The 121896-nt window shown below is 40.4% G+C and overlaps 2 protein-coding genes and 2 long non-coding RNA genes across 13 annotated transcripts in view; 1 reads left to right on the top strand and 3 right to left on the bottom strand.

Moving 5' to 3' along the window:
• Positions 1-9449: 9449 nt before the first annotated feature.
• LOC139076194 (uncharacterized) lies at positions 9450-11614 on the bottom strand. Its single transcript, XR_011527554.1, has 2 exons — positions 11431-11614; positions 9450-10186 (listed from the first exon to the last, which is right to left on the bottom strand). It is a non-coding gene; the product is annotated as an uncharacterized lncRNA (long non-coding RNA).
• Positions 11615-12396: 782 nt separating this feature from the next.
• On the top strand, positions 12397-106519 carry KAT2B (lysine acetyltransferase 2B). 5 transcript variants are annotated; one of them, XM_070577504.1, is made up of 20 exons: positions 12602-12743; positions 18526-18862; positions 19855-19955; positions 41790-41916; positions 58033-58178; positions 61997-62089; positions 63442-63623; positions 71139-71330; positions 75850-75956; positions 80174-80299; positions 81464-81600; positions 84182-84390; positions 85425-85551; positions 91648-91758; positions 94710-94853; positions 98840-98954; positions 100517-100553; positions 101039-101102; positions 101201-101285; positions 104446-106519. In XM_070577504.1, the coding sequence occupies exons 5-20, from the start codon at positions 58074-58076 to the stop codon at positions 104637-104639; spliced, it is 2028 nt and encodes a 675-aa protein (XP_070433605.1). In that variant the 5' UTR covers positions 12602-12743; positions 18526-18862; positions 19855-19955; positions 41790-41916; positions 58033-58073; the 3' UTR covers positions 104640-106519. The 5 variants fall into 5 exon arrangements, 4 of the variants coding, with proteins under 4 accessions (XP_070433603.1, XP_070433602.1, XP_070433605.1 ...); XM_070577505.1 differs by lacking the exons at positions 12602-12743; positions 18526-18862 and adding exons at positions 19161-19339; positions 19467-19543; XM_070577501.1 differs by lacking the exons at positions 18526-18862; positions 19855-19955 and having other exon boundaries at positions 12399-12743.
• LOC139076193 (uncharacterized) lies at positions 12920-13575 on the bottom strand. Its single transcript, XR_011527553.1, has 2 exons — positions 13468-13575; positions 12920-13046 (listed from the first exon to the last, which is right to left on the bottom strand). It is a non-coding gene; the product is annotated as an uncharacterized lncRNA (long non-coding RNA).
• Positions 106520-120121: 13602 nt separating the features above from the next.
• SGO1 (shugoshin 1) overlaps positions 120122-121896 on the bottom strand; it is a 14423-nt gene continuing 12648 nt past the window's right edge. For all 6 annotated transcript variants that reach the window (XM_008532890.2, XM_008532889.2, XM_070577495.1 and 3 more), the window contains one exon: positions 120122-121896. This exon is cut by the window's right edge and continues 510 nt beyond it. The gene's annotated coding sequence lies outside the window, so the exon portion shown is untranslated.

Here is a 121896-nt window from a genome sequence, read left to right as displayed (position 1 = left end):
ATATGTAAATAGAAGCATTCTAGGAAGATACCTTTTGGGAAGTGAAATGAATAATTTTGTTTTCCTAATTCATGTCTAAAGCAGATGCAAAGAAACAGTAAAGATTGTAGGAAATTAGGAGATTGACCATCTTGGGAAGGCTGACAATGCAAGAGAAGAATTTCTTTACTGTAAGACGGCTGTGTCAACTGTTCAGTTCATATATGGAGCACCTACAGGAGTAGTCATCAGACATAAAGGCCAATGGCAGTTCTCCATGCTTGAGGAGCTCAGGGTCATGGGGAAGAGAACACATAGACGCATTACTGGATAATAACAATGCCAGTGCTTACCACGTGCAGGGACTACTTCTAAGCATACCATCCACATTATCTCACATCATACAACCTGCAAACAGGTACTATTAACCCATTTTACAGACAAGGCCACCGAAGCTCTGGAAGGTGAGTTAACTTGCCTGTAGTAAGTGGCAGGGTTGAGAATCAAGCTCCAGTATGTTGACCAGCAAAAAGGATGACTTTTCTATCATGCCGGGGACAGAGGTAAAATCAATTCACTTGGGGAGAACAACTAGTGATTCATTTTGCTCAAGGAAGTTGAACTCTCACTATTTGAAACTTTTGAAGTTCAAATACATTCACGAGTCTTTTCTCTCATTTTCACTCTTCTTTTCTTGCCTTTCTCCCACTGGAATAAATTCTTTGCCTTGTCATTCTCCCAACTGAAGATCAATCAACTACACGTGGCTCAATGGAGAGGTGGCCAGACTAGAAAATATTGCAAGTCAGTCTCTCTAGCAGGCTGCCTTTGTTTAGCTGAAAACTGCGTGTCAAATTCAAGTTTCCTAGATGTTCCACGATTATGGTTGTAAAAGTCAGGGCAGCAGGCACCAGCTCAATGGAAGACAGTTATATTTAATAGTCCCGTAGGAGCTGTCTCTTTGGATATCACAAAGATTCTAGTACAGCCTGTTACTGTTTGAGGGCTTCTGGGCCCGAGGCAGAGAAAATGGAGTGGGTGGTTTGCTGACAGTTTTTATAAATACCCCAGTATTTATTTAATGGCAGAAACACACAGAGAGCACACACAGAGCATTAGAGGAAAGAACACAGCTTAGCTCCATTCATCCTCTGGGCCCAGGACCAAGCACTTTCAGTCTGTTCTGGGGATCTGCCTCTGGAGCCAGCTGCAGCCCTGTGTCTGGGGAAGTCACCTGCCTGGCTGCTAGCGGAGGAAGGAAGGAAGGAAAAGGGAACAATGAAGCCCTTGTTAAAAGCCAAGTTTTTTTTCTTTTGGTTTTGTTTTTTAAGTTTATTTTCGAATCATGTCACTCCTCTGCTTAAAACCTTTCAGTAGCTAGCCACTGCTTTTAGGATAAAGGTCAAAAGCCCTGATACGGCAGACAAGGCTCTGTAGAGCCTGCCTCTTCAGCCTCATCTCTCTCCCTTTTCCCTTTCTTTAAAGTTCCTCAGATATGTCTACACGCTGCCAGCCTCAGGCCTGTACATGCTATTCCCTCCACCTTGAATGCTTTTCCTTCCACTGTCACTCAGTTAATTCTAACTCATTAGTTTCTCAACTAAAACATCACTTCCACAAGCTAGACTTTAGCATCAGCAGAAGGTGTTTCTCAATGCCTCATCGAATCCTTCATCCTCATCAAATGTCTTCACAACTCTTTTTCTTTTCCTTTATTTGAGTTTCTAATGATGTTTTTGTGTGATTATTTAATTAACGTCTGTCTCTCCAGTCCCGTCTTGCTCGCCATTTTAACCCCAGAGCCACTGCATAGACTTATAGTAGATATGCCTGCCATGTAGCAAAAGTTCTATAAATATTTGTTAAATAAATAAATGAAAAATTAAATAAGTATTTGAGCACTTAAATATTTTTGGTTTTTTTTGCTGAGAAAGATTCACCCTGAGCTGGCATCTGTTGCCAATCTTCCTCTGTCTTGTATGTGAGCTGCCACCACAGCATGGCTGCCGATGAGTGGTGTAGGTCCACCCAGGAACTGAGCCTGGGCCTCCAAAGCAGAGCACACCGAACTTAACCACTAGGCCAACAGGGCCGGCCTTTAAATATTTTGTTTTTAATGAAGGGAGTAAGAAAGATCCTGATTCTTTTCCTCTTCCGCAGTTCTTTGCCGTGCCTTAGTCTGAAGATACATGCCTCAGAAGCTGGCCAATAGTAGAGCCAAGAAAAAAGAGAGTAGAGGATCAGAAATTCGACTCTGCTGGGAACTTGGCGACTAAGCAGTCTTACCCGCTACAACTGTGCTGTTCAACATGGTAGCCACGAGCCACATGTGCTATTTAAATTTAACCAGCTAAAATTAAATAAAATTAAAATTTCAGTTCATCAATGTCACCCACCACATTTTACATGCTCAACGACCACACGTGGTCAGTAGCTACCGTATTGGACAGTGTTGATGTAGAACATTTCTATTATGACAAAAAGTTATATTGAATAGTGCCGCTCTAGAATGAAAACTATCCTCTTTTGCACAGAAAACAGGATTCTCAGCAGGGTGAAAGAAGAAAGCCCACCTTCCCTTCTGCTTTCAAAGCAGGAGGTAGGGGAGAGGCCCTGCACCCATTACTATATTATTGCCTCTATGACCTGTATTCTAGGTGCTGCAGCTGAAGGTCCTTCATCTGTACGTGGGGCCTCTAAGTGCTCCCCAATAGGATTGTTATGAAGATTAAACTCGTTATAACACATGTTCAGGCCCTTAGTCAGTTCTCAATAAATGGTAGCCCCTATCGTTACTGGCTGAAAGTTAAAGTGGCTAAGAGCAGAAGAGATTCTGGTGCAAGTTACCGAACTTCTCTGGGCCTTGAGTTCCTCATCTCTAAGGTGGAGATGGTAGCCTCAACACCCTGCTAAAGATTAGATAGGATATTTTGCAGGGTTAGCACAGTGCCTAGCATGTAGTTAAGTACCTAACCCTAACTGTTAGCTATTCTTCTTTTATTATTGTTGAACGCTATGACAGATTTGAGCTTCTCATGAATCATCTCAGAAATTGGATTCCAGCTGTTAAAACATTCCAGGTGTGTGTCTGAAGACGAGTGGATGTGGCTAGTTGTGCTAACTTCCTGAAGCTTTCATTGGGTTTTGCTGAGGGCTGGCAGCACAACCTGTAAGTCAAACGGTGAGTAAGAGTCAGTTAAATTTCCTCTGGTCACACTCATATTTCTGGGTTGCCCGTGACTTCTCACTAGGCCAAGAAGTGCCTGACATATGCTGTATGTCAGAATTCTGCAGAAAACAATTGGTCCCCTTCAACAAGTGAACTTTCATCTAATTTTCTATTTGGCCTCAACTAGGTTCCTCTAATATCTCCTGTCAATTCTGCTGGCTCTGTTTTCTTCCAAACTTTAGATTTGTTTCCGTAAGGCAACCAAATTCCAAACAGGATATGTATGTTTGTATTTGGAGGGTCGAGTGTGAGAAAGGAGGGAGGCAAGTGATGTTTAATCTGATGTCAAGTTAAAACCAAGAGAGGGAAAGTTGGGGTGGCAGAAGGAAACCCCTCATATTTATCCAGCACCCACCATTTGCCAGACAATGTTCTAAGCACTTTATTTTTTCTTACAGACTTTCTTTTTCCTTCTTTTTTATTTAATTTTTAATTCAAAGTAATACATGTACATGATCAAAATGTAATTATATTTAAAATGTACAAATTTTGAATGTATTTTCATCCCCAAAATGTGAATGACATAAATGTAGAAAGATTAAAAAATTAAAATTATTTTTCACGTTTTTAAAAATGTTACCTTTCCTCTAAAATATTTAAAATGACCTATCAAAAATAAAAGGAAAAATGAAATTATAGTTAATCATTATCAAATTTTTAGTCAAAGACAGTAAAATACACTGAATGTTTGATTAGCATTTTAGAAAATTTAGTTGTCTTTTAAAATAATTTTATGAAACTGTTCACAATCTTTGCATTCAATCTTCATCCACTGACCAATGAAAAAATCTACCTCACGCTTCCCATATGTAATATTTAGATCTATATACATATAAGTTTGAGGGTAAAATGAATTGTTAAATATTACAGAACGTTCCTCAGACACTGTGCACTGTTAGTGAATACTGTGCTAATTTATGAGGGTCCTCAGAACCATGAATTGGAACACAAAGAAGCCAGAAAGCGGCTGCTCAGCTCTGGGAAACAGCACTTTGTTATGCAAGAATCTTTCGCATTCATGCTAAGAAGGAGGATTTGACAAGTTAATTAATTTGTCTTTTCTCCTACCTAAGCATTCCTGCCACTCAAATCCTTCCTGCGCTCCAAAACTGTGCCTCTCTCACATGCAAAGCTTCTCCGGATCCCAACACGAGTGCCTTCTGTTCTCAGGATCTAGGACAAGAGATGCAAGGACGTGTCTCTCCCTGGGGTTTGATACTATTAGGTAGAAGGGTGAATGTCTGGGTTTACAGGGTCACCCCGTCTGGAGCTCATAGCAAGTGACAAGTGACAGAGATGCTCTCCCCCACCCTGCCCGGCCCCCATTCTGCCTCTGAGTATTTATGACATGAGGAACTCTCTAAATTACGGGTCCAGAGTAGGGGTTCCTCTAGCCTGAGGCCAAAGATGCTGCTGTTTTACAAACTAATTAAAGAACATGCAACCATTAATGGGGCACAAGACTATTCTTTAAAAGCACAACTGTGAACTTTCAGTAAAGAGTGAACTATAAGACCGTGCTTTAAGGCACTCCTGCTCGAAACATTTAACAACGATAGTTTAAAAACGAAATATAAGAAGCAAGTCTTAATAAGATGGTGACTGCTACCTCACACGATACTCAGTAACTGACCGAGGTGCAACAGGGACCTAACTGTGAAAGATAAGAAAAATAAAACTCAGAGAATATGTAGGAGAATATCTTCACAAATGTGGGTTAGGCAAAGAGTTTTTAAATGGGACACAAAAGTACTAAATGTAAAAGAAAATATTGATAAATCAGACCAAAAAGAGTAAGCTTCTGTTCATCAAAGGACACTATTAACAGCCGCAGACTAAGAGAAGACATTTCCAACACATATCCACCGAAGGATTAAAATCCAAAACATTTGTTAAAAATCTACCACAAATCAGTAAGAAAAATAAGGCTAAGTTTAAAATGGGCAAAAGACTTAAACAGGCATTTATTTCACAAAAGAAGATATCCAAAATGCCAATAAGCAAATGAAAATGTGGTCAATGTTATTGAGCATGTTGTAAATGCTAATTAAAACCACAAAGAGATACCACTATACAACCACCAAAATGGTGAAAATTAAGGAGATTGATGATACCTAAGTTTGATGAGGATGCACAGCAATGTCATTTTCACACAATTTATAGTAGTATAAATTGGTACAGTTACTTTGGAAAACTGGCAGTGTCTATAAAAGCTCAATGTACACTTTCTCTATGATCCAGCAACCATACTTCTAGATATATATGCTGGAGAAATGGCTGTATATGACCACAAAAAGGCATTATAGAAGATTCATAGCAACTTGATTCATAGTAGTAAAAAACTGGAAATGTTCATCAATAAGAGAATGGGTAAATAAACTATGGTATTGTCATATAATAGAATACTACACAACAATAAAAAGAAGTGACGTATGGCTACATGGAACAACACGTGGATGTCATAAACATAATGGTATTGAAAAAGGAGTCCAGCAACAAGAGTCCATGCTGTATGATTATATTTATATGCAGTTGAAGGACAAGCAAGACTAATCTATGATGATAAAGCCAGAATAACTATTACCTTAGCATAATGACTAGAAAGGGCAAGAGGAAGCCTTCTTGGGTGTTGGGAATGTTCTAGATATTGATCTGGATAGTGAGTGGCCAAGTATATGTGTATACAAAAATTCTTGAGCTAGACAATTAAAATGAGTGTACTTAACTAAATGCATGTTACATCTTTAAAAATAAAGTCTACTAAAAAAATGGAATAAATATCCCAGAACAGAGAGACAAAGGAGTAAAAGCAGCTGGAGATACAGATATGCTGGACCCTGACTCTTTTCTTTCTTTCCTTTTTTCTTTTGATGTGGAAGATACACAAATGTTATTTTTAAAAATTGACGTAAAATACCATTTCAATGTAGAAGATGTTGTTTTTCTTTATAGGTTTTTAGAACATATTAAACTCATCCAGACTAGATATAACACATTTGTTGCAAATGTTTCACCTCCTATAGATTTAAGGCCTTCCCTAAGTAGAAGACTGGATAAGTAGTGGTTTAGATCCTCTCTGAAAGAACTACTAAAGGATATGTTCAGCAAGGAAAAAAGCAAATCTATATTGAAGGAGTATAGTGCAAGAAACAGTGAACATGGGAATTGTTAAAATATGTCGGCATAAATATGTTAAATATATTAATTAACTATTTACTGCATGTTATGGACTGAATTGTGTCCCATTGCCCCAAATTCATATGTTGAAGTCCTAAACCCTAGTACCTCAGATGTGATTATACTTGGAGAAAGCGTCTTTAAAGAGGTAATTAAATGAGGTTATTAGAGCGGGCCTTAATCCAATGGGACTGGTGTCCTTATGAGAAGAGGAGATGAGGACACAGACACACACAGAGGGAAGACCTATGAAGATGTTGGCGGAAAATGGCCATCTACAAGCCAAGGAGAGACGGCTTAGAAAAAATCTCTCCTGCCAACACTTTGATCTTGGACTTGTAGCCTTCAGAACTGTGAAGAAATAAATTTCTGCTGTTTAAGCCCCCCAGTTTGTGGGCTTTTTTGTTATGGCAGCTGTAGCAAACTAATGTATCACAGTAAAATAAGAATTTGCTTCGTGTCATAAAAAATGTAAACCAAAAATCCTAGACAAGAAGAATAAGAAAGATGGGAATGTTTGACTGGGAGTTGTAACACGCCAATATCCTGCTTGGTTTTCGACTATGTAAGAGAAAGAGATGTTCTTTCCCAGAAGACCACTATACCTTGGCCGAGTTGAGTAGCTGCGATAGAGACTACTGTGACCCGCAAAGCCTAAAATATCTACGACCTAGCTCTTTACAGTAAAAGTTCACCCTCCTTTCTCTACAGGGTTTATTTTATAAATGTTAAAAAACATGAATGAGAAGGATACAAACTTCCTTAGAGTGTTTACTTCTGTGGCGGGCAGGCACTTGGGAAATGAGATACAGAGAAATATGAAGGAGGATTTCTTAAATTAATAATATATCTATCTGGCAAATGAAAATACTAAGAAAATCTAGTTGGTGAATATACAGATATACCACTCATTGTACTTTTCTATATGTTTGAAATATTTTATAACAACATACAAATTTTTGTGCTTTGGGAGGATATCATGTTACTATGCTGAACACTTTCTATTTTTCTTCTTTGGCTTTTTTACCCAAAGTGGTCGCTGATGTATAGGACCTATTTCATAAGTTGAAACACACTGTTCTGAACTTTGATTTTAGGCCTGAAGGGTCAGCCGCAGTGTGCTCAGCCAACCAGGATTTAAGATTAAGGAACTGAGGAAGATGGTTTCCCTTACAAGGGGACCCTAAACTAGAAAACCTATCCTGATAAAATTTGTTTTCTTAATCTGTGAAATTATGTGTATGAACATTTTCACCGAGTTAGGAATTAGAAACCCTCTTAGGTCTATTTTAAACAATTATCTGGCACTAGCAAGAATAAAATCCATCATATTCAGATTGCTACAGAAAATCTAGGTCACAGCAAAGTTTGATTCTTTGGAAATTTGATTTTCTTACATAATTTTCAAGTTGCTCAAAGAGATAAATACTCTCATATTGCTTTAGAAAAGCAGTCAGCCATTTAGCCTGAGTTCAGAAGAAAGAAGACATCATTTCTTTTACTTTCTTTGTACCTTCATTGTAAATAGTAGGTAGGCTGGTAAAACAACCATGTTAGTGTTTAAAACAGAAACAACCCTCTTTCTTTACAAGGGCAATGCTCTGCCAAACACATTTAGGCCCATCCATATTAAACACGGAAAATTGTTATTAAGAACAACTGAAAACAAAAATGAATAAAATATCACTAATGGGATTTGGAGCATGATTAAGACTCACTTTGGAAATGACCATTTAATTGGATAAATGCTTGAAAACGAGAGAAGATTTTATGTCTCCCCGTCCAAGGATTCATTTTATAATGGCTTTTCAGTAATTTTTCTTTAGAAGTATAGATTTTATTTTAGAGATTATTAAAATGTGTCCGCTATTCACAGCCACTTTCTCCAGTGGGAAGTTGGCCCACGGAGCTCCACACCAAGACATCTACCTCACATGTCTTTATTTTACACTCATGTCAAGTCACTGTCCCTAAAAACAGATGGCTGCGCTGGGAAGGATGTCAGCTGTTGGCCACACACCGGGCCAAACCTGCTATGATACTACCTGATCCAGACTCAGCCAGTCTGGGCCCTCACTGGGGACAATGTCAACGCACCTGTGCGGTTCAGGTGCGTTACAGAAGCTGAATAGGCTTGTAAGGAAGGACTATGGCTGAAAGGTGCTAGATGTTGGAGTAACAACAGATGATCACAAAACTTGGCTTTCTTAGGTGGGAAGGGATCTCTGAGCAGGGGAAACTACATGAATAGGGGCCAGCCATGCTGTTTCAGGGAGGGTGTCAGGCAATAAGCAAATCCAAAGCTCCTGAGGCAGGAAAGAGCTTCCTGAGTTTGGCTGGAGTGTACCACACACCAGGGAGAAGGGCCAGGAGAGGCGGGCCTTGCCAACCAGGTTGTGGAATTGAGATTGCATTTTAAATGTTATGAGAAGCCGTTGGAGGGTTCAGGTTTGCATTTACAGTTTGCATTTACAGTTGTAAAACTCTATACTGTGAAGAGGGGATTGTGGTAGAGCAAGAGTAAAAGCAGAGGCCAGTAGGAGGTTGTCACTGGTAGTCTGGGCGAGAGGTGATGGCAATGGAGACAGATACGAACAGACCGAAAACAGAGTTTACAGGCAGAAATGACAACTAGTATTTAATGAGAGCTTTCTTTGAGTGAGGAACTGGGAAAGTAAATATGAGAAAAATCAGTTTCACTCTCAAGGGTGCCTGGTGACAGGTAACACATTTGAGTTTGCTGTGTTTCTTTCACAACTCACTCTTGCTTTTGTATTTTTCTATGCACTCATTGAACACGTACAGAATTGTGCTTATATGTCAATGTGAATTTGCTTTTAACATAAGTGTTTCTTGGAGATCTGTCTATGCTATTACATTTGTATAAAAGTCATTCTTTGTAACAGACGCATAATATTCTATAGGATGAATATTCGAGAAGTAACCTCCAGTGGTCAACCTGCCCCCTACAATTCCTACTCCCCCAGCCCTTTATTTTCTAATTGTGGCTTCGTTACCTCAGTAAGTTGTGTCAAGCAAGATAAAGAGGTAAACCGAGGCAAGCTTGAATTACCAGAAATTGAGTTTATTTGGTAATAGGCGAGGAATTGCAATTCTGGAAACCCATGGTGTAGCAAGCAACAGGCGAGTCCACTGAAGGTTTGGGGCGGGCTGGATTCAAGGGCAAAGAGAGGGACGTCCGGCCAGAATCCGCGGTGAGTTCATTGGCGTGAGGATGGGAGAGATTCTTGGCTGCTGTTCACTGGTCAGGAGATGAGCCTAGTCTTCTGTAAATCAGGCACTTATGGGAAATCAGTCTCTCAGATCGTCACTTCTGTTCTTCTGAGCATGAGATTCATTTCATATCCTCCAGTTCCGCTGTAGATGGAAATCCTTTCACAGTTGTAAATACTTTGTAAGCGAAAACATTGCCTTTTATTTTCTTGGTACTCACTTTGTAAAAGAGCTCTGCACACAGGAGCTTACTAAAGAAATGCTCACAACAGCCTGACTACGAAGAGGCAACAAGCCTCCTGAATCCTTTGCCCTTGAAATGTCCCTGCCTGGTGCTCATAAGGCTAATAGGCTTTGAATAGGCTTTGAAACTGTGGGCCTTCTGCCTAAGGCAGTATGTCATCTGGGTGCTCAGAACAGGAAAATAATGAAAAATAATGTTCAGTTGATGTCACAAGCCATTCGCCATTCAGACAGTGATGGTTTTCAGGGTGGACTGAAATGAGGTTGTTTTCTTCTGCTTCAAAACATCCTGGAAATAGCTTGCCTCCTGAATACTGGTGACAGCTTGGGAGGGGGAGGTGATGGGTGTGTTAATATTAAAGCTGGATTTCCTTCCCCAACATTTTATTATGGAAAATTTCAAACATACAGAAAAGTTGAAAACTCTGCACGGTGACCGCCCCTATGCCTGCTCCCTAGATTCAACTACTAACATTTCGCTCTATTTGCTTTATCACATATCTGTTCATCTGCCTATTGGCCTGTTCACAGATGCATCAATCCATCCTATTTCTGCACCTTGAAGCACCTGCAGATATTAGGATGCTGCACCCCTATGCTTTCAGCAGGACAAACATCAACTAGAACTAATATTTATCATTTTTTTTCTATTTGAGGGAAATTGATATCTAGTGAAATGCACAAATGCACATATTTGCTAACATCACGGTGTTAGACTCTGATCAGCCTTTAAGAATCCCATACTCCTTTGATCGGAATGGCAAAATAACCCGCAAAAAACCTCAGGCGAGCAGGGACAGAGTAACAGTGGTAAGGTGAAGCACACCAAGCCAAGAAAGGAGGCAGGCGGGCAACTGTCCTGCTGGAGCCTGAGTCTGCCATTTCAGACCCTCGGCCTGCGCTGAAGTCAGGAGAGGCTCTCCCTTCTGGGCAGTCTAATGCCATTGTTTAGATCTACAAACATTTTTTTATTTATAATTTTTACATATCACTCCTCATTAAAAGTCAAAAGAACATCGAGAAACTAGATAAAGGATAGAGAGAATTAACTGGAAAAAATGGGATGGGAAGGGGGAATGTTTCCAGGGAAAAGCACATTCCTTAATGCGTCTCTGGCTGGAGCTGGGCGAGAGCTACGCGGCATGCAAAGAATTTGATAATACTCACATTATGACCCATATTACATAAAAATTATGACTCACATTACAAAAGCAGGGCACTTACGAAGGGTCTCGAAAAAAACGCTGGGCTTTTGAAAACTGCTTTAGAAAACCCAACCAAGGGTGTACAACTTTGAAATGAAAACCCGAAAAGTGCTCTCTACTACTAACCACCACCTTCACTGTCATCAACAATAAAACGACAGTGCTCAACAGTTTCAACAACAGATGAAAATGCTGAGTTGAGGGTTTTTTTTTTTTTTTTTGATAAGTTGGAGGCCAAAATCAACACTCATTCTTTTGGATGCTGCTTAAATTTTTTTCATGGTTAACATGCATGCTGGTGATATCAATTTTGAAAACTATGGAACATTATACAAAAGAAAATAGCAAGATTACAAATCTCACCACGCAGAGATGAACCCTATTAACAAACTTTCTGTATTCAAACTTTTCCCAGGGCGCATAGTTTTCATTCTGACAGGGCGTTTAGACATCCGTTCTTTTCACAACCAGCACTTTCAAACAAAATTTACAGAAAATACTGCTTCACAGTCTTTTCTTGCCTCTGGCAGATGAGATCTAGAAATTACTATAGGAAGAAAAGCATTCTGGATTTTTTAAAAAGTTGGACAGAAAAGTATTTAACAAGAGAAATAGGAAACATCACGCCTTTATTTTGGTGAATTAGCAACAAAGAAAAGGATTAGCAGCGACGGGGACTTTTCAAAAATATTTTTTTTCCTCCGGCTCCCGCTAGGGTGGAGGAAGTTGTCTCCGTTCCGAGAGAGGGTGGAATAGAGGGGAAGAACAAATAACTGGGAGTCGCCCCCGCCCCCGCCTCCGGGGTTAGGGGGGCTGGGGAGAGCGGGGGGCGGCTGGGGGGTCTGCGAGATGGAGGCGGCCAGCAGGTGCCTGCGCTCCAGCCCCCTAACACCCCCCCGAGTGGGGCCTCGCCCCCTGGCGGGCGAGCGCTAGGTGTCCGGGCGCGGGGGCGCGGGGGCGGGGGGCGCCAAGCGCGCGGGGCGCGGGAGGGGGCGGGGGGTCCTCTGCCCCGGCGACCCCCGAGGGGCTGGCCCCCGCCCGGCCGCGCCCCCAGCCGCAGCCCAGAGGAAGATGTCGGCGGCCAGGGCGCAGCGCGGAGCCCCGGGGAGGAGGACGGGGGGAGGGCGTGTGCCGCGGCGGTGGCGGCCGCGGAGCCGCTAGTCCCCTCCCTCCTGGGGGAGCAGCTGCCGCCGCCGCCGCCGCCGCCGCCGCCGCCACCGCCGTCAGCGCGCGGGCCGCGGCCGGAGCGCGCGGGGCGGGGAGGGGGGTGGGCGCAGGGGCGGGCGGCCGGGGGGAGGGCCCCGCGCGCCCGGCGACCAGCCCGAGAGGGAGACCCTGGCGGCGGCGGCGGCGGCGGCGCCTGACACTCGGCGCCTGCTGCCGCGCTCCGGGGCGGCATGTCCGAGGCTGGCGGGGCCGGGCCGGGCGGCGGCGGGGCGGGAGCCGGGCTCGGGGCGCTGCCCGCGCAGCCCCCCGCGCCCCCGCAGGGCTCGCCGGGCGCCGCCGCCGCCGGGGGCTCGGGCGCCTGCGGACCGGCGACGGCCGTGGCGGCGGCGGGCACGGCCGAGGGACCGGGAGGCGGCGGCTCGGCCCGGATCGCCGTGAAGAAGGCGCAACTGCGCTCCGCGCCGCGGGCCAAGAAACTGGAGAAACTCGGAGTGTACTCCGCCTGCAAGGTACGCGCTCGCAGCCGCCGGGCCGCCGCGGGGGGTCTGGCCAGCGGGGAGCCCCCCGCTCCCTCCCCCTATGCCCCCGCCCCCGTCCCCGCCGCCCGCCTGGGGCCGCTGCACCGCGGAAGTGCTGCTGTCGCCCGCGCCCAATTAGCTGCTTCTCGGACCAGAGTCCTGTTGGGTTGGAAGAAGGGGAATCACCGAGACCGAGAACCTTTCATTCCTCCCCCTCGGAAGGAGTTGCCTCTGCGTCCGCGCTCCTGGGCTGCCCTGGGGCTTTGTTGCTCTGTAGGAGCCCGCCCGAGGCGCCTGCCAGGGAGTGGAGCAGTGCTCACTGTGTGGCTAGCGCCCCAGGGCCAAGGAAGAATCTCCTGGGGGATCTTCGCCCATCCTCTCCCGTGCCCCATTGGAAGGAGCTAGGTGGGAGGAGGGAGGGTGGGATAGGCTCCCGGACTCCCGGCGCTTCGGGAGATCGAAGGCGCGGAAGGCGCAGGTTGGGAAGGTGGGCGCAGCCCGAGGCAAGGGTCTTGGAGCTCGGGCGCTCTCCGCCGAGGGCGGAGGCGCTGCGGCGCTCGGTGACAGCCCCGTCATGATTGTATTATTACTTGTTTAGTTAAAACGCTGTCCCAGCTGCTCGGGGTGTAAACAGGATTTGGCAAGGTGGCAGCCAGCACGGCGGGTGCTGCTGCTCAGTTTGGGGACACACGTTCCTTGCCATCCCCTCTCCTACCCAGCACTCGGCACCTGGTAGCCCCTCGGCTGCAGATCCAGATGTGGGCGCCGTGCTCCCGGGCTGGGAGGACTGCCCGAGGCCCCGGGGCAGGCTGGCCCTGCGCTGTCAGCAGCGGCTTTGTTTTGACAGGGTGACAGCTGAGGGGGGCGGGGACTTGGCCTTGTCAGCTCCTGAGGCCTGTGGCTGAGGCGGGGAAGAGACACACTCGCACACCTCCCCTGTATTCCTCCCGCCTGCTGCCAACAGGGTCAAGTTCCCAGGTTTCAGATTCCCACAACTCAGCTGCAGCAGCCACTTCTGAATTTTGGCGTAAAGATGATTAATCCTGCTAGAAGCTCGCTCCGGGTTATGCTGTTTTTAGTATTTACAGGAGCTTCTCAACCGCAAGGAATGTCTGTGCTTAACCCTTTTTCAACACTATTCCCATCCTCATGTGGATGTTGAATGCCCCCTGTGTACCCTACACTAATTCAATAAATATTTGTTGAATGAATGTAGGATCTAGCCCATTGCATCTTGAACTTTAGTGTGCGTAGGAGTCACCTGGGGAGCTAGTTAAAATGCTGATCCTGACTCAGTAGGTCTGGGGTGGGGCCGAGATTCTGCCTTTCTAACAAACTCTCCATGATGTGGTGCTAGTCCGCTGACCACGCTCCAAGTTGCAAGACCCCAGTTCAGAACCGGACAATATGTTAGTCCCTTTTCAGTTCAGCCAAGAAAACGGAAACTGTGAGACAAGAATGCCACATGGCTGGTATTTCTGAAGAAGAAATGCAAAAAAGATAAAGTGGGGAGTGTGCTGGTAAGAAAGCTGAAGGGCCACGAGTTGGTTATGAAGGGCATTAGACAAGACCTGGAGTGTCGGCAGAAGGGAGAACCGCACAGACTTGAGAGCAAAGTCCGCTGCTGGATGGACTTGGCATCGTGCAGCCAGAGTGGGCACCTGTAGGAACTGCGTGAGCTTAGGGTTGCTGGCCCGGCTGTCTCTTGGGTTTCCATCATGAGCGCTTTCTTTCCCTGTTGCCTTAACATCTGAAAACGCTCCTGAAGTTTTGGTCCTATCTAAACCATGAGCATATGTGCCCCGCGCTATTTTTGATGCTTTCAAATTTCCATGAGTGAGACGTAGCACCTTTTCTAAAGTTTGAGACTTGTGTTTCATGTTCACATTCATGACTAAACTTACAGGAAGGGAAAAGCTCCCTTATTACAGGCCTCTCTTCCTGCTCCTGGGAGACTCTGAAAGTGCCCACTTTTATTTGCTCATTCATTCAGGAAATATTTAGAGGAGTCCCAAGTAGGTGCCAGGCGTTGTGCTAGATGCTGGGCCTGTGACGCCCAGAATCTGTCCTTCTGGAGCTGCTGACCATGCGTGTGTACGCGTGCACGTGTGTGTGTGTGTGTTGCAGGCCTGGGGAGGTGGGCAGTGAACCAATTACAATGAAGTTCCAGAAACCTGCTTTGTTGGAGTAGCTTAGAACTCAGGGCAGGGCAGGTCCCAGGCTGGAGCACGGCAGGGGTGGGAATGGCTGCCTGGACAAGTGTCAGTGGGTGCTAAGGACTCTTGGCAGCGCAGGGCTGGGTGAAGTGAAGCTTCTTGTAGTGGAGAAACTGAAAGCAGTTCTGAGAGCTTGGAGCTGGGCCAACAGGAGCGGGAGCTCCATTGGCTGGGGCCACCAGGTTGGCGGGGGTGTGTGGCCAAGAGGGCATTGGGGAATCCAGGAATCCTAACTTGGGGAGTCACATTATCTCAGATTAGCTCTTTTTTTTTAACTGTGCTTGATCGTGGTGAGGGGGTGCGAGCAAGCAAACTCTATGGTTCTTTCTCAACTTGTTTCTACCCTTCATATAAGAAAGCCCCAAAGGACAGTTTCTTTACCTTTTGTCACTGACCGGCAAGTTGGAGAGAGTAGAGAGGTTAGGGAATGAGGAGGGACCTGGAAAGAGATGAGATACTTTACTGGGGGCTATTGAAACAACAACAGGGCCCAGACCTGAGGAAAGATCTGGCCTTTAAACTTCACAAATGAAACAGAAAAAGACGGGAGCTAGTTCACAGCCAGGGCGGTGCACCACACCCCGGAGAGAAGAAAAAAAAGAAACAAACTTGTTTTGCAGGATCCAGGGTAGAGTTCTTTGAACTGTGTTCTGGCAAAGGTGGCTTCAGAGAGTCACTTTGCTTGTGTGTGACACTACCAGAGTGATCATTAAAAATGTAGATCTGACCATGTCATGCCCCTACTTAGGACCCTTAATTTCTCTTTGCTGGAGTCTGCAAAGCCCTGCGTGGGCGGCCACTGCTATCTCTGGCGCTTTCTCAGAGCCTTGCATGCATGGTTGCCTTCTACTTCAGGGCCTTTGCACACACTGTTCACTGGGATCTAAAACTCTTCTTGCCTCACTTTCAAATTAACTCCCAACTCTTCCTGCAAATCTCAGATTCCCTGCATTTCCTTCACCTCCCTGGCCAGCCTTCTCATTATGGATTTTTTGAGCCCCTCTGTACTTACTTTTCCTTCCTGGTGCTTCATCACCATTTTTAATTGTGTGATTATTTGATATGTGTTTGTCTCTGAACAGATTCTAAGTGATGTGGTTATTGACAGGATGAAGGAGTTGGAGAAGAGAAAATGGAGGAAATGAGGAGCTGTTAGAATAGCACAGTGAAATTTTAGCCTACTTCTTGACAGTTGGGTGGAGGGGATTTTTTCACATAGGGCATTTCTAAGTATTGCACAGGTGTCTGTAGGACTGGGTTTTTAGTGTTATAAAAGAAGCCCCGGGTGGATGTGTGAGTAGCCCCAACCCAGATCTCCTTAAATTATGGTGTAATTTATCTACAAAAAAAAAAGCAAAAACCATTGACTGGCCTAATGAAATAAGCTATTTTTACTTGAGAGGAGGCAGTAGGATATAGTGGCTTCACAGTTCAGACTAACCTGAGTCCAAATTTCGGATATCCAGCTGTTTGACCTTGTCCAAGGACCTCACCTCCACCTCCATCTCCTTGTCTGTAAAGTAGGAATAACGACCCCAACCCATGGCATGAGCGAGCATTTAAAACAGGCCCATAGGCGTGGGGCACCCAGCAGGCTGTCTGGCCCTGGTGAGCCTCAGAGCAGCTCCGAGGAGGGCATCCCCTGACGTGGCAGGCAAGAGAGAACATGGGACATCGAGAGGCGCAAATCCCAGCTCTACCGCTTGTATGATCTTGGGCACAAGTCACTTCATTTTTCTCTGAGCCTCCATGACTTCATCTATAGAATGGAGACCGTCGCTTCAGCTAACCTTGAAGTTAAGAGAGAGAAGGTCCCTCAGAGTTCCTGGAAGCTGAAAGCGCTGGGTTAATGCTGGTGAAACCCAACTGCCTGATGCTTTGCTCATTGGCTGTCAGAGACAGTGACCACAAGCATTTATGGAGAACCCAGTTGCTTCAATTCTGGGCTGAGTGCCATACTTAGAGAGTGACATGGGCACAGGGCTATAAAATTAGTCTTAATTTAAAAAATAATGATTTATAATCTGGATCTAACACTGACTGTAGAATATGCAGAGAGCAGGGGCAGAGGTGCCATTATAAAAGTGTCCCTCGTTGGCAGGATCTGGTGAATGGGACCCTCCAACCGGCCTTCAGGTTGGAGAGAGCCCTGCACACCTTTGTGTGTGTCAGTCCCACCTCCAGAGAGCTGATTTCTTTTTCAACTCTCAGCATCTAGAGCAGCGGCTCTCACTCAGGAGCTGTTTTGCCCTCCAGGGGATATTTGGCAATGTCTGGAGACGTTTTTGGTCTTTGTAACCGGGGGAGGTAGTGCTACTGGCGATGTTGCTGAATATCCCACGATGCCCTAGACAGCCCTCCACAGCAGAGTCGTCTGTCCCCAAATGACAATGGTGCCAAAGTTGAGAATCCCTCTTTTAGAGGAAAATTGTATTGTCCCATAATGCCGTAAACATGTTTGCAACATAGGAAAAATTAATGCTTTTAATGTTCATTTGAATAACACTTGAAATCTGAAAAATCTCGCTTTGTTGAATCCTGGGCAAGTTTTTAAACAGCTTTCTTGTGGTATAATTTATAGATCATAAAACTCACCAACTGTAAGTGTGCAGTCAGATGCTTTTGAGTAAATGTGTACCGTTGTGCATTCATCACCACTGTCCGGTTTTATAACTCTTTCATTTCCCCCCAAATTTCCTCCTACTGTGGGCACGTTTTTAAGGTGATATTTGTATCAATTGACTGTTGGTTTGCAAACAGAAACCAAATAAATATCTTTTTGGAGACTCTTCTGTTAAGCAGTATTATTATAGTAAAGCACAAAACATGGAGGGGGGAATAGATAAAATGTTTTGGGGAAAAATCAGTGTTTAGCCACATGATAGCTATAAATTGTAACGTATGATTACTTTGTGTGTGGTGACTCTGAAAGGCGGTGTCGTGGGGCCAGGCACACGCAGGAAAAATGTTTCGTTTGGCAGGCACAGTGCAAAAAGCCCGAGAGAAAGATGACCAAATTTAATTGTTTCCTCATAAACTCTCAGGGAAGATGGAAATTCAAGCCTACAAAGCCTTCAGATTGCCATTTGCAGTTTTCTGTAACTGAGAAAGTAGTTTATAGGGCAAAACAGAACAAAATCTGCTGAGGACAGTTTTGTTTTAGGAGGCGTGTGCTCGTGAATAGCATTCTGTGATGCAGCGCTGCTGGGGGTGGTGTTTTCTTTTTACCACACAGTAGATTTGAACCTAGTTACCTGTCCACGTTGGCAGGATTTAATTCTGTGTCTCTCAGGTAAATCCACAGGTCTGACCTGCCATAGCGAGTGTTGAGGGTAAAACACACAGTTTCACGTGAGACACCTTGGGACAATGAGAACTTCTGCTTCTCAGGTGAAACATCTGGATAGTCAGTGCAATGCCAATAAAACTTGGATTTCCAAGACTCAGTGGCCTCTGATTTAGTCCGTTTGTCTCTCCATGAGAGGACGGTGGCTATGTGGGGACAGTTGTCAATGGTTCCCTACTCTTAATGGTTTCCTACTCCTGGTCTGATTCAGATGCAGAATGACCTATGGCAGAGTAGGAGGCTCGCTGGCTCCCTGGCTGCCTGGAGGATCCATCCTGCCCGTTCTCCCTCCACCCTGGGCACCTTGGACAGCCACTCAACTGCCCGAGTTTCAGTTTCCTCATTGGCCAAGTGGGAGTCAAGGTGCCGCCTCATTGACTAACATGAAGATTAAACAGCTTAGCACATGTGAAAGTTCTTGGAACACAGGCATTCCAGAGACGTCGATTTTATTTTATTTTTTAAATCTTCCCATTGGTATCAGCTTCGTGTTTTGCCGAACTGTTATGCGTCATGTCATTTGATTCTTCTGTCTGGGGTGGAGGAAGGTAAGGAAGATCATTTTACTAGCAGGGTGCTGAGACCCAAAGAGGCTGATCAACTTCCTCAAGCCGCACTGGTTGCTCAGGGAAGAGCTGGCCCATGAAGGTTCTCTTTCTATAGCTCCATTTTGCATCCTCTTCCAAACTTTCTCATGGGGCGGAGGGGATGCTCTTCTTCCAAACGCTCTACAGAGAGGGTTTCATTTGTTTCGGGCTTTCTGCTGCTCTCATTTGACGTTTGTTGTTCTCCGATTGAGAGATATGTTCAAAGGCTTTTCTAGTTCATTGAAACTGTGCAGGCCGTAAAGCAAACAAAGTGAGCGTTCTCTATTACCGGCCCAGGGCACACAGATGCGTGCCCTTGATTATTTGAGAGCTGACAATCAAGAAGGGTCACTGGGCTGCCCCAGTAGAATTCCCTGTTGAAGGAAGATGAAAGAGATACCTTCTCAGGCTGTCGAAGGTGCCAGATGTGCCAGAGAGGTAAGGAATTGACCGTCCAGGATGTTGCGAAGTCCTCAGACCACTCTATATAAGACTGTACACGTAAGAGTGTCTCAGCACAATCCAGAGGAGAGTAGATTTTTTAACTTTCGATTTTATTATGCAGACAGTACGGCGCTCAAATCGTATGTTTATAGCTGGATGAATTTTTAGTATGTGTGCATCCACGCAGCCACCACACAGGTAAAGCTGTAGAGCATTTCCAGCACCTCGGAGGGCTCCTTGGTGCCCCCTCCCCACTCCCGCTAACTCTTTTTCTGACTTTTATTACTGAAGATTAGTTTTGCCTGTCTTAAAGTTCCCATGGTTGAAATCATATGGTATGAAATCTTTTGCTTCTGGCTTCTGTCACTCAACATGATGTCTGTCAGCTGCATCCATGTCGTTGCGTATAGCAGTAGTTTTTATTCTATTTTATTTTATTTTTTGAGGAATGTTGGCCCTGAGCTAACATCTGTGCCCATCTTTCTCTGTATGTGGGACGCCTGCCGCAGCATGGCTTGAGAAGTGGTGCATAGGTCCGCACCCAGCATCCCAACCAGTGAACCCCGGGCCACCAAAGCGGACTGTGGAAACTTAACTGCCATACCACCAGGTCAGCCCCAAAGACACATGTTTTTAAACTAAAGAACAAGTTAAAAATTGTCAACTATTTTCAGGATGGAAGTCACTGGATGTGGACAACTTCATAAAATGAATTTTAATTAGGCTTTCCAAAGGAAAGATGGGAATTTGAAATTCAGGTATACTGGGAAGAGCCCCTAAGGGCAGGAATGTGGACAAGAAATCAAGGAGGTGTACTGGGTCAAGCAGATGTAGATAAGGATTGGAAGGGAGGAAGAGAGGCAGAATGACGGGGAGGTGGGAGCAGGGGGCCCTGTGATGTCACAGCTGGTGGAATGCGCAGGCTGCACAGTTCCTTCTCTCCTGGAGTCTGTGTTGGTGAGTCCTTAGTGGTAAATATCCACGCGAAGTCCTCCTGTCACCCATCCTTGGTTCTGGAAGAGGAGTCGAGTTGTACATTGTATTCTGCAAGCCATACAGAACCGTACATGTTGGGAGCTGTGGCAGGGTTCCTAGAAGGCTGGGAGAACCCAGTACATAAAGCTCCAGTGAGCATTGATAGCTCTGTGATGCTGGCCTAGGGGTGGAGGTGTAGGAAAGAGAACGTTCTGATTCATCCCCTATGTTCTCCAGAACTGTGTGCTGAGGTCACTAAAGGGCGCCTTCTCCCCAGGAGTGGCAGGGAGGAATTCGATTACTGCACAGCCCCACACAGTTTTTGTGTAACAACTCATCCTTGAAGACTCATATTAAATATATAAGATAAGCTTATTATTTAATGGAATCATATGGACCATCCACTTAAAATAATCTTTTCCGTAATTGATATATTTAACACAGCAGGACTTTAATTTATTTTTACTGGAAGAGTGTGTGTTTGCCTGTACACAGGGTGTCATACCTATTGCCATTTACTTATTCATTTAACATTCCTTTCCTTGGGCTGCCATAGAAGATTTCTGCTCATGGAGCTCCTGTCCAAACTCCTTATGACAGTTCATCACTTAGTTATAATTGAAATAGAACTGAATCCTTTATAATTTTGAATTGCTTTCATCTCTCACATCTAATTGTGCATGCTGTTACCCACTGCATGGCACACTTTTCTCCTCCGGATATTGGTATAGCTTGTTGTCAAGTTGTCAAGCTTCATTCCCATGTGTTCTCAAATGCCAGCTTCTCAGAGAAGTCTTCCTGACCACCTCCCAACATATCTAAAATAGCGGCACCCCATCCCTCTATAATCTTAACTTGTTTTGCTTTCCTTTACTGCATTTATCAACACTTGGAAATCGTGTATATATGTATGTGTGTATATATATATATTTAATAATTTCTTGTCTGTTTCCTTCATGACAATAGAAGCTCCATGAAGCAGGGACTTTGGTTCATTCCGTATCTCAGGTCCATGGACCATGCCTTGCACATAGTAGGCACTTAGTACGTATTTGTTGAATAAATGGATCATTTCATATTTACAGTGAATTTCATATTCACAGGCTTTGTGAGACTGGAAGAAAGGAATCCTGTTTTAAAGATGAGGAAACTGAGGCTCAGGGAGGTTTGGTAACTTGCCCAAAGTCCTGTGGTCAGCAGCTGGGCGGCCCTGAGCTGGGGCTGGGGCTGGAACAGCATCTCTGACTCATAGCTAGGGGTGGTTCCTGTGAGCTCCCGGTGGACCTGACAGCTTGCAGTGCTTGTCTCATGGCCTGGACTTCTGCTACAAGACAGGGCAAGGAGGCGTTGCACCAACTTTTAGTCTTTCTTTGAGCAAATGATGTGAACTTCTCTGACCCCCGTTTCCTCTTCTGCAAATTAGAATTAAATTCTCCCAAGGGCATTGTATTGTAAGACTAGCAAGTTGAAACCTATGAAGTGAGAAAAAAGGCCCTACCATATATTCTAAAAATCTATATTATGTTAGTGAACTAGAAAAGCAAATCAAATTGCCTATAAAGGCATGTTTTCTAAATACTTTTTATATTTTTTGTTGCTCTGCTGCCCACTTAAACTAAAGGCTACAATAAGCTTTCTTTAATTTGTTCTTCTGTTTGTACCCAGAGGCCTAGACACAGGGCTTACTATTTTTTAAATCAGGAGATGAGTGCATTTATTTTGGAAAAATGTGTGAATAATGTCTCTAATGATCCACTTGGAATAATACACCACCTAACCTTAGAAGGGGGCCTTGAGTAATCTCTTCAGTGACCTCAGGGCAAGATGTGTGGGGATGCTTCCATTAATTCTACACTGTCCTAATTCACTCCTCATTCATTGTGTGCTCTTGGCCTGTGCAGTCTTCTGTGAGGCTTCTGTGGTATGCAGGAGATTCCAGAAGTGCAGAGATGAGACCTGAATAAGAGCATAGTGACTGATGGCCGCAGCCCTAATTTGCATCAGCTCTAACAAGCTGGTGTTGAAACTGGATGGCAGAAGGCCAAGGAAGCCAAGGTCAGCATACTTTGGAAGAGCAAAGTGAGTCATGTAACTCAGGATTTGCACCTACCCACAGGACTCCCTCACTCACCCCACCTCCAAGGGAACACGTCCACGAGGCTTGGTTAGGTCCCTGTGCCCAGCTCTGTCCTAGGTGTGTGGTGAGTGACAAAAGGAAGTGAAAGTCACAAGGAGCCTCTCATCTTGGTGGGAGACAGATACGGAAGGAAAGAAAAATTCAAGTGAAAAATCAAGCATGGAGTCAGCACAGAGAGAAACCATCCCCATCAAGAGCTGGGGGCAGGTGGAAGTGTAGGAGAAAGGCCCAGCACAAATGAAGTGAACAGTATAAAACGAAGCAGAGAAGCAAAACTGAAGGGAGCAAGACGTCAGAGTGGTTTAGTACGTGGTCCTGGGCAACAGAAGGCCTGGGTGTGAATCCCACTGTGCTGCTTTCTTACCGTGTGACTCTGGGCAGATTACTTAACCTTTACAAGCCTCAGGTTTCATAGCTGTAAAATGGAGATAGTGATATTGTCAACTTTTTCCATTCGTTCAGCAAGTGTTGTTTAACATGCCAGGCGTTGGTTTAGATGCTGGGGATACAGTGACAGATGGGTCCTTACTCTGGCAGAGCTTGCTTTCTGGTTGCAGAAGCAGACAGTAAACAAGAAACTAACAGAAAGTGGTAAATACCACACAGAGAATGAAAACAGAGAAGTAAATGAGAGTGCGTGGGGAGTTCCTTCAGATATGTGCCCAGAAAGGTCTCAGCCGAGGGTACACAGTCTGGGGCCTGAATGCTGGAGAGAAGCCAGCTCTCTGTGGGGAGGTGAGGGGAGAGGGTGCCCGGTGGGGAGTGCGAAGACTCTGGGGCAGGAAATGGCTTGGCATGATCCGTGGCGGCCAGGGAACCACTGTGGCTAGCTGGGGTTAGACAGGGGAGCAAGTGTAGATGAGGTGGAAGACGATGGACCCAGATTGCCAAAGCATGCTTTTCATACAGTGAAATGATTCGATCTCCAGTTCTGATCAGTTTCGACAAATGCATATCAATACATAGATATTTTCATCACCCTGGAAAGTTCCCTCCTGCTCCTTGCCATTCAGTCTCTCTCCCCCAGAAGCAACCACTGATTTACTTTGTGTCACCATAAGTTGGTTTAGATATTCTAGAATTTCATATAAATGATAACCACACAGTACATAACTGTTCTTCTTTCTTTCAGCATAATATTTTTTGAGATTCATCCATGTTCTTACATGTATTAGTAGTTAATTTCTTTTTATTGCTGAAAAGCATTCCGTTGCATGGATATAGCATGGCTTGTTTTTCCATTCATCTGTTGATGGACGTCTGGGCTGTTTCCAGTGGATTCAGATAAGATTTGCATTTTATTTATTTTTGAAGATTTTGTTTTTCCTTTTTCTCCCCAAAGCCCCCCGGTACATAGTTGTATATATATATTTTTTAGTTGTGCGTCATTCTAGTTGTGGCATGTGGGATGCTGCCTCAGCATAGCTTGATGAGTGGTGCCATGTCTGCACCCAGGATCCAAACCAGCAAAACCCTGGGCCGCTGAAGCGGAGCGCGGGGCGCCTGAACTTAACCACTCGGCCATGGGGGCGGGGGGCAGCCCCCAGATTTGCATTTTAAAGTGTCTCGTTTGGCTGCTCTGAGGAGAATTAAGTTTACAAGAGAAAGAATGGAAAAAGAGGACCAGTTGACGTTATTGCAGACTTGGTATAGTTGGATGATGACTTGGACAAGGTGGTAGCAGTGGAGGGGGCAAGAAGTAGACGGTTTGGGACTGTATTGTGAGTGTAGAGGCAACGAGACTTGATTTGTTGTTGGGAGCTGGCATGTGAAGAAAAGACAGAAATGAACCTAATGTCTAGGTTGTTGGCCTGAGCAACTGAAAGGACGGTAGTTCTGTTTACCAAGATGGGCAAGACCATGGGAGAAGCAGGTTTGGGTGGGTGAGAATCAAGAGTTTTTTCTCAAATGTGTTAAATTAGGCACATCTCTTAGTAGTCAAGTGTTTTGATGATAAAATGAGTTAATCCATTTAGCAGTTTGGTATAGTATCTGGAACATTCTAAATGTTCAGTAAATGGTGGCTACTATTACGGTTAAAAGCAGTGCTAAATCGTAATTATTGATCTTAATAAAGAGAGTAGCCAAATTGGAGAAAAGGAAAAACAAGTAAACAGAAATGATAGAAGTAGGATCCACTGGGTAAACAAGAAGTCACTTGACAGAAGGTCTTGAATTTCAGGTAGAAACTTTTGAATTGAATCCACTTCATAATAGTGAGTCTTTGCACTTTAAGGAGGAGACACAAGGTCTTGGAGTGCCAGCGAGGAGTTCTAGGTTTTGGTCTTGGCTCTTTGCTTCTTTGCCAGCTGGGTGAGCTCAGGCAAGCCACACCCTTTCTCTAAGCGTTGAATTACTTGTCCTACGGGGTTATTGGGAGGGGTAAATAAGATGATGTAGGCCAACATTGCCTTGGAAATTATCAGGCAGAAATGTTCTACATTATTAAATGGCATTTTAGTGTAGAATGATGTGTGTAGTGGGTGTTAGATGGAGAGTTGGGAGTGGGAATGTATTGAAAGTGGGGAGGAAGCTGGTTTTTCTAATTGGCTATTAAGGGCCTGACCTAGGGCAGTGAGAATGGAGAAGGTATAAATCTGGGAGAGACTTTGAAAGAAGAATCAGATGGCATTGAGGTGAAGCCAATTGAATGTAGCTGTATGAGCCTCAGCAGCTTGGAGAATGGAAATTCCAAGGGAGGGAATAGGATAATTGAAAAGGGGTTGTTGAAGTTAAGGACAAGCCTTAATGTGAAACTTACTGGGCAGAGATGCCAGATGTGGGCAGTTGGGAATGTGGGCTGGAAGTTCTGCTTTGCAGGTTGGGCTGGTTATGTGGATTTGCGAGTCATCAGCCTAGATAGTGACTGATAGCATGAGGATGTGAGCTGTCCGAGGAAGCAACATATATCGCACTATTTTGCTCATCCCGGTTGACTTGGTGCCAAAACAGGCCTCAGAGTGAAAAATTCTGTCAGTCAGCTGGTTGTCTGGGCTGCTCAATGTCAGCTAAACAGTTTGACAGATCTTTCCACTGTGTTGAAGACTGAGCTGACTGCTTTGCCAAGTTCACAGATAACGTCTGAGATTGGGTTTGCGTGTATTAAAAGAGATTCCAGGAATTGTCTGGAATTTAGGGTTCTGGAGGCCCAGTTTCTTGGCCCTGGTATCATTCAGGACCTCTTGAGACCGCTGCTAGGGTGATGCATGTTTGGGTTTGGTCCTGGAGAGGTGACTCAGATGTAGTGAAGTCTGGCCCCCTCCTAGGCCATTTGGTAGCACTGGAGTCATTCTAGCAGCTTCTGAGACAATACCTGAGGATCCTGGGCCTTTGACTCATTCAGACCTGCTTAAAGAGGGCAGTTCCTTATTCAGCTCCAGCACAGGCACAAGGACTTCTTCCAGACAGGGATGTCCCCAAGGTTTTCTGTTGGTTTGATGTTGGAATAATCTTGGATAGCATGGAAGAAAAGCGTTTGAATTGGGTATTTATACCTGGGTTGTTTTGCCCTGGGTTATTTCTTCATGACGTGATTTCCATTCTCCTTCTGTAATCATTTTTTGTGTGTGTGTGAGGAAGATTCGCCCTGAGCTAACACCTGTGCCGGTCTTCCTCTACTTTGTATGTGGTATGCCTCCAAAGCATGGCTGATGGGCAGATCCCCACACTGGGGATCCGAACCTGCCAACCCAGGCCTCCAAAGTGGAGCGCACAGAACTTTAACCTCTTGGCCACAGGGCCGGCCCTCCTTCTGTGTTCTTGACCACTCTCTTCAGTATTTGTTTTTGTGGTTCCTTTTGGTTTTCCAGACCAAAATGGCACTCGTAATTAAGGTCTTCAGAGACGCTTCTGCTGCTGAATTACCTCACCAGTTATCTTTTCTCCTCTTCCAGCTCTGTTTTCACATTCAATTCCAGGCAAATTTGATGCCCTGAGGGAAGTATCCCTCCCCCATTCCTGCTTTCTTTTTCCTCTTGTGCCGGAAGTCCCTAGATTCTTAAAATCCCAGTTTCGAGTCATAGTTTAATGGTGTCCGCTGGCCTTCCCTGTACAACTGTGTGAACTGGAAGGTTTGCCACATAATGGAGAAAGAAAAAAGGTTTATGTCCCAGAAGGGATGACTTAGCCATTAAAATTTAAACTGTATGTGGAAAGCTAAAGTTAACCCAGGAAGAAGAGAGAGGCATTGCCACCCACTCCCATCACACCATCTTTTCCCCTTCATATCTTTGCTACTCAAAGTGTGGTCCCCACCTGGGAACGTTTTAGAAATGCAGAATCTTCCGGCCCACCTCAGACTGATTGAATCTCAATCTGCGTTTTAACATGATGTCCAGGTGATTCGTGAACAGATTTAAGTTTGAGAAGCACCCCTCCAAATCACAAGAGCATTATCCAAACTGCTTCTAAAGCAGTTCACTTCCAAAGAGAAAACTTATTGGCCTCACAACTGCATACTGTGGAGTCCAGGTGCTGGCGGTGGTGTTTTAAATAGGATTAAAAGATTTTTTTCAAAGTAATACACACACACAGTTAAGAGGAAACTTCACACAGCTCACAATGGTAGCAAATGACAGTGTAAACCCTCTCACCCCAACCCTGCTCGTCCCATCTCTCTCCTCACTTGCTTTGAATCCTTTCCAGAAATTGGTAGTCCCCTACCCAATTCTCCTGAGCTGTATGTTATATTTTATATGACAGTCAAGAAGGGGAATTAGATTTACTGTACAGAAATCCACTTTAGATTCCAATTAGGCTCGAATGAACTTGTGAACATGCCAGAAAGTTGTGTGTCACCAAGTCAAAGGTGTTGAGTGAAGGAGCCCAAATGGAACACTAGTAACTTGGCCTTATTATTAGCAACTATTAATTGTTTCAAACTCTCCAGTAATTTTAAAAACAGGGCAGCCTACTTAATGACTCACTTATTCCTGTCGTTTGCTGTTTCTCTTTTGCAGAGACAATTTCTGACAGCGGAGGTGTGGTCACCTAGACACTGTAACTTCTTTTGGTTTTTTAGATCAGAAAAGGACAGAGGTGGAGATCCCCATGTGCTGTCTTGTTTTTTTTTTTTTTAACGTAGTTTATTGAGCTCTAATTTGTGAAGAGAAAATAAGCCTCAGTTTTTGGATGCGCTTTGGGGAAACTTTGCAGAAGACCTATATTTGAAGTGATAGTTTCTAGCAATTCTTGCCTTTGAAAAGACAACTTATTGAGGTATAATTTGTGTACCATAAAATTCTCTGGTTTTAAGTGTACAAGTCAGTGATTTTTAGGAAATTGACTGAGTTGTGTAATCATTATCCCAATCCAGTGTCAGAAGGTTTCCATCACCCCAGAAAGATCCTTGCATCCATTTACGGTCAATCCCATTAACACCCCCAGCCCAAGGCTGCTAATCTACTTTCTATTTCTATAAATTTGCCTTTTCTGGACGATTATATAAATGGAATTATGCAATACGTAGTCTTTTCTGACTGACTTCTTATACTTAGCGTAATGTTTCTGAGGTTCATCTATGTTGTGGCACATACAGCATCTCATTCTTTTTTATTGCCAAATAATATTCCAGTATAAGGATATGCCACATTTGGTTTATGTATTCCCCAGTTGATGGACCTTTGGATTCTTTCTACCTTTTGGCTAATATGAATCATGTTACCATGGACGTGTGTGTGTGCAAGTTTTCGTGTAGATACATGTTTTTATTTCTCTTGGGTAGTTACTTTGGAGTGGGTTTGCTAGGTCATGTGATAAATTTATGTTTAACTTTTAAAAAAATTTATTACTTTTTTAAGTTGTGGTAAAATACACAGCGCAAAAAAATTTCAGTGGCATTAAGAAATTCACGTTGTTGTGTAATCATCACCACTATCTATCCACAGAACTCTTTATCTTGCAAAACTGAACCTTTATACCATTACACAATAACTCCCATTCCTCACTCTGCTCAACTCCTGGCAGCCACCATCCTACTTTCTGTCTCTGACTTGACTACTCTAGGTACCTCATAAAAGTGGAGTCATGCAGTATTTGTCCTTATGTTATTTATTTAATTAGCATAATGTCCTCAAGGTTCACCCATGTTGGAGAGTGTGTCAGAATTTCCTTTTCTTTAAGGTTAAATAATATTCCATTGTATGCACATACTGCAATTTGTTTATCCTTTGTCTGTCAGTGGACACTTGGGTTGCTTCCAACTTTTGGCTATTATAAATAATGCTTCTGTGAACATGGGCATACAAATATCTCCTTAAATTCTTGCTTTCAATTCTTTTGGGTATATACCCAAAAGTGAAATTGCTAGATCATATGGTATTTCTATTTTTAACTTTTTGAGGAACTGTCATACTGTTTTCCATAGTGGCTGCACCAATTTTCCTTTCCACCAAGAGTGCACAAGGGTTTCCATTTCTCCACATCTTGTCAACACTTGCTATTTTCTGTGTTTTTGGTAATAGCCATCCTGATGGGTATGAAGTGGTATCTCATTGTGGTTTTGATTTGCATTTCCATGATGATTAGTGATGTGTTTCTTTTCATGTGCTTATTGGCCATTTGTATGTCTTTGGAGAAATGTCTGTTCAAGTCTTTTGCCCATTTTTTTATGGGTTATTTTTGTTGTTGTTGAGTTGTAGGAGTTTTTTATATATTCTGGATATTAACCCCTGATCAGTTATTTGACTGGCAAATATTTTTTCCCCATTCCATGGGTTGCCTTTTCACTCTGTTGATTATGTCCTTCGATGTACAGAAGTTTTAAATTTTGATTAAGTCTGATTTATTTTTTCTTTTGTTGTCTGTGCTTTTGCTGTCATATCCAAGAAATCATTGCCAAATCCAATGTCATGAACCTTTTCTCCTATGTTTTAAGAGTTTTATAGTTTTAGGTTTTATGTTTAGGTCTTTGATCGATTTGGAGTTAATTTTTTGTTTGTTTGTTTTTTGATAAGGAAGATTTGCTCTGAGCTAACATCTGTTCCCAATCTTCCTCTTTTTTTGCTTGAGGAAGATTAGCCCTGAGCTAATATCTGTGCCAGTCTCCCTCCATTTTGTATGTGGGTCGCCACCACAGCATGGCTGATGAGTGGTATATGTCCACGCCTGGGATCCAAACCTGTGAACCCAAGCCACTGAAGCACAGCATGCCAGACTTAACCACTAGGCCACTTGGCCGGCCCTATTTGGAGTTAATTTTTATATATGGTGTAAGGTAAATTCTGGCAACTTCATTCTTTCACATGTGAATATCCCATTTTTCTAGCATCATCTGTTGAAAAGACTGTCCTTTCCCCATTGAATGGTCTTGGCACCCTTGTCAAAAGTCATTTGACCATATATTTGAGGATTTATTTTGGGGCTCTCTATTCTGTTCTGTTGGTCTATGTTTAACCTTTTAAGAAACTGCCAAATTGTTTTCTAGGATAGCTGTACCATTTTACATTCCCTCCAACAATCTTGAAGCTTCCCATTTCCTACCTGTGTCAATGTTTGTTATTATCTTCTCTTTTGATTATAGCCATCCTTGTGGGTATGAAGTTGTATCCCTTTATGATTTTGGTCCTTGACTTTTAAACCTTCTGCCTTTGTCCAACCTGGAACAGAGAGGTAGTAAAATAGAATGAGGACCTCTCCACACAACCACAGGACGAGTTATCTGCCTGAACACACCAGGACTTCTGAAGGGTAGACCAAATAAGCTCAGGCAAGTCTATTAACATCTTAGAGCCTCAGCTTTCTCTTCTGAATAATGGGATTAATTAATACCTTCCTCATACAGGGTAAGATAAGAACAAGCAAACGTGCTTTTCTCTTTTAGGTGCTTAATACAAATTGTATTCACAGTATTCCATAAATTTCCCTTCACTGTGTTCTTGCTGTGGGACATCCCTGTCACTGATTTCAGTTTTCCAGCAAATATGACTTTCCAGTATTTTAAGCATGACTGAATCCTGCTAGACAGCTTGGCTGTCTTTCTCCTTTTCCTCTGGATGTGACCCACATATCTTCACACCCACCTCACTCATCAACACTGAGTGAACCGTCAGCTCCCTTCTCCCTTGTCTGTCTGTCATCTGGGTCATGATCACTTGTTTATCCAGTTTAGCTTCCTTCTCATCATCCATCCTGGCTTCTGCATACTATGACAAAGTCTGTTGTGTTTGCTTGACCTCTAACCCTGGATTCTATTGGGGCAAAACCATTTTTATCCTAGACCTGTTGAAAGCGATGCAGTGGGCTTTTCTTCTTTCTTAGTTCTGCCACGTCTGCAGAGACTTCTCTTGGGGGAGATGAAGTCATCTGGGTAGCCTTCCCCTCCTTGGCCCGGGGTGCTAGCTGCTGCAGTAATTGGCTTGGCAGCACACTCCCTCAAAGGTTGTCCTTCAGTGGGTACTTTGTTAAAGCTGCAAGGCCAGTGCCCTTGGGAGTTCCTGTAGACAGCAGCTGTCTTGCCTAATTAAGGAGAGATATGAGAAAGGTGTTTTGAAGGGAGGCCTTTTATCTGGAAGAACAGTGCCTGGGCCTGAACATCTGGAAGGGAGATATGAAGGGCAAGGCAGAGGGCATGGTGGCAGCAGCCTGGAAAACTTGGCAGAAAATGCTTTGCTGGCAGTTAGGGATAATGACATTGAATGTTTTCTAAAGGACTTAGTATGTCTTTAGTAAATTGGGCAATGAGTCCCACACGTATTAAAATTTTTGTGTGCTTAGGTTTCCAAGTGTCCCATGGTGCATGTGCATGTGTAGGAAGTACTTTTCATATTCTACCAAAAAAAAAAAAAATCCTGAAACAAGTGAGCAAAAGTTCAAGGGATTTCCAGATATCTCAAAGGGATATAACTTGAACCACTTAGAACCACTTAGGAAATTTTGGGACTATTCTTTGCCTAAGCTGTCAGGGTCCATAATGAAGACTTGGGTTTTAGGGGGTGGATCCCCTTAAACTTTAGTGCAGCAATGTCCAATAGAAATATAATGTGAGCCACGCATGTCACTTAACCTTTTCTAGTAGCCGCATGTATTAGTTTTCCAGGGCTGCCATAAATGATCACAAATAGGGTGGCTGAAGCAACAGAAGCTTCTTTTATTCACAGTTTTGGAGGCCAGAGGTCTGAAATCAAGGTGTCAGCAGGGCCATACCTTCTCTGAAGGCTCTGGAAAGAATCGTTCCTTGCGTCTCCCTGGCATCTGGTGGCTCCTGGCAATCCTTAGCGTTCCTTGGTTTATTGATGCGTTACTGCAATCGCTGCCTCTGTCTTCACATGGCTGCCTTCCATGTGTGTCTGTGACTCGGAGTCCAAATCTCCCTCTCTTTTCTTTTATAAAAGCACCAGTTACTGGTTTTAGGGCCCAGTCTAAGTCCAGGATAATTTCATCCCAAGATCTTTAAGTTGTCATTATCTACAAAGACTCTATTTCTGAATAAGATCCCATTCTGAGGTTCCAGGTGGACGTGAACTTTGGGGGACGCTATTCAACCTGTTACACCACGTGAAAGAATGAGAAAACCAACAACTGAATTTTATTAATTTTAGTGTTTTATTTAACCTAATATTCCAAAATATCATTATACACGTAATCAGTGTAAAAGAATTCTTGGTGAGATATTTTAACATTCTTTTTTTTTTCTTGGATACTAACTCTTTGAAATCCAGTGTGTATTGCACACTTACAGTGCATCTCAACTTGGACCTGCCACCTTTAGAAGCTGGGACACCCGCTTGTAGCTGGCTGCCACGTGTTGGCCAACACAGTTGGAGTGCTGTGTGGCTGACAAAGCTTGTGTTTCTCAACTTTTTGTCTCATGTTTCCTCCCTCTCTCTATTCCTCTCCCCCTCCCTTCATCGTCCTCTTAGTTTTCAGGGAATTTTCTGTTTATTTGGAAAAAGTCTCAGTTGTTCTGAACAAAAGAAATAAAAATCTACTCTGTAAAAGTTACTGGGATCCCAAGACTCAGTGGAGGAAGCAAAGTTAACCAGTTTTGAAAGAAAAGCCCTTTATTCAGTTACGTTTTTAAGCATCAGTGTTTATTGTTGGTAGAATTCACTGAGCGCGTCTGTCACAAGTGGCTTAAATAAGTGTGGTTAATATTTGGGATGTAACATTTTTTATCGAGTAGGGGGAATATAAGAATTTATTGTTACAAATCTCCCTGCCATGAGATTCGTGACCCACCCATTAATTAGCATCCTATGAACATGGCCATTATTCTCTGTTGTATTAAGACAAGAAGGGGCATAAACTTTTCTTTCTGGGCCTCTAAGACTGTTGCAATAGTGAAGTTAAGATTTCTATCTCTCAAAATCTGTATTGTCTTCTCCAAGAATTGCAAGCTTGTTACTTTTTGGCTTGAACCGCAGTGAGAGGAGGGGGTTTTATAAGCAGCCCCACAGGGAGAAAAGTTTTGGATCCTTGAATTCTTAAATGTGGTTTGTGATAAGGATGTGGTTTTCCACCATTCCTCCCCCCAGCTGATATATACTGAGCCTCTGTTACTGGTGTTGGAATTTTTCTAGAATTGTGTTTTCCCCTCACATGAGTCAATGTTAAGGAAAATTAGCAAGCAATCCATGGATATGAATGCCATAGAGAAAAATATAAAGTACGATGTGAATGTCCCTTCCCCTCCCCCACCTTCCCCCACCCCTGTAAGTATGTGTCTATCTAGTTCCTCTATATATCCTCACACATATATATTTAAATTGTGTATTCATTTATTTTTAAAAAACATACATCGGATTATGCCATGTATACTATACTTTGCCTTTTCTGCCATTCACTAGGACCTAGAGAGGTTTCATGTCAGTACAAATAGTTCGCCTTATTCTTGACAAAGGTGGCGTAAATCTGTGGTACCAATCCACGTAATTTGATAAATTCTTCTCTTACTGATCAAATTTTAGATGATGTGTTTTTTTCTTTGTCTCTACTAAGCGGTATACAAGTATCATTGAGCACATGTGAGTATTTCTATAGGAGAGATTTCTAGCAGCGCAGTTGGGCCAAAGGGCACGAATATTCCAATTTGGCATCTGAAAGGCTGTGCTAGTGTCTCCTCCCACGGAGGAGGGCACATGTTCCTCACATCTTGGTCAACTTTAGATATTATCAATGTCAACCTTTTATATATATAAATTTTTTGCCAACCTAGTTATTGTGAGGAAATATCTCACAGGGCTTTTCATTTCTCCATTACTAGTTACTTTGACCATTTTGTATGGGTTTGTTTGCCAGTAGCATTCATTTTTCTTGGAACCTCTTGCATTTGCCTTTTTTTTTTCTATTAGATGGTACCATTTTCTTATTGTTTTATAGATTTTTATGTATTCTGAATATTAATACTTTGATTTATATGTTGTAAGTATACTCTCAACTAATTTCACTTATAAAATTTAATTTGAGAACTGATATCTTTACAATATTGAGTCTTCCAATCAAGAACAGTGCATATTTCTCCATTTATTCAGTCTTCAGTAGAAAGTTGTAGTTTTCTGTATATAGGTCTTACTTATCTCCTTAAAGATTTGTTTTAAGTATTTTATGACTCTTGCTGTTAGGATTTTTTTTTCCTATTATATTTTCTAAGTGATTATTGCTGATATAGAGAAAAGTGTTTTATATGTTGATCTTGTATCCAGCCAATTTATTGATTTCTTTTTTAGTTTTGATAATGTCTAAGAATTGTCAATTTTTATACATTTTGTGTACTTCCAGTACAATGTTGAACAGCAGACATAGTGAAGGCTTCTTTTTTTTGGTAAATTTAATAGGAATGGTTTTTATGTCTCTATTTAGTGTAATGTTTGTTTTCAAGTTAAGATATACTGAATTTGCTATTTTTTCAATTAAAAATTAACGTTAAATTTTATGAAAAGCTTTTGGCATCAATTATAATTATTTTTCTCCCTTTAATTTGTTAATGTAATTAATTTTTTTTCAAATTACCTATCTTTGCATTCCTGTAATAAACTTTACTTAGTTATTATTTACCAGTCAAGATGCATGATTTTAATTGTGTACTGTTGGATTTGATTTACAAATATTTTATTTCAGTTTTTGCGAGATTGGGCTAGTAACTTTTTTGGTGTTTTTTGCTCTCTGTATTCTGCTTTAGTGTCAGAGTTATATTGGATTCATAAGATGACATGAGTTTTTCATTTTTTTCTGATGCTCTGGAACAATTTACGATACAAAGGAATTATCTGGTATTCTGCTGTCCAATGTGGTAGACACTAGCTGCCAATGACTGTTGAACAGCTGAAACATGGCTAGTCTGAATTGAAATGTGCTGTAAGTGTGAAATCCCTTGGATTTTGAAGACTGTAAAAACTATGTAAAATGCCTTAATAATACTTTTCTATTATTTTATAAAAGATAATTTTTTACATGCTGAAATGATAATATTTTGGATGTGTTATGTTAAATATATTATTAAAATTAATTTCACCTATTTCTTTTACTTTTAAAAATTTGGCTACTAGACATTTTAAAATTTTATATGTGGTTCACATTATATTTGTCTTGGACAGTGCTGATCCAACCCTTGAGAGTTAACTTGAACTTTCCTATAAAATTATCTGGACCATGGGGCTGGCCCCATGGCCGAGTGGTTAAGTTTGCACGCTCCACTGCGGTGGCCTGGGGTTTCGCTGGTTCGCATCCTGGGCGTGGACATGGCGCTACTCGTCAGGCCACATTGAGGCGGCGTCCCACATGACACAACTAGAAGGACCTGCAACTAAGATACACAACTGTGTACTGGGGGCTTTGACGAGATAAAGCAGAAAAAAATTATCTGGACCTGGGGCCTTTCTTAGGACATCTTTGACTACCTTTTAATTTTCTTCTAGGTTGTTAGAAAACTTTACTACTTATTAAATCAGTGTTGATAATTTTCCTAGGAAGTCATCTGTTTCATCTAATTTTTCAAATTTGTTGGTATAAAGTTCTACAGGGGCTGCCTGGTGGTGCAGAAGTTAAGTGCGCACATTCCGCTTTGGCGGCCCGGGGTTCGCGGTTTGGATCCTGGTGCGGACATGGCACCGCTTGGCAAGCCATGCTGTGGTAGCCATCCCACATATAAAGTAGAGGAAGATGGGCACGGATGTTAGCTCAGGGCCAGTCTTCCTCAGCAAAAAGAGGAGGATTGGCAGCAGATGTTAGCTCAGGGCTAATCTTCCTCAAAAATAAATAAAGTTCTACAGAGTACTTATTTATAGTTATAAAATAAATCTATAGTTCAGTTTCCTTTTTCACTCTTTTTCTTTTTTGGGATGTGATTTTTTTTTTTGCCCCTTGGTTAAACTTGCAAAGAGTTTTTGTTTTTGTTTTAATGATCTTTCAAAAACTAACCATTGAATATACTGGTTAGGTATATGATTTTGTTATCTGGTTCCATATATTTTTTTTTTTTACATTAAATTCTTTTGTCTATTTTCTGTGAGTTTATTTTGTTACTCTTTTCCTAGATGATTGAGTAGAATGATTAGTTCATTTATTTATTTATTTTTTGCCTGAGGAAGATTAGCCCTGAGCTAACATCTGTGCCAGTCTTCCTCTGCTTTATATGTGGGTCGCCGACACAGCATGGCTGATGAGTGGTGTAGGTCCATGCCCAGGATTCCAACCAGTGAAGTGGCACCTGCTGAATTTAACTACTTTGTGACAGGGCCAGCCCCTAGTTTATTTATTTTTAATCTTTCTGTTTTTCCCATAAATGCATTTAAGGGCATATGTTTTCCTTTAATTGTTGCCTTGACCATATCCCATAGATTTTGATACATTTTGTTCTCACTAGGTGATTGTGTGTATGTAACCTGGCTATCTCTTTGTCTTCACCTCTGCTTTGTTATAAAAATCTCCACCATGATCACTCAGTGAGCCTTTTGAGTGACTTCCCATTTCTATTACTAATAGTGGGAATGGAGCCGATTTATTCTGTGGGAGCATAGCTTTTCATTTGTAAACGGGCCAATCATTTGTTCAGTACATGCTGTGGCCTGTTTCATGAAGATTGGGCCCAGGGGTATCCTCAAGCTACTTTCAGTGGTTGCGTCCTCTTCAAGTCCTTGCTTTAAAGTATCGACTGTCATAGTTCATCATGACTTAGAAAGCCCTTGTCCCCATCTCACCGTTCACCTCACGGGCACTCCTGGCATGTTATCGTTATCAGTGCCAGTCAATGCCATCATCATCTTTATCACCACTTTTATTTATTCAACACCTACCTGCATTAAGTACTTAATGCCCCCAACAGTCTTGTAAGACAGGTATTTTTATACCCATTTTATAAATTGGGAAACTTGGAGAGGTTAAGTGATTTGCCCAGGGTTCATACAGTTTGGAAATTCTGGAGCTGAGATTTGAAACCGTGTTTATATAACTACAAGTCCTTCCCACTTGACCATCGCAGTGATTCTGTATACTGTCACTGTGGCCTTTCTACCAACTTCAGCCCAAGATGAAACATTTTGCTGGCCATGACTTTGCCTCTTTTTCTTCTCCTGTTGTTTCTGTGAGTTGGTCGAGGGCAGAGTGTTGAGGGGCAGTGGAGGAAGGCCATGAACCCTTGCAGGAAGGCTCAGAAAGGACACCTCTCCCAGAGTCTCCTGCCAGTCTGTTTTGTGATGGAGGATAGCCTTAATCTCATGTCTCCCTCGTCCTCCAGCTCCTTTTCTCTGTCCTTGGCCTCTTTGCTCCTCCAGGGTCTGAGGAAGGCAGTATATCCTGAAAGAACGTTCTAGTTCTTAGGCTTTGCTGCAGGAAGATTCAGTCTCTTTCCACAAGGTTATCTGGGAAAATTTCCAGGAATCTATTGGCTAAGCAGAGCTTCGGGAGGAATAGGTGAGCATCACCCATTTGATTCAATCCCGGGGTTTCATCTACTCCAGGCCAGTGGTTCTCAACCTTTTTGTTTTTAATTTAGGTTTAATTTTTAAGATAAATATCATGACTAAAAAAGGCAAGGATAATTTTATTTGTAATATATTGTTTATAGTGATAATTCTAGAATTTTAAACTACATATACTCTTCTATCCCTGTCGCAAAAACTCTAGAAAATTCTGACGCAGAGGAGTTAACCCCCTCCTTTTTCTCCTCTGTCACTCTGCTTTAGGTGAACATCACTGGTCTCATACTGCATAAAAATGTTCTAGGGGAAGCAAGCACCTGCGTAATTAACTATACATGAGACAAGTGGGATGAGGTGTATTCAGAAGCATGCGCGTGCTATTTCCTTCTGAAATGAGCTGCTCTTCCCTTCCTCTCATCCTACTTGAGAGTATAGATCTCCCTGACAGCCTCGTTAGCATGTTCTTTTTTAATGGGTCCATTACAAGTATCCCCTCCTTTTAGATCAGATTTTCATTTCTGCAGAGATTTCTTGTGTCCTCTGTCTCTGGTGCTATGATTGACATGTAGTGGGTGCTCAGTTAGTGTCTGAAGAATAAATAGGTGGCCAGTGCATGAGAGAGTGGGAACTGTTTGTGTTTTGTCTCTTCTTCTCCCTCCTCCCTGTGCGTTCTTCCCACCTGCCCTCCACATCTAGAGAAAACATTCCGCATTAGCATTGTCTTCGGAGATTATCCAGTCCAAACACTGTTTTGTGTGAAAGGCATTGATGTGGTTTCCTGGTCATTGACCCCTAGCACAGTACTGAGAGATCTTCTACCTGTGGACTCGTACCTTTGAACCACAAAGTGGCGTTCTGTCAGGGTTGATGGCTCTTCTTGGAGTGGGGGAGTGTACAGGCCAGCAGTGCTGGTGGACTGATTCAGAGCAAGTTGGTTTCTCAAGCTTCCTTATAATGAAGGCACTTCGTGCTTAACTAGGTCACTGCCTCTCTAAGAATCTGGAGTGACAGATGCTGGCTATGGTTGGTTTAATTCCGTTCCATACAAAGTTCCTGCCAGTTTTCCTTCCTGCTCATAGACAACCTGCCACAGAAGGAGACTTGGGCTCTGGTTGCTAGTGTGCCCAGATGCGAGTCCATCATGTTTGTCCAAAGCTAAAGTGCTTACCGCGGCGAATGAGGACCAACTCCCAAATCACGTGATTCTTTGGAGTTTTGACCTTCAGTCATTCTCTACCTGACTCCTAACCCTAAAGTAAATCTTGGGCCTTAATAAGTAATGAAGCCCTTGACTAGACAACTTGGCATCTTTATGACAATTCAAGGAGAATCTTGTGGGCTTTGGTTAAGGTTTTAATGTTCCATTCCATCCAGATATCAGAGAGATTTATAAGTTCTAGATTGTTAAGTAATTAGTGTTCTTCCTTGTGTAGACTGCATAGTTGATCCTGGCCTGGAAGTTAAACAAAAAACAAACAAGGAAGTAGTGTGATTTTCTCATGTAAATTAGTGACAGGAAAAGGGATGGATTTTTTTAGCCTCAAGGACTGCTGTTAAAGAAAAGAGAAAGTGAGGTTGCTGTACCTAATGACTAAAGGAAAGAGTGAGAGAGAAGAAGTGAGTTTGGAGACCTCCTGCCTCGTGTCCTTGTGTTCTGTCTCTATCCGTATTTCAAGCCTGGAGGATCCTGTTTGAGAGGGAGAGAATAGATCCAAGTAACCAAGCTAAAGTCCTTCTAGTCGCCTGTGAGGCCTTATAGGACTCCTCCCATTCCCACTCACCTTGACTTCTGCAGCTCTTTCCTTTATCACTGTGCTCTCACCATGCTGGCCTTTGCTCTTTGTTGAGCAAGCCAGGCACTCTCTTGTCTCTGCACTGGCTGTTCCCTCTGCCTGGGATGCTCTTCCCCCAGATATCTAACGGTCAACTCCCTCTGCGCCTTCAAGTCTTTGTTTTAATGCCACCTTCTCAAAAAGGCCTCACTAAAATTGCACATTCTTTCCCACCCTCTCCCAACTCCCCTTGACTTGTCTCTTCATCTTTCTTTCCATAGCACTATCATTTTAAATATACCATATAAATTATTTATTAGTGTTGCCTATTTGCCCCCTCCCATCCTACCCTGATGTCAGCTCTCGGAGGGCAGGATCTTTGTTTGTTCCCTCACACACCTAGCAAAAGTACCTGGCGCATAGTAGGCCCTCAGTGCCCACTTTGGAATGAATGACTCAATATGCATAGTAGTTCTTTGGCTTAGAATGCAGTTCTCCAAACTGAAAAGTTTCTGGCCATTACTGTTTTGTCCTTTTTGGTTTGGCCTGCTGTACTTAATTGATTTGTTGGGACTGTTTTGTCATCATTTTTCTTTTTCTGACCAAAGCCCTTTTTGGAAAGGGCAGCTGGATCAGACCAACTGCCCAGAAAAGCCAGAGGTTGCAGGAGTCCTTTGAAGTGGCTCCACCACTGGTAAGAGAGGAGTGGTCCACAATCGGGGTGGTTCCTTCCATCAAGACAAAGATGCTTTCTTGGGTGCAAGTTCTCATGAGAGTCCCCCTCAAGAACACAGCCCCTGAGACCTTTCTAATCTCTGAGGAGGTGAACGGCTCATTGCAGAGAATTTCAAGGTCCAGTTCAGCTTAGTAACAGAGCTGTGGAGGTAATAGGTCCTGCCTGATGCCTAGCCAAACAAAAGAAGGTGATGAGCTACTCATTGGGGGTTGTGCTGGTGGGATTGCTGATGTAAGGGCCTTCTTTTGGTCCTGGCTTCTCCGTCCTCATTGCGATGAAATGTGAGAAGCAGTCAGGTTGGACTTGCCAGAGTCGCAGGCTCACTGGAAAGAACTTATCTTCAAAAGCAGATTTTCCTTCCTGCACCTTGACCTTTCTTGCCTTGCCAATTATTTATTCTTTCTTTTCTTACTCTCCTACACACACACACACACTTCAGAAACTATTCCTATCTTGGGGAATTTTGAGGGAATTTTGAGAATGTATGAAGTCAAGGCAACAAGCATTCTGGAATTTTCGACAATTCAGAGTTCTCTTAACTTCAGCTGTCTGGTAGTCGGGGGAAAAATCCAAATCAAGGAGAAAGGCCCTCTGAGGGAATAAAGATCTAGCACAAAGCCCAAGTGAAAATTTCTGCCACTTGTTTTATAGACCAGTGTTGTCCACTAGAAGTATAATGTGAACCACATGTGTAATTTTAAATGTTCCAGTAGCCACGTTAAAAAAGTAAAAAGAAACAGGTCAAATGAATTTTAATATCTTTTATTTAACTCTGTGTATCTAAAATATTAACGTTTCACATGTAGTCAATGTGAAAATTATTAATGAGATATTTTATTTTTTCACCAGTCTTCCAAATCTTGTATGTATTTTACATTCATAGCGCCTTTCAATTTGGACTAGCCACATTTCAAGTGCCCAGTAGCCACATGCGGCTGGTGGTCATATTGGACAGTGTACGTAGAAGGCTCTCATCCAGAATCAATCAGCCTATGTTACATGTTATTCTAACAGTTAATTTTCTAGTTTCCCAGCCACAACAGATAAAGCAGTAAATAAATGATGAGAGCGATGGAGTGGTAAAGGATAGCAGGGAATGGGCAGAAGAATTAAAAGTGGCTGGAGTCATTCAGTAGAAGTACACTAGCTTTCCACACCTATGACCTCTGACATGCACAAAGTGGCAGCTTGGTAATTGAAAATAATTGATATCTTTTCATGCTTGTCCTCTACCTCATAACCCGAGTCACCACAAAAAGGCTAAATCATATTCACCATTCTCAAAGAAGGTAGGGAGGTGTGAAGGGTACGTGGAAAAAGTTCAGGAAGATTTCTATCAAGTGTTGCTAAAATAATAGCGTTCTAGTACCGGAAACCGGGGAATAACATACGTAAGTAGGAATCTCAGACTACGTGATAAAGCCCTTTCCATTTCTGAAGCTCGGAGCCCACAAAGGACTTGGAGGAATCTGCGAGTGTGGCTTCAGATGGATGTGTGCCTCCTCAGGTCCCTAAGATTGCTAACTTCTTTGGTTTCGTGGGTTTCCCTTCTGGTCCATGGGGCAGAGTTGCAGCTGGAGCTCTGGAGCCCGTAAGGCTCAGCAGTGGCCTGGGCCCCAGCTGGGTTCCAGGAACCTCAGAGTCTGGCTTGTCCCTTTGGGAGCCTTTCCCTTGGAACTGGCCACTCGATGGGCATTTGCTTGGGACAGTGGTACCGAAGTGTATGGATCTGCTGTCTGAGCTGCACTACACACATTCCGGAGAACAAAAAACAACAAAAAACAAAACTCTCAAATCAAACACCCTCTTTGCCTTTTCTCTGTTTTTGTTTCTTGTGCGTTTATAGAAAATTATGAAGTCAGGAGCAGGGAGAGTAGCTGTCATATAACTAGTGTGCATTGTTCTCACATAAAACATTCAGCCTATCACTGCCTGTGACATAGTTTTGTCTCTCTCCTTATTCCTTTTTTAGGCCGAGGAGTCTTGTAAATGTAATGGCTGGAAAAACCCCAACCCTTCTCCCACGCCCCCCAGAGCCGATCTGCAGCAAATCATCGTCAGTCTAACGGAGTCCTGCAGGAGTTGTAGCCATGCCCTAGGTGAGTTCATAAATCTTCAAGGAAATGCTAACGTCATTGTTGCCTGAAAGTTCTAACTTACTGAATTCCATGGATTAGCCAAACTTGCAATCTCTTTACCACTGTATGAGGCAACAACAGAAAGAGTCTCTTTAGTCTGATGAATTTGCTGGGGAGGGCTTCATGTGAGAGACAAACCTTGCACTGTCTGCACTGACTCCTGTCGGACTGTTCCCCATTCGCCCAAGAGCTGGGTTTGACTGGGGGATTGCCACATAAGACGAAACATGACAACTGAGCTCATTAAAATAATGTACAACATGTTCTGCTGCATTATGGTGGGGGCTGAGGATCTTTGACCGCCAGAGTTGAAACCTCAACCAACTGGTTCTTTGTCTAATTATTATTATTATTATTATTATTGTTATATTTTCTGATTCCCTGAACTTTCTGAAAGTGCTTCGTTTTATCTTCCCCTTCTGTAGTTTCCTGTATCTGGCAGCTCTTTCTTCATTGGGGTTGTGTTTGGTAAATGTTTACTTGTGTTTTCCCTTTCAACCTTATCTTCTCTTAAGATAATCATTGTCAGGATGGCAAGATAGACTTTGCCAGAGTTACTCAACGTGACTGTGCTAATATGTTCTTGTCCTGACACTAGTTTCAGGATAATTTTTTTTAAATTGTATTTTGTTTGAGTAGTTAAAAGTTCATGGGTTGTTTTCCCTGGATACTAAAATTCTGGTTCATAGAGGATCTTGGAATATTATACTTACTTTTTGGCCTTCAGCTATCCAGTCTCCGAAAGAATGCCTGTCTGTTCAGTTTACTGTCCCGTATTGTAAGGACATAGCCCTGGGCAGAACATTCTCTCTAAAGTGGCTTTTTCCACCTGGCCATTGTAAGTGGGTGGCTTCTTTCTGACATCTTTTTCTCAAGCTTCCTGCTGATATCGAATTGTGCAGCATCAGCCTTCAAGGTTACCATGGTGTAAGGTCGAGTCTGAAGTTCTATTTTGTGCTCAGCTGGGGAGGATTTCAATACTTATAGAGCAAAAAGGGAGACAGTGTGATCTTCCCAGGAAGTTACTGCATGGAGGAGCCTTCTGAAAAAGGAAAGAGAGAGCATTGATCTCACAGACGAAGTAAACACACTAATAGTTATATCTTTGTGTTGATTTAACTAAAATAATGTAAATCTTGATTTTTGAGGCAGCCAGTGCAAAGGAAAGATTCCACAAGTTACAGAAACACATTCGCTGATAACTTACTTTTTTCACAATTGATCCCTCAGCGAATGCCCTTTAGAATTGCCTCAGAAAATATGATGCAATAAAAAGCTGGGCTCAAGAACTCGTTAAGCACTGGGCTTGAACTGTATTTGGTATTGATGGGGAAATCCGATTATCCTACATCCATTAACATTTAAAAACAGAGTCTTCTTTCTTAGCTGAGCAGATTGTCTCCCTTCTGAGCATGTAAACACACACGAGTGCCCAAAGGCAGAAACAGCCTTTTACAAAGAACAGCCAGCTTTGTTCCCTTTTATATTTCTTAACAAGCTTTGAAAACAAATACCATTATTTGACAATACATAATCAAGAATGGGGAAAAAAAGTACATATCCTTTGACCTCCAAATCCATGCCAGAAATTTAACCCCGACATAGATTAAGATGTGCCTTCAAGTTAAACTAAAAGGACAGTTATTATAGCCTTAGTCAGGATAATAAAAAACTAGAAACAACCTAAATATCCCAATGTAGGAAATAATTGGTTGAAGTGTGAAAATCTGTATTATAAAATTTGATATGCCTGTTAAAAAAAGATATATTTTGGGGCCAACCTGGTGGCATGACCGTTAACTTCACATACGCTGCTTCGGTGGCCCGGGGTTCGCAGGTTTGGATCCTGGGTGTGGACCTACACACCACTCATCAAGCCACACTGAGGTGGCATCCCATAGACCAAAAAATGGAGGAAGATTGGTACAGGTGTTAGCACAGGGCCTTTATTCCTCACCAAAAAAATAAGTAAATAAGTAAAAATAAAAAGATATGCTGTACAACATGTTAAGACATTCTTAATGTATTGTTTATGGAAAAAGCAGCTTAATTGGACGTTTTACAATTTCAGACTAAATCTACTAGCTGGGGTTCAAATCCTGGCTTTACAACCAATAGCTGTAAGTTGCAGCATATTATTTAATCTGCCTGGACCTTGGTTTTCTCAGTTCTAAAATGGAGTTCAGAATAGTATCTACCTCATAGGATTGTTGTGAAGATTAGACGAGAGAACGCATGTAAAATTTTAGAACAGTGCCTGGCAAAGTAATGCGTTATTATTAGCTCTTCTTGTTAGTCGCAGTATGACAATACTCTCGGGTTCTTTCACGTCAAACAGCAGACATGAATTCCGTCTAGTTTAAATGAGAAAACTGTTTAGAAGAAGGGTAGTGGTAGCTCCTAGAAGTTGGAAACAAAGGGAAACTCGGTTTCATTCGGGTTTGGGGATCTCAGCTGCTGGAGTTCGTCGACCTTCTGTCCGGACACTCCCCCTGGATGATTCAGTTCCAACTACCGCCGTCCCTGTGAGTATTGGTTCAGGATTTAAATCCCCCGAGGAGAGGACCTGATTGGCAGAGTGCCTGTCATGTGCCCAACCCTCAGCGTTTCACCCTCAGAGAACTACATGGGAGGCAGTCATTCCCAAATGCGTGGATGCTGACTCAAGTACACCATCATGAATATTATCTCATTTTATTAGTTTAGAAAACATGGCATGTATTTTAATATATATGAACGGGAAAAGATCTAGAAGGATGCCTGTTGAGTTGCTGACCCTGATTTTCTCAGGGTATTGGGGTTGTAGGTGTGTTAAAAATATTTTCCCCCTTCTCCTTCCTTTCTCACTCTTTACTTGTCTATACCTCTTCAGTCTGCTTTCTTAAAGTTGAAATGTCTGCACCTTTTCAAGTACTCTTGGAATTATTGCCAGAATGCCGTAGTTTATTTATTGGTCACATGGCTCTAGAAAACCTTCTGAGGTTGTGCTTCGTCCCTCCCCCAACTCCAACTTTTAAAAAATTTTTTATTATGGAAAGTTTTAAACATATGTAAAGTCAGAAAGAATAGTTCAATAACCGCCTTGTGCCACTCACCTGCCTTTAACAATTACTAACATTTGCCAATTCCTCCCATTTTGCTGGAGTATTTTAAGCAAGTTCCAGACATCTTTTCTTTTTTTGGGAAGATTAGCCCTGAGCTAACAACTGCCATCAATCCACCTCTTTTTGCTGAGGAAGATTGGTCCTGAGCTAACATCCGTCTCCATCTTCCTCTACTTTATATGTGGGATGCCTGCCACAGCATGGCTTGCCAAGCAGTGCATATGCACCCAGGACCTGAACCGGCGAACCCTGGGCCGCCGAAGTGGAATGTGTGAACTTAACTGCTGTGCCACCAGGCTGGCCCCCAGACATCTTTTCTTATCCATGCATAGTACTTCCTTTTTTCTTTTTTTGCTGAGGAAGATTGGCCCTAAGCTAATATCCACTGACAATCTTCCTCTTTTTGTATGTGAGCTGCCACCACAGCATGGTCACTGACAGAAGAGTGGGGTAGGTCCACACCTGGAAACTGAACCTGGCCACTGAAGTGAAGCATGCAGAACTTAACCATTAGGCCACCTGGGCTGGCTGCAATTATTTAATTATTGCCAGTAAAGTAGAGGCTGGGGTTAGGGAATTCTGTCAAGGCTGAATTCTCAAATATGTTTCAGTTTGTGCCTGTTGTTCTATTTTCACACTCACTGTTCTGAGTTTGGTTAATTTAGTCACCAGTCATCATACATGTGTCAATATGTAATGTTCCTGGACTTGTCAAAACAAAACACTCAGGCTTATTGATTGAGATGATGTCTATTCTATTGATTTGCTGTTGGGCATCTTGTGGCTCAGCCATCCGTGTTCGTTTGACAGTGAGCTCCGGTTTCATGTGATCTCCTGACAGTTGCTTCCATCCCAGGCATCCTTGGCCTGCTGTAACTTGATATTCTTCTGTGTCTCCTGGGTGTATAACTCAGGCCTGCCAGTCTGATCAAGTGCAAAGAGCATTCAATTGGGAGTTAGAAAATATGAATTCTAGGCCTGGCTCAGCAGTTTGCCAAGTCCCTTAACCTCTGCAGTTCAGTCTCTATCCATCGAATGACATGGTCGGTCTAGACCTGCTCTCCAGTGTAGCCACTCACTACATGCAGCTAATGAGCACTTGAGATGTTGCTACTCCAAATTGAGATGTGTTGTAAGTATAAAACACACGCTAGATTTTGAAAGCTTAGTATGAAAAAAAGTGAGCTGTCTCATTCATATTGATTACGTGCTAAATATTTTGTATATATTGCGATAATAATATGTACTATTCTTAAAGTTAATGTCGCCTGTTTTGGGACGTAAAATGCACATATGGCTCACATTGTATTTCTGTGCATAGTGCTGGCTTAGAACATTCTAGTCCATTCTCTGAAATTATTTGATATTTGAGATTGGTGCAATCAAATTCAATTTACAAAAATTTGATGAAGGGTCCTAACAAAGCACTTCAGTTGGCCCAAGCATTTCTCCTTATTTCAATATTAATAAAAATTCCTTATGTGGGGACTGTTTAAATAACAACCTGCTTCTGTGACCAGGAAAGGAGGAAACACACCGTTGTGATCAAAACACAATTGTCATTTTGGAGTCCATTGTTCTGAAATGTGCCAGAACATATTGATTATTAAATTTGACTAGTGAGAATTTTTTGCAGTTCTGTAGAAAGTTTTTGATTATTTTTCAGTGCCATCAGTTTTTTTCTGATATATAAATATATCATCTATACACACACACATATATATATTTAAACATCACAATAATGGAAATCGGCAATTCTTTATCACTCTGGTTACCACTGCTTACCTGCTTAATTACAGTAAAAACTTTCCAAGGAAAGTAAAGAGCTAGCATTAACAATTACACTAGAGCTTATTTCTTGAATAGTATGAGGTATGAAGGGACTAGCAGTATTTTTCTCATGGACTTGTTTCAAACATGTAAATCACAGGCAGTCGTTCGACCCGGCACGTTTTCTTTGGCCTTTCTACCTTTGCGTAGACCTCTACCGCTGAATCACCCGCTGGTTCCCGTGTGCACGTGTACTGTGCAGATGCCAAGTGACATAAATATGGGCCCAGCCGGCACACTCGCACAATCTCTTGAGTCAAGTCAGCGTATTCCTCTTGGCTGGGTGTCCTCTGTTTTTCTAACTCTGCCTTTTACGCACAGGTTTCAGAGTTGTCAGGAGCTGTGAGTCTGGTCGAGCAGAGGTTAAGGGGATAAGCCTGGTAATCTTTTTCCTGCTTACTTGATGTAAGTTCCTTTTCCCCGCCTTCCTCTGCTGTGAAGTCCTGGTGATTTTCTCTCCGGGTGCCTCCCTCTAGCACTGCCTGAATTCGGGCTTGTTGTGCATTCTTTGGTTGCATCTGCGGCAGCTCCTGGAGTTCCAGTCTCCATTCTCGCTTCCCAAGAAAGGAGTGGTCCAATCTGATCCCATTCTCCCGCTTAACTCCTCTGAGCTTCCCACTGTTCTCAGAATGCAGCCTCGCTTTGGCTGAGCTGCGGCATTGGTCAGGCCTCCACTCTCTAGCCTTTTTACCAACCACCTGTGTTGCCTTTTGCCACCAAGCTGTTAGTGTTCTCTGAAAGTTCTTCACGGTTTCTCTCCTCTCTGCCTTCGATATGGAGGCTCACACCACCTGCAATGCCTCTGCTTCATTTTCTGCCAGAGGAACCCTACTCACCTCTAGAACTTGGTAGAAAGAATAAAAGCCTTCTTGGAGCTCTGTTGCAATGTTCCTCCTTGTATAGCTATACGTATCTATACCCTTGTTGGTTTTCTGTGTTGCACTGAGATTAAAGACTGACTTTTTCTCTAGTTCCTAATATATTTAATTTTGGGGCGTAATTGGGTTTATTCCTTCATTGATAAGCATTCATTGAATTCAGTAATACTTAAAAGATGGCTGGTAGCATTTATTTGCAAGGAGCTTTCATAGTTTATAATCTGTACTTGCTCTGTCCACTACAGTAGGCACTAGGCACGTGTGCCTTCTGAGCGCTTGAAATGTGGCCAGCTTGAATCGAAATGTGCTGCAAGTGTAACATGACACTGGTTTTGAAGACTTAGTATGACAAAAGAATGTAAAATATTAATGATTTTTACATTGTGTACATGTTGAAATGAATAATCTGGTACATATTAGGTTAAATAAAATGTGTTAGGGGCTGGCCCGGTGGCACAGCAGTTAAGTGTGCACGTTCCGCTTTGGCGGCCCGGGGTTCACCGGTTCGGATCCTGGGTGCAGACATGGCACTGCTTGGCAAGCCCTGTTGTGGTAGGCGTCCCATACAGAAAAGAGGAAGATGGGCATGGATGTTAGCTCAGGGCCAGCCTTCCTCAGCAAAAAAAAGGAGGATTGGCAGCAGATGTTAGCTCAGGGCTAATCTTCCTCAAAAAAAAAAAAAAGAATTCCTGAAACTCAACAATAAAGATAAAAATTAAAAAAAATATGTTATTAATATTAATTTCACAACTTTTAGTGTCTTTTAAAGTGGCTACTAGAATATTTAAATGTATATATGTGGCTCGCATCCTGTTTCTGTTGGCCTGAACTCATCTAATGGGCTCTTAATCTTAAGCTTCTCTTTTTCTCCATTCCAGATCTGAGATTACAAAAGGTGAAACCACTTTTAAATTATAAGCCTTTTGCACATAGTCAACTGAGAAGGTTTCAATGAGGGAATTCGTTTTACCTCTTCCAGCCTTGACCTCAGATTCCCATGAACAAAAAATGTATTTGAACAGCTTACGGATCCTCTGGATGCTGTGCCGTTTGTGTTCTTTCCAGGCCGAAGGAGCAGAGACATGTTAGCTGCCTGCCCAGCTGCTGCCTGTTCACACTGCAGGGCATGTGAGGACTGGCAGGCTGTCCTCAAGAGAAGTTCAGGCCAGTGATACATGGAGCCAGAGCTTAGTGAGGGTCACAGCACAGGGTGACAGTGCACTTCCTGTTCCCAGCCAGGCAACAGCTGCACCATGATTCTTGGCAGCAGGCATTTGGCGAGTCGCTCCCTGGCACCCTGGGTATTTGCAAGTCTGACACAGCACTGAGAGGTGCCAAGGTACACCCTCCTGGAGAGATGTGAAGACAGCAAAGCCCCCCCAGGCCTGACTCACACCGTCTCTCCAATGCCCTCCACACGCGATGCACACGGGGGAGACACTGACTCACCAGGAAGGCTGAGCTCTTCCCCCAAGTCAGGGGTTGGCCGTTCTTGGGTAATTATGGCGATCCTTTGTACCAGGCTCCTAGAAGACGATTTGAAATGAAAGCAGACTCCTTTGCATTTGATTATCAAATTCCAAGTGGAGGAAAGATTTTTTAAAAACTTTTTATTTGGAAATAATTTCAAACTTACAGAAAAGACATGTGAATAGTAACAAAGAGCTCCGCATATATCTTTTGCCCAGATTTACCTATTGGTAACATTTTGCCCTATCTGCTTTGTCATTGTTCTCATACATACAGATACACGGACAGATTCTCGTGTGTGTGTGTGTGTGTGTGTCTGTGTGTGTGTATGCTTTTTTTCCCGGACCATATGAGAATAAGTTGCATATACATCGTAGCTTTTTGCCCCTAAATATTTACGTATATATTTGCTAAAAATAAGAATATCCTTTTATGTAATCTCAGTTCCATTACTAACTTCAATACATTTTAACATTTATGTAATACTTTTCTCTAACCTACTTTTTGTATTCTAGCTTTATCACTTGACCCAAAAATGTCCTTTATAGCGTATTTTCCCCTCATTAAGCATCCAGTCTAGCATCACATATGTATTTAGCTGTCATGTGTAAGAAAAACAGTTTGTCCACTCTACTCACACTCAACACTTCCAGAACACTTCTGACACCAAATGTTTGTGGGTTTTTCCACACCAAGCAATTCTCCAGCTCTCCAGTGGACACCGACTGGATGGCCTACAATTTAACTAGGTTCTGACGCTAAGGCCTGTAGTTAGTGCAGACCCCACAGGTTAAGGGCTCAGTCCTCCTCCTTCCCTCCACTTCAGATGCCAATCACAAGTCCAGTTTATTACCTGTGCTTCTGAATGACCAGCTATAGATCGGAGGCTCCCACAGAAAATGTTTTACTTACCGGATGCCCTGTTTATTATAAAAGGATGCAACTCACGAACAGCCAGATGGTAGAGATGCACAGGGCAAGGGATGGGGGAAAGAGCACAGAGCTTCTATGCCCACTCCAAGTTTGTCATCCTCCCAGCACCTCTATACTGTCACCCACCCAGAAACTCTCCAGACCCCTTCACTTGGGGTTTTTACGGAAGTTTCTTCATTATGTAAGCATGTGATTGATTAAATCATTGGCTGTTAGTCATTAGCTTGATCTCTAGACCCTCTCTCCTCCCATAGGTAGAGGGATGGGGCTGAAAATTCTAGCCCTCTAATTACTTGTTTGGTTCCCCTGGAAATCAGCGCCCTCCCACCCATCCTTAGCGGCTTTCTGAAAGTCACCTTATTAACCTAAACTCAAGTGTGGTTGAAAGGGACTTGTTATAAATAATGAAAAACACTCCTTTCACCTGTATTGCTCTCATTACTTAAGAAATTCCGAAGGAGCACTGTGCCAAATATATATTTCTTCTTATAAGTCTCAATGTCACAGCAGGTCTCTGTAGCCTCCTGAAATCTAGAACAGTTCCTCAGCCTTTTTTTTGGTGTTTTATGACGTTGACATTTTGGTAGAGGGGTGTTTTAAATTTTAAAAACAATCCTGTTAAGATGGGAGAAAATACATTTTTGTCATGTTTGGGTTATGTGGGAAAGACTTTTTGCAAGCAAGACCTTAAAGAAATGCCAAACATAGATTTGACTTTCTAAAAAATTTAAAATTCCTGTACAACCAAACCAAACCAACCAACCAAACAAAAACCCAAACAAAATCCAGGAGCATTTGCAGTCAATATGACAGACATAAAGCTCTTTCAAGGCAATAAGACAAAGACCAACATCCTAAAAAAGCAATCAGAAGACATGAATAGCCAGTGTACAAAGGAACAAATGCAAATGGCCAGTAACCTGACAAACAGACAACTCCAAGGGCATTCCAATGAATGCAAATCAGAACAGTGGGGGACTTTCAATTTTTTGAAAGACTGATTAAACTACTGAGAATGATTCTTCACTGTAGGTAAGAGTGGAGAGAGCTCTGTTCTCTCCCACTGCTGCTATAGTGTACGTTGATGCAAACTTTATGGGGGAGTGGAATTAGGGAGCAAATATTAAAACTTTAAATAACAGTGACTTAGTGTTATTATGAGTTCTGTGGCAGATTAACTGCTATAGATTTGTGCATTGTAGTTTACAGATTTTTATTTTATTTCATTTTAGTTTTTATTTAATTCAGTTTTTAATAATATGCTTCCAGACTTGTAAATAATAGAGGCATAGCTCTTTAAGAAAATATGCTTTTAGATAATCGAGGGGACTCCATTTGCATCTAACAGCCTTCTTTAGAAAAGACTGAGAGAAGAGTTTCTGTCAATACTGAGTGACCCTTTTTGGTTAAGTATGAGTTGATTATCAGTACAGCAAATAGTTTAGCTTTGCAGTTAGAGTGAAATGAGCCTGGGTGTTGGTATGGGTTGGGTTGATTGTGGGCTCCTGAGTAAGTCCTGATTCTGGTCAACAGCCCCACAGAGTCAGGAGCAGTCTTTAGATTTGGTAGAGACAGGGTTGTTTGAGGAAAGTGCTATTTTAGGAAGACTATCCCGGGAGCAGAGAGAACAGTCTAGGGCTATTTTGGTACTTTTGGCTTAAGATCACAATGACCCAAAAGGTAGGAATGGGGGAAAGCGATAACTCTGAGAGAGAGAGTGAGGAATCTCGGCTGAATCTGGTGGGAGATAAAGGACAATGAAGGAATGAATGATGGATTCCTTGACAGAAACAGAGCTGGCAAGAGGGATTCACCCTTTTGAGGAGAGCCATGAGGATTTTAATCCTAGTGTCAAATTTGTCATGATGGTGGTGCAACCTTGTTGTTGGGATGGGGAGGCTGCGAGGTGGGGTGTGGGGCACATTTGAGCTTGAGGAGAGGTTAGCTGGTGGAGTGGATTTGGTGAGAGGGAAGGGCTGAGAGCTAGTTGCTCAGAGGCCGAAAAGGAGTTTTGGTCAAAAGGGGCCCATAGTGGGAGAGTCTGAGAACATGGCAGGTCCAGACGACTATGTATTTGTAGTGTAGTTGTGACTGACGTTGTCTAGCTTTCTTATTACAGGGAAGCTTCTCTTTCATAGCAACTTGTCTGTACCTTCATTTTTCCCTCCTCAAGCACATGGTCCACTCCCTCTACTTTCATCTGATTTCCTCCCACTCCATCATTCCTTCCAGGAAGTTTAACCCTTTTCATACAATATCATCCTTCCGCCTCAGCATACTCCCTTCCACCCCAGACCTACTTTTCCTTCATTCTCTTTTTTTCCTTTCTGCTTTTTCTCCCCAAATCTCCCCAGTACATAGTTGTATATTTTAGTTGTGAGTCCTTCTAGTTGTGGTGTGTGGGATGCCGCCTCAGCGTGGCCTGATGAGCAGTGCCATGTCCATGCCCAGGATCTGAACCAGCGAAACCTTGGACTGCCGGCAGGGCGCGAACTTATCCACTCGGCCACGGGCTGGCCCCTCCTTCTTTCTTAAAGGAAGAGATGTACTGTCTTCTGCTGTAAAAGTTACCTCCGTTCATCTAGAAGAGCCTCTCCCTTCCTGCCTTCTTGAAAATGTGCTGCTTCATTTATATTTCTCCCCATCTCCAGCTCCTTAGTCCTTTGTACTTAGAGTCACACAGAGAGTTTTGAGGAGAGATGAGATCATGGATTTCATTACGCGCAGCATTAGAAGGAAATGAATCTCCTCAGGTCTCACTTCTTAAGCATTTTAATTTTTATCTAGTCTACTCTTCAGAATATACTAGAAGATACTTCCAAACAGTGTTTTTCAAAATGTGGATTCCCAACCAGGGGAGGGAATGCCCCACCACCCTTCTGAAAATAGGAGCTTCTACCTCTGTTTCAACTAGAGCAACTCTTTCTAATTCTGATTAAGAATTCATTTGGCTAAAGTGTTTTGTGGTTTAAAGAAAGTGAACCATTGGTTTAAGAAATAAATCATGGCATGTACTTCCATGAGTTAAACCCATTATATGTTAGCACTTTAGACTGTTTCATATTATGGAGAATCTGAAGGAATTTATATTATATTGTAGATAGATTGCTTTCATAGCTCATCACTCGAAAGAGATTAAAACATTACAAAGCAAAAATAGTCTTAAGTAAAATTGTTTCTGTAAATAACTGACATAAAAATTTTGACCTAGTTGTCTCCAGAATGAGGCCTGCCTCCCAAAGGCTTCAGGCTGACCTCAAGGAAAATTTTGCACAGTCTTTAGAAAAAAAGATGACCTGGCCAACGTTCTACCTGAAAGGAAGTCTAATTTTGGGCATCTTTTAGAAAGTGCTGAAGCCGCATATTGTATAGCCAAGTAGAAAGTAATAGATTTGAATATTAATTTTTGTGTTTACACACATACATATATTTGTAGTTTTTCTGTGATGTAAGTTACTTATCTTAAAAAGTTTAGTCAATTACTCCTTTTCTATTTGATAATGTAATAATACAGTGTTAGCATTGTCAAGTTTAGATGTATCCACTAGATTTATCTCACAATGCCTTAGGCAGACAGATCACTAAATTTCCTTCTTTCCCTCTTACCTTTTAAAAAGCCTCTATAGGGGTGCACACGCATGTATGTGTAGGTGTGTGCACATGCATGCTTGCTCATCACCAGTGGTCCTTGACCTTGGACTCATCACTCTGCCTTACCATTACTTTTCTTCATTAGAAAGGAGTGAAAGGTGGGTACCTCCGCCCCTCTAATTTTAACTCGTTTAATGTGGCTTCCTTGTGGACATTTGGAAGGCCTACCCTCTTGGTATTTAATCCTCTTTACTCTCTGAAAATGCTTTTGATCAGATATCTTAGTTTGCTTTTGATCAGATATCTCAGAAACAGACTTCAAGACTAGGACTTGAGTAGTTTATTTAGGAGGAAGGTATTGGAGTGGAAAAGTGAGACAAGAAGGAAAAGGTGCCCCATGAAGGGTGTGTTACCAAGCCAGCTCCCACTGTGAGCAACTGGTGCTTCATTCTGTGGGGGAAAATGTGGGGGCCAGTGTAGAACACTTACCTCAGGTTATTCCACCCGAGGGGTGAGGGAACTGGAGTATTTACATGCTAAGTTCTTTAGGCTTTGATTGAAGGCTGCTCTTGAGGGGCTTATGGGTGGCAGAGCAGATTATAGTGACTGCAAAAGGCCTTAGGTAGACAAATGGAGCTACTGGGAGTTGGAAGCCAGGAGGTGTGCCCTGAAGTGGTAAGGGAAGGGGAGATGGGTAGGGTACCAGCAGCATTCTCTACCCCAGGCTCCTGATGGAGCCTCGTGATTTAAAGACAATAGCACCATGGTCTCTGGAGTAGACTGACCCATGCCCAACACCTGGCAAGTATTCCTCAATAATCTTTAGTTCCATCTCCCTTTAAAAAGGTGAGGAGAAGCCAATCACTCTTCTACATATTTTAGTCTTTCTTTAAAGACCATCTCAAACATTTCTATGTCCCAAAATTTTTAAGCCTGTACACGAAGAGCTACGCCTAAGAGGATCACTCTTTTTTTGTAAGATTTTATTTTTTCCTTTTTTCTCCCCAAAGCTGCCTCGTACATACTTGTATATTTTTAGTTGTGGGTCCTTCTAGTTGTGGCATGTGGGATGCCGCCTCAGCGTGGCTTGATGAGCACTGCCATCTCTGTGCCCAGGATCTGAACCGGCGAAACCCTGGGCTGGAGAAGCAGAGTGCGAGAACTTAACCACTTGGCCGGCCATGGGGCCGGCCCCAAGAGGATCACTCTTGAAGTGCTGGCGCCCATTATGCAGCAAGCAAAGTGATGCGTGCTGGGGATACAGAAATGAAGGATGTGATCCGGCCCAGAGGAGCTTCTGGGCTAGTGGGGGATCATTGCATGGCTTACCTAGAGAGCCCTTCTCAAGTGAGAAAGACTTGAAGTGAATCAGCTGATCATCAAAATAATATGTTGTGGGTACTTTATTTATTTTTTCTGGGTGTACATCGTTGTATTTCTGTTTCTGTGTAGACTACATCATGTTCAGCACCCAAAGAATAATTACAATCCATGGCCATACACATGTACCTAATCACCCCTTTCACCAGCTGCCCACCCCGCCATGTTCCCCTCAGGTAACCACCAATCTAGTGTCTGTCTCTATGTGTTTGTTTGTCATTGTTTTTATCTTCTGTTTATGAGTGAGAGTATACAGTATTTGACTTTCTCCCTCTGACTTATTTCACTTAGCATAATACCCTCAAGGTCCATCCAGGTTGTCACAAATGGCAAGATTTCATCCTTTTTAATGGCTGAGTAATATTCCATTGTGTATATGTACTGCATCTTCTTTATCCATTCATCCCTTGACGGGCACCTAGGTTGCTTCAAAGTCTTGGCTATTATGAATAATGCTGCAGTGAACATAGGGTGCATGTATCTTTACCCATTTGCATTTTCATGTTCTTAGGATAAACCCAGCAATGGAATAGCTGGATTGTGTGGTAGTTTTATTCTTAATTTTTTGAGGAATCTGTAGACTGCTTTCCATAGTGGCTGCACCAGTTTTCACTCCGACCAGCAGTGTACGAGGGTTCCCTTCTCTCCACATCCTCTCTAACATTTGTTGTTTCCTGTCTTGTTAATTATAGCCATTCTTACAGGCATGAGGTGATATCTCATTGTAGTTTTGATTTGAATTTCCCTGACAGTTAATGATGTTGAACATCTTTTCAGGTGCCTGTTGGCCATTTGTATATCTCCTTTGGAGAAATGTCTGTTCAGAGCTTTTGTCCATTTTTCAATTGGGTTATTTGCTTTCTTGTTGTTGAGGTGTATGAGTTCTTTATATATTTTGGGTATTAACCCCTTATTAGATATATGGTTTGCAAATATCTTCTCACAATTTATGTTGTCTTTTTGTTTTGTTGATGGTTTCCGTTGCTGTGCAGAAGCTTTTTAGTTTGATGTAGTCCTATTTGTTTATTTTTTCTGTTATTTCCCCTTGCCCAGTCAGACATGGTACTTGAAAATATGCTGCTAAGACTGATGTCAAAGAGTGTACTGCCTATGTTTTCTTCTAGAAGATTCATGGTTTCAGATCTTACATTCAAGTCTTTCATCCATTTTGAGTTAATTTTTGTGTATGGTGTAAGATAATCATCTGCTTTCGTTCTTTTGCATGTGGCTGTCTAGTTTTTCAAACACCATTTATTGAAGAGACTCTCCTTTCTCCATTGTATGCTCCTGGCTCCCTTGTCGAAAATTATCTGTCCATGTATGTGTGGGTTTATTTCTTGGCTCTCGATTCTGTTCCATTGATCTCTGTGTCTGGTTTTGTGCCAGTACCATGCTGTTTTGGTTACTGTAGCTTTGTGGTATATTTTGAAATCAGGGAGTGTGATGCCTCCAGCTTTGTTCTGTTTTCACAGGAGTGCTTTGGCTATTTGGGGTCTTTTGTTGTTCCATATAAATTTTGGGATTCTTCGTTCTGTTTCTGTGAAAAATGTCATTGGGACTGTTGATAGGGCTTGCATTGAATCTGCAGGTTGCTTTAGGGAGTATGGACATTTTAACTATACTAATTCTTTCGATCCAAGACCACGGCATATATTTCCATTTCTTTTTGTGTTTTTCAATTTATTTTGACAATGTTTTATAGTTTTCAGTTTATAGGTCTTTCACCTCTTTGGGTAAGTTTATTCCTAGATATTTTATTCTTTTTGTTGCTATTGTAAATGGGATTGTATTTTTAATTTCTCTTTCTGCTACTGTGTTGTTAGTGTATAGAAATGCAGCTGATTTTTGTATGTTTTTTTGTATCCTGCAACTTTACCATATTCATTTATTATTTCTGAAAGTATTTTGGTGGATTCTTTAGGGTTTTCGATATATAAAATCATGTCATCTGCAATAGTGACAGTTTCACTTTGTGGGTGCTTTAGAATTTGGGTCAGATGTTCTTCACTTTCAGACCCTGACTCTGCCTTGTTGGCTGAAAGACATCAGGTGAAATACCATTCAGTCTCTCTGAGCCTTGGTTTCCTCCACCGTAAAATGGGATTACTAATACCTACTTCATGGGATTGTTTGAGAATTAAATGCAATAACCTTGAAAAATGGACTCGTTTGCATAGAAGAGAAGACCAGGGCAGAGGAGAGGAGGAGGTCAATGGAGAGGTCGCTTAACTAGAGTGAGACGACAAAGGAAGGAAAAGTGTGTTTGGGTGCTTGATCATGGAGGACGTTGAATCTCAAGCTCCAATATTCCTTGGAACTTTGCTGCAGAAACACTGAGGTTTCAGTCTGTCTCCGTCAGAAAGGCTGAGAGAAAGGGCTTCATTTAGTCTTTACACTGATTATTATATTCTTGGCCGACCGAGCTATTCACAGGACTTGGAACTAAAACGTTAGGGAGCTTGTTTTTGTGTCCCTCTGAACCACAGACTCACAAATCCTGGACCCACCTATAGGAGCACAGAACCCTCTTGGCATGGTGGAGAATTTGCTTATGTGGAAACATAGGAATTTAACACTAACGTGACCGGACTTGGTGCCAACAAGTTCCGGATTTTAAACTTTACGTTGTTAGAATACATTAGCTGCTGGTTCATTTTTGGTCTTGGATGGGAAGGCTAAGGCTCAACAAGGTAGCAGTCTCCTAATTATAAGTCAATTTTGTGAGAAGACTTAGATTTTATAGGGGTTCAGAAATTTCCTCTATTTATAACGTGGTCTAATGGATTGGTGTTCCAGAAGGTTTGTGAGAGAGAACTTTCCATTATAAAATCAAGAATTTTTGTGGTTTCCAACTAACTTCTCTCATATATTCCTTTGATCTTTGTCGTAAGCTGCCCACGTTTCCCACCTGGAGAATGTGTCAGAGGAAGAAATGAACAGACTCCTGGGAATAGTGTTGGACGTGGAATATCTCTTCACCTGTGTCCACAAGGAAGAAGATGCAGATACCAAACAAGTTTATTTCTACCTATTCAAGGTGAGATTTTAACATTTTGAAAGGCTTTTCTTCTTTCTCTCATTGTTCAGATGTGCTCAGTTTCTGTACACCGGGTCATGGGTGGGAAGGCTCTCAGCTCATGACATGTTTTGCCCTCACGGTTTGCTGAAGCATGTGTTTCTTCATGAGGGCTTCTCTGAAATGACACACCATACGTTGAACACATCTCCCTCCTTGAGAGCCTTCATCCTTGTGTGCAAAGCTGAATCTCTTTATTTGCTTATGCTAATAGATTTCTTTCCATCCACCCAACCATTCATTCATCCAACAAATACTTACTGCACACCTGCTCTGTGCATAGCGCTCATGTAGGCATGAGGCACAGGTCAGTGGGCAAGACAAAGTCCCTGCCCTGTGGAGTTTGTTTCAGTAGAAGAGGCAGACAATCAACAAGTAAATAGTGTATTTGCAGATGGTGCTAAGTGCTGTGAAGAGAATAGAGTAGGGTAAGTGGAATCAGAATGGCAGGGATGGTGGTGGGTAGGGGACATGATCAGAAGGAAGGGTAGGTAGGAAAGGCCTCTCTGAGGAGATGACAATTGAGCAGAAACCCGAGTTTGAGGAGAGGAGCCATCCCTGAAAAGGGCTGGGGGAAGAGTCTTCCAGGCAGTGGAAAGACAGGCATCTAGCCTGTGCACAGAGTGAGCTCAGTGTGATGTAGGAAGAGCAAGGAGGCCAGCATGGTGGAGCCCAGTGAGCAAAGGGAGGCGGGAGGGGAAGCAGTTGGAGGGGTGGCATTAAGGCTTTCAGTCTTAGGCTTCAAGAGGAGGAATCAAAAATTTCTAGATGTGTCTTGGCATCTTACTGCTGTTCTCTGTGCCTTGTTGACAGCAGTCACCGATTACTGCTTCTGCTTCCCACAGCTGCCTCTTTCTGCCTCTCCTCAGCTCCATTTGGGTCACGTCTACTCCCTTTCCATGGATATACGTCTCCCCCAGCTTCTGATTGCAGCCAGGACTGACAGATGTGGGAGGGGAACTGGTGGTGGGAATGGATAGGAGAACTTCAGGTTGCCAAAAATAGATTCATAAAGGAGGCTGGCAGAAGGAATAATTTTGTAAAAAAAGTAAACCTGCTACTGAGGGCACTATTGATTATGTTGTATTGTGTAACCCTTATAAGGATCTTTAGAAACAAACACAAAACAAAAAGCTCAGAGCTTACAGCCAGGAGGAGTTTGCCTCTTCTAATGAGCACTGTGCTTCATTTTATATGACAAGAACGGATCAGTTTTTCCATTGAGTTTCCTCTTTTGCTTTGGCTACTAGGAGTCTCGGTGCAAATTTTGTGCCCAATTCCTACAGCTTTTTTTTTTTTTTGTCTGAATTTACTTGATACATAATTTTCTCATCTCTTCTCTCATTTTGTTAATGTGGGTCATGTGGGGATATTGACTCTAAAAAGGTTAATGGTGGAGGTGGGGTAGAAAGATGGGGGGTGGGGATGGACAAATGACTTCCCCATAGCCATTAGCAGGCTCTGGGCTACACCAGGTAAGAACTTGTTGACATGGATGTGAGGCCTGAGTCATCCCGATTGAACCCTGGCAGGTTCATACTGTTTAGAGCTTCTTTGGAAAAAGACCTTAGTTGAAGAAAAACAACATCTGCATGACTGCAGCTATTATTTGTCTGGGCACTAAGTTCCCTGGCAGTCCCCCACCACCCTGTTAGACATGAAGGTGGTGTCAAGGTTTCCATCCTGTCAGCCTCCTCTTGATTCTGTTTATAACCAACCAAACAGGCCGGAAAGCATTGCTCTGCTTTGAAGTGCATTTTCTCTCTCTCTTTCTTACATCCCTCATCTTTAACAGTGCAAATATATTTGCTTGTGGGAACAAAATCCAAAATATTTAGCATTCTCCCCGCTCCCTCCCCACTAAAATTATTCTCCGGGCAAGTGAGTTATAAATCATCCTTTCCTTAGCTTTTGAAAGGCAGTTCCTGTGTCTCATGTGTCTCAATAATGAAATTAAAATGTCTTACACATTTTCGTAGCATTTAAAAAACTTTAGTCTTAGATGTTGAAAATAAACAACGAAAAGCTGCTTCCTAAAGCTCATTTTATCCTGTAAATGTGACTCTGGGGCCCAGCTATCTGAGTTTAAATCCTTATTCATTGTGACCTTGGGCAAGTCATTCTCCCTTGGTTTCCTTCTCTGTAAAATACAGACAGCACTAGTACCTACCTCAGAAGCTTCTTATGAGTGTTAATGAGATAATACATGTAAAGAACTGCAAAGAGTGGCTGGCAAAAGTAAGGATGCAAATGCTTGCTGCTATTATTAGAAGTTTTTTATATACCCACTTATCCCACCTCCATCCTTTTGTAGGTGAAGAAACTGAGATTCAGTATCTCCCCAATCCAGCAGTTTATCTCTAAATTGAAACCCCCAATGGGCCCAGTTCCAAAATGGTCTTATTTTAACTGGGCAAAAAAAGTAGGCAGCCACAATTATTTGTATTTAAATTGTATGATCAATCTTTATCCTTAGAAATGCATACAGTGACCTCACATTTATTCTTGTAAAGATGGGCATAATACATTGAAAGGTCAACAGATGCCCATGTTAATAATTTAGGGGCCGGCCCCGTGGCCGAGTGGTTAAGTTCGTGCATTCCGCTGCAGGTGGCCCAGTGTTTTGTCGGTTCGAATCCTGGGCGCGGTCATGGCACTGCTCATCAAACTACGCTGAGGCGGCGTCCCACATGCCACAACTAGAAGGACCCACAGCTAAGAATATACAACTATGCACCGGGGGGCTTTGGGGAGAAAAAGGAAAAAAATAAAGTAAAATAAAGAAAATAATAATAATTTATATGGCACACCTAGAAGGAATTGAGGCCCTTGTAAGACACAGCTCATTGGGGACACATGATGATCTTCAGCCTTGGGAGTTTGTCCATTTCCATTAACTCCTGGGAGAATGAATGACATATTTTGTTTCTATTGAAAAGATACCAAGTGGAGAAAGGAGGGAAGATGTAACTTAAATAAATATATGGTCATATATCATAACTGGCTCACATCTAGAGAAGATTCAAGCAAAGGTTGAAGGTAAAGAATTTCAATGTTAGATTTATTTTCAAGTTGTCTGGATTAGTGGCTCTGTGTTCCCTTTTCTCTCTGATATTTGCCCTTTGAGGCCTTTAAATTCCAGTGGCAGGGATTAAGAGCAGTGTTTTGTTTTGTGGGCATTGAGATGCCAGAACACTTGGCCTGCATTCCGCAGATGGAGAGGAAATGAAAAAAGACCGTGACAGTGAAAGTTGCCAATTGAGAGCCCTGCAGAATTCCTTCCCAAAAAGCCTGGGCCCTAGATTATGCGTATGACATACAGCTGCTACAGACAGCCCCTCTCCCCGGCCTCGTTTGTCCAGAATGAACCTCGGCCTTTTAGGGGTTTAATAAGACCCTTCAGAGTGTCAGCACACCTGCAGGGGCCTAGATGGGCATGTGCAAAGTGTGTGTGATGCATACCAAGCATCCGGGTCAGTGGATGCCAGAATTGGGCGGCCGGGGTGGGGGGAATTGAGTGGGATAGAGGTGTCCAGTGGCCACTGCTGGGTCCTGTAGGCCATCCAGAGCAGGAAAGGTGTCTCGTTCTCATGGCTCCAGTCATGGATGTGAAGGCAAACATGGGTTACCTGGTAGTTACCCATTTTATTGATTTAAGGATTTATTTATATATAGTGAAGGTAAGTAGAATATGGTAACTTCTCTTCAAAGGCTGTGTGTATTTGTGTGTGAGATGGAGAGAGACAATGATTAACTTTTTTTTAATGATTTCTTTGTAGCTCTTGAGAAAGTCTATTTTACAAAGAGGCAAACCTGTGGTTGAAGGCTCTTTGGAGAAGAAACCCCCATTTGAAAAACCTAGTATTGAACAGGTAAAAAAGAAAAAAGAGAAGCTGTTTTTTCTTGCTTTAAGGCTGAGCAAACCTTCTAATCTTCCTTCACATCTCCATGCACATCTTCCTTCCGTCTTCCTTACCTGGCTTAGAGATGGTCACAAGTCTGTAGAAATTATCTTGGACCCTTTGGATCAGAAGTGAATATTTAATTTAATAAATTACCTAGCTTTTTTGCCTTTTAGGGTTGCTGTATATTCAGAATTCCTTGTGTAGTTGAGGAAGAAAAAAATTAAGTAGAACGTGTAGTTCGTAAGAACATACGAAATGTGCTTTTTCTTGGTGTTGATGTTTTAAAATTAAGTCTTTGTCCTTTTGTTTGGCACTGTCTGAAAAAGCCTATTGAGGTGAGGGAATTCAGTAGCAATGTGAAAAACGTTGTGAGTCACGCAAAGAAACACAAAAAAGAAATGAGATTTTGTATCCAGAAATCGACTTCCTGCTACATTATAATTCCTGGAAAGAAGCCGATTTACACAGGAATCTGTTGACATGTGTGGACTTTTTCTGGCAGGTGTTGTCAGTATCTCTCATCAGCATCTCTTTTTAGCTTATCATTGTTCACCTAAATCAATCTCAGATACTCTTGACTGAATTTCTTGATGAGAATGATTACAGAAGACATGATATCAGAGTCTTTACAAATACAAATAAATGTATTTTTATCAGTTTTCAGTAGAAGAAATTTTATTTTGTCTCCAAACTCTATTAAATAAGAATTCATTGTTCTGTTATTTGAAATTAGATTAGATGAGACTGTTCTGCAGAAAGATTAAATTAATTCACAGATTCTTTTAAAAGCTCATAATTTTGAATGAGAATTTTTTTTTTGGTAGACTTGCTGAACCAAAAGAGTGATGATAACGAGTTTAAATTCTAATGGTTAGTTCAATGGAAGGCATGCTAGCAGCCTTTTGATTAAAATTTTGGTCATGTGAAAACGTTCTATTTATCCAGGAACCTCATTATACATGAGCTACTGTGTTGATAGTACAGCAAGAATTATTCTGCAAAATAATCATATTTTACTGTTTAAGGGGTTTCCATCCTTTCAGTCCATGATTTTGATTTTCTCTTTAACGCTTCAGGATTGCAGGAGGCTTAGAATTGCAACTCACAGCCTCCCTGTTTTGTCACTTTTCATCCACTGTGTTCTGAGGCACGATTCCCTCTGGGCATTCTTGTTTTCTAATAGAGACAAGGAAGAGATTTTGTGAATAGAGAAATGTCTGTTCTTTTGCTAAACCCCGCCAATGGGGCTGTCTGTGTGGGTGTTCAGAATTAGTATGATTGCATAGCTGCATGAATAAATTACTTTCTGTCCTCTTAAGGGTGTGAATAACTTCGTACAGTACAAATTTAGTCACCTGCCATCCAAAGAACAGCAAACAATAGTTGAGTTGGCAAAAATGTTCCTAAACCGCATCAACTATTGGCATTTGGAGGCACCATCTCAACGAAGACTGCGATCTCCCAATGATGATATTTCTGGATACAAAGAAAACTACACAAGGTAATCAGATGACTAGTTCTTTCCCTTTGGCCCCATAGAGCACATTGCAGACATAAAATTGCTACTTGTCTCTGCAAGCAGAGGGTTGCCCACTTATCACAGTGACTCTGCAAATTCAGAGAGAATGTCTCTATAATTTCACTCCCCAGACTTCTACATTTCATTAATATCACAATGTTTTGGAGGTGAGGGATCCAAACCATCTAGACCTGTACTATCCAATACAATAGTTTCTAGCTATGTGTACCTATTGAGTGCTTGAAATGTGGCTAGTATGAATTGAGATTTCTAAGACTGCACAAAAAAAAGAATATAAAATATTTCATTAATACTTTTTATATGGATTATATATTGAAATTATACTAATTTGGATATATTGGATTGAATAAAATATATTAATTTCACCTGTTTCTTTTTCCTTTTTTAATGTGACTGCTGGAAAATTTAAAACTACATGTTTAGCTTGCATTATAGTTCTATTGAGCATTCCTGATCTAGATAACTATAGTAGACTCTGTAATTATTATATAGATACTTCACTCATTAAAAAAAAGCAATGGGAACTGGTCCAGTGGTGCAGCAGTTAAGTTCATGTGCTCTGCCTCAGCGGCCTGGTGTACGCCAGTTTGGATCCTGGGCACAGACCTATCACTTCTTGTCCAGCCATGCTGTGGCAGGTGTCTCACATAAAGTAGAGGAAGATGGGCACAGATGTTAGCTCAGGGCCAATCTTCCTCAGCAAAAAGAGGAGGAGTGGTGGCGGATGTTAGCTTGGGGCTAATCTTCTTCAGGAAAAAAAAGCAATGACCATGAATATAATAGTGTTAAAGAATTTTTTTTGAGGAAGATTAGCCCCGAGGTAACATCCACCGCCAATCCTCCTCCCTCTGCCGAGGAAGACCGGCCCTGAGCCAACATCTGCACCCACCCTCCCCTTCTTCGCACCCACCCTCCCCTTCTTCGCACCCACCCTCCCCTTCTTCGCATGTGGGACGCCTACCACTACATGGCCCGCCAAACGGTGCCACGTCCACACCCGGGATCTGAACCGGCGAACTCTGGGCCGCTGAAGCTGAATGTGTGAACTTAACCACTGTGCCACTAGGCTGGGCCCCAAAGAATTTTTTTAAAGAAAAAGAGGTCGCCCTAGTCCCAGTCCCATGATGGAACTAATATCATTATACATGTTGTCTTCCAGTCTTGGTTCCTTTAAATAAATATTTACATTAGTTAGAATGAAAGAGAATATAGAATTTGTATCCTTTTGTCTCCCCACTTAACATCATAGCAGACATTTTACTGGTTACATTGTAATTCATTGAGTCGATGTACTGTAATTTACCTAACCATTTCCCTATCGGTGGGCATCAAACTCTGCAGATATTCTTGGATTGTACATATATCTTTTTCTAAAGTGGGAATTTATTTTTATTGCTTATGAACTGCAGAAGAATAGAATTAACTTTAAAAATCTTAAAGATGGGCCGTGCAAAATAGAATGACCTACATTTATTTTCATTTAGGTAAGAGAGTGACTTGGATTATCCATTCAATTCATCTTTTTTATAACTTTTCCCATTTATATTTCATCGGCACATCAGACTTGCTTCAGGGGATATTATGGAGCTTTTATATATGTGTGTGTGTGTGTGTGTGTGTGTGCATTTTTTTTTTCCTGAGTTAAAGTAGGCAATGTTTTGTCAATAGCCTATGAAGACCACTTAAACACAGGTTATTTTCTGTAACAGCAGATGACATAGGAATGGGTATATTTTAGATAGGCTTTCCTCTCTGATCACTGACCTGATTTCATGAGTAATACCCCCTTTCCCTCTCCTGCCTCATTTTATAATATATACAATTCAAGATAAAGTATTTTCTCTTAATAGACTTTTATAGAAATTACAGAATTCTTCAAAATCCATTTTTAAATTATATTTTCATTTCTATACCTTCTTTTCTGAGTTTTATGTTAACAATAGTTCCTATATTATTGTAATTGTTGTTTATGAGTTGTGATAATAAATCTCTCAAAAATATATATCTTTTGACTCCATCTGTAAACAGTTGACAAAGCTGAATATTTGTCAAAACCAAACCCCTCAAGGTATTTGCCAGTCTTAACAGAGGAAAAATTGTTTCATCAAGAAGGAGAAGTCAATATGAAACAGCATAGGAGATATTACTATATTTTAGGAAACAGAATAAAAATGCTGTGTAAGCACTTGGGAATTACCAAGAAACGGGTAGCACTTATAAATCCCTAAGGAGTAATAAAAATAGAAAGTGAGCTTTGGAATGGGTGATGGGTTTGAATCATGGCTCCATCCCTCCCTTGTTCTGTGCCCTTTAGACCAGTCGCTTCATCTCCTTGATGTTCAGTTTCTTCCTCTGTCCAAGTCTCATGAGTGTTGTGAGTGTTCCATGAGGTGGTTTGTGCGTAGTGTCTGGCACACAGAATAGGTGCTGGGAAGATGCTAGTCATCGTTTTCCTCCCACACCCTCTGTTCTCTGAAACTCAGTCACTGCCAATGTAGGACTCTTGAGCTAGAGCGCGTGCAGTTGAATGAGAGTGTAATTACTTGAATATCACTTTAGAAACTAAGATAACAGGGAATAGAAAGATAGCAGCAGAGTTCTGTCTAGCTCTATCTAGCTGAGAAGGGGGAAAAGTGGAGTCTGACAATGGTGAAGAGAAACCCGCTGAGAGACTGAAATGAATACACCCTGATGAGTTCTGAAACCTGCTGATTTCTAGGTGGAATGTAGACCGAGAGCCACTGTTAATAATAAATAAGGAAATGAAGGTAGACAACACTCACCTCCCCCGCTTCCTCATCCTCACACCATGTTGATGAAGAAAGGGAAGTAGAGAGAAACACCCTTGAAAATGATGAGAATCACTAATTGTTTCAGAGTAAAACCTCGCTGTCCTGACCACTTGGGAATTTAGAAAAAAACACACGTCACTACAACATGGTGTCTCACGGATACTAATCTTCTGAAAAATGGGTAATATTCCAGGCTGCAGGGAGCACTAGGCTGATATGTTGATGTGTAAGTGAGCCTCAGGACCTGGAGTACTGGTTCAGCGTATTATTTACATCAGTTGTAGCAATTACAACAAAGGGGCCAAACACTTCTGGGGGCACACGTCAGCATGAAAATGGGGTGAAATAGGATTTTCTGTGGAGAAGACTGGACTCAGAAAATAATTATGTCCATTACAAAGCTAACCTGTGAAGATTTATCCAATAAAAAAATTAAACACACATTGAACAGTAGGACTACTTAAATTACTTATAGGCTCTGTTCTGAATAAAGGAAAATTGTGAATATTTTATGTATGGAAAATATTTGACATGTTAATGTTAACATATACTTAATATTAATAATTGCGAGTATATATTAAATATGCATTATATATGTCCCCCAGAAATCACTGTGGTTTTAGAAAAATAATCTGGACAAATTTTTGAACGTTCCCTGAATTTCATGATGGTGCACTAATATAATTCCATGAAGAGATAACTTGAAAATAAAGTGTCAGAAGAATATGACATCTTAAAATACGTCTGACCTACAGAATCTGCTAAAGGAAAGGAGCAAGTAATTAGTCTTAGATTCTGAGTCATACAGAACTTCTGAAGGTTAAAGGTCATCCCTATAATGGTAAGATGTTTTATAAGAATATAGGGCAAGTTAGATGTAAGTAAGTTGGTTTTGGTGAAACAGTTTTATGTTACCACTGTTCTATGAAGTGTAGCCTGTCACTACTTACTGAGTGTTCATAATTAGGCATGTAAGTCTAGGACAGTATTTTTCAGGGAGCATGGAAAGAACAGTGGACTAGGGGACAGGTGACCCAGCTTGTAGTCAGGGCTCTAATAGTAACTAGCCTTTAGTTCGGGTGAACTGGGGGGGCCACTTAATTCCAGAAGACTTCAGGATTTTCATTCTAGGAGGTAAGGCGGGTGGCAGGGTCTTCTGTACTCAAGTTCTCCAGTTTTATTCAGGTTTTAAAGAAAGCAAGGTGGTTGCAAATCATCGTGATGCTGTAAAAAATCTGAGAGAATTTTGAACAATCAATAAATTGCATACGTGTGTCACCTCTATTAGGCATACAAAAATGAATGAGCTGTCCTTTCTTCTTTTTAGAAGAGCTGAAACCAGTCATTTAGGGAAAATCTTTTCCTACAGTTAAGTCTTTGGGGGAACGTGTGTGCAGAGACAAGACACACAGATTCCCACTTCCTTCTTTTTGTCTTACTACACACAACGAGCAGGTCATTTATTAAAACAACACCAAAAAACACCCCACATTGACTCAGTCTCCTTGTCTTATCATACTGTGCAATTTATAGGCTTACAAAATAAGATTGATCTTGGAAGTAAAAACAAAACTAAACTAAAAGGCATAAACTGAGGTATAAAAAATGATTCTTAGGGGCTGGCCCCGTGGCCGAGTGGTTAAGTTCGCGCGCTCCGCTGCAGGCGGCCCAGTGTTTCGTTAGTTCGAATCCTGGGCGCGGACATGGTACTGCTCATCAGACCACGCTGAGGCAGCGTCCCACATGCCACAACTAGAAGAACCCACAGCGAAGAATACACAACTATGTACCGGGGGGCTTTGGGGAGAAAAAGGAAAAAATAAAATCTTAAAAAAAAAAAAAAGAAAAAAAATGATTCTTAGAAGAAATGAATGGAAACCTATGACTTGAAAAATTTTACTAGATAATAACAATCTATGCTCCCTTCCTCTACCTTGGGAAGAGTGAATGACCTATTAAGCACTTTATGATAACATTTTATAATTTTTTGATAATATTTATAACCTACCATTGCTATAGTAGAAACAACATCAGTTTTAAGTAGAGTCCCAGACATCTGTGGCCCCTCCATGGATGGAAATGCTCCTTAGACTCAGAATCAGCACTGACCAATAGATATGTAACATGAAACACAAATGTGAGCCACATGTGTAATTTAAAAGTTTCTAGTAGCTACATTTAGAAAAGTAAATAGACACAGGACGTTTATGTTTTATTTGACCCAGGATATAAAAATATTATCACTTCACCATGGAATCAATATGAAAAATTATTAATGATGTATTTTTAATTTCTTTTTTTTGGTACTAAATCATCCAAATCCAGTGTGTATTTTGTACTTATGGCACATCTCAATTCATTCATAAATTTTAAATGGTTAAAGCTAAATGGAGTCCTATGAAAACAAAAAAGTTGTATTTAATGGAAAAATATTTCATACTTTCCATTTAAAAGTAAATTTTAAATTGATTAAAATTAAATAACATTAAAAATTAAGCTCCTCAGTTATACTAGCCACATTTAGTGTTCAGTAGTTCTGTGTGGCTGGTGGCTACTGTACCAGCACGATAATAGAACATTACCATCATCATAGACAGTACTGGGCTAAATCCTTAAATCCTTCAATCTTCCATTTCAGAAGATTGGACATATTTTTAATATTAGGACCTATAAATAGTCTATGATTGCTTGTCTCATGAAATCAAACTGATTATTAAGGTTTGTGACTTTAACTCTTAGATTTGTAATTTCATAATTAGTCACTTGGGAAAAAATAAATAACTTTAAAAAAGAAACTTTCCTGTCGTTAGAAGAAAGAAGTAAAAATTTGCTGTCATAAACAACAAAGGAAATTTTTGCATGGACTAATGTTCAGTTTAAGTTAATGCAAAGCAAACTGCACAGTGTTTCAGTCCACAAAACAATTTCTCCAGTCAGTCTTTGTAATGACATCTTCTGTTATTTAGGGGGATGGTATGGTCTCTAAATACTAAAAGACTACTAGTGTGAATAAAACCTTACTGTAAGTAAAAAGATAATAATAATTACTTACTCGGGAGCTGGCCTCCCTTTGGCTCTACACAGTCCTTTAACTTCATTAAGTAGCCACAGGCTGACATCCAGTAAAGACTGGCCTTGAAGATGATCAATTTCTATATGGAGTGCCTTATGAATTATAAAATAAATGCACTTCCTAGCTTTTTCTGCTAGATCACTGTTTCTGACTTGACAAGATGCAACACAGCACGGAAGATGCCCATTTTGGTATTGTAATCATAAAATGGCATTTGGGTATAAATTATTAGGACCAAAAAGTTGAGAGAAGAATAGAAATAGTAGCAGAGTTTTCAGGTTAATTTTGAATGTAGGCAGACGAACCAATGCTAGTGAAGGTTTTCTTCCCCGAAGATGAAATAGCGCCACCACCACCGCCACCACGCACACACGGGAAACATGAGGTCATACAGAAAATATAAAACATCAGTCAATAAGCCTGAGTAAATTAATATAATTCCACTGTTTATTAAGGGGTCAAAAGTTCCTTGGAGCCCTCTCAGCAGCTTGGGCACATGACAGCACCTCCCCCTGCCTTAAAGGAGAAGAGGAAGGCAGACAGGGAGGAGAGGTTTTGTTTTTGGAAAGCACTCCTGTCCTGGAAGAGGATGATTTGGGATCTGCTGACAAGGAATCAGGATCTGTGCACTGAAGCTTCTGACCCTTCCCTGGTCTGCTGCTGCCCTCTGTGACCCCCCACTGTAAATTGATGTTGTCAGGGCCTGGGAATTGCAGACCTCACATCTCTGGGAGACCAAAAAGAAAGCGAGTTGACTTTGAATAGACTTTCAGTTTCTGGCTTCTCTTGGCTGGATGAGCTTTCTGAGTTGTATGCGCTACATAGGCGGTGTGCCCTAGAGCTGTGGTCAGAGCTCAAGAAATCCCCTAGTTTCCCTCTGGGCCTGGGCACCCTTCCAGCCTCGTGCAATGCCAGAGCGCATTTTGACTTTGAGTCATTGAAAAATGTACCCAAGCAACAGATGGTGGAAGCTTATTACTTCCTGCGTTGTGACTGAGTTTTGAACAGTCTTGAAGATCTTTATCTTCCCACCAAGGCTTTGGGGTATGTGAATGCTGCGTAGGCATTTTAAAGAAACCTTAAATTTTACTCAGAGGACTAGATGGTGGAAATCTGATTCTGTCACAAAAGGGACTTCCTCAGCTTGCCCTTTAATTTCTCCTTTTATTTAAACTACCATTTATGTGCCAGAAACTTGAATTGCACTATGTGTCATCCATGCGTTATCTCATATAATGCTCATAACAACCCAGTGAAGTAGGTCTTGTTGTTGTCCCCATTTTACAGATGAGGAAATGGAGACTTAAGAATATAATTAAATTTCCAATGTCCTGCAGCCAATTAAGTGGCAAAGCAGGGATCTATTCCCAGGGCTGCAGGACCCGCTGCCTAATGGTGCAGAATGGAAGGATTTTACTAAAATTGGACCTAAGTGGTTGTGTAAGGGTGTGGAATCTAATTCCCAGGTTGTACTAGTGGTAGGGATATGATTGTCGTTGCAGACCCAGTTTTCTTCTGCTGATTAATGGTGTGAGAGCAACCGTAATGAGATATTTCAGATGATCTAGGGGTTTAAGGGATATTGATGGTGCTTGTCTCCTCTTGTTGCAGGTGGCTGTGTTACTGCAATGTGCCACAGTTCTGTGACAGTCTACCTCGGTATGAAACCACCAAGGTGTTTGGGAGAACACTGCTTCGCTCCGTCTTCACTGTTATGAGGCGACAACTCCTGGAACAAGCAAGACAGGAAAAAGACAAACTACCACTCGAGAAACGAACTCTAATCCTCACCCATTTCCCAAAGTAAGGGAGTGCGCCTGCGGGTCTTTGTTTGATCCCAGGGCTGGAGGTTGATAGCTCCATGCCAAAGCCAGCATCAGTAACAAGATCAGGAATGGTAGAGGAGGAGGGAGAAGGGACCCTCCTCCTCCTCGGCTCCCTTTGTGAGTTTTCTTGGGTATTTTCCAAGCCATCTCTTGTTAGCTTGACTTTGTGTTGACTGCTCTCCTGGCTCCCTTATCACCACCTTGTCCCACCTGGGTCGTTGTCTCTGAGTCTCGTAGAATGGGGTAATGCTTTGTTTGGTATCTTCAGCTGCCAGGAAGCCAGGGGAGGATGGGCGAGAGTGTGCAGAAGCAGTTTCTATCTACTCAGAAGTGGTGCAAGAGAACTCAAGTGGCTGGTTTTTCCCCAGATCTCCAACCCTTTCTAAGACTGGCGAATCGCTCCTGCCTCAGCTGTAGTACGCCTGTCCCCTCGCTCTTTGTACACTCGACCCCAAACGCTGGGCTGGACAGGAATAGAGAGGCCTCCTTCAGAATGATCTTTGCACCTCTGTACTCACTTTCTTGTAGAATTTACATGCTCTTGTGCACCTTGCTTCATGCATCTGCCAGACCTCCAACATAGGAATAATCATTTAAATATTTTTCAAATGAAGGAAATGTGTGAAAGGAGTAGGAAGTTGCAGGGCTGCACCATGGGCCTTGGCAGTGCATTTTCAATGCTAAGAACCAAAAATTTAACTAAGGGACTGATGAGGCTGCTGGTAAGAAGGGCTGAGGATGCAGTTGATAACTTGCCATGGAGCAGTGACAGCGAGACATGAATGAGACAGCTCGTTTTGTAGCAGGCATTCTGCCTAGAGGAGCGCTTGGTGAGAGAGGTAGCAGTTCAAATTTGAAAAGGCTGTCTAGGAGTGACACAGCCAGCCCTCCGCCTGCCATTGAGAACTGCTGACCTAGAGAATAGAGAATAGGATCTTTGACCAAAGATTGACGAAACCCTATTTTGATAGACTAGATTTTTATTATTGTTATACTACTGGATTACTCAATTTGTGTCTCAGGAAAGATAGTTTTAATTTTTCAAAATAAGTTCAGTCCAAAACAACAACAAAAAATGGTTTTCTGACAGAAGTTGACTGAAAATTCCTTTGCAGTTTAACACAAATCCTGAGCCTTAGGTGGAGGGTGTCATGGATAATTCTGATCAGCTTTAGCTAAACAGCCGGTACTTGCACAGAGATCTTAGCATCCTGGTTTTCGGTATTTTCTTAAGGCAGTCAGCACATGAGACTGAGGCATGACGTGAACATTTTGTTATCCTCCAGGGAGAAAGATTCAGAAGTGCTGAAACTGCAGTTTGAGTGTCAACCCTAAATGGTTCATGACCTCCGGGCAGGCCCATTATTTCAGTGGCTGCCTTTTAACTAGTCTAAGCTCTTTTTGCTTAGAGACTAAAGCAATTTTCTTACTTATTTCTCTATTACACTTGCCGCATAAGCAGCAGTCTATGTTTTTAGATTATAGTTGTCATTCTGTCTCTAAGCCAAGGGACAAAGAGGACCCCCCTCCCCCCCCCGCACACCTTTTATGGTGCTTAAAGAAAAATTTTAATTACCTTGCAAAGTAACAATTTTTTTTTCCATAGCAAATTCATTTTGCCTCTTGCAGATATTTGCTAATTATAGTGTGTTTTGTTCCTTCAACCCATAGTTCTGGCATGCTTATGCTGTTGAGCTGAAAAATCAGTGCTGCTTTCTTTTCTTCTCTATTACTAATGGTAGGGTAAGACTACCACCCACTTCTCCTGTTAAGTCCCTTTTCGTTGAATATGACAACATTTGAGGCTCTTAGGGATTTATACTTACAGATTTGGCAGCAGAATCACATATATTGAGGCCCGAGGTGCTGTTTGAGTCTTGGGCGCTGTCTCAACGGGGGAGCGGCAGCCCCCCTCACGCCACCCAGTGTGGTTGCCCTGAGTCTCAGTTGCGTTTCCAGGGCTTACATCCTTGTCTGCCTACTCTTCGTGTGTTGTCCTTCCTTCCACTTGGCTTTAACTTGTGCTTTTTCCTTTATCTACCTACTTAGAAGGCTGTTTTTAAAAAGGTTTGTGTCTGTATTTCATCTTAAAAGTTATAAATGCGCATGTCAATGAAAATGTGGTTAAGAGAGAACACAGAAGCGAAAGACCACCTGTAGCCCTGCCACTCTGAACTGCTTTTAGTGTTTCTAGATATTTCTATTTTTGATCCGCGTATCGTGTTCTTTGATTCTTCATACAATTTTGTAGCCTGTGTATATAAACAAGCGCTTTCTCATGTTATTATATGAGACTGTTCTTTATTATAATGAAATAACTATATGTATTTCTATGCATATACAATACACACATACATGTAATTCTTTTCCTAAATTATTAATGGCATTCTTTGGTGAGTCTCTGCAGGGCTTTGTGAAGAGTGTTCTGATCATATAATGACTGATAAAGAAGGAGCCTAGAAAAGGAAAGGAAATTTACTTCTGTGATGAAGGCACTTGGGGAAATCTCGAGGGCTGTGTAAGGGACAGGCAGGGTCTGCTTAGGCAGAGGGGGAAGGCTTCATGACCCCCCTCTCTCATCAGCACCATCAGAATGTGATCTTCGTAAGGATTTTAGCTCCTGTTGCTGTCAGTCGTTCTGTGTTTGATGAGAAACATACAAAAGTGTTTTAAAACATAAGTTAATAGTGGCTTCTTAGTAAGAAGTGACTCATGCCATTTCTATAAACCATGATTTAAATATCAAGTGGGAGTACACGTTCACTCAAATGGTACCTTGTTCTTAAATCTTCTGACTATAAGCAGAAAGTCAGAAGACCCCAGGACCTTTTCCCACCTGTTTTCACTTCCAAAAACTCAAGCTCTCCCTCCCCTGAAATCATCTAAATCTTGCAGGATTTGATAAATGAAAAGAATAGTGGTACTTTAAGTAATAGTGATGATGATGATTCAGATCCTTGATCACTTATGCAAAACCTTGATACTAGATATGTTTCACAATTCAAAATTTAAAAAATTTTATAAAGATAATATTACACACGTGCTATATATCACAGCTCTCAGGGTGGGGGCAGTTCCCCCAAATCAAATCCATTTATAATTATAAAGACTATAAATAGTTTTATACATAAAACTATTCAGTCAGATTTTTTTGCCAAATGGGTTATGGAAAATCTTTCTTTAAGGGTTTTTGGACTTCAAAATTTCAGAGAAGGGACAGAGGGCTTATCATAGGTAACCTGTATTACATCATTACAATGTAAACTTCATGAGGGCAAGGTGAGTTTTTTGTTCACTCTGCCCTTCCAGCACCTAACACAGTGCCTGGCACAAACTAGGCGTTCAGTCACTATTTGTTGAATGAATGAATGGAGCACTTCCTAGGGATCAGGCACCATGTTAAGCATCCGTTAGCTTATACCTCACTACCACCCTATGCAGGGATAGTTTCTTATAAAAGAAGAAATTGAGGAAGAGGAAAGTTAAGAATTTGTTCTAAAGTCACACAAATAATAAGTGGTAGGCTTGGCAAATGGATTCTAGAGCCCAGGCTCTTGGCCATTATTCTATACCCCTCCACTAGAATTAGTGTGCCTTAAAACAAAGCTTGCAGGAAGATATTCCAGTACCAGAAGTATAGATTTGTGTTGGTATTTTAATCATCGTTCTTCAATTTTGGTGTAAATAAGAATTGTCTAGGGTCCTTATCAAAATTGTAACCCAGGCCCCTTCTCACAGCCTCTGATTCAGTAAGCCTAGGTGGGGCTTGGGTATCAGGTGATTCCTATGGACCGCCCAAACTTGAGATCTGTTTGGTTTATAACATGACAAGAAGTAGAGTAATTAGTCACTGGTTCTAATCTTGGCCCTACAGTTTACTGGTTGTGGAACTTTGTACCAGTTATTTAACCCCTCTGTGTATTAGGTTTTTTCATCTGTGAAATGGGTATAATAATGGATCCTATCTTATAGGGTTGTTAGGAAAATCAAGTTAATATATATCAACCACTTAGAACAATATCTATCATAGTAAGAGCTATATATGTGTGATAAATAAAAATAAAATATGCAACTTATTAGGTTGATGTGAGGATTCAATAAGAAGTTCTCAGAACAGTGCAGGCGCAAAGCGTGCACTCAAATGTTAGCAGCTTTTGTGATGGTAATGAAGGTGACGGTGACAGTGACAGCTGCATGGAGGGCTGAAATCTTGCTCTGGAATGCGTTGCCACTGATGTAATGCTCTGTGCAGTCTATGTTGTGTCAATCTATGCAGAGTCAAAAGAGAATAAATTTGCAGAAGTGCATTTCTGTATTTGAATATACATACCAGTGCTGCCAACTACCTCGTCCTTTGAGTCATAATCCACTGGTGTATTTCTGAGCTGAAGATGAGATGCTGGTGGTCAGGTGATTGCCATAGATGGTTCGGGCTTTTGTCCTTCTAGTTATTCGTCAGTTTTTGATCTTATTATTGCTTTTTTCCTTGTGTCTAGGTTTCTGTCCATGTTAGAAGAAGAAGTTTATAGTCAGAACTCTCCCATCTGGGATCAGGATTTTCTTTCAGCCTCTTCCAGAACCAGCCAGCTAGGAATCCAAACAGGTAAATTTCTTTTTGCATAAATCAGAGAACAACCAGGAAATGTTAGTTGCAACTCACTCTGCATTTATTTGTATTTTTCATCGAGAAATTGAAGACTGAGCCAGCAAAAAAGTAAACACATTGGCAAATCTTGCATCCACATCTCTGTCAATGAGGAGAGCAAGTGCAAATCAAACAGTTAAAAGAACAGCTACGACTACTCCAACTGTTGGGTTTGCTTAGCTTGCACATTACAATTTCATGGGAGGCGTAAAATTACAGGTAGCCCAGCTCTGGAGTCAAATGCTGGCTCTTTTTAAAGATACTTATATTCTTGATCAATGGCCAGATATGCCCAAGAATCAAATCTGTCTGATTTCTTTTTTATTCTGGTTTTTTTTTGGTGAGGAAGATTGGCCTTGAGCTGACATCTGTTGCCAATCTTTGTCTTTCTGTTTGAGGAAGATTGTCACTGAGCTAACATCAGTGCCAGTATTCCTCTGTTTTGTATGTGGGATGCTGCCACAGTGTGGTTTGATAAGCAGTATGTAGATCTGTGCCTGGGATCTGAACCCATAAACCCCGGGTGCCAAAGTGGAGTGCATGAATTGAACCACTACACCACTGGCCTGATCTCTTAGTTTGGTTTCTTAATCTGTGCTGTTTTGTGCATCAAGTCACTGTCATTGGTAACGGTAGGATGGTGAGTGGAAGAGAGCAGTCTTGAGTCTCAGGATGTGAAGTACTTCCCAGTGGGGCCAGGGCGTCTTTGCCATTGTTTGAATCAGCCAGGGGCATCAATGGGCATTTTGTGAGGAAGGAAGAATCACACGCTAGGAAGACTCAGAGAAGTTTGGCAAGAGATGCCTAAGTGGTAATTTATACGTGGCCGTGGAGAAAGGCAGAAGGCAGGATCTGGATGTCAGAGTTTTTGGCAGGGCTCTAGCTCAGTGTGTGATATGGCAGCTCATTAGTAACACCTCCAGCAAAGGTAATTTCATTCTTGGTATTTTTTCCGAAAAATATTTTACACACAGTAGAAGTCACCCTTTTTAGTATATTGTTCTGTGAGTTGTAGCAAACACTTACAGTTGTGTAACCACCACTGCCATCGAAGTATAGAACAGTTGCATCACCCCAGAAAATCCCCTTGTATCCCTTCTTAGTCCATTCATTGCTCCACCCCCAGCCCTGGCAGCCACTGATTTGGTTTTTGTTCCTATAGTTTTGCCTTTTTTTAGAACATCATATAAATGGAGTCATACAGTACATGGATTTTGAGTCTGGTTTCTTTCACTCAGCACAATGCATTTGAGAAGGTGATTAAAAATTTTTTTTTCATCTAGAGCCCGTGTTTGGGTGTAAATATAATTAAATCCCTACAAAGCAGAGTACTTAAGAAGTGAGGTATTTTGGTTTGGTTCAAACCCCTGTTGTTAGAATTCTTGTTACTAAACGTGTCAAAACATCTTTGTGTGCTTTTTTCTTTTTTTTACCCTAGGTCATAGAATATGATTTCATGTTTTTCTCATCCAAAACCTGTAGTGCTTTGGGGCCTTTCTGTGCATACTACATACTCCCTCCAGGCCTGAGCTGTCAGCCTTTAGTGGACGTGTTCTCTGTGGTGACTGGGCATATCCTCTGTACTGCTCCCTATCTCCCTGTGCTGTTCACCTTATCATTGTCTCACTTTGCTTTCAAATGACATCTCTCCCACAGACTTTCATAATTCCTCCCACGCCCTCCAGCCTCCGCCTTCCTTCCAGACTTTTACAGAACCTTGAATAGATCCTATCCTTAGTTCTCAGACTTGACTGCACAATGGCATCACCCACGGTGATTTAAAATAATGCTGATTTCTGAGTCCCTTCCCAAGAGGGTGTGGTGTAATTGGCTTAGGGTGTGGCCTGGACATTAAGACTTCTAAATGTGATTCTGATGTGCGGCAATATTTCAGAACCAGTGTGTCCTACAATGCTTATCTCATGCTCTCCTAGCCCCGTTTCTTTTGTACATCTTCTCTCTCCTATGAGTGTGACTTCTGGATGGTCGGAGACCCAGTTTTGCACAATAGCAATAACTGATACCTCCCATAATTGCTTGCCTGTGAAGTTTGCTTCATATTTTTAAAAAAGCGTTAGCACAAACCCTGAGGAGTTGGAATTATGATCTCCTTTATATAGATGAGAAATAGAAACTCAGAAAGGAGCAACAAGTTGTCCAAAATCAGAGCTTTTAAGTAGTGGAACTGGGTTTCACACCCAGATCTGTCTGATTCCTAGCTATGCCACGACGTTAAGAGCCACAGTTCTAACCACTACGTTGCACTGCTTCTGTGTGCTTGCAAAGGTACAGGCAAATGCTTGTGGGAGGAATCAGTGAAGAACAGTTTCCTCCCTCATGCAGGGAGATATCAAAGCTATTCAATAGGGTCAACTCAGTTCTTTTCTGGAGGGTCTTCTGGAGAGGATTTCTCTCTGTGTAAAAACCCCCCTTGATCCTCACCCGCTCAGTCTGTTCAACTTCCGGCTCCTTATCTGTCCTAGCACAGGAGAGAGATGGCAGAGGTTGTCTCTGACCCTCTGGGAATTTCATGTTTATTTCTATGGCTAGGGTTGTAACCCAGTTAAACTGGAATGTACTCTTCACTATTACCTGAAGCCATCAGAAGCAGGCTTTCTCCTCCTCTTGTACTATAATTGCAATGTGTTCTCTGGGAGGGAAGAAGAATGTAATCATCTACTTAATTGGCATGTCTGCACATCTATGCAACTATGATAAATGACCTTCATAATGATGGCTCTGAAGTTTTGAAGATACTCAGATGTCTTCACAATCGCCAGAGTTTCCTCTTTGTGTAGAATCTTTCCAGTGTCCTTTGATATTTGGAAGTCCTGTTTGCTGTTTGAAGGAAAACCATGTAGCCTGGTACTTTAGTATATTCTGATTCTTTACATACCCATTGCTATTCAGTTAGGAGTGCTCTGGATGAGGTCTCTCTGCTTCCTTGTTCCATCACTTTCTTGGCTGCTGGGAGTGCCCTCTGAGGCCTGCACTGTGGTTGCATTGAAACTTAGAAGAACATTCTCTTTGGGCATCTGTCTGCACTGCCATATGTTTTATACGTGACCAGTGTCACTGAGAATGTTTGGATCCCTCGTCAGTTCTCACCTCATCAGCTACAAGTCAGCAGCACAAAGCAACTTCCTATTTTCTAACAATGGCTTTAGGGAAAAACAGAAAACTTTTTATTTGGAAATACTCTTAAACTTACAGAAAAGTTACAAGAATAGGACAAAGAAATCCTACATACTGTATATCTTTTACCCAGATTCACCAATTGTTAACATTTTGTGGAGCTTGCTTTATCATCCCTCTTCTGTCTTTCTGTCTCTTTCTCTATATACATTCTTTTTCCTAAACTATTTGAAAGTTGCAAACGTCATGCCCCTTTACTGACTTAAGAATACCCTAAGTGGGTATCTCCCAAGAACAAGGACATTCTCTTACTTAACAACAGTATAGTTATCAAAGGAAGGAATTTTAACCTCCATGCAATATTATTGTCTAATCTATAGGCTGCTTTCCATTTTTGCCTCTTATCTCAATCGTGTGGTTTGTAGCAATTTCTGCGTCACATCAGGAGGCACGTAATGTTGGCCTCTCCCTTTATTGTTTGTATTAAATTGAATTACTTGGTTAAGATGGTGTTGACAAGCTTTCTCCACTGCAGTGTTACCATTTTTCCTTTTGTAATAAAAAAAGTGCTTTCGTGGGAAGATGGTTTGAGACTACCCTGTCTTCATCAAAATTGTGCTCATGAGGTTTAGCCGGTACAGATGATTCTTCCCTGAATCAGTTATTATAGGCTGGCTGCCAAATGTTGTTTTCCCCTAACTTCTATCACTCCTTCCTTATTTATTTTTTGGCCTTCTCCTGTAAGGAGAGCTTTACTTTATCCCCACTTATTTATTTATTTGTTCATTTGTTATTTTATCCATATGGACTCAGATATCCTTATGCTATTCAGTCAGTTATAATTCATTACTGTCTTTATTATCTTGATGCCTGCATTGGCCTTGCGGCATTTATTTTAAAGGTGGTCTCACATTTATTTATTTTATTAAATAAATAAAATATCTCATTTTTTAAAAAGAATGGGATGGTCTTGTGCACTTGGTTTCTTATTGTCTGAGAAGGGAGTCATTTAATACCCTCTTTTCCTTTTCTTGGGGCAGTTATCAATCCACCTCCTGTGGCTGGGACAATTTCATACAATTCAAACTCATCTTCCCTTGAGCAGCCAAATGGAGGGAGTACCAGTCCTTCCTGCAAAGCCTCCTCTGGGCTTGAGGCAAACCCAGGTAAGCTCTTAAGGGGGCATATTAGAGGGCTGTGACTTGCCCTAGGAGCCCCATTATCTGAGGAGCACCAAAGATAGAGTCAGACCAACTATAGATTGCTCACGTTCAGGATTTTAGTGGCTGGAAATTACTTTGAATTCTGTTGGTTAGTTATTGCTGTGTAATAAACCAACCCAAAATGCAGAGTCTTAAAACAAAACCATAATCTTTTATTATCGTAGCTCACTCATTCTCTGTGTTGCCTGCCAGCTGGCTGACCTCTGTCAGCCTCACTCAGTCTTGGCTGGGCTTGTTCACGTGGCTGCCCATTGACTGGGTGCTCTCTTCTGGATTTGCCTTAGCTAGAACACCTCAGCTGCAGCATCTCTGCTCCGTATATTTCTCATACCCCTCCAGGGACCGTTGGGCTTCTTTTCCTTTTCTTGGGACAGAACATGTTCTTATGAGGATGCATCTTATGATGATGCACCAGAGAGCAGGCAGAAATATACAGTTTCTTGAAGCCTAGGCTCAGAACTGGTGTACTACCACTTCTGCCTCATACAGAACTAGAAGGAGAAATCATCAAATCAGCCAGTGGTTCAAGGCTTGAAGAAACATCTCTGAGTAATTCATAGATCAAGCAGACAAAACTATCAGTAAAGATATAGAAACATGATCAAAAAACTTAATCTAATGGATTTATAGAGACCGTTACTCCTAAAAATCAGAAAATACACATTCTTTCCAAGAAGCCACTACACATTTACAAATAATTGGTCATATTTTAGGCCATACAGCAAGTTTCAAAAAATTTTGACATTTCGCCATCATATGGACCATATTTTCGGACCACAAAGGAACTAAATTAGAGATGATTAACCAATGTTAACTAGAATTACCTCTTGCATTTGCAATGGAAGAAACACATGCCGTAGTAACTCATATATCAAGTTAAAAAGTTATCGTAGAAAGTAGAAAATATTTAGAATAGATCTGTGGTTAGAAGGTATTGTGACCTCCACCCTTCTCTTTTCCACCTTCCACTGCCACCTCTTTCCCTGATAAATGGAGAGTTGACTTCCATACCCATCAGTGTTGTTAGAAAATTAGTTGGAATGTATTATTTCTCAGCTTTGTGTTTTAAATCCCCCATTGTTTTCCCTTTTATTTTGATTATCACAGGAGAAAAGAGGAAAATGAATGACTCTCATGTTCTAGAGGAGGCCAAGAAACCCCGAGTTATGGGGGATATTCCAATGGAATTAATCAACGAGGTCATGTCTACTATCACGGACCCTGCAGCGATGCTTGGACCAGAGGTCAGCAGGGTGAAGCAGGGCAGCCAGCTGGTAGATGATCCCTTCTGTTCTCCTAGCCACTCTAGCTGTCTGAACTGGAGATGGTATTGCTGAGAGATAGCACGTTATACTACCCTGGTTTACATTTAACCTGGAGGTTAGAGTGGGAGGGCAAGAAAAACTGATGGAGAGGTGATTCCCTTTGACGAATATCACATCACAAGGAAACATACTAATAATCTCACACAGTTGAAGGCATTCCTCCTTCCTCAACTTTTTATCTTAAAGAATTTAAACCTTCATAAATATTGCAAAAATTCCATGATAAAGATCTATAGATTCTTTGTTTAGATCTACCAATTGTTAATAGTATGCTACATTCGCTTTCCCTCTGTCTCTCTCTCTCTCCTGTGAACCATTTCAGGATTAAATACAGATGTCATAACACCTCACCCCTAACTGTTTTCACCTTTATCTCGTAAAAGTATTCTTTACATTACCACAATGTATTTACCACTGTCAGAAAATTTAGCTTAATTACAACATTGTCTAATATATGGGTTGGCAAACTACAGCCTGCAGACCAAATCCGGCCCACTGGCTGTTTTTGCAAATAAAGTTTTATTGAAACATATTGTCTGTGTCTCTCTTGCACTATAAGAGCAGATTTGAGTAATTAAGACAGGCTATATGGCCCGCACAACCTAAAATATTTGTTAATTGGCCCTCTATAGAAAAGTTTGCTGACCCCTGGATGTATAGCCCACATCCAAATTCCCCACATATCTGGATTATGTCCTTTCTAAGGTGTATTGCTGCTTTTGAAGGGATCAGCCAGGGATCGTGCTTTGCACTTAGTTCTTCTCTCTTCATCTCTTTAGTCTCCTTTAATCTAGAACAGTTCCCCAGTTCTTTTTTGGTCTTTAGGGTAGTACCATTGTTGAAGAGTCCTGGTCACTGGTTTTGCATACGTCCCTCTGTTTGGATCTGTCCATTTAGTAATGATTAGATTCAAGTGAAGCATTTTTAGTAGAAGTACTGCTGTGATCTGGTTGCATCACATCCAAGGGCAGGGTAGTTTAAGACATTTTCCACAGCTTCCCAGAAATGAAGAAATGGCTTGGAGATTATTTTACAAAACATATTTTAAATTTTTTTTAGTGTGGCCCTGCTAGATTCAAATATCAATTTTTAATTTGTCATGTTTCCTTAGATATTTATTTTACGGTATTGAGAATAACTCAGAGAGCTGGAATGTTGTAAGAGAAAGATCTCCTTTTAAAACTGTCCTTTCCATTTCCTTCTAGATATCCAGTCCCGGGGACTTAAGATTGTAGTACCTCTTGTATGCTTGTCTTTCAGGGATGCAGTAACTTTAAGGGTAGCTCGGTGTTTTCAGCTACAAAATCTGGATGCAATCACACATTTCAAAATCTATTGGATGGATTTTGTAGTGTGCTGGAGTTGACTTGTATTGGCACAGAGAAGGCAATTGTTGAATTTTCAAGAATTTTGTGAGCTGGTTGTTAAGAAGTTGGTAGCTTGAGGGGCTGGTCTAGTGGCGTAGTGGTTATGTTTGGGCATTCTGCTTTGGTGGCCCAGGGTTCACAGATTTGGATCCTGGGTGTGGACCTACACACTGCTCCTCAAGCCATGCTGTGGCAGGCATCCCACATAGAAAAATAGAGGAAGATTGGCACAGGTGTTAGGTCAGCAACAGTCTTTCTCAAGCAAAAAGAGGAAGAGTGGCAACAGATGTTAGCTCAGAGCCAATATTCCTCTCCAAAAAAAAAAAGTTGGTAGCTTGAAATTGACCATAATGACACCTGGTCACCTGGGCAGCTGACTGTAGAACAATGAAATGAAGCAGGTACTACCAATTAGGGCTTTTCTTCTTTGGGGAGCTGTTTGTTGAACATTTACCTGCACGCTACCGGCTAGATTAAATAGGATGGGGAGCATAAAGTGCTGGCACAAGGTTGTGCTTCCAGTTATGGTTGAGAGTGGGTCAACAGATATTCCTCTGGAAAGAAACCTGTCCTCCAAAAAGAGGTGCTAACAATGTGAACGTGACTGCTAGTGTTGGGCCTATAATGAGAATTTGGGATCTGTCATTCAGAGGGTCCTATAAAGCTCAGCCAGATGGGATTCCTCTAAACCAAGGGTTGGCGAACTATAGCTTGCAGGCCAAATCCAGTCTCCCCTCCCCCTTTTTAAATCAAGTTTTATTGGAATACTACTACACCCATTCAATTATGTGTCATCTATGGCTGCTTTCACACCACAACAGTGTTGCCTAGAGGCTGCAGAGACCTTAGGACTTTCAAAGTCTAAAATATTTACTCTCTGGCTCTTTACAGACAAGTTTGATGACTCCTAATCTACACCAAATATCCATGTACATGTATAATTCTCTGATCTCCCAAAATGCTTTACTTGCCTTTTCTGTTTTGTTTTCATAATGGGTATGTGTGGTTTGAGACCCTGAAAATCCCCAAATGTGTATCGTATTCAAACGAAGAAGAGAAGGGTTCATATGTCCTATCCCCACTGTCTTAAGAGAAGAGCTCTGTGTAATTTTTTCTTGTCTCCTGCATGCCAGACCAATTTTCTATCAGCACATTCAGCCAGGGACGAGGCAGCCAGGCTGGAAGAGCGCAGGGGTGTGATTGAATTTCACGTGGTTGGCAATTCCCTGAACCAGAAACCCAACAAGAAGATTCTGATGTGGCTGGTTGGTCTACAGAACGTGTTCTCCCATCAGCTGCCCCGGATGCCCAAAGAGTACATCACACGGCTTGTCTTTGACCCGTAAGTGGGGCTTTGCTCTTCCTTCTTTCTTCTTCCTTTTTAAATGAAAGAGGAACTACTCAGACAGTGAAAGTGAGCCGTAGTCACCCACCGAATCCTGCTGCCTCTTGTCACACTGTGGATACAGAGCTACATCAAGATAATTGCCATGGCTAAAGCATTAAGACTACTTTTTCACAAGTCATAAATTTTTTGTTAATAATAATGAAGCTTAATATTTTAAGTTACTGCTGACTATCCTGTGCTACATTCATCATAGCAGTGAAAGAATATAACATTAAGATGATGTCCCAGTTTCTTCATAGTCAAAACATTCTTGGTTTTGGTATCTTAACTAGGCATCATTGTTGCCTAGGTCTGTAAGCACTGGGAAAATTATTGGGATATCAGACAGGTTAACTTTGAAAATCCATTGCTTTGGAAAAAACCCCCCCAAAACAAAAAACTTCTCTAATTGAATGTATTTTAACATATATAACCCAAGAGCCTATATAGACTGATCCACACGTGACAATTCAGAGTGACATTTTAGACGGAGAGAAGGTCGGATAGGATTCTATAATGCAGGTTTTGACAAATTGCACATGTGGGTTTTGTATTCTTTTCCATAATGTTTTTATAATATTTTTGAGTAAGACTAAACTCTTCAGAAACATATGCCACATTTGTCCATGACTTCGTGCTCTCCCCTTGACCCCCTACTCTGAGTCCCTTGGCATTGGGTGTACCCCTGTTCTAGTAGCAGGGAGCACCTCCACACATACCCTCTTCTTTATTTGTAAACCTCAGCCCCTTCTTAGGTGGCTGGCATTTTGGTCCGATGGAAGCTCTGATGAGGTCTTGTGCAGGCAAGCTTGCTCTAAAAAGTCCACATTAAGGAGTGGTTTAGCGAGATAATGGCTAGATAAAAGAAGTTTCCATAGAAACTCAAGAAAAACACCTCCCCTTTCCTGGTTGATTAATAAGGAACATCCCAAAGAGTATACTTATGTAAACAAGATAGGTAAAACTTTGATATAATCTTATTCTTTCAGGAAACACAAAACTCTTGCTTTAATTAAAGATGGCCGTGTTATTGGTGGTATCTGCTTCCGTATGTTCCCATCCCAAGGATTCACAGAGATTGTTTTCTGTGCTGTAACCTCAAATGAGCAAGTCAAGGTAAGGGTAACCCAAGGTCATAGAAGAAAAGCAGAATGTGGTGCTTCTCACTAAAGCTGCAGAGCTTGGGAAAGTCTCTTTGTGCCATGTCCAGAGAAGGTTCAAAGTGAAATTCAGGACTTTCTGAGAAGAATCTTCTCACTGAGAGTGTATGTTTATGTGTGTGCAGAGAGTAAATGGTTCCGTATACCAACAGGTAAGGTTCTACCAAAGCTTTGCTGGGCCTTAGGGCAAGGTAAGGGACACCACACAGCCCCAAATGCAACTCAAGTATAGTCATAGTATATGGCAAGTGAAGGGAAGTGTTCATTGTTAATTTATACCTGTGCACATGCACACACATCCAACTGGTGAGACTGAACCACGAGAAAGGATGTGGTGTTATGTGGATCAGGAGGATGATTTAGGTGGCTTACACTTCAGAAAGATTTCTTATGACCTTGTCCCTAAAGGGAGATAAGGACTAAAGAAATTCTGTAAGGGAAGTTATGAAAAACTTGAATAAATTTATGGCTAAGTTTCAGAAATATTCATGCAGGGTTTGGAATGTGGGTTTTTAGAGAGGGTGTGTATCTCTGTGTGTGAGTGAGTGTCTAACTTACCTTCCCAGCTGTTCTTGGGCCAGGTCCCTTACTCCCCGGGAACTGGGCTGTGTTACTCATCTCTCAGTCTGGCTGGAATACACTAGACTCTTAATTGGCAGAAAGACCTCTGATCTAGATTATCTTGTCTTCTACTCTGCTGTTTTTAGGAAAATGGAACCAGGAAATGTGTCTTTAGACTATTAGTCATTTGGTATTTTGGGAGTCCTAAAGAATATCATGCAAAAATATGACAAATGGTGGAAAGATAAGCAGCTCAGGATTAGATGGCTGCTGAGAAAAATTTTTGGAAGGTCTAAGGCACTATTGTTCAATGAAACATAATATGACGTGCAGATGTGAGCAGCATATGTGATTTTAAATTTTCTAGTAGCTACATTTAAAAAGTGGAAACAGGTTAAATTAATTTGAAAAATATATTTTATTTTCCTCAGTATATCTAAAATATTGTCATCGCAACAGGTAGGCAATGTCACAAAGAATTACTACTGACACATTCTACGTTCTTTGTTTTGTACTAAGCCTCTGAAAATCATGTGTGTATTTTACACTTACAGCACATCTCAATTTGGGCTGGCCATGTTTCAGGTGCTCCCTGGCCACATGTGGCCAGAGGCTCCTGTACTGGACAGTGCAGATCTAAGGACATTGTTGACTTCTTCAGCTACAAAGAAGCAAGGACATTTACAAAAACCAAAAATAAGTCACTGGAGGGACTCATTCTCTGCCTGAGGGCTGCAGCCAGTGCTGTGGGTACTTCTGCTTTCATGACCAGCTTTACTCTGGTCACAGTGCCAATTATAGCTGCTGCAATTTATTCCCACAAAGCACAAGTGGGGCTTTTTTTCTTTGACTCATAGTACTGAGCATCAAAGGGCAAACAAAATTCATCAGTCTTGCATTCATCATTCTGACTGGGGAAGCTGAGGGCTCCCATTTGCTTGAAACTGATCTCTGGCTCTTCTTCAAGGAATTCTGACAGGATGTCTTTAGATGGTGCTGTTGTTATGCTTATCATTTTTTAATTCCCGGTCAGCCAAAATGAGAAACAATCCCAAGTGTCCAGAGTTTAGGAACTTATTGAAAAGGAAATTTTGGTTTGGCTTTTCATGGGGAGAGAAGCTGGAAAATATGTCCTTGGTTTATAATTCCAGAAAAAGATTGCCTAATTTTTGTTTTCAAAGAAAGCTGCACCAACCACCTTGTTTGGAAAGGTTGGTTAAGGTTGACTTGGACACTTGTCGGGATCCGAGAGGGAAACTAAAGGTATTTAATATGAATTGGATGCTTTGTCTTATTACTTCCCAGAAGGGCAATTTATTTTTTTCCCAAACCATGTAATTTTCTAAAGACTTGACGGAACCTGGCCAAACATCACAAACTCAGTAGAAAGAACTAGAAAAAAGCCACTTTTTGTAAGTGACTTGAAACTAGTTTTAAAAAATGAAGATTAGTGTTTCAAAATTAAATAGAATGGATGAGTTTGATGGAAGCCAGTTGCTGGTGGTGGCACTTATTTGTGTAGACAGCAAGTTCATATGTGGAAGTTTTAAATTTTTATTTAATGTATTAAAGATCTTAGCTCAATGATACTTTAAAATTTGCATCCATTCATTTTGGAGAATCAAGCTTATAGACAAATTCCTGGGAATGTGATTTGTATGTGAATTTATCTTTCTCAAAGTACACACAAGATAACATTTGAGAATTTCCTTGAAGTGCCTCACTTGGTTTTAGAATATCGTGCCATCTAAGAACTATTTGGATTTGATATTATGTACAACTTTAAAGTTACATAGCTAATATTTATTTATCATAATAAATACTTAGATAAACATTGAAGTTACCAGATGGATTTGGAAAAGAATCCTTTTGGTGACAGTTAAAAGTAAAGACATGCAAACAAGGGAAATAGTTCTGGAGTGAAAATCTAAACATTTACATATAATAGCTTAATGTTGTTAATGCCTTTTTAATCAAGGAAATATTTAAGCTACCACTACTGCCGGTTGCAGTACTAGACACAGAAAGGATTCAAGTTAAAAGACACAGCCCCTACACAAGCAATTGGAATCTGGACGATTTCTTTGGAGAGGTGACAGATTAGTGGCCACTGATGAAAAATATCTTATGCAGGTTTTGAGAAGCTCTTTAGAAAAGAACCATTATCACTCTTCTTGAGTAAAATCATTGGATTGTAGGCAAAGGGGAGAAAATTTATAGTTCTATTAACTTCTTACAAGATGATGTATACAACAAAAGCCTAGCTCTCTTCCATCAACCCATTTATGTTAAACTGAGTTTCACCAGAAAATGCATTTCTTACTAAATGCTAGACATTTCTATTCCTGTGCACATGCAGTTCCCTCCAACTAGCCAACTGTTCTCTTTTCTACAGCTTTTTCCATTTTTCTTTAAAAGTAATTTTTAATTACCTAGGTCGTACACAAATACATTTTCAAATAAATCAAAAAACCCCGCTCTCCCTTCCCCTGCCATCCTGCTGTTCTCAGCTTTGTGTGCAGCCTTCTGGGTGCTTCTCTACTTATTTACATGTGTGGAAATATACTTGTATGTAAGAAACGACTGTGTTTTGTTGTTTACATTCATAGAATTCACACTGTACATAATTTTTTTTTAAAAAACTTTCCATCGGATCTTCGAGATCTTTCAAGTTTAGTGCGTATATATGGTTATTTAAATTGATATTTAGATCAATTAACATTAAATAAAATTTAAAATTCAGTTCCTCAGTCACTCAGGTACTTAATTGCCACATGTGACTAATGGCTGCCATGTTGGATAGCACAGATAAAGAATAGTTTCATCATTGCAGAAATTTCTATTAGACAATGCTGATATAGAGGTATTTTATTCTTTTTATGTAGTATTTCATAATGTGGATGCGTCATAATTTATATAATCATTTCCTATTGAAGATGTTTATGTTTATTTCCAACTATTTTCTATCACAAACAGTGCTCTATTTGGAAATGTTTTTCTAGTCACTGAGAAGTGGAATTGCTGCATGAATGAATATGGCCAGTCTAAATTTAAAAAATTATTTCCAGATTGCCCTTCTCAATGGGTTTACCATTTACATTTTTACCAGTGGTGTTGGAAAGTACCATTTCCCCATCCATTTCTGACACTGTGCACCATCTTAAAGATACTGTTGAGTGAAATATTGCATCTCCTGATGGAGTGCTCTGATTATTATTGAGGCCGAACAGCTTTTTTATATTTCTTGGTTATATTTATTACTTCTTTCTATTCTTTGACAATTTTAAGCTGTCTCTTTTTTTTTTTTATCAGTCCTATAGAAGATATTTATGAGTTCTTGATATTAATTCTTTATAGTATGTCACAATTACACCCTCCCAGTTTGTCATTTGTCTTTTGTTTTTGATATCACAAATTGCTTATGAAATCTTGAAGTTTTGAAATTAGAAGTAGTCTACTTAATAATCAGTCCTTTCCTTTATGCTTTTGCATTTTATGTTTTCTTTAAGAAGCCTTTTTGTACCCCTAGCTTATAAACCCACTATAAAATTTTTGGATAAGTTCATTTTTCCTTACGTTTAGATTTCCAAACCATATTCTTACATTGTTTTCTATTTGACAAACTCTTTTAAGGCTTAGCTTAAGCATTCTTTTTTTCTTTTATACCCTCCTTCTTCTCCCCCTTAATTATCCTGCAGCCTTTTTCTCTATTGTCAGTACAAATACATCACTCTCTACCAATGCTGTGTAATAGAAGTACATTGTGAGCGTCAATTGCAAGCCAAATATGTCATTTAAACCTTGCTAGTAGCCATATTTTTAAAAAAGTAAAAAGAAACAGTTGAAATTATTTTTTTATTAAATCTAATATGTACAAAATATTGTCATTTAAACATGTAATAAGTATAAAATGTTATTAATGAGAAACTTTCCTGGTGTATATTTTACACTTCTAGTACACCTCAATTTGGACTAGTCACATTTCAGTTTCTTAAAAGTCACATGTGACTAATGGCTACTATATCGAACAGCGCAGTGCTGTACTGTAATTATGTATGGATATGTTTATCGTCCCCATTTTACTCTCTTCTCTTCAAGGAGAGAGATATCTTCATTCGTCTTTTTATCTGAGTTTTATTCAAACTCACCATGTGTCGGTATTGTGATATATTTGGGAAAAACTAAAGTGTCCTTGGGGAACTTCAATGGAAGAATAATTTCCAGAAGAGGGAAATAGTAATACTGATCTCCTATTTACCAGACAGACCATCCTGATTATCATTACACTTGGTCCTGGGATCCATGCTTTAGAAGGGTGTTGTTATACAGGAGAGAGTCCTGAAAAGAGTGGTTAGATTGATGGAGGGGTCTTCTGATCCTGCCGTATGAAGAATGACTGAAGCCTCGAGGATGTTTGGCCTGGGACTTGGGAGGTGCGGGTGGGCATGAGTGAGAACATGTCGTCTACAAGGGCTTGAAGAGTTGTTAAGAGCAGGAATGAATCTTTGTTACTGTAGGCGTAGAACTAAGGTCAATAAGTAGAAATAGCAAGGCATCAGATGTCAGGTGAACATTAGGAGGGACTTCCCAGGCATAACAATGTGTGACAATGAATTGGTCTATTGAAGGACTAAGTGATCACCCTATATTGGAGGCATTCTAGCAGCTCAGCTTTTCAGGGTAGATGGCAAAAGTCTTCTAGCTTCACATGGAATAGAGAGCTAAACCAAATGACTTCCGAAGATCCTTCTCCCCTTGAGGTGCTGCAGTCTCGTGAGTTTATACCTGTAAGCACATTCAAGTTCTTGAGAAAAATGGACCACCAAATTCTAAAATATTTATGTGAAGGCATTTGTCTCTGGATTTACTTTCACCTCTTTTTATGAGGTTCTAAAACGATCACTTTATATATATAGATTTTCTCTAAGCTTTGTACATCACTGAAAAACCTGGTGCTTGGATCTTTTTCTTATTTCCGTCATGAATTTATTCCAGCCAAGTTGAAAATCCCATGTATATGACGATACAGTTCTTTAGAAGGATTGCTGATTTGTAGTTCACAGGAAACACTCGGTTTAGTTAATATTCTAGTGAAGATGAGCACTTTACATTGCTCTTTTCATCTCAGGTTCTCAAATACTTTAAAGATAAGCAGAAATTCATAATCAATATTCACTGCCAAAACTTCTTTATTAATATTCAGCAAGTGATCTTTAGGATTGAACTAGCAGCTTATAGCCTCAGTGTGTTATTTTCAAAGAACCAGAGACTTGTTTTTTCAGATGCTGATTGTACCACCATTCTAGGATTTTGAATTTTTTGGTTTTGTAGCTCATTTTCAAAGTTCAGAAATGCAAGAAAGGGTGTTAGTATTATACTGGTAAAATACATCAAAGTACCAACTGCTAAATTTTCCGTTTCCCAGTGAATTTTTAGGAGTTTCTTTTCTCGAGAACCTAATATATTTGTGTGTGTACTAACTTCCATGCAGGGCTATGGAACGCACCTGATGAATCATTTGAAAGAATATCATATAAAACATGACATCCTGAACTTCCTCACATATGCGGATGAATATGCAATTGGATATTTCAAGAAACAGGTTGGTTTTTCACTGTGCAGCATTGTTCTGTCATTTCTTTTCTTATGCACTCAGGTAACCTTCATCCAAGTAAGTTTTTTCCCCAGTGTTTCTACTTATAAGAAGGACATACATTTATTTGTAAGCCTTAAGCCAGAAGTAAGCTTCAGAGTGGAGTAGAGGGTATGACCAGCATATAGTAAATACTAAATAAATATTTGTGGAGTGAATGAATGAATGAATGAATGTCATCTGTAAGTGAAGTGTAGTATTGCATCCTAACATTCTAAAATATGGTTTTCTCCCCAGGCTAAGGAGAAATTCCCAGTCCTGGGTGAGTAGTGTTCTCCATGAATGAGAGAAATAGATTCAGTCTCTGGAGGGCCTCCATTACTGACAGCAGAGAGGAAATTCTGAGGTTTACGAAAGGCTGCAGACAGTCTTGGTTCTATAGCACACAGCAGGCTGGGAGCTTGGCTGCCATCTTTAGTCCCTTCTTATCAGAAGTTTTCAGTTTGACTTTTTGAGTATTATCTTTTGGCTGCTTACCTTTTTAATAATGTTTTATAATTCCTAAACGTTTGTCACTTGCTTTTCTGACTGCAAAAGTAATGTGTAAACTTATTGTAGAAATTATGAAAAATTTAGTGAAGCAGAAAGAAGGAAAGAAAAATTGCTTGTAATTCTGCCACCCAGAGAAATGTACTGTTAATGTTTGATATATACCCTTCTAGTATTTTTTCTGTGTGTGTGTTCATGTGTGTGTGTATAAATATAAAAATCAATTTGCATTGTATGTAATTTAATTACTTGCCTTTTTCACTTAATATATCCTGATTATTTTTTCATATGACTTTTGGTGGTTCTCTGAATTTTGTTGTATAAATAGAAAATAATTTATTAAACTGGTACCACATTTTGGGGACATTTAGGGGTTTCTTGTGTGTAAGTATACGTGTGTGAGTATATGTGTGTGAGTGTGTGTTGCCCTCATCTATGGAAATTTGCTTAGAATAAATGTCTAGAAGTAGAGTTGCTTCCAGACATATTTAAGGTTTTTGTTATGTATTGCCAAATACTTAAATAATTTCTGTTCTTGTCAGTAATATATGAGGGAGCCCAGGAAAGAGTTTGATTATTGAAAAATATGTTTTCACTCTTTCACTAAGTAACAAATGTGTGTTTGCATTTATTTGATCATTGTGTGGTTTGAATTTTTTTTCTTATTCGTTGATCCTCTATATTTCTTGTTCTTTTTTTGAATTGCCAATTCATTGTTTTTGCCTCTTTTTCTATTAAATTACTTATTTTTACATTAATTTACGAGAACTCTTTGTATATAAGGATATTAATTTTTTGTTTTATGATTTTCCCCCGTTTGTCATTTGTTTCAACATTGCTTATGGCTCTGTTTTTAATGTACAGAATTTTAAATATTTTATTACAGAAAATCTATTAAGCTCTTTTTTTATATGTTTTATATGACTAGAAAGCTTTCCCTCCTCTGAGGTCAGATAATTAATTTCTTATTTATTTTCTTCCCATTCTTTGGGCTGTATTTGTGATTTTCTTTTTTTTCTTTTTTTAAGATTGGCACCTGAGCTAACAACTGTTGCCAATCTTTTTTTTCTTTTTTCTGCTTTTTCTCCCCAAACACCCCCAGTACATAGTTGTATATTTCAGTTGTGGGTCCTTCTAGTTGTGGCATGTGGGACACCACTTCATTGTGGCCTGATGAGTGGTGCCATGTCCGCGCCCAGAATACGAACCGGCAAAACACTGGACCACTGAAGCGGAGCATGAGAACTTAACTACTCGGCGGCAGGGCTGGCCCCCTGTGATTTTAGGAAGAAAACTCACTTGGGGGTCCAGGACAGTGGCATAGTGGTCGAGTTCATGTGCTCCGCTTTGGCGGCCCAGGTTTTCAGGTTTGGATCCCGGGTGTGGACCAACACACCACTCATCAAGCCATGCTGTCGTGGCCTCCCACATAAAATAGAGGAAGATTGGCACAGATATTAGCTCAGTGACAATCTTCCTCAAGCAAAAAGAGGAAGATTGGCAACAGATGTTAGCTCTGGGCCAATCTTCCCCAACAACAACAACAACAACAACAAAACAAAACAAACACCTCACTTGGAAGAACTCAGTGGGATTGTTTTACTGAGGGTTTGAATGTCTGCTTTCCTGGGCTGTAACTACAGTGCAAAGCATGAAGTCTCGGCCGTGGTTCTTAAATGACTTGTCTGTAGTCCCCTTTGAGGATGCTAGCAGTAATTGCTTGGAAAATAAGTTTTTGCTGAAAGGGGAGGCAGGAAACTGCTGCTGATAGTTCTGAAGTCCAAGTAATTTTCCACAAAGAACTGAAATAGGCACTGTAAGGAAAATTATGTTTATATTATAAATATACGAATATATACCCTGTAGCACTCTGTTATTACAGCTTAAAGTATGTAAATGAATACACTGCGAAGCGTTAATGTCACCGAAGCAACCACACATTGCGATGGTCTGGAAGTTTTTTGCTTGTAAATTAGGGGTTTCGTTTTCTCAACATCAAACTTCTAATTGCTCTATTTTTTGATTTTATGCTTTGCTTTCAAAATTTAGGTCAATGTTAGTTTTTGATTTGTTGAGAATCCTGGGCCCCCCTCCCCACTTTGGGAAAAGTTGTGCAATTTAATGCAAAATTTAACCTTATTTTTACTTAATAGCCGTTTCTGTTAAAAACTTTTAAATATTTTTTGTGTCACTAGGATTTTTTTATGTTGTCTTCCTTCCTATTTTCACTGATTAATTTTTGATGTTTTTGAACTTCATGGAAAGGTTTCCCACTAGTCTTTCCCAGAATCACACAATGAGAACTTGTAAGAAGTATATCCTGATATCTAGCACGGTGCTCAGCCCATAGTTAGCACTCAGTAGGTATTTAATGCACAGTGCCCATATGAGTGAATCTATTTGCTTTGCAGGGTTTCTCCAAAGAAATTAAAATACCTAAAACCAAATATGTTGGCTACATCAAGGATTATGAAGGAGCCACTTTAATGGGATGTGAGCTGAATCCACGGATCCCATATACAGAATTTTCTGTCATCATTAAGAAGCAGAAGGAGGTAAGCACGTGACTTCTATACAGGCCAGTCTTAGTTGGGGTGAGTTGTGAATCTTTGGGCTCTGGGTTATTGTGCGTGTGGGTGTACTGGGTGTCATAATCTCAGTTTGCATCGATTTCTTCTTTGAAAGTATCCTTGATTTGTCTTCACTCAAGGTCACCATTCCTGGCAGAGTCAACACTTATTAAATTGGTGTAAAATGCAAAACTTGTGAAGTATGATCACGTATCTTAACTTCATCCTCAAGGCCTTTAACACTCTGCCTCAAGCAACCTTACCAAACTTATCTCTTTCTTTCCTTTTTAAACTATTCTCCAGGGCCATTACTGACCTCCCTCTCTCAACACACACGCAACTGAACCTCTTCAGCTGTGTTCCAGTTCTTCCTTTCAACTTCTCTAGCATTAGTTTGAACCAACTATTTGAATTTAAGTGTTTATCCTCTCACATAAACATTTATCTTAGTGTGTATTAATCTCTCCTTTTACCTTGCCAGTTCTGAAGGCTTATACTTCTAGGTATTGAGTGATTTGTTATCTGATTTTGGGGTGAAGTCTTTTATGCCTATGAACTAACGGAGAAGAAGTAAAGGGAAAAGTTAATAGATTTGACTATATAGCAATTTTGCATTTCTCTAAGACAGAGAAAAGATCATAAACAGGGTACAATTGAGGAGTACACATAGGCCATTTATTAAATGAGTGAACTTTGTGTGTTAAACCCAGGATCACCTCTTTGCTCCCCCTAATTCATTGGAGTTCAAAAACTGGGAGTTTGCAGCTGTGTCATCCCACATCAATTCCACTTTATAATTCTGTTAGTCATTCTAGTGTACTTTTTTCTACCAAGTAACTAAAAAAGACATTTGTCTTAAACCTGTCTTTGTTTTCTGGTTTCTACTAATGTCCCTTAATCCCAGTTCTTAGTTATTTGTCGGCCATTACTGACGTAACAGACATAAAGCTCCTTACACAGTGTCTGGCGCATAGTAGGTGCTCATTAAGTATTTTCCTTTTACTAACAGTGGCTCAAACTTGCTCTTATTCTTCCTGTGAATGTGAGCAAAAGGCTTTTTTCAAATTAGAAAATAAAAACAACCTTTGTTGTTTCTTGGTCAAAGATGTCAGCCTAGGAGAGAATTCCAAATAGGGTGCTTGGAGAGTTAATAAAAGCCCAGCAGGCTCCTCTCTGTCTCTCTCTGAAGAGCTAGCTTTCTTCATTGTTCTCTTTGGGGCTTAATGAGCAGGTCTGAATTCAGCAGCTCATTGTTCATCATTAGAGGCTGCTGGCCAACTAAAGCCATCACGGTGCAGTCAGCTGCGCTTTCCTCATTCCTCCTCCCAGCAGCACCGGTTCATCTCCACAGTGTAAGCTGAGAGCAGGATTCCCCTGCCAGGGTCTGCAGATTCACATAGTGCAGATCTGTTGGTTCTTCCCATGTAATGGGGAAAGCCATAAGCACAGGGCTAACCAAAGCAGTCAAGTTTTTAGAAGACAATGCTCCCTCTCTCTTCTTCTTTCTCCTCTCCTCTTGGATCTCTTCTCTGTCTCTCCTCACCTTCCCTCTTTGCCTCCAGCCTTCTCTAACACACACCATTGAATGGATGAGGCTGGCTTGGAGCTGTTAACCTAGTTCTTTTAAAAGAGATTTGGGAAAAAAAGAGATTTGAAGTCACCATAATAATATATTTGTATTCACATAGTATCTTCTTCCACAGAATTCAAATTATTTTCACAAGTATCCTTTATTCCAACTTTGAAAACCCCTTTGAGGAAGGTAGGGACTAATGGTGGTAGCAAACAAACTAAATATATGGAGGACTTCCCTAGCCCCCAAAGCATACAAGAGCAGAATAAGTTATAGTTATGGTTAGTGGGGATGGAGAGAGAAACCTGGTACAGTTGGACAGGTGGAGTAGAGAGTGGGAGTGGAGTACTGCTTTGTGAGTGTTGACTCCAAGGGAAAGGTAGGGTCCGTAACAGCCTAGCATCATCTGAGATGGCTTTGTGGGAGACGTGTTTTGAATTGGACAGCCTGGTAATGGAATCAGCATGAGCAGAAATTCAGAGTGCAACATAAGTAGATTCATGGGCGCATGAACAACTGGGACCATAGTTGTGTGGGTGATGGAAGCTACTATTTGAGAAATTGTGAATAGGCCATAAGCAGGTAGAATTGAGTGTGTGTGTGTGTGTGCGTGTATGTGTGTGCATATGTGTGTGTGGGCTGGGAGGTGGGATAGTTCTTAAATCTTAATCCATGTGTGAGACTACAAGGGCCTGGGTTTGAGGGGCCAAAGTAAGGGCGAAGCAAAGCAATATGACTTTTGGTAAGAAGACATTTTGAGACTTGGTGACATATTAAAGATGGGGTAGTCTCCCCAAATTTTCTGTTTGGGAAAACTAAAACTGACAGCAAATGAGAGATGGATTTGAGGAGAGGAAGATGATGACACAGTGGGGAAGTGAAGACAGCTTCTAGGGTGGTGAAGATAGGAGACTGGAACAGAAGTAAAATGTCCTCTTTCTCCAAAGTGATCCTTGGAGGCACCGGTCACTCACCAGGAGCCCACCACCTTCAGGGTGTTACGTGAGGGGTATGGAAGCCACTTAGTCAGGTATCACCTTAGAGAGTATCCTTGGTAAAGAGAAAAAACTTTTCAAATTATAATTGAAATTATATTTTCTGAAGGTGTCCATTTAAGAGATTGCCATTGGGATTCTTTTTAAAAAAGACTTTGATTTATAAATAAAGGGAGAGCATCCATCTAGATCAGCCTTGTCCAAAGTGGCAGCCACTTGGATATGTGTGTGGTCAAAGTTGAGATGTGCTGTAAATGTAACGTACACTCCAATTTTGAAGACCAGTATGAATAATAGAATGCAAAATATCTCATAATTTTTTTCTGTTGATATTATGCTGCAATGATAAGACTTTGGACATATTGGATTAAATAAAAATATATTGTTAAAGTCAATTTCACCTGTTTTTACTTTAAAAAAATGTAGCTACTAGAAAATTTAAAATTACGTGAGTGTTTTGCATTATATTTCTATTGGACAACACTGAGCTAGATTTACAGGAGTGTCCTTTTACTAGTCCCATTCATTTTGTGAAGTTCTTTGTTTAATTGTTGGGATTATGAATTCATGCTGCAGCGTTTACCAGCAATATGTTTGTGATCAAGCAGTTAGGAACTGGAATTCTTTGTTTTCTTCTTTGAATTAAATTGATGGCTGTTATTGTTTTGGTTTTTCTTTTCCAAAATTTAGTTATGATATGGTTGATTTCAGGATGGTGATTTTTAAGTTTTTTTTTTTTTCTTCTTTTTTTAAAGGGAAAACTGCACTGTTTTGGAGATGGTAACCTCAGTACATTAGGAATTATTATATAAAACAAACACCTCTCAAAATTCCCTCACATTGTGGTTGTGGTTGTGTGGCCTTAACAAACAACTCTTTAGAGCTGCTTTGTTGATGCAAATAGCATAGGGTGAGGTCAAGCCTTGAAAAATGTGAATAACAGTAAGGCCATCCTCCCAGGCTGTGGGGACTTTCTGAGCCTATTCATTTGCCCTTGGGTCTGCGGGCACAGTTCCTAGTCCCGGGTGCCGACGCCTGACTGGGGAGCAGATGTACAGGCCTGCTTTACCTTAGCTCTGGCAGAGGCTCTGCGGAAAAGCAGGGCGAAATAATTGACTCTGATGCTAAAGAGGACAGTGGGCCCTTCGGGCAGTGTGTTCCCTCAGGATCAGCTTTTCTGGGTGGCAGAGGACAAGTGTTCAGAGAGTTGTGTGAATGACACTACGTGGGCATGGGGTAATAGCATGTTTTCATGGCTTACCTCTTAAATAGCGTTCACCCCTTTCTCCCTTTTATTTCCTGAAGACTTTGTTTTGTTAGAAGAACGACTGCTTAGGTTGACTGACTTAAACTGTAGCCACAGACTACTGTCCTTAAACACATTTTCTTCCTGTGCTTTACAGATAATTAAAAAGCTGATAGAAAGAAAACAAGCCCAGATTCGAAAAGTCTACCCTGGACTTTCATGTTTTAAAGATGGAGTTCGACAGATTCCGATAGAAAGCATTCCTGGAATTAGTATGTATAGATCTTCTTTTAAAAGCAAAATCTTTTGGTAATACTGCGAGATGTGTTTGAAACAGTTACCAAGGTGCAGTGATTCGGAAAGCTTTTTGCCCTGCCTGTCTCCATTTGTGTTATTTCTAGTCTTTTAAGAAGGCAGCAAATGCTTTCCTTTTGTCTCTTTTCTCTACTTCCCAATGCAAATCAACCAAAGAGAGCTTCAGTGACCCCTTGTTATGGTTATTAATGTCCATGTTTATTGAGCGCCTGCGGTTTGTAGCACAGTGCTAGGGCCACCCACATGTGACCTTGAAGGTAGGGGAATTCTCCTTTTACAGATGGGGAAATTGAGTCTCCGAATGCTTAAGTCCTCATATGGTTAACCTTAAATGGCACCTGGCTGGCAACTGTCAGAATTAGAATTAGAATTAGAATCAGCCCAGTTCGATCTCCAAACTTCTTGCTGTCCACACTGTGTCTCATTGCCGTCGTGGGTGCAACCTGCATAGAGCTGGGCTTGGCTAAATTCGTTTCCCCAAACTTCTTGAAAAGATGATTGGAAAGCATATAATTTGTTTCAAGTTCCCTATTTTACAGTATTTTCCCAAGGGTTCTTATCTGCGAGTATGTTAGAGGCGAGTTGTATTGGATTAAACATACAAAGTAGCTATTTTTGTAGATGAGGAACTATCAAATATCAGTGCTTTCATTCGGTTCAAATCCAGGATTTTCTAGTATATTGAAGATTTAATAAACAACACAAAATCAAACGAGCTAAAATTCTCCAGAAAAAAAAAAGATATGTAGACAAGGTATATTTCTTCATTACAAAATCTACCCTATTGCAGATCTTAGTTTCACTGCCAGACCCAGAAATCTGACTTCCCTGTATTATCCCTATTAATGGCTTAATAGCTGCCAAATCAGTGAATGGCAGCTTGTGCCAGGCATTCTTCTGCTTTTTTTTACATGCATCAACTAATCTTGAAAGGGATAACAGTGCCTAAGTTTTAGAGTTCTATTTTATAGATTGATAAACTATAGAGGCAAAAGGTTGAGTAGTTTTTCTAGAGTAAATTAGCTTTTAAGGAGAGAGCGAGAAATCAAATCCAGTTCTATTGGATCCAGACTGTGTTTTCTTTCTGCTGCACTAAACCGTCTTGCATTACAAGCAGGGTCTTCGCCAAACAAAATAGAGACCAGGACAGAGTTTGTTCTAAGCTAAAATAACAGCTTAACTCTTTCACATGGTGATTCGCAAAAACTGTGACTTAGAGCTTAAAATATATACATACCCACAGTAGTGGACATACTTACTTTTTATGTTTTCCTATGAAAAGTTGGGGTTCCTGCTTTAAAAAACACTAATGTATACAGCAGTGTTGTCAGTCTAGGAAGTGTTTCGTGTTGTTAGATGTATAAGGAAGTCACTAATGGCAGTTAATTTCAGTCTCTTCCTAGAAATAGACATTTTTGAGGCATGGCTGTCATTTATTGCATTTTTAATAAGTATTAATTATGTTATTCTCTTGACCAAAAGCAGTTCTCATTCAGTGTTTAATTTCATTGACATATAGGAGAGACAGGCTGGAAACCGAGTGGAAAAGAAAAAAGGTAAGTGTGATGGGCGTGAGATATTAATGGAAGTGATTTTTTCCCCTCCCAGCAACTTAGAGAAAATGGGCAAACTGATTGTAACCACCTGTTCAACGCTTGTTGGGTTTCAAATTTTCATAAAAAATCTGGAATAGTTCTTAATTTTAGGTTTTTGTAAAAATGACCTGAATAGGAATCACCTGGCAGGAGGATAAAAAACTAATTGTTGGGGCTGGCCCCGTGGCCGAGTGGTTAAGTTCGTGCGCTCCGCTGCAGGCGGCCCAGTGTTTCGTTGGTTCGAATCCTGGGCGCAGACATGGCACTGCTCATCACACCACGCTGAGGCGGCGTCCCACATGCCACAACTAGAAGGACCCACAGCTAAGAATATACAACTATGCACCAGGGGGGCTTTGGGGAGAAAAAGGAAAAAAAATAAAATCTTTAAAAAAAAAAAAAAAAACTAATTGTTGTTTCTTGTTGTTCACTCTTTTCCTTTCAAGTAAAGAGCCCAAAGACCCTGACCAGCTGTATAGCACGCTCAAGAGCATCCTCCAGCAGGTGAAGGTGCGTGGTTTCTCTTCATTCGCCTCGTGCAAATATTTTGAAATGATTTCCCACATGGAATTTCTATATTAGATACCTTACTTTTTTCTTTACTCAAGAGCCATCAAAGCGCTTGGCCCTTCATGGAACCTGTGAAGAGAACTGAAGCTCCGGGATATTATGAAGTTATAAGGTTCCCCATGGGTAATGCCATTAACATTTTCTAAGTATAGATTTAAAACTCTCTGGATGGCGGTGTGGGGGACAATGGGTGCTGAGGTTGACTTGTACTCTTCTGTTGGAGGGTAGGATGTGTATGAAGGGCGGTGGGATTCCACGTTCCCGTGGAGGGCAGTGATATCAGAGCAGAATGGTAAAGGAGAAGTGGGTGGCTGTGTTCTTTAGAGACATTCTGCAGCTGGCTTTTAGAGCCTACACACCAACATCACCAGATGCAGAAGGCCCAGGTGGGGAACTGCAGACAGCACTCGCTCTGAAAGCAGGCTGTTGGCACGTGACCTTGCTTATATTGTACATGTTTGGCTGCAAATGGAAAAGCCTCAGATTGTCCTCTTGATGTATTTTGAGAGTCTGTCTGAGAATTTTTGAAGGCAATATAAGAGAAGTTAGAGTAAGCTGCTTGACTGCTGTACTTTCAGAGGGAAAAATTCTGGTTAATGCAGTTCTTGCTTTTCCATGCTCTTGGTGGATACTGTTAGTGTCACTGTTTATGCTGCTATTTTAAGCTTTGTCTCACATCCAAAACCAAACAAACAAAAATGGCTTTAGAAATGTAGAATTGTGGAATTTGCTGCTGTGCCTGCACCATGATTAATTGAATCAAATAAATGAGTTATTAATTGAATGAACTGAGAATGCCCAAATTAAACCAATTTGGAATTGTGCAGATGACAGACAACTAGCTGAAATGTTTTCTTTTCAGTCAGTTATGTGGCCCTTTTTTTTTGTGAAACCCTCATGGGAGGTTGTGTGAGTTTGGGGAGAATAATTCTCTTTCAGCCCCTGTCCACATGTACTCTGAAGACCTGCAGGTCCAGTCTATCGTAGCTTACTTAACAGCCTGCTTTCTGAAAGCTTTTTGCCTGGTCCAGCCTGACAAGGCTGTGGGCCTCTCCAGTTGGCTACCACCTGTGTGCATTGCTGAATGCTCATGAGGGGAAAATTGACCCCATTGAGCAAGGCCAGTGGTAGGGTGAGGTGTATACTAGACAAAGTTAATTGAAACAGTAAATGGTGCTCTTTAGTGGAGCAATAATATGTTTCTTGGGATGCATTTAGGTGCTGGGTGAAATGTTGTAGCCTTACCCCTAAGATTGACATGTTTTTGAGGACAAGACTGACAAATCCATAATTTTACTTTTCTCCATTGTTGCCTCCTCGGCTTTTTCTAAAAACGTTTCTTCTCTTTCCCCCATTCCCTAAAAAACTCTTTTCTCACACGTGAATGAGATCTAACCTGTTTCATTTAGGGAGTCACATTCAGAACAGCATCTGAATAGTTGGGTACAACGTGTCTTCTTACCACACATGGATTGCTAGGCAAGGTTTTCCTGTTTCCCCAGATTTCCCAAGATGGTGGGAGATGAAAATAGAATAATTTAATGATATCTCCATATTTGGTTATCACTGATGTTTAATCACCTTCTTTTTTTCACCCATGCCATTTGGTCAACTGAAAGAATCTAAGAAGGCTAGAGGAAGAAAGGTGTTATCTATAACTTTAGAATAGAAAGGAAATGTGCAGAATTGATTGTAATTATTCAGAAAGGTCCAAACACTTCTATGATTTTTGTTTTGTTTCTGCTGTATTTTAGGCTCTCCCCTTCTCTTCTTACCCCCTCCTTCTGAAACAGTTTGGAAAATTTTGGATAAACTTTTTGTGTCATTTAATTCTTTTTTTCGTTTTCATTTTCTTTTTTTAGTTGCATGTCTCTTCTTTCTAAACCATTACAAACTTAAGTGGTAGGCATTTAGGTGGGAGGAAGGTAAGCATCTAATTTTACCGAAAGAGGCACAGTTTCCTTGTGCTTTTTTCATTAAATGAGAGAACATCATCATCTGTTCAGTCATGCTCTGGTGATAGATTTAGTGGGGTATTTGCTGAGCCTTTGTGTATCTTAACACATTTCAATTTTTCTTTCCCTTGAAACTTTCAGTTAGAGAAGAAAGAAATTGAAAGTTGAATTCACAGATGTGATGACATACCTCTAACCAAGATAGGCTTTAATCAAAGGAAATAGGCAGGAACAGATATTTCTCATTTTTTTCTTTGGTGTTTGGTGGTAGATTTAGGATTTCAATGCATATGAATTTCTCCCCATATTGGGATGATGCACATAAATGTATTTATATTATTAAATGATAATACCAATGTATTTAGTTGTAAGTCTCTTTCCCTCTGGAAAATTTGGTGATATAGTGGGAATTTGGGTTTCTGGTTGTCAAAAGTATTTATTTAGCAATTTTGACTTATTTTGCCATGTATAGTTAATATAAATCTTAGTGATAGAACCAGACTTAGATACAACTAGGGACCTATAAGTGGACAAATGTTAGTATCTTCTAAACTGCATGGAATTCTTTAAATGGTCCTGAGAATAAGAATTAAAGAAGCCACATTGTATTCTTATAAGTTTAGATGAAGTACTATTTTCGTTCGTAAAATAATACAATTTAAAGCAAGTAGGTATTGGGAAGATATTCTTTTTATAATAGTCTCACAAGGCTTATTTGCTTTAGGAAATAGATTGTTAAGTAAAGTTTATCATTCTTATTTCATTGATGGAGCCTGAAATTAAATTTGTTTGAACCATTTTACATGCAAGGTCACTGGTGTATTTGCAAATGTATTTATGATCAGTTTTTCTGCTTTAGTTTTATCTCTGCAACACCAAAACAACTGTGAATTTAGTGAAACAAACTCAGTCTCATTGTTTTTATTTAAGTAATGAAATGATTCAATACAAGTGTTCCACCTGCTCTGCTCCGTGTAGATAGAGCCTCTTCTGTGTAATTCTGAATGACTAGCTAACAGTACTTAGCTCACCATACTTACCCCTGCTAATCTACTTAGTTCCCTTGTGCTGAATAGGGGATTGAGCCAGATGACTAATAATGGTTCCTTCAATGTTAAAATGCTGTGATTTTACACAAGAAACCCTCACAAAAGAACATGAAATTTAAGAACTGTTTTCCTTGATTATATGAATTTCTCTTAAACAAAGGCATTGGGATGGTAAAAATGTAATCAAACCGATGACATAGATTTCTTTCCCAATTTCACTTTTGTCAGCTAGTGTTTGAAAGGAGTCAAAGATTGCTAATATTTTTTTTTCCTGTGCAGATCTGAAAACCATGAGCGAACGCCTCAAGAATAGGTACTACGTGTCTAAGAAATTATTCATGGCAGACTTACAGCGAGTCTTTACCAATTGCAAAGAGTACAACCCCCCTGAGAGTGAATACTACAAATGTGCCAATATCCTGGAGAAATTCTTCTTCAGTAAAATTAAGGAAGCTGGATTAATTGACAAGTGATTTCTTTCCCCTCTGCTTCTTAGAAACTCATCAAGCAGTGTGCCTAAAGCAAGGTGGTTTAGTTTTACAAAGAATTGGACATAATGTATTGAAGATACTTGTAAATGTAATAATTAGCACTTTTGAAAAACAAACAAAAAACCTCCTTTTAGCTTTTCCGAGATGTATTTAAATTGAAGTCATAGAACATTTTTATTTTATGGAATAGATTTTAATCTATTTACTACTATTAATGTAAATTTTCTATGGCATGTCCATTAGCTGAATATTCAATAATAGATGATCAGGGGTTTCCTCAAAACCTGTATGTGAGGAAATTGCACATAGTACCAAGATTTGGGGGAATGCAGAAAATTTTCAGACCGTGAATGTTTCCATTTTTTTCTAATGGAATGTGAGAGTTTATTTTTATTTTATTCTGAAGGACTTTAAGGAAGGAATACATGATAAAAAGCCCGTAAAAGGTGAAATATGTGATATTTGAAGTCTCATTGTAGACTTTTTATATATATTTTTTAAAAACACTCATCTAGATGAGGTGCTTTGAGCAGTTCTGAAAAATGCAGTTCCAGAAAAGCAACTACTTTGATTCCTAAGGAAGAAATTCTAAATAATGCAAACTTTTTAATAAGCATCTGGGTTTTTGATAATTCTGTCTACCTACAACAAACTTGTGAGTGCATAACCACTATTTTAATAATTATTTTCTCTACACAAGTGTGTAATATTATATTTGACTTTGCTTATGCAGGCCATAAGTTCCAAAAGGCAATTTCCTGGCCACAAAGGCATACATTTGAAAACACTTGAGATCGAATCAACGTGCTTTAATAGGAAAACGTGTAATCTATATGTGTATCAAATTTGGTGAATCCTTGTTCTGATAAATGAGGATTTTTTTTCCTGTTCCATGATACACACAACCTCACCAATATGTTTATATGAACATTTTTCCTTTTGCATCTCCAGATTATATTCATTGTCTGAGGTGAATTAATTAAATTACCACCAAGATTTGCTGTCAGTATTTGAACACCTACGCTGGTTTATAGACCCAGGGTAATATCCCACTAAAGCCATCATACAACCTGAGTAACCTGTCTTGGGATTCCAGCTTAGTGCTTGGATTTATTTTCTGATTAACACTACATAGAAAAGTGGGACATCTGCCATCCCAACTCTGGGAGAACCAACTAATGTAAAACAAGTGAAGGCCATCTTGATGGTCTCGACACTAATTTTTATGATACAAATTTATAAACTGATTTTTGTAAAGGACTAGGTTTTAAAAGTGTATTTAACTTGATGTTTTCTATCAGCATAAGTGAATTAAAATGATCATTTAATAGTCATTAAAAACAGTTGCCAGAGATAATCTGCATGAAGGGAAAAAACCTGCAAATGGCTATTAAGTTGGAAGTATTGTTTTTAATATGTAACAGATATTCAGAATGCTCTCACTGAAAAATGCCTCAGCTTTTGTAAGTATAAGAAACCACCTTGAGTGGCATCTAGATTTCTAATGAAGAATGATGATACAGTTTGGATTAAGTATCTTGGACTGGTTTTAAACAGTGCTTTGTACCGGATCTGCCGAAGCATCTGTCCAGCTTGGTATCCTGTGAAAGTCTGTTATTTTCTTGGTAGACATTCTTATAGAGTATTGTCTTTGAAATCAGATTGTCTCTTCTATATTGAAAGCATTTTTATGTTTTCTAATTTAAAAATTAATATTTTCTTATAGATATTGTGCAATAAAGCTGAAGTAGGATGTGTGGTTTTTGCAAATGCTTTAACAGCTGATAAAATTTTACATTTGTAAAATTAATATATTGTACTGGTACAAAAATAGTTTTAAATTATATTTTAAAAAGCTCTCATTTGGGTGGTGTGTTTTCTTCTAGCAGATTATGTTTACCAGGGCAAGTATATAATCTAATGGATGACCATCGACTATGTCCTTAATTCTTAACTCTTAAGCATTTTGTTGAAGATGTTTAGAATTGTTGCATTTGTGGGAAGTTTTATAAAGATTCACGGCCCGTCAGTGAGAGATTTTTTAAGAGGAGAGACACTTACCGTGTCTGTGTCTCTTGAGTGGCCCACTGCATCTTGCCCACTGTTATCATTAAACAAAGAAAAAAAATCCAGCTAAAGAAGAGAGTTTTGGGTTTAGAAATTAAAAGCTTTTTTCTCAGTTTTTCTACTTTGCCTTTGTGAAATAGATAAATGAGGAGAGAGACAGATAAAAATTCAGCTGATTTTTAGACATCTCCCATATGAGTTTCTAATGTTATTGAAAATGCTCACTGTAGGGAAGAATACTGTATCCTGTTGAGGTATCAGAGGACCCACCAATGGGCACCCCTCTTCCTTTCTGAATTCCGAACCAATTGAGAAGTCAAAAGAATAAAGAATATGATGGCCAAAATATCTTTATTAATAATAAAGTGGATATTGGAGAATGTGGCTTATATATCTGTGGAAAATGGTCTTTCTAACACTGAACCCCAGAATGTGATTGACTTGCCAGTTGCCAGTCGCTTTACACCACTGCTGACTTCGCCCTCCAAGGGCAGGGCCTTTACCATTGAGCTTAGTACACAGCCGAGAGCAATGGTGCTCTCTGAAGCAGGCCAACTCCAATGAGGTACAGGTGAGGGAGGAGCAGAAGAACTCAGTCCAGTTCCTTACCCGTACTCATCAATGAGGTGTAAGTCCCTCCAACGGCAAGAATGAGTGAGGGGCAGCGGGAAGCCAGGGGGTGATGGATGTCCTTCTACAGGAGAGTAAACATCTGGAATGGAGAATGTCTCCCTCCCACCCAGCCCCATATATCCATAGTCAAAAATCTCTATAATTTTTTTTGTATTATTATTCATGTATTTAAAAACTGCTTGTATTCTTTAGAAGAAAATAGTGAAAAGAAGACTGAGATTATCATATTACTTGGAAGTAAAATTTATAATTATGGGACCTAAGAAGTAGAAACAGGATCAGAACGAAATATACTATGGGCATGTTAATAGTGTGTCACTCCTTGAAGCTGATATTCTTCAGACCAACCCTCACTGGTTATTTAAAAGAGATTCTCAGAGCTGCACAAGGGCTGGTTACTGATGGCCGCCCTTGGCCTTTTCCATATTGTTCTGAACTCTTCTCTGGCCGTTAACTAGCATTTTCCTTTTGGCAAAGTAAAAACCCCAAAGAATAGAGGGCAGCTATGCTGGAAGATCAAAGGTCATGATGGCTGGAAGTTCTTATTTAAGAAGTAGTAGTTAAGTTGAATTTTTTTTTTTTTTAACTATCTTGAAATGTGTATTTAGATTTCTTGACTATTCAAACATTTTCCTGACAGAAAAAAGGTGTGTGTAGAGGGTGGTGGCTGGGGGCAGGGAGGGTGGTGTCAGCGACTGAAATCAATGCCTCTACTTGAGTCTCAGGCTCTTGCTGGTGGTATTTACTTTCTCCTTTGGGCTCATCAAGTGCTGGTACTATAAAGAATGATGGAGATTGGCAGGGAAAAACTAGCATTAGTAAGGTCCCAGGGAGGTAATGAGATGAAAAATGAACTTAAGGAGGGAAAAAACCAAAACGCAAGTGGAAGAAGAAGGTTTCCAGGTATACTGTGAAGGGTGAGCTTCAACAAAGTAACAGAAGATGTTGAGAGCAGGTAGGAGAACACCCATGAGCATCATGGAAAAGTCCTCTCAGGTAATTTATGTATATTTTTGCTTTCGTTTCTTTGTGGGAGCATCTTTCTTTGTGGAAAAAGAAAGCGAACAATGACAAAGCTGGAGATTTTCTTTGGGTTTATTAAAAATCAGTACAATTTCAACAAAGCAGAGGAAAGCAAGGAGAGCAAAAGTCAACCTTCCTGCTCCCTCTTATTAGTAGGAAGTCTAACACAAGCTTGTCAGAGTTAGTTTAAAAGGTGAGGAACAACATGTGTAATTTGTGTGTGTGTAATTTTCTGAGCTGAACTGAAGCTTAGCAGCTTTAGTTTACCTAGGTTTGACGTTCTTTAAAGAAATCCCTTGGAGAATTTGTTGGAAGCTAAGGACCTTCCCAAAATAATGCGTGTGTTCACACGTGTGCACTTTTTGGATACCACTTCACTTGGTTCTTGGACCCTTCCTAAAACTCATTGGTCTCTGTTCTTTGCTCTCTGTTCACCTCTATTTTCTACAGTTAATAAATGGACATCTAATATCTGCCTAAAAATGTCTAAGAACAGAGACTCTGCCTTTTGTTCTGTCCAACAATGGAATAGGCAAAGGGTTATAAGAAGTCCTTCGTTCGGTTGATGTTGGCTGTTTTAAAGAGTTGAATAGAATACACACTTGGTTCATACTAAGTTTGTGATCAAACTCTAATTAAAATCTTTTTTCCACAGAGTGCTATTAAGTAATGTGCAACACTGCTCCTGCTGCTCAACACTCCCCAACACACTTGTCCCGTTGTAGCGTCGTGCACAACTCAACATCCCTTTTATATTTTTTAACATTTAAAAAAATTGAAGTATAATTAACAATATAGTAAAATGCACAGATCTTTGGTGTTCTGTTTCATGACTTTTGACAATTGTATGCACTAATGTAATCACTACCCTAAAGAAGACAGAATATTTCCATCACCCTAGGAAAGTTCCCTCCTGCCACTTTCCAGTCAGTTCCCACCCCATCTCTAGGCAACCACTTCTGATTTCTATTACCATGGATTAGTTTTGTCTGTCCTTTGATTTCGTATAAATGGAATCATACAGTATGTACTCTTTTGGGTCTGGTTCATCCATGTTGTAGCATATATCAGTAGTTCATTCCTTTTTATCGCTGAGTAGTGTTCTTTTGGTGAAATACGCCACAATTTGTCCACTCATCTTTAGTGGACATTTGGGTAGTTTTCAGTTTTTACAATAAGGCTGCTATAAACATTCTTGTACAGGTCTTTTTGTAAACATATGCTTTCATTTCTCTTGTGTAAATACCTAAGAGTAGAATCATTAGGTTACAGAGTAAATGTGGGCTTAATTTTATAGGAAATTTCTTCTGCATTTATTTGTGCTAACCTCTGAAATTCTTGATTCCAGTTGCAGTATTCACTGTTGTCTGTTCTTCTAGGTTTTGCATTTATAAATTTGATAATGTTTTCTCATATCCCTGTTATATAAAAATATTAAACAAGATGGAGGAGAGGATGCAACTTTTCATTAGGATGTTAGATACCAACCTCCAAGATGCCAGAGATCAAAACTCCTTGGGTGTGATCACGCAGCAGTGTGTGAACCTACTTAACAATCCTCGTCCAGGCCACATATCTCCGTCTTTTTAATAAATACCAAACTGGAATGAATTTTAGATACCTCTCTGTTTTGTTTTTTACTTTGTTACATGTATCTTCTTGCACAAATGCTACTTTCTGACAGCCTTTATGGATGAAACACACGTATAGTTCTGTGGAAGCCAATTCACCATCCATGTCTATGCCCTCACTAGACAGACACCTTTTCACTCAAAGCTGTGGTGAAGATTGTTTAAATAATGTACGGGAAGATCCTTTGAAATATGAAACATTATATACGTTTTTAAGTTAATACTATAAATTTACAAATTTAGAAAGGCTTTTTACCTAAAACTATTTTCAAATATTGTTAATATACTATGAACATTTTTTTTATCTACACTGGCACTAAGTGGGTTTGAACTAGCAGATAGAATTTAATGCAGCTAGTCCATCTGGGGATGCTACCTGGATACATATAATCAAGTAATTTCCTTACCCAGGAGTCTACCACATATCAAGCACTGACTATGTGTCTTCTGAGTATTTTACACATGTTAACTCATTGAGTCCTGGCAACAATTTAATGAAAACACTGAGATACAGAGAAACAATTTTCCTAAGAAGTCAAACGCAAGGACTCTTGATCCAGAGTCAGTATTCTTAAACACTCTGCAATGCCATCTTTACATCTAAAGAGTAATTGTCCTAGTTTGTTGCAGTGTGAGTATCTGGATATTAAAGGCTGCAACTGTAGTTCCAGTTTCTTTTACATTCTTTGCTATTCACTACGAATTCTTATCTCATTCCACATTTATTGAGCATCTCCTATGTATAAAATGTAAGGATACAAAGATGCGTTTCCAACTTTTAAGACTAAAATCTATTACTGGAGAAGAAATGTGACAAGGTAACTTCTGTGAATTTAGAAGTGAGAGATTGATGTGAGGTTGGGGTGAAGGTTGATGATGTGTTATAGGGATCAGGTGGGATAGAGTCAAGAGACACCTTGCTAAGGAGCCTGGGTTTGTTTTCGGTTTTGAATTATAATTGACGTATAGTACTATTAGCCAGGGCTTTAAAAGTAGGCCCACGAGAGCTCTTGAGACTTAGAGTGTGTGTAGGTACCAAATGTTCAAAGTTGCAACATTTTCATGGGGAGGTCAGACGTTGAACAAGCAATTACTTGTCAAGAGTGCTACAAGGGAAGGTCGAGTACAGTGGTGGCACCAGTGGTGGCTTCAATTAACATATAAGTTAATTGAAAAGATAACCGTTAAGCAAATATAGCTTCAAGATAAGTTTCCCTGGCACTCCCTTGTTCCCTCCCCCAACCTCAAAAAATCACCACCACAGGGCCCTGTCTATAGGTAAATTCTGGTGCTTCCATTAGTAAAGTGCTATGAGACTATAAAAAGGATGGCAAAGGGACCGGGCTGGTGGTGTGGTAGTTAAGTTCGCACACTCTGGTTTGGTGGCAGGGTGTTTGCCAGTTCGGATCCAAGGCGTGGATCTATGGCACTATTCATCAAACAATGCTGTGGCGGCATCCCACATACAGAATAGAGGAAGACTGGCACAGATGTTAGCTCAGCAACAATCTTCCTCAAGCAAAAACAGGAAGATTGGCAACAGTTGTTAGCTCAGGGCCAATCTTCCTCACAAAAAAAAAGAAAAAGTATGGCACAATCTGGTAAGTGGGTTCTTAGGGAAAGCTTCTCAGAGGAATTGACTTTTAAGCTGTTTGCTGAAAGATGAATGGGCATTGACTAGGCGTGCCCATTGGAGGATGGCAGGCAGAGACAACACAGGCTGGGAAATCCCTGAGGCAGTAAAGAATCAAAGAACTGAGAGAATCCAATAGGAAGGGAGCAAAGAGGAGTGGTGTGAGATGGTATAGGGCCATAATAGGCCATATTAAGAATACGGGATATTACTTTAAGGGAAATAGGAAATGGCTGTTAAACTTGATCAAGTTTTGTGATTTTAAAAAAACATCTTGGCAATGGATTGTAGACTTTTGGTTACACAATATCAAAGAATAAGATAAGTTAAAAACTGCCCCCTAAATACATCTGGAAATGCTGGATAAAATGCAATAAATGTAAGGACATAGCTGAGTTTACAAGGAAGAAAAGGCAATCTCAAAGTGACATAACCAACAGGAAATTAAAAAAACAGAGGAGTCAACAAGGGTCCTGATTCTTTGGTTACTCTGGGAAAGCTGCTCTCTCTGTCATTAAGGGGCTTAGATGTTAATATGTCTATAGATTCAGTGAAACAGGCTATTACCACCCCCAGCCCACACAGACACAGATAAAGCCAGAATCTATAAAGGTCTGCATATGTTAGTAAAAGCATGGACTAAAAAGTCTCCTAAGAATTTGAAGCCCTTGGACTGGACCTCAACCAGGTTTGGGCTTCAGGTTTACATTTTCTACATGATTGATTCCTAAACAAACCCCCAAATGTAGTATAAAATAAAAATTGGTTCTTAGGCGGATGATATCTCCAGGGCTCCTGGTAGAAGCAAGCACAAAACCAGTCTGCTGGGATGTTTCCACCACCTAGTTCACAAACTTCCCTCAGAAGAAAAAGTAAGTCCCATGAAGGATGAGCTCACAAAAAATTAGGAAATGTGAGCAAACAAATCATTGTCAAAAGTCTACTGACACAGCAAAAAGTCAGGTTTAGACACCTAGAGTGCGAAAACACAATGATACCCTGAAAGAAAATAGGTGGTTATAATTGTTAAAAATAGAGAACAAAACATTAAGTGATGGGTTCAATAGGCTATGATATAGTCAAGGATAGAACCAGTATAGTGGAATATAGAACTGATGAAATAATACAGACGGAGCACAGCTAAAGAGATGGGAAACATGAAAAAGGAGTTAAGAGAGGATAGACTGTAAACAACGCAAATTGCATTAGGGCAGAATATTTGTTTTGCTCACTGAAGTATCCCAAAAGCCCAGAACAGTGCCTGGCACAGTTGGTGCTGGATATTAGTGAAATCGAAGTCCAATAATTATCAGAAGTTGCATAAGGATAGAATGAGGAAAAGGCAATATTCAACAAATGAAGAATTTCGTTACAATCAATAAAAGGCATGAATATTTATAACCAGTTGAGTCCCAGGCAGGATAAATTACTGACTTTCACTTCTGCCCATGAAGGCATAACTACTATGGCATGACCGGCTGTGAGAAAATTGGACTTAATATATTAATCAACTGTTTTCAGAAATTGGGCAATAGGTATCACAGGCTCCTTCCTAGAAAGAAGGAAGATAAGTAGAATGAGCCCAATGTTCATACCACATTTCTTCCCAAGGCAGTTTCAGAATTGTGGCAAAGGAGAAGGAATCCAAATAGAGTCCAGCACTATCACTGGTTGAGGAGACAGAGATTGAGGTTTCAAGGAAGTTAGAATTTGCTAGCAGAGCATTGGAGAGGAAGGAGTTATGCAGAGCAATAGCTACAGAATTCTGCTGAGGGGTCCCTGAGTCTTAGCTGGATGCTAATCTGCACATCTGTGGGTGACATTTCATGAACCCAGGGAAAGAACACCTGCAGAGTAAACAACAATCAGAGGGAATGGTAAGCAGAACAACTCTCAGAGGTTACACAGGGCTGGGAATCATTCATGCGCCCAGGAGCTGAGTGGACAGACCTTGTTGATTACACAGGACACTCAGTGGAGACCTTAGATGCTTCACATCTTAGTACTGGGGTTAAATGAGACCTAGAGTAAAAGCTACCCTAGACGTACCCCCAAAAGCCTAACACCAAGCCTAAAAAGGATCAAGCTCATCTCCAAGTAACTTAATTGCCCAACAAAACAAACTTCACAGCTCTTTAAAGGAATATGACAAAATAGTTTATAAAAATGTTACATTCCCAGTGTACTGTATCCAATTAAAAAATTACAAGATATATGAATCAGAAAAGTGTGACACATAACTAAAAGAAAAATTGACCAATAAAAACCAATCCAGAAATGAGAGAGAATGGAAGTAGTAGACAAGGATGTTAAAAGTTTTTATAGGGCCAGCTCCATGGCTGAGTGGTTAAGTTTGCGCGCTCTGCTCTGGCGGCCCAGGGTTCGGATACGGGGCACAGACGTGGCACCGCTCATCAGGCCATGTTGAGGCGGTGTCCCACATCCCACAACTAGAAGGACCTGCAGCTAAGATATACAACTATGTACGGGGGGGTTTGGGGAGATAAAGCAGAAAAAAAAAAAGTTTTTATAAACATTATACATATGCTCAAAGATTTAAAAAACACAAGTATGGGGAAAATAGAACATATATTTATATAAAAAGAACCAGATGGAGTTTCTAGAAGTGCAAAAATACAATATCTTACAAAAATTTACTGGATAGGATCAATGAAAGTTTTGATAAAGCAGAAGAAAATATAAGTAAACTTGAAGATAGAACAATAGAAGCTATCCAAAATGAAGCATAGAGGGAGAAAAAGGCTAAAAGTCACAAATGATATTAGAAATTACCTTAAACTGAATGAAAGTGAAAAGACAACATATCAAAATTTGTGGGATGCAGCTAATATGGTACTTAAGGGAAAAATTATAGCATTAAAATACTCATATTAAAACGAGAGGTCTCAATTCAGCCTACCTTAAGAAGGTAGAAAAAGAGCAAATTAAACCCCTTAGTAGAAGGAAGCATACGGAAAAGTACAAATCAATGAAACAGGAAATGAACAGAAAAGAGCTAAACCAATGAAATTAGTAACCAATTCTTTGAACAGTTGATAAACTTCTAGGTGGACTGAACTAGAAAAAAGAGAAAGCACGAATTACCAACATCAGGAATGAAAGAGAGGACATAACTAGAGATCTTATATGCAAGATGGTAAAGAGATAAGGGAATATTATAAACATCATGCCAATATATTTGATAACTTAGATGAAATGAACAAATACCTTGTGTGACAAAAATTAGCAAAACTGGCTAAAGAAGAAATATGAAACCTAAATATCTCTATATCAATTAAAGACACTGAAATCACAATGAAAAATTTTTCTTCAAAGAAAACTCAAGGCACAGATGGCTTCACTAGTCTGTCAAACATTTAAGGAAAAAATACTATCAATCCTATACACACTCTTTCAGAAAACACAGGTGGGAAGATTTCTGAACTCATTTTATGAGGCCAGTATTATTAGCTTGATAGCAAAGCCAGAAAAATATATTACAAGAAAACTATAGACCAATGACCCTCACAAACAGAGATGCAAAGATCTTTAACAAAACATTAGCAAATGGAATTCAGCAAAATATAAAAAGAATAGATCATGACCAAGTAGGGTTCATCCCATTAACTCAAGGTTGGCTTAACATTGGAAATCCATTAACATAATTAACTATATGAACAGAATAAAGGAGAAAAAAAAAGTTTATCTCAATATGCAGATAAAGCATTTGAGAAAATTCAACACCCACTCATGATCTAAAAGAAAAAGAAAAACCTCCCAGCAAACAAAGAATAAAAGGAAATTTACTCGATATGATAAAGGTTATTAATAAAAACCTACAGCCAACATCAATGTGATGCTGAAAGACCAAATGCTTCCAAGGTGGAGATCAAGGCAAAGATGTCTGCTGTCATCGCTTCTATTCAACATTACAGCAGAGGTTCTAGTCAGGGCAATAAAGCAAGGAAAAGCATACAAGTCAGAAAGGCAGAAGTGAACTGTATTTGTAGACTATAAGATCCTGTACGTAACCATATTCTAAGGAATATCAGAAAGGTACTAGAACTAGTGAGTGAATTTAGCAAGGTCTGTGTTTGAAAATCAGTTGCATTTCTCTGAACTAGCAGCAAACAAGTGAAAATGAATTTTAAAAATACATTTACAATAGATCAAGAATATAAAGTGCTCTGGATAAATTAACAAAATATGAGCAAAAATTAGACTGACAAATCTTCTCAACAGCAAAATCAAGACCATAAGAAAATTAAATGCTAGGGGAAGTAATTGTCAACCTATACTCAATAATCAAGAGTGAGGGCAAAATTAAATTCATTTTTAGAAAAAAGACTGAGAATGTGACTCTTATCAAATTGACTATAAAAGATATACTTCAGAAACTTGGACTTTGGAAAGTCAGGCATACAAGTTAAGCCATTTAAGGATAACCACTTAACAAAAACTGGAAATAAAGACAACTCCATCAATCTAGTGATTAACAGTAAAAAAGAAAAAAGAGAAAAAGGCAGAGTAGATAGCACAAAAATACTTGCTAAAAATAAATCAAATTAGGGGCCGGCCCAGTAGTGTAGTGGTTAAGTTCAGGCACTCCGCTTTGGCAGCTCAGACTTTGCAGGTTCCCGGACCCACACACCATTCATCAAGTCATGCTGTGGCAGCCTCCCACATACAAAATAGAGGAAGATAGGCACTGATCTTCCTCACCAAAATAAATAAATAAGTAAATAAATAAATAAATTACAGCAGTTATGACAATAAATGTAAATGGATTGAATTTGCTAGAGAAGAGATGTCAATTCAATTTAGACTAAAAAATGAAATGTAGGAATATGCTGTTTGAAGATGTATCTAATGCATATTAACATAGGAGGGTTTAAAAAAATTGAAAAGAAAAATGATACACCAGGCTAATATTAATCATATTCTAGTAAATATTAGCCACATATAACCATATAACCATGTGTAATTTGCCTTAGCTATAGCAGACTTTAAGACAAAAAGCATTTTAAGCGAAAAATAGAGTAACTACAACAGTGATAGAAGGAACAACTCGCTAGGAAAATAAAAGTGACAAATCCAGAAATATTGTAGAAGATGTTATACTTCTTTTAGTAAATGATAAAACAATCAGGCAAAATCGGTAAAAATATAAAAATTTGAAAATATATACAACATTGCACTCAACAATTGGAGAATTTATATTTTTCTCAAGCATATACTGTTAAAACTTTTGCAAAATTTAACTACTTACTAGGTCACAAAAGATTTAACAAATACCAAAGAATCAACATCATACAAATCATATCTTTTGATGTATTACAAAAAGAAGTAGAAATCAATAACAAAGAATAACAACAACAGAAATCTCCAATTTGGTATAAAAAACGTAATTTTAAATAACAATAGGTCAAAAAAAATCACAATGAAAGGCATAAAATACTTGAAATTAAACTTAAGGAAACTGATATATAACACTAAAGAAGTAGTGCAGCGAAAGTAAAGAGAGGCAAAAATGTATGTCTTTAAAAACATTAAGGGGCTGGCCCCGTGGCCCAGTGGTTAAGTTCGTGCGCTCTGCTGCAGGCAGCCCAGTGTTTCGTTGGTTTGAATCCTGGGCGCGGACATGGCACTGCTCATTAAACCATGCTGAGGCAGCATCCCACATGCCACAACTAGAAGGCTCCACAATGAAGAATATACAACTATGTACTGGGGGGCTTTGGGGAGAAAAGGAAAAAAAATAAAATCTTAAAAAAAAACCCCATTAAATTAGTAAGGAAGGCTAGACCATCAAGGAGCTAGGTTAGAAGTTAGAAAAATGACAGTGTAAACCCACGGAAAGTGAACAAAGAGAATAACAATAGCAGAAATTAATAAAGTAGAAAATGAAGAAAAAAACTGAGAATCAACGAAAGCTGGTCCTTTGAAAATATTAGCGAAAGATTAACAACAACTAGCGAAATGGATCTAGTACAAAAGAAAGCAGGCACAAATAGGCAATAAAAAAAGTAATATAATGCCACAACTAGAAGGACCCACAACTAAAATATACAACTATGTACTGGGGGAATTTGGGGAGAAAAAGCAGAAAGAAAAAAATATATAATTACAGATAGTATAGGATTTGAAAAAATTTTAAAATACAATAAATAACTCATGCCATTAAGTAAAAGAGATAAAATATACAATTCCTGAGGAAATAGTAATTTAACTAAACAGAATCAAGAAGAATTAGAGAACCTGTTAGAACAGTTAACCATTAAGAAACTAAGACAAAAATTTCCACACAAAAGCATAGGATAAAATGGTTTTAGTGGCAAGTTCTACCAAACCTTCAATAGGTACAATTTGTTCCACAGAGCAAAAAGAAAAAAGATTCTCAACAAATTTTATGGGGCTAGTATAGCCTTACTACCAAAAATATGAGATGTATATTGGAAAGGATACAGGCAAATTTTACTTATGATCATATAAAAAATCCTAAATAAAATATTAGCAAACCAGTTCCATTTATGTATTTTAAACAAATTGTGACTTACAAGAAAACATGGGAGGACTTCATGACTTTAGATTTGGCAATGATTTCTTGGATATACAATCAAAAGCACAGGCAGCAAAAGGAAAAATAGATAAATTTGACGTAATCAAAATTAAAAACTTTTGTGCATCAAAGGACACTCAGGGTAAAAAGGCAAGCCACACAATAGGGGGAAACATTTGCAAATCACATATCTGATAAGGAATTAATATCCAGAATACCTAAGGAATTCTTAAGACTCAACAACAACAAAAACAAACAAACCAATTCAAAAATGGGCATAGGACTTAAATAGACATTTCTCCAAAGAACGTACACAAATGGACAATAAGCTCATGAAAAGATGCTCAACATCACTAATTATCAGGAAAATGCAAGTCAAAACCATAATTAGACACCACTTCACACCCATAAGGATAGCTATTATCAAAAAACAGAAAACAAGTGTTAGCAAGGATATGGAGAAATTGGAGCACTTGTGCATTGCTGGAAATATAAAATGGTGCACCTGCTCTGGGAAATAGTATGGTGGTTCATCAAAATGTTAAACATAGAATTACCATATGATCTAGCAATCTCACTTCTGGGTATATACCCCAAAGAATTGAAAGCAGGGACTCAAACAGATATTTGTACATCTACGTTCACTGCAGTATTATTTTCAATAACCAAAAGGTGGAAACAATCCAAATGTCCATTGATGGACGAATGGATAAACAGAATGTGGTATATACATACAATGGAATATTTTTCAGCCTTGAAAAGGAATGAAATTCTGATAGATGCTATGACGTGGAAGAACCTTGAAAACATTATGCTAAGTGAAATAAGCCAGAAAAAAGGACAAATATTGTATGATTCCACTTATATGAAGTACCTGGAATAGTCAAATTCATAGGAAGAAAAAGTAGAATGGTGGTTACAGGGGATGAGGAGAGAGGTGAATGGGGAATTATTGCTTAATAAGTACAGAGTTTCAGTTTAGGAAGATGAAACAGTTACAGAGTTAGATAATGTTGATTGCACAACATGAATGGACTTATTGCTAATGAATTGTACGTTTTTAAAAAAATGACCAAAATGATAAATTTTAATTACATTTTAACCACCAAAAGAAAAAAATTATGACTATACAGTTCCCTATACTAGACAAACCAAAGGAAGGAAGTTTAGTACGTGACAAAGATGGCAGTATCCCTCAGTAGGGAAAGGACAGATTAGTCAATGAATAGTGCTGGGACAACTGGCTATTCTCATGGAAAAAAAATAAAATCAGATCCCTACTCCTCAAAATGCAATATGGTTTAAAGACCTAAGTGAAAAGCAAAACCGTACAAATTTTAGACAAAAATCTTAAAGGAAGAGGTAATAGAAGATACTAATATTTAAAACTCCTGAACACCAAAAGACACTAAGTAAGAAAAAAAAAAAAAAGGAAGAAACAGAAGAGTTATAATCCACGTAAAGAAAGACAAGGAATAGTATCTAGAATATATAAAGTCATACCTTTAATAAGAAAAAAACACTCTAACACTCTAGTAGAAAAGTGAGCAAAAGACATTATAAGCAATTCATAGGAGGAATGAGAATGACCAATAGAGACTTGAATTCTCACAAATAATTAAATCAATGAGATAAAATCTCATAAGTTAATTAAAACAAAGAGAAATCATTTCACTCTCATTGGCTTGGCTAATTTTAGTGTCCAATAACAGCAAGTGACAGTGTGTGTGGAAACTGGAACTTCAAAATTGCTGTTAGGAGAGTCATATACTCCTCGTGTCAGGAGACTTGGTACAACCACTTAAGAGAGCAACTCCACTTCTAGGTGCCAACTCCATGGAAACTTACTCACAGGTGTACAAGGATGGAGAATATTTACTGCAGCACTAATTTGTAGTAACGAAAAAGTAGAAGCAAATTATCTCTCAAAAGAAGATTCAGTCTGATTTATTTATATAGTAAAATACTGTACAACGATGAAAATAATCTACATCTGACAACACGGATAAATCACAAAAACAGTGTTGAGTTAAAAGTCAGTTGCAAAAAGATATATACAATATAACATTCACGTAAAATGTTAAAATACAAAACAATTCTTAACAGTCCAGAGATAAATGCTACAGGAAGAATACAGAAATATTAAAAGTACAAAAACTATAAAAATACAAAAACACAAAATTTAGAATGGTTGATTTTAGAGATGAAGGGAAGGTGAGGATCAAAGCTAGATCAGAAATGTCAGAAGAGAAAGATCTGTAAGTAAAAGCAAAGGCAGTCAATGGTCTAGAGCAGGAGTTGGCGAACATTTTTGGAAAAGGGCTGGAGAGTAAGTATTTTAGGCTTTGCAGGCCAAAGAGGCATTTAAGTACTTTATTGGGGTTCAAAGTTAGTGTTTTCTGTCATCAAAATTGATAGCAAGTGTCTGATTTTTTTTCAACCATTTAAAAACACAAAAATATTTTTAGCTTCCAGATCATACAAAAGCCAGCAGAGGGCTGAATTTGGCCCATATGCTGGTTTGCCCATTGCTGGCCTTGAGCAATTGCCCATTGCTGGCCTTGTCCAATAGAACTTTCTGTGGTGATGGAAATGCTCTATACCTGCATTGTCTCCAATATGGTAATCACTAGCCACATGTGGCTATTGAGCACTTGAAATGTGGATACTGTGACTGAGAAATTAAATTTTAAATTGTATTTAATCTTAAGACAGCCATTCTAGAGTTTCTATGAATTTAAAGAACAGCTCTAAGGGAAGTGGTTGAACAAACAAAAGTGGTTGAAAAGCACGCGATTGTTGCTGGGAGAGTAGGACATATGAATCAGCGATTCCATCAGGGATAGAAAATCTTGGCTGATGAAAAGGTTTTTGGGTGTGATTGATATGGAATACAGAAAGACATGGAGATACAGTCAAGAAAATCTGAGGTCAAGACTGGAAGAGTCACCCAGTAAAACAGAATTTGTTGATCATGGACCTGGAGATGCCACAATGAAAAGTTGAAAGAGAAGAGAAGTGTTAGGTTGAGAGTATGGTGGGGGCAGCTGAGAGTTTCACGGCAATGCCTATAGGGAAAACCAAGGTGGAGGGAGAGAAATGTCCAAGAAGGATGAGAACAGTAAAGGCCAGAAAGTAAGATGATCAGATAGATATTCTATCTTTGATATTTAAAGAACAGAAGAAAAACACAAGCACTATCTTATATAACTTTTATTGCTCTTTAAAAATGGATAACCTACAATGCTTTAAAGTTTAAAGAGGAATTTACAAGTATAAGCTTCAAACTTTTAGAACTGAACTCGTTCCCTCTCACTAGTTGATCAAAAATACAAAAAAGCCCTCGGCATTCACACATTTAATATTTGAGATTTTTGACTAAATAAGGAACTATCCGGAAAGTCCATGACATAGTAATTTGTGGTTTTGCTGAGGTATCACTTTGAACAATGTACACCTAGATCTTGGGGTTCAGAGCTAGTCACTTACCTAGTCCCTGAGCATAAAAAACCATCAATTCTCTCTATTCATGATCTCATACGCATTTTATTAAAAAACATTGAATATAACAATGACATAAGGGATCCACAAACAACTTAGGGTATACCCTACTATGAATGTCAAGAATTTGCTTTATTCAAATATTATATAAAGAGTTTCAAAATATTCTCAGCCTGTCTTCAAAAATCACTC

This window comes from Equus przewalskii, chromosome 15 (genome assembly GCF_037783145.1).
Source record: "Equus przewalskii isolate Varuska chromosome 15, EquPr2, whole genome shotgun sequence".
NCBI classification, from domain to species: domain Eukaryota; kingdom Metazoa; phylum Chordata; class Mammalia; order Perissodactyla; family Equidae; genus Equus; species Equus przewalskii.
The sequence above is the reverse complement of the archived record's forward strand: the minus strand, read 5'-3'. Positions and strand labels throughout refer to the sequence as shown.

Coding starts and splice junctions, on each gene's coding strand:
- KAT2B (XM_070577501.1), top strand. CDS start 12,465: ATGTCCGAGGCTGGCGGGGCCGGGCCGGGCGGCGGCGGGGCGGGAGCC. Junction 84,391..85,424: donor ACACGGCTTGTCTTTGACCC/GTAAGTGGGGCT, acceptor TTATTCTTTCAG/GAAACACAAAACTCTTGCTT. Junction 101,103..101,200: donor GCATCCTCCAGCAGGTGAAG/GTGCGTGGTTTC, acceptor TCTTTACTCAAG/AGCCATCAAAGCGCTTGGCC.